We start from the raw sequence: 142,417 nt of genomic DNA, 5'->3' as shown, positions 1-142,417 counted from the left end.
TCCTGAAGGAAACGGGGTTCTTGGACTGAGGGCATTATTTCCCTGGTGCTGGTGTTCTAATAAACTGTTTGTCATGAACGCTGCCTCTGTGTCCTCATTCGCCCCATCTAAACCCATGGTGCTGTGTGCCACAATATGTTCATCATGTCACCAGAACATGGTGTCCACATGCCCACACGCTTTGACAAATCAAACACAACACCCCATCAACACACCATGAGCAGAGATGACATCAGCATGTCTACACCATCAGGTTGCAACTGTCTGTGATCAGAGTTGTGTAATTACACACTGCTGTTTTGTGTCCTTCACATGCAAAAGTGTCCAGTAAGTGCTTGGCAAAGGCAACCAGTCAGAGGCAGAGTGTTTGGGGAGGGGGTGAAGGGGAGGGAAGACACCATTCCATCACAGTAAACTCCACAGGCTCCTGTTCACCTGCTCTGTGCTGCTTCCACAAACACAGGAACGTGACTGAGTGACTGACTCATTTAAATCTCGGATAGCGAGTAAAAGAGATATGGTGCATTGAAAAGGATTCAAAGTAGGAAAGAACTCAGTAGGTTTCCTTGCTGGTGTGTAGGAGCTCCAGTCAAGAGGTGCATAAGTGAGAAACACTGCGGGCCTTTTACACGGGGAGGGTGTGGTGACACAACAGGTTTGGCTGGATCCTGCTCTCTGGTGGGTCTGGAGTTTGAGTCCTGCTTGGGGTGCCTTGCCATGGACTGGCATCCCACCCTGGGTGTGTCTCTTCCCTTCCAACCTTGCGCCCTGTGTTGCCGGGTTAGGCTCCAGTTTGGCACGACCCTGCTCGGAATAAACGGTTGTAAACTGTGTGTGTGTGTGTGTGTGTGTGTGTGTGTGTGTGTGTGTGTGTGTGTGTGTGTGTGTGTGTGTGTGCACCTTATACGTGTAATGAATGAAAGTTTCACTTGAAAGGGAAATTCACTTTTGTTGCAGCAACACACAGTGTATAACATACATACACACACACACACACACACACACACACACACACACACACACACACACCACCTATGTACACATGCAAAGTAATCAAGCATATGAATATGTAAATTACATGTTAGAGAGTGAAATAAGTAGAAAGTTGTATAAGTAATGAGTGAAACAACTTCAGTTACCCAAGAAATGTGTATAATTATAATACACAGCGCAAAGCAGGCTCACTTCTCCCATGATGTAAGTGCATGATAAGTGTGTAAATGCACACACACACACACACACACGTAGTCTGAAACCACTTGTCCTGTGTGGGGTTGTGGTGAGCCGGAGCCTAACCCGGCAATACAGGGCGTAAGGCTGGAGGGTGAGGGGACACACCCAGGACGGGACACCAGTCCATTGCAAGGCACCCCAAGCAGGACTCAAACCCACCAGAGGGCAGGACCCGGTCAAACCCACTGCGCCACCACATCCCCTAGTGTGTAAATGTTTTGTTTAATTTCACGATTATAACTGCGGAATAACGGATAAACCTTTGCACAGCCACTCATGTGATGAACATTGGTTCATATAGTAGAAAGAAACAAACTGTACTTTAGAATCACACGTCTGTATCTAAGTGTCCCTTCCTCCTAATGTAATGAACACATTGTATTTTCTATGAGACATTTGTCACGTCGGAAAAAAGTGTCTGATAAATGAATACATATACATGTAAATGTAAAAAAACAAAACATATATATAAAATGCATATGAAATAAATATGTATATGAAACAAAAGAAACGTCAAGTGTTTTCCGCTTCAGTGACGGATCACTGGGATGCGAAGTTCTACTTCTTGATGGGGATGTAAAGAGCGAAAGAGAACTCGTCGGACACTTTGTCTCTGGACGCCCTACTACTAAACCGCTCACCGGAACGCAGAAGCGTACAAGGACTTTCTCGGCACAGCAATAAATGCTCCGAACGAAAAGGGGTCCAGCGGACATGTGTGAGGTGTACGTACCGCAGCGAGCTTCTCCCCCTCGTCACGAGGAACCTCTCGCTGGGGGCTGTCGTTTTTGTTGCCCAGCAACATCGTGACAACATCATCTGGGGCCCCTTCCTGTGAAAGACAAAATGAAGGTGAAAGCGTGAGACCTCGGCATTGCGGGAGCAGCTTTGTCTTCAGAGCCTGGAGGAGCCATGCTGTTCAGCAACTTGTTGAAATGCTTCGAAAGCGTAACTTTGAACCTTCTCACTGTGCCTCCTCCAGAGTGGGGCTCTTGAGTCATAAACAGCGACATGGCGGAATTGTGCAGAAACTCTTTCCAAAACGAGCGTAAAGTCAAGGTGGACGGCGAAGTGTGTCGGCCGGAGACTCATGAGGAATGAGTGGTGAGGCCATGGCGGACGTGTGGAGGAGCGAGTTACTCTGAGACTCTGGTGCTCTACTCTCAGCACACCTTAGTCACGAAATGCCACATACTGTACAGTACTAAAGATTACAATATGGTACATAAATCTTGATGTAGATGTCATCATCATCACCCTGCTACATTTGGATGTTGCGAGAACAATTGCACGGTTCCATGGAGCAGGACCAAGAGCAAGACCTCTTCAGGCCTTTTTGGACACAAGTGCAACACGTTGACCAGGTCCTGTGTGACCGCAGAGTGAGGGTACTGCACGTTTGTGGAGAGTACCTCAGCGCAGGACATCCAGTAGCGAAGCCCAGAGAAGCTCTGTGAGGAAGTGATATCATACATGAGCAGGAGTCCCTGGGCTTTGCGCAGGATCTGCTTGGTGATGCTGTGGTACCTGAGGAGGAGAGTCTCACATTTATTATTGTTATTATTATTATTATTATTATTATGACCTTCAGGTCTGCACAGTCAATTTTTAAATTAGGACCGTTGGCTGAATGAAGAGAGGAAACAGGAAGTCGGACCATGTCAGACCAGCCCACACTTTGTGGCCCTAGCAGATCTAAAGCAAAGTGATACACAAGGGACGCAACGTTGTAGGATGAGACGCCACATCAAAAAATGGTAATTTCATAAGCGCCCCGCACCATTCGTCATTTGCTCAAGAATATATATTGCCCACTAATGTCCAAACCCTGCAGGCACTGGGCAGCACGTCCCGAACGGGGGCTCGGCGCAGGTACGAGGCCTCCGGCATGCTCCAGGTACACCGAGTGTACGCTGAGTGCTCGGGCGGGAGCGGCAGGAGAGCCACGAACAGGGCGACACATAGAGTAGGAAAAAGAGAAGGTGTGTAACGGCGGCACCACACACAGTTTCCTTGTAGGATTGCATGGGTTCTATGGCTACTTTTGCTGTTTTATGCTCTCCTTATAAAGGTTCTACAGTGGCGTTAAGTGACAGACACCTTTTGGAATCATACAAGATGTGTAATTTTTTTCAATAAAAAAATAAATGCACATTAAAGGGCATCCCTCTGGGGGTGCGCACAGCGGGGCGCCATGGACCAGTGACCATCTGTAGTAGCAATTGTATCGTTGGGATTGTTTCATCTTTGAAGAGCACTCTGTGGAGCGACCTGTTGACCGCGTGATGAGGCTGATTTCTGACTTCAGGAGGAGGTCTCACCTTTCCTGTCCAGCTGTATCCCAGAGCTGCAGAAGGACACGTTGACCATCTATCATAATAGCCTGGATACAGCTGTCAAGACCTGGCACACAAACACACAAAGAGAAACAGACACAGCTACACAACATGGATAAGTATCATGCTACAAAATTCAATATTCCACTGAGAAGGTCCAGTGTTCCACTGATAACACCTATCAGTCTAGGGAGAAGATCCTAAATTCTCTGTATTCACAAACTAAAAGGAGAAAACCCAACTCATTGGTCATCAAAACCTTGAGATTTCTAACAGACCTCCCATATGTGTTCTCCTGGATCAGCCATCTCTGGCTTTATCAGCCAGACTCACCGATGGTAGCGCAGTGGTCCAGGCTCACCTCCCCACTCTGGAGGCGCTTCATGAAGGAAGTCTTGCCCACGCTGCTGTTCCCAACCAGAACCACATTGTACAGGAGATCTGGGCCTGATGCTGGTGGACTCCAATCGCCTGCAGGGAGACAGCCAAGAGCTCGCTGTCCATCGCCGTGAAGAGCCATTGAACTTCCTTCACCTATTGCCCCAAGGCTGCGGCTCATTTTTTCTTCTCCCACCCTTTGCTGGGCCTCCCTAACCCCCATGAGCTCCTGTTTTATCTCTTGCTCTATCTCCTCAAAGATCTGCATGGCTACTCCTCTCAGCTCCTCATCCTCTCGAACCTCCTCTGATGTCTTCCTGTCTCTCCCATTAACCTGCTCCAGTTTCTCACCTTCCTGACACATCTTGTACTTCCTAGTTATTTGCTGCTCTACTGATTTCTCTTTTTCAGTCTCAGAGCTGAATGTCTCAACTACTTTTTTCACATTAATTATTTCGACTGGTGCTATATCTTCACATTCCACAGCTTGCTTCTCTGCTTGAATTCGAGTGTCACACACCTTGTTTCTCCTTTTATTGTCTACAAGCTTATTCTCTATGTCACCTTTTCTGAGAAGGACATGACTTTCCGAAAGCCTGTCCTCAAACTTGTCTTCCATCCTTGCAGCCTCTGTCTCCTTCCACATCTTCTCCTTGAATGCTGGCTCTGAACATGGGATACCTTCCTGCAGATCTAGTTCTTTCCCACATGTTTCAACTTTCCAGCTGTCCTCATAAGCTGTCCTGTTTTCAGCATCCTGATCTACAGCTAGTTCACCACCAGATCCCACCACTGCATTAAACACAAAGCTCTCCTGATCTCTAGCCTCAGTGCTGGTTAACACCTCAGCAGCTTCCTGTTTGCTTTGGGCATAATGGGCCATGCTGTTTGCCCTGCTGTCATCTGGGACTTCAGGCATACATTCAGTGAAGACATTTTCTGGAAAGTTCAACCAGTCCACCTGTTCAGCTAAGCCAGGATACTTGACTTCCTCCTCTGTTTCCTCTGTATAGTTGACCCCCATCTTGTCCTCTTCTTTTGTCTCTCCATATCCAATACCCATCACCTCTTCTCCTGTCTCCCTACGCCTCACATGCATCTCCTCTTCTTTTGCCCCTCCATACTCCTCACCCATCCCCTGCTCTCCATCTACCTTTACATATTCTAAACCCTTTCTTTCCATACCCCACACCCATTTCATTTTTTTCTGTAAAGGTATTTCCTCCAATTGAAGATTTTCTTCACTCCAGTGTCCTCGTTTTGATTCTTCTGTAGAAGCTGTGTTCAGATCATTATCTTCTCCTGTCTTTCCATTTACTTTACTGTGATTGTCTTCCATCATTTCAGCTTTGCTTTGTTGGTTCTCTTTCAAGATCTCATCATATTGAGTGATGCTTTCTTTCATAAGTGTTTGTGAAATCTCTCCAAGGACCACATTCTCTTCCTCACACCTTTCTACCGGTACATCCCCAGTTGTGCTTCTCTCTCTTTCTGTTTCTCTCTCTTCTTTACTGAATCCATTTTTGTTGATCTTTTCCATCTCATCCACTCTGTCTCTTTCCAGCTGTTGCTGTTGTCCTTCCTCTTCAGCCTTCACCTCTCCCACTTGCTTGTCTAGTTCTACTTTGTCCACTTCCGATGTAACATCCAGCTCTTTCTTTCTGATCCCTTTGTCGTTTTTCTTGTCTACTTCAAGATCCATCTGTGCTACCCAGCCTTCAGAAAAATGGAGGTCTTCAGCTTCCATTTTGCATAAGGTTTTCTCCTTTCCATCTCTTTCTCTGCTCTCTTGATTATCTTCTTCCTGTACTTCTGGATACATTACTTCTACGATTTCTCTTCCCTTCACTGCTCCTCTGTTCTCTTCTTCCCTGTTTATTCCTGGAAACTCTCCTTCAGATGTTTGCCATTTTTTCAGATTTTGCTGTTTTTGTGCATTTCCCATTTCTGCATGTTGCTCTTTGCTTTCTCCAAGTGTTCCTTCCACTCCTCTGAAATACTCCTCACCCTTTGCTTCCATCTTTTGCATCTTTTGTTCTGATTCAGCCTTCATAGTTTTTTTTTTCGCCTTCCTGATTTGTGCCTCTCGCCCCATCTTTCTCATTCTCAATGCTTTTTACTCGATCCTTTTCTTCATCATCTTCAAGGATCACAGTAACATTAGAGCAAAAAGAACCAAATTCTAACAAAACAAACTCATTTTCAATATCATATGATTTGTAAATTTTATGGTGGTCTGTCTTTAACTGACTGTGTGAAGCATCCTGATCACACTTCCGGTTATCTACTGTCGACTCACTTTCGGCTTCATTTTCCTCCAGGATGGGGTAAAGCTCTTCTCCTAGTACGTGAGTGATCTCTCTTTGACATCTTTCTTCTTTCCAGTCCTCCCAGTAAAGAACATCCTCCCCAACCATCTCTCCTTCCTGCTCTCTCCCTTCCCTTTGTGCTCGCAACTCCGATCCATCACCCCTTATTTCAGTCCAAACATCCCAACTCTGCACTTCCTCTTCTTCCCTACTAAAGGAGCATTGCTTCCTCAACAACTCACTGTGCCAGATCCACTCATGGTCCTCAACACTGTTTGCAGACTTGGGAGGACTGTCGTCTTCTTGAAATCTCCCAATGCTCCTCAAATCATTGAGTGTGTCACCAAGGTGGACCATTTGCTGTAATTTCGATGTCTTGCATAGCCATCGAGAGTCTGTAAGAGGGACTTCCATTTGATCAGTTTCCACAGCTTGAATAGCATATTCCAACTCTTCTCTTGTTATTCTGTTCACTACTTGTTCCTTTTGATCTTCATCTCCCTCCAGAACTGGTTCCTCCTTCTCTTCAACTCCATCCACTTTGAAATCTTTCCCGTTCTCCCCACATCCCACAACAACTTGTTTCTCCTGTTCTAGTTCTGTCTCCTTCTGTTCCTTACATGTCTCCAACACTTGTTCTTCCTTCTCTTCACCTCCCTCTACAACTTGATCCTCCCTCTTTCCATATCCATGCAATTTCACCTCTTCCCTTTTTATTCCCTTCACTACATGTTCCTTTCGCTCTTCATCTCCCTGCACAATTTGGTCCTCTCTCTCTTCACCTTCTTCTACTTTTACTACTTCCCTTTTTATTCTCCTCACTACTTGCTCATCCCTTTCTTCATCTCCCTCTACAACTTGTTCCTCCCTTTGCTCACCTTCTTCAACTTCTTCCTTATTTTCAATTCCTCCCTGCAAAATTTGTTGCCCATTCTCGTCATCTCTATCCACTTCTTGTTTCTGCCCTCCTTCACCTCCCTCTGCAGCGTGTTCATCCTTCTCTTCACCTCCTTCCACCAAGTGCTCCTCCTTTTCTTCAACTCCCTCCACTTTCCTGTCTTCCTTTTCTACTCTTTCCACAGCTTGGTCCTCTCTCTCTTCACCTCCTTCTACTTTTACCCCTTCCCTTTTTATTCTCTTCACTGCTTGCTCATCCCTTTCTTCATCTCCCTCTACAACTTGTTTCTCCCTTTGCTCACCTTCTTCAACTTCTTCCTTGTTTTGTACTCCTCCCTTCAAACCTTGTTGCCCATTCTCGTCATCTCTATCAAACACCTGTGTCCGCCCTCCTTCACCTCCCTCTATAGCTTGTTCATCCTTCTCTTCACCTCCTTCCGTCAAGTCCTCCTCCTTTTCTTCAACTACCTCTACTTTCAAATCTTGCTTTTCTACTCTTTCCACACCTTGGTCCTCTCTCTCTTCACCTTCTTCTACTTTTACCGCTTCCCTTTTTATTGTCTTCACTACTTGCTCATCCCTTTCTTCATCTCCCTCTACAACTTTTTCCTCCTGCTCCTTACCTTCTTCAACAAATAGTTCCTTTCTTTCTTTGCCTCCCTCTACAACTTGTTCCTCTCTCTTTTCACCTCCTTCAACCAACTGCTCTTCAGTTTCTTCAGTTACCTCCACATCTAACTCTACCCCATTTACTGTCTCCACAACCTGTTCCTCCTTCTCTTCACCTCTTACTAGAACTTGTTCCTCTATCTCTTCACCTCCCTCCACAGTTTGTGCCTTGCTTTGTTTCCTTTTTTCATCAACCCCTACACTTTGTTTTTCCTCCTTCACCAACTGCTCATCCTTTTTTTCAGCTCCTTCCACTTTCATTTTTTCCCTTTTTACTCTCTCTCCAACTTGTTTTTCTCTCTCATTACTTTCTTCCACTAAATGTTCATCCTCTGCTTGTTCCTCCCTGTCTTCACCTCCTTTCATTTTCAAGAATTCTTCAGTTCCAGCTATTTCTTCTACTTGTTTATTGCTCTCTTCACCAATCTCTGCAACTCCTTCTTTCCTTTGTTCACATTCTTCCACAAGTTGTTTCTCCCTATTGTCACCTCCTTCCACAGCTTGCTCTTCCTTCTCTTCACCTCTTTGCACAACTTGTTCATCTCTCTCTTCACAGGTCTCCTCAACTTGTTTGTCCTTTTTTTCAACTCCTTCTTTTAAACCCTTCTCCTTCTCATCATCTTCGTTTGCTTTCACATCTTCCTCATTTTCCTCACTTCCCTCAACAAGTTCCTCCCACTCTTCACCGCCCTCCACTTTGAACTTTTCCTTGTTCTTCTCACCTCTCTCCATGACTTGTTTCTCACTTTCTTCACCTTCTTTCACTATTTCCTCCCTCTCTTCCATACCCTGTACAGTTTGCTCCATCCTCCTTTGACCCATTATATTCCACTCATCCTTTTGTCCTTCTCTCTGAATAACTTGTTCTTCCCTTCCTTCTCTCCCTTGGACTAACGAGACCTCTATTTTTTCATCTTGCACCATTACCTTTTTATTCCCCTCTTCACCTCCTTCCCCTATCCTCTTATCTATTTCCTCAACTCTTATTAAGCACTGTTCTTTCCTCTGCTCCCCACCCTTTAAAGGATTTGCTTTCCAGTCTTCTTTCTCTCCCACAGTGTCTTCCTTTTTATCTCCAGTCAAATTTCCTTTCTCTCCCTCTAAATCTCCCTTATTTTGTCCTCCCTTATTTTTTCCTGTATCTACCCTTTTCTCAGGCCAAAGCTGTCTGAGTCTCCCTTGTCCTTCTCCAAGTGTGTCTTGTTCCTCCTTGAGGTGTTCCTCAAAATTTTGTTTTACAGTCTCCTGATCCTTGCTTAGCAACCCTGGCTCTTCCCTCAGTTGCTCCACCCCCTGTTTCCTTCCACTCTCCTGGTGCTTACTGAAAGACCCTGTCTCCTCATTGTTGGCCTTGTCTGCCTTCTTGTCCCAGAGAGCTTGACCCTCCTGCCAGTGGTTGCTGGCCTGACTGAGGGAGACCACTCTTGGGACAGGGTTTTCCTCCGTCAACAATGTCCCCCCGGAGGTTGTCCATCCTAGAATGCTATAGCCTAGGGGACCTGCAGGCCTGTTGAAATAGGCTATAATTAGTTTCCACTGCTCACCTGAATAAGGATGTGTAAAGTTAACACACAATACAAATACACCACATGCACAGACACACAAATACACAGAGATTGTTGGAAAGGTCTAGGTTTACAAAACTGCTATTATCTGTTATAAAGAGCATAAGAAATAATGCCTCTTCAACATGAGATAACACAACAAAAGATTCCGGACCCCTTTGGAAATTCATTAAAAGAAAATTACTTCTGTAAATTACCAGCTGTGGAACAAAGCAAAAAATTTTAGGCATTGTTAAAGGGTTAGTAAGTATGTCAATGTGCAGAAAATAATAATAGTATCCTCACTATTTACACCTATTACATTTCAGCTCTCACACATTTCACTCTCTCTTACCCCTGCTGAAAGCTGTGTCCTCCTGGATGCTCCAAATCTGGAGGAAAGTACTGCCTAGGCGTGTGGTCCATTTCCACGAGTCCCACAGATGCTTGTGATTGGTGAATAAGATTAGGAGGACAGGCCTTCAATTGGAAGAACTCTCCTAAAGATAAGAGCAAATGAAAGGAGACAACAGTTTCACTTCTGAGTGATCAGTCACTACAATGTCATGTGAGCTGGAATTAGAATCCTGCAAGTGCTGGAGGTGTTACTCTTTGTAATCTTCATATAAAAATCACCTTTTCCTCTGTACTAGAGCTCATTATACATCTGCTAAACAGAAAATTGTAATTCCAGTCATGGTGATTATTAATTATGATTATGAAAAGGCAGTGGTTGCTAGACAGCCATGATAGAGGCCATTTAAATATTGTTACCCATAATCATGAATCAATTATAGTTCTTTATGAAGCTATATTATATAATCCATTACTGTGAGGGGGAAGAAATGGCGAGTTAATAATTTCTAATGTATTTATATTTTTTCAGATGTCTAAGATTGAAGGGGTGGGGTGGACTCACGGAGGCCTGTTTCGAAATCCTCAGGGGTCACCAACCCCCTGAGGTTTTGATCCAACTGCTGGAACACCTGCTGGAGCTCCTCAACACAGGGTCCAAGCTCACTGCTGAGGTCCTGAAACATAGATGAACCAGGTTACTGTACACGTAAGACTTCCTGAAGGCGAAAATAATAAAAAGGGTTTGTATTTGAGATCATAACTGTTGAACAACGGGTAAGCCTTCACACAACTACTGGTGTAATGTACTGTAAATACACACACACACACACACACACATTTTCAGAACCGCTTGTCCCTTACGGGGTCACGGGAAACCGGAGCCTACCCGGCAACACAGGGCGTAAGGCCAGAGGGGGAAGGGGACACACTCAGGACGGGACGCCAGTCCGTCACAAGGCACCCCAAGCGAGACTTGAACCCCAGACCCACCGGAGAGCAGGACTGCGGCCCAACCCACTGCGCCACCGCACCCCCTGTACTGTAAATATTTAAATAAAAAATTATTAGGAAGGTGATCATGAATTTTCGATATTCGGATAAAGTTTCATGCAGCCACTCATGTGATGAACATTGGTTCATATGGTAGAAAGAAACAAACTAACTGTACTTTAGAATTACACATGTCTGCAACTACATCTCTGTTTCTCTTAATGAACACACTGTATTTTCTATGAGATGTGCGTCGCTTTGGAGAAAAGCGTCTGCTAAATGAATATATGTTTATGTATTTCTTTGGAAAACATGGCTGAAAGAGAAGAACTGTGCCTTATTTTGTTGTCCTAACTACAGGCATGACCCATGACCCATAACTGTAAAGGAGTCAGTAGATTTAAAAAACCTTGGGCATTTCAGTTCAGTTCAATCAATTTGGTTGCTGGTCCCATTAAAATACATATTTGGTTTAAATTGCTGAGAATATAAGGGCTGAATTTTAATTCTACATCAATATGTTCATTAAAAAACTTCAGTCCCTAATGACCTAATGATAACACAGTATTTTAATAAATAATGAGCCTGAATCGCTTGAATGGAATAAATATTTGAAGTATGAAAATTGTCAGCCACATTAACAGCGGTGTGCTAAACAGTTAATACAGATCAGCCCAAATAGTTACCAGCTGAGCTATAATGAATTGCCTGTAGCTCCCCTGCCCAGTAGCCTGTGAAGAATCTCGATGGCGATTTAAGCACCTGAATGTCTTGCAAGGTGATGAACTGCTTATCCTTGAAGGTGGAGTGGCTGAAGACTTCCTGAATCCTCCGCAGAACAGCAGCAACGTTAGGATCTTCTGCTGTGGCTGTATCTTTAGTACATTCGAGTCCCCTCTCTCCTTTGCCCAGGTTGATTTTATCCTTGCGACTAGAGCCCATCTTTCTCCTCCTGACTGCTTGCACATCTGTGCCTTGCAAGTTTGGAAGCTCAGGCTGCCCAGTCATAGCGGCACTCTCCACCATTTGTGACGTCATAGTGTTTGGGATGGACCTCACAGAGAGGGTGGACTTTTCCATGAGGTTTCTTTCCTCTGCTCTGACCTCACCTTGCTGCTCTTCCTTCGTTAAAATCAACACTTCTGTCATGTAACCTTCCTTGGCAAATTCGTCCTTCTTTGCTTTTCTGTGTTCCTCTGCTGATACTGTCTTATTCTCACTTTCTTGCTCTTTATGCCACTCCTTGGCCCCCTTACGAGAAGAACCCATTTTTCTTCTTTTCCCCATAGAACTGGTTACCTGGGGTGAGCTGTCCTCATGTTGCTGTGAACTCTGCAGCACTGGAAGGTTGCTGGTAGAACTTCCAGCTGCTGTTGAGTTGTCTATAAGTCCTTGGCAGGTAATCAAGCTGTTGACATCAGTGTCTTTCTTGTTTTCTGTAAATGTAGGTCCAGAGGATTCCAGAGAGCCACACTCTTCTTCTCCTGACTTCTCCCACTTTTCCTCTACTTTTTCTAATGTGTTTGGTCTACATTCTGAGCTTACAACAACCATCGTTGCCATAGCCAACTTCACATTTTCTTCAGTCCTTTCTGTCTCAGCTTCCACAATGTTTTCTCTCACCTCCATTGTGCTCTCTGCTCCTCCTTTATCTTGGCTATTGACCTCTGTATCTGCGTGCTCAAGGTGTCTTCTGTCTTCTTGCCATTTCTTCTCTTCTCTGCCACCCCTGCGAGAAGACCCCATTTTTCTCCGTTTCTTCATACCGCTACATTCTCTATCTGAGATATCAACAAGGATTTTAGAGCTTTCTTCTAGCATAATGTTGGTGGAAGCTTCTTGAATTGTTACTGGTTTCTCTGCTTTCCTCTGAAAACTGGTAAGGCTGCAAGCATCTAAGCTATGTTCTGTAGCCTGAAGTCCAAAGATCTCACATGAAAAAGTCACAGTTTTTTCTGAGCTCACGTCTATCTCTTCTTTTATTATGACTTCTCCTTTATGACTCATTTTTGGTATGTTCTCGGGATCCTCCTCTTCCTTCTCTTTTTTAATTAATTGCTTGTCCAGTTGGACCTCTTCTCTGTACAGCTCTGTCATTACCTCCACACCTGTATGTTCATCAAGCTCTTCATTTCTGACTTCTTTCTTTAGACCTCCCTCGTCATCTTCATGTTGTGTTGCGTTTTCAGGTCCATCTTCCTCAACTTGATCTCCTTTTCTTCTGGTGTTCTTCTGAGTACATCCAATCTTTCTTCTTTTTCCTGGGGTTGGTTGTCTGTCCTCCATGATGAAGTTCTCAGTGCAGGGTGGTTCAGATGTGGGTGAAATAGGTTCATTCCCTGGAGACGTTCTTCCAATGTTTGCTGAGTGATTATCTAGAGTGTGGTCAAAATTCAAGGTTTGCTCTAAATTTTGGGCAGCAGTTGGCTTGAATAAAGGAGATATTTTTATTTCTGGAATGGCTGTAAGGGTTTCTCCTTGTGCTTGATGGATCACCAAAGATCTACTGTCTTTTTCTTCAGATTTATTCTCTTCTTGATATCCATCCACAGAAAATGAACCCAACAAACTCTGGTCATCTTTTATACTCTCTGCTTGACCTCCAAACAATTTCACACTTACTTTTTCATTCAGCACCTTTACCTCTTCTGCATCTCCTTCTTTTTTCTCTTTCCTCTCAAGACCTGCTTTACTTGTTTCTTCATCCTCTAAAACATCTTGGTCCAAAATGTCTTTGTCTCTCTTTACTGATTGATTGTTCTGTTCACCACCTTGTCCCATTATAATTTGTATCTCATCATCTTCCTTTAGACCTTCTTTTTTTAACACTTGAATATCATTCTCCTCAACTAGACTTTCTTTGATTAACTTCAGTGTCTTGTTTTGTTCTACGAGACCTCCTTCTTCTTTTAACTCATGTGTCACATTGTCAACTAAATCTTCTTCTTTGTTCTCACGCATAGCATTGTACTCCAATGGACCTTCATCTTTTAAAACCTGTGACTCTCCCAAACCCTCTTGTTTAATTTCTTTTGTCTCATCCTCTTCTGCTGGGCTTTCGTCTTTTGTCTCCTTGATGTCATTGTCCTCTTCTGAACTGGGCATTTCTCTCTCATTTCCCACCGCTGTGTCTATGTTCATTATTAATCTCATATCTGTTTCCGTGTATTTCTCGCTGTCTTCAATGTTACCTATGTCCTGCAAGCCCCTAGAAGCTCTTAGTATCTCATTCAGATCAGGCAGTACCTGTTCACTGAAATCCCCTAGTTCTGCCCCAATGTCTTTTTCTTTGTGTAGGCTACACCCTATCTTACGTGTGGAGGCCATTCTCCTCTTTTTTTGCTCAAAGCCACCAACTGCATGCCCCTTTTCATCTGGGAGACACCTGTGGCTTGGTTGGTGGTGCTGTAGAACAGGATTTATATGGTCCCCAGACTCTTCCCCAAAGAGTGTTAACTGTGGGTTTCTGATTAGGACAGCACCTCCAGGAGGGTCTGAATCAAGCATCCTATCTTTCAGATGGTCTGGATTTCCAGTAAGATTAGACTCAAAGTCTGCGTGTGATGGACTGCTGTGCCAATCTAGTTCAGTGTACATGCTTTGTGCTTGAAATTCAGAATATGGCACTGGGATTTGTCTCTCTGTTATGCATGAAGGCTGTTCTGCATGCATATCCTCAACAAGGGCAGGTTCCTCTTTTCCTTCCTCACCATGGCCATAAAGTCCCTCAGCTCTAGTGGTTATCCATTTAGGGACCTTTTCCTCCTGCAGTTTTTTGGATGTTTCTATCACTTTCTTTTCAGTTTTCTCCTGTCTGTGATCCTTTCCATAACTATCTGCCACATCCCACTCAACCCCTCCACGTCTCCACATATCACTCTTGTTGGAGCTTCTGCGGCTTGAACCCATCTTCCTCCTTCTTTCTATACCATGGGTTTCTGGGTTAGATAAGTCTTCTGGGACACGAGTGTTTAGGACTGTGGTGGGGTATGTGGACCTGTTATCCTCATGTGTAGGTAGCTCAGCCTGAGTCACATCAGCCTGAGTGATCTTTGCAGTGATGACATTTTCCTCTGTGGTCACTGATCGGGGAGGAGGAGTTGTGCTCTGAAGGTTGGGAGGCCATTCTGTTTGTGATTGGAGAAAAATACCCATAGTAGAGTCCAGGGCTTGCTCTCCAAAACCTGAGGTTCTACTTTCAGGTGCAACAGACAGAGGATCAAATTTCAGCCCTATTTGCACAGCACTGTGGGACAGGTGGAGCTGATCTGTTGAAAGAAGGTCATTTGATGGACTAGATTCTCTGTATGGCACTCTACTCTCCAAAGATGCATAAGTGGAGTCCTCCACTTGCCTTCTTCCCACATCCTGCTTCTCAACTCCAGCTTGTGATTCCTCCTCCATGGCTTCCAGGTCCTCGTAGTGGCTCATCCGGCCTAAGCCTTGGCGTTCTTTACGAGAGGAGCCCATCCTTCTGGTTTTACCCGTCTTCTTGCCCGACATTGTGATTCACAGCAGTTCCTGACATGCAAATCAAAGCATTAGAGTGATCATCTTGGCTGAATTGTACTCATCAGTATATATACTTCTCTGCATGAGACACAACCCATCATATCAAAGTCACGTGTCACAAGCTTGTTTGCGTAAACACTGACAAGAAGTAGTGATTTGTTCATTAATAGTTAAATTCTTTTAAACTGTGCAAAAATATGAATTTGTATATTTTTTATTTTCTGATAGGAACCAGTCAGGCTTCCAACAATCACTGAAAAAAACAGGAAGAATTTATTTATTCATTTGTCTTACCCCTTTCTCCAAGGTGGCTTACATGTGAGGTCTGTACAATTAACAAATTATACTGATTTTACCCAATTAAACAGCTAGGTAATTTTATTACATTAAGTCAAATACCTTGATCAAAAGTACTACTGCATATGATATACTGTATGAAAATGTACTTGACCTTTGAACTAAGTCATAGTTAACAGAGCAACCACATGGGTGAAGAGAAGCCCAGGGTCAAGTATAATGGTTTCTGTGACCTTCTCACTTAAAGGAGCTGATGAGAAGACCAACAGGAAGTTCTGGATCACAGAGTGTGAAGTGATTTCCATCTCCTGAAAAGATGGTCTGGTATCCCCAGCACTCAAAGTGCATGACGGTGCTCCAAGGACAGAAGCTGCTTTGCATGCAAAGTGTGAGCAAGCTCCAAGCTTATCGGTTCCTTGAAATCAATCTACTGTTCCAGTGTTTTGCTCCTTGATAGACAACTCAACACGTACAATTGTACGGTCCCCTGAGAGCTGATGTTGTACATGTTCAGGGGCACCAGGGGGCCTAGTGTCCAGAAGTGTTGCACTGCAACCTGAAGCACACTGGTTTGAATCCCAGCTCCTGCAGCAGTATCCTTGATCAAGGAGTTTACCATGAATTGATAGAGTAAAAATTGCCCACCTGTATAAATGGTTAAACCACTATCAGTAGCACAGTGTGAAGAACAAACCTATCACAGTATGGTACCTTTGAGAAAGGGCTTCCTTGTAAAAATATAATATAGTTACATGAATACATTCTAAGAAATCATGGTAATGCTCTCCCTTGACTGTCACAAGCCTTTGTCACAGTCCACCGAAGCTCTGCGCCTCCTCTGCTCCTCCTCCACTGTTCCTCTGCACTTGAGAAAGCAGCTTCCTCCTTTCACAATGACCATGATGACAGGCTGAGCAGCACTTGCTTTCATTTCACACACAACAATGAACTGTGTGTTTATGCGAGACCACAAGCGCAAGAGCACTCCTCCTGAGCCACGTGTTGCTCAACATGCATTGCCATCACAGCCTGGTGGTCGTGGGGCTTCACTAGGTTCCTCCATCCCTTCTCTGAGATCTTATGGTCTGCCAGAGGTTTGCTCTCTAGTTGGGGATCTGGACCGACTTGCTTGTCACGTCTACAGCCAGGCCTCAGGGTGTAAACGGAGCCCTGTCTGCAGCTGTCAGAAGCATCGCCCACATAACCAACGTCTTGTACATTGAGGAAGGAAGCCAAGAGCAGAGTCTACATCTGGAGGGAACCACTGAGTCCAGAGGTTCACTGCCCCCTCGGAACAGGACTCCTGCTCTTTGAGGAGCAGAGATGGACCACAACCAGGGAGTCCAGGCTATGAGACCTTCACTGCCAGCAATGGAAACCACTGGCTCGGCGTGGTTCAACTAAGTAAAGACCACAAAACCAGGAAGTAACTTTCATCTTATCCTCCGCTATCTGATCATCTTCCTGCACAAACTCGGCACGCAGCACAGACCCACAGACAGCACAAGCTCAGAGACATTTGTTAAATGCGTTCCTTTTTTGCTGAACAAAACTGACCATGTCAATCTCAGGACCATGATGTTTGTGCGCCGTGTCTTTTCTGTGCAAGGCACCATGATTGGTCTGCAAGTGGAGCTGTGTGACCGCCTGGTCCCTCGGGATGCTGTTCGTCCCTTGTTAATCTGTAATATCTACCCGACAGTCATCTGTCCACCAGGTCGATGCTCTGTGTAAATTTTGGGTTAAACCGTCTTGAACATAAACTTGATCTTTGAAAGAGCTGACATCAGCACTCTGACAGCCCCACCCTGCACCTCTGACACACGCAACGCAGGGTCCTCCTCAGACACACATGTCACACCGTGAGCCTCGTGAGCCTCGGCCTTCCCAGGGAAGCCCTGCTTCGTCACAACAGCCCTCGCTACGAGTATCCAGGAGACTCAGTGGTCAAGCGGCACGGCTCTCTTACCTCACTTTCTTTTTGCCCGCTGTCCTTCTTGCACCTGGTGCTGCTCTGCTACCACTGACATGCACTGTGCTCGAGCTCTTCCTTGCGAAGCCCTTCAGTCCTATTGCTTTATGAGCTGGCTGCCTTTCTTCACCATAGGCGAGGTTCCTCTGTACGTTGCTATGACGACAGCAAGGACTTCCTCTGTGACTGCGACTTGTGCGAAAAGCCGCTCAAGAAAGAAGCATTCAGCGAACTTCCTGCTCTGCGCTGGATGGAGCTGAAGCTCTGCGAGGTGTAGGTTCGGTGCCCAGAGATCTCAAACTCCACGTAGGTCCCGTTGCTCAACGCAGCAACAGTGCTGACAGGAGACAAGCTTTTACTGTGCTGCTGTGCACATGGAGGGAAGGTGCAGTGCAGTTTTACCAGGTCTTCCACAGGAAGTGGTGGAGCTCCTTCAGTGGCATGGTCACACTTTGCTCGTGTGCCTGAGTTTGACAACGCATCGCAGTGCCACTGTGTGTATCAAAGTGCCGTTGGCCACCCCCTCCCAGACGACTGGGTGGGGGCACGGAGAGATGACTGAGCCGAACTACAACTGCCTCCTCATAACCGACGACCCTCGTCTTTGCGCACAAAGACACGTGCCTCTGAGTGGAAATTGAAGACCCCCTGGAGAGTCTTGGACACAACAGCCTTGACCAAGGGTGCATGTTCACCACTTAGATTTGCTGGCAAGCGACGCGTCGTGTCATTTCGACCCAATCAGGACTTCTTCAAAAACATTACGGGTTTCGGATAACTGCAGACAGCAGCAGGCACGTTGGTTGGAGATGTCACCTTGCACTTCAAGGACTTGAAAGTAGGGTTTGAAGCCCTGCTCAACTCTAACCCGAGCCATGATTAAGGTCCTTATTTAGCACCATCAGTCACCTTGATCAACAGAGTGAGACCGACCAACCAACAAACAAACAAACAAAGAGTGTGATGCCACCTTTCCAGTGGCCGCAGGTTCCACGAAGACCAAAGGGCTTCAGCTCTGCATTTCCCACATTCGCTTGTGCAGCATGATCATAAAAAAGCAGGTGGGATGGGACCTGCTCCCCAATACACAACACATAATGGGCACAGGTATATCATAAGTGTGCACATGTAGACACGTACTGTTGCATTTCACCCCTGAGAAAAACCATTTGTTTGATAGAGCTGTGTTTTATTAAACACAAAGGTGTTCATTCACACATTAATAATAAATAGTAACTGTCACATCTTCTCACACACGCAGGAGCCCTTTCTCATTACTGCTGTTCACAATTAATTACTAACCACGAGCATTTATTACGTATGAATGTAACAAACTATTGCTACACAACATAGAAGTAGTTTTACAACTTATTGTAATCAGGTCCAGAGTTCTTCTAAAGCCACTTACAATGTTGAGCTATTTACAATTAGTTAGACATTCATACAGCCGTGTAATTTTTTTTCACTACAGCAATGTAGGGTAAGTACCTTGATCAAGTGTACTACAGCCAGAGGTGGGAATCAAACCTGTGACCTTTGTGTTTAAGGCAGTAGCTGTAATCACTACTCTGGAGGGACAGGTGGTAGTATTGTATGACTCTGGTTCATATGGTGAAAGAAACTAACTGTACTTTAGAATCACACGTCTTAGATATGAGTGTCTCTTCCTGCTACTGTAATGAACACATTGTATTTTCTATGAGATGTTCGTCGCTTTGGAGAAAAGTGTCTGTTAAATGAATAAAGGTAACGTAAATGCAGAGCTACTCCTCTGTAAATGTAAACATAGTGCTACATCTCAGAGCACACAGTGCTGCACCAGCTTGGGTGTGAACAGGGAAAGGCAGATAATCAAACGGTACAACAGGGTATGAACAGGGTACAATAGGAAGTTTGGATTAAAGGGTCTGTGGTGTAGGTGGGTGTGGTGGTGCAGTGGGTTGACCCCTGTCCTGCTCTCTGGTGGGTCTGGGGTTCAAGTCCCACTTGGGGTGCCTTGCAATGGACTGGCGTCCTGTCCTGGGTGTGTCTCCTCCCCCTCCGGCCTTACGCCCTGTGTTGCCAGGTTAGGCTCTGGCTCCCCGCGACCCCGTATGGGATAAGCGGTTCAGATGATGATGATGATGATGATGGGTCTGTGGTGTTTTACACCAAGAACGAATCGTTGAGAGTTTTGTAAAAGAAAGGTTCCTGCCAGCCTGTAAGGTGTAAGCTGACAAAGGATAATTGTCATTGGTTGTCATAATTGTCATAAGTGAAGCGGGAATTGTTATTGGCGGCACTATATATGACGCGGGCTTTTTCGTGCGGGAAGAGACGAGGTTCCGCGGTGTGAGGTGAGATTGTGACACGAACTACTGTTCTTAATAAACTCTTTTATTTGTGCACTCTGAGTGTTCCAGTGCTTTGTTTCAGTAAAACCTCCAAAGAACGGTGTACCTTCCTTTCGGACACCACAGGGTCACCGGTGTGCATTATATTCACATTGGAGGATCACTGATTCCTGTAAATTTGTTTTGCTACCGGGATATCCCAAAGTCGTTGTTTATTTTAATGATTGATTATTTATTTATTTTCTTATTTGATTTAATTTGCAGTTTGTTAGTGTGTGCGGAAACTGTGTCCTGTACTGCAGACTGGGTGCCACTCAAACACTTCGATTAAACATGCTGCCCTCTTTGTTCTCTTTGTTTTGGTTATAATCTCAGAGTAGTTTCAATTTGGCCTCTCAGTTGATGTGAGAGGTGTGGTGGTGCAGTGGGTTGGACCAGGTCCTGCTCTCCAGTGGGGCTGGGGTTCGAGTCCCGCTTGGGGTGCTTTGCGATGGACTGGTGTCCCATCCTAGGTGTGTCCCCTCCCCCTCCGGCCTTACGCCCTGTGTTGCCGGGTAGGCTCTGGTTCCCCGTGACCCCGTATGGGACGAGCGGTTCAGAAAGTGCGTGTGAGTTGATGTGAATTAGCCTTGTTCACATTGCAGCAGGTGATGGGTAGCAGCACCTTCAAGGTGTGAAGACTCTGGCTGTAAAGACTACCTATGGGAGTCCACCACCACTTTGTGAATTCTGCCATCAACATCAGGTGCTCATCCAGCTACAATAACCTGGATTATGCTCATCTGTCAAGCCCTCTATCCTATCACAGCCTCTCCATGGAACTCTAGGACACCAGTTGAGAGAGGTGGGGGGATGACCATGAGTCACACCAGATGTACCTGATAGGTAGGGCTTTCAGTGCAGTTCCTTCAGTGCCAAGCTGTCCAAGAAAGGAGAGTAGAATCTGATGGTTGACAGTGTCAAATGCTGGTCAAGGAGGATGAGCACCAAGGAGATGGAGGCTGCTCTAGCTGGCTGGAGAGCATCAGAAACTGCAAGCAGGGCAGTTTTGGTGGAATCTGAAACTTTGAATCCAGACTGACAATAATCAAGTGGAAATTGCAGTTCTCAACTGACTCTGGATCCAGGGAGGGTTTCTTTAACAGTGCTGAGATGAAGGCAGTTATGAAGATAGAATCAACAGTTTTATCCTCTGGGAGAGAGGTCAACAAAATGTCAAGGTCATCCAGGAAGCAGCCGGGAGGGTCAAGAGGATGACGGAGGACAATCACTACGAGTGTGGTAGGGGCAGTGATGGAGACTACATGGAATTCGGGTAGGTCGAGAGAGAGGACAGAATATTCCCACTGAGGAGAGATGAGCAGACTTGTACCTCCACCTCAGCCAGAGGGATGATGGGTGTGGGAGGTGTTATCTTGTACAGTGGCAGGAAAATTGGAATTAGTTGGTTTCCTGCATTAATTGGTCATAAAATGTCATTTCATCTTCATCGGTCACAAGAACAGACAATATGCTTAAGCTAACAACACACAAACACTTATAATATTTCACGGCTTTATTGAACACATCCCATTAAACAATCACAGTGCTGTTGAAAAAGTAAGTGAACACTTGGCTTTAGTAGTTAGTTGTTCCTCCTTTTACAACAATAAACTCAACCAAGCATTTCTGGTAGCTGTGGATTAGACCTGCACAATGTTCAGGAGGAGTTCTGGACCAGTCTTCCTTACAGAACTGCTTCAGCTCAGCCATATTCTTAGGATGTCCAGTGTGAACAGCTCTCCTGAGGTCGTTCCACGGCGTCTCTATGAGGTTAAGGTCTGGGCTCTGACTGGGCCGCTCAGAAAGGCACATTTTCTTTTTTGAAGCCATTCTGTTGTGAATTTGCTTTGATGTTTAGGATCGTTGTCCTGCTGCATCACCCAACTTCTACTGAGCTTCAGCTGGCGCACAGCAATCCTGATATTATCCTCTGGGATATGTTGATAAACTTGGGAATTCATTTTTCCCTCAATGATGGCAAGTGGTCCAGGCCCCAGAGAAGCACAGCAACCCCAAATCATGATGCTCCCTCCACCGTACTGAACCGTTGAGATGTTTTCATGTCGGTACGCGGTGCCCTTTTCACAGCATACATAGTGCGGCGTGTTCTTCTCAAACAACTTAGCCTCTTCCCACTGAACACTTTCCCAGGTGCACTGTGGAGTGCCAAGGCAATCTTTGGCAAACATCAGGCACACAGCAATGTTTTTTGGAAAGCAGCGGCTTTCATCGTGGTGTCCTGCCATGGACACCATGACTGTTCAATGTTTTCCCTATAATAGACTCATGAAAAGAGATGTTAACCAATTCCAGTTATTTCTTCAAGTCTTTAGCTGTCACTCTAAGGTTCTTTTTTATCTCACTGAGAATTGTGCAGTGTGCATTTTGAGTGCTCTTGGCTGGACGGCCACTTCTAAGGGGAGTAGCCATACTACTAAATTGTCTCCATTGTCTCCATTAATAGATAGCGGACAGATGAACATCTAAGCTCTTTGAGATAACTTTGTAACCTTTTCCACTTTTATGCAACGCAACAATTCTTGATCGGAGGTCTTCCGAGAGCTCTTTTTTGCAAGGCATAGTTCACATCAGCAGATGCTTTTTGTAAATAGCATACTCAAATGTTTGAGTGCTTTTCATAAATCAAGTAGCTCTAAACCACACCTTCAATCTCATTCCATTAATTGGACATCAGGTTTGCTAATTTTCAAGTCTAATGAGCATTTGTTGAAGTCATTAGCCTAGGGTTTTACATACTTTTTCCAACTTATACTGTGAATATTTGAATGATATCTTCAATATTTACAAGAACAATATAATTTCTGTGTTATCAGTTAAAACAAATTGTTGATTACTGTAACTTAAATGAACATCACACCAGATTTTCAGACAAATTTATACATGAATTCAGCAATTTTCAAAGGGTTCACATACTTTTTTCTTGACACTGTACAATGACAGCCACAGTCTACAGTGAAAAGTTTAAGAACCAGAATGACCCATTTTTGTGTTTTTGACCTTTAGGTATGATTCTAGGGTTTGAGTCCTGCTTGGGGGGCCTTGCAGGGGACTGGCGTCCCATCTGGGGTGTGTCCCTTTCCCCTTCGGCCTTGTGCCCTCTTGCCGGGTTAGGCTCTGATTCGCCAGGACAAGCGGGTTGTAGGCATTTTGTGTGTGTGTGTCTGTGTGTCCGTTATATTTTGTGTTAGAAGATCATCGTTGCGGTTTGTTGTGATTCCGCTGTTTATTTGTTGCTACCGCTTTATCCCGAAATATATCCTTCTCATGTAGTTGTACGGTTAGACAGAAGCAATCGATTGTTTTTGCGTAGTTGGTTGTATTTATTTATTTTTTTTACTTGTGATTTGTTAGGGTGCGTACAAAGGTAAAAATACTGCGTCCCGTATTGTAGAGTGGGTAGGACTCGGCCGATCGATTAATCGCGTCTCTTTGTTGTGGGTACCGTTGTCGGAGTAGTTTCGATTTGGACTCTCCACCGAGGGAATCCACCGAGGGAGGCCTCCGCCGCTGTGTGAATCCTGCCATCGCAATCGTGTTCCGCGAGGGATCGTGCGTCAAACATGTCGAACATCAAAGTTGTCTACGGCAAGAGAACTGCGCGACGACACCACCACCACCACCACCACCACCACCAGAGACTCAGACGCTCCCGCTGCTACAGTAACCTGGTTCATCCTCATCTGTCAAACCCTCCATCCTGCTTCAATTTCTCCATGGGGCTCTGGAACTGCCAGTCTGCTGTGAGAAAGGCTTCTTCAAACCAGCCTACGCCTCCCATCTCTCACTGGACCTCCTGGTCCAAACCGAACCCTGGATCACCCCAGACAGCTCAGCCACACCTACAGCTCTGTCCACTAACTGCTCCTTCTCTCACATCCCTCGTCCCTCCGGCAGAGGTGGAGACACAGGCTGCTCATCTCTCCCCGGTGGGAATATTCTGTTCTCCGTCTTCACCTGCCTCATCTGTCCTCCTTTGAATAGCATGTTGTCTCTGTCACTGTCCCAATCACTCTTGTTGTGGTTGTTCTTTATTGCTCTCTTGGCCCTCTCGGCTGCTTCTTGGCACCATATCTTATAATGGTTTGTACGTTTTGGCTGCACTTAACGCTTTCATTTAAAGTTTTGAGGCCCACACTGGACAAAGCACAAGAAACCCCATCACATGAGAAATGACCACTGGTACCAAAGAGAGTAACAGACTCATCAATACACACAGCTACTAAAGGAGATGACCCATGGATGAGTCAGTACTGCATCTTGCGGGCCAAGTTCTGGGACAGAACAAACGAACCCCTCCAGTTGAGGTGTACACCATCACGTGTGAAAAATCTGGGCCTTTCCCAGAAATCATCCCAGTTCTTAAATGAAATGTCATTAGAGCGGCACCACGTCTCCAACCACCTGTTAAAGGGCACCAGTCTACTGTACACTGTGACTGCATGAAGAGTCCAGGTAAAGGATCAGACACTAGTATATCCTGATATTTCCTTCTGGCTTTATTACATATCGGAATATAGTGACTCTTCAACACCTCCAACTGCTGGTAACAAATATCATTACCACCAACATGCACCATAATGGTCAACATGGTATTATAGGCCCAGGAATTGATACAAGCCTTGACACTGGCCACATATGCATGTGGAAGACGCTTCACCTTTACACCTCCATTCTCAGGCCCCGAACCTTAACATTTTGAATAGCCTAATCGCCCAAAATAATCACGTTATCGCATTCAGGCTGAAGAACCAGAACCTGAAACCCATGCCTTAGATTTCCCTTTACTCGACTTAACAGTAACTGGGTCACCATGAGAGAAGTCCAGGGTACCAAACCTTTACATGGACGCACTTAGAACCTGAACACAATCTGGTTACACCCACAAAGACAGCTGGCACACTAGCACTTAGAGCTCCTGGCAAGGTTGCAGGCTTGAGGGGGGGGCACGGTGGCACAGCGGGTTTGGCCAGGTCCTGCTCGGGCTGCCTTGTGACCAGCTGGCATCCCGTCCTGGGTGTGCCCCCTCCCCCTCCAGCCTTGCACCCGGTGTTGCCGAGTTAGGCTCCCACTCACCATAATCCCGCTTAGGACAAGCAGCTTCAGACAATGTGTGTTTGTGTACGAGTGTGGCTGCAGGCTTGATTCCCCACCAACTGCACTAGTACCCTCATGAAAGGTACTTGCCCTACATTACTCCAGTTAAATTACTCAGCTGTGTAAATGCATAAATAATGGTAAGTCACTTTAGAGAAAAAACTGACACCTACTTTCAGAAACTGGCAGGTGCAGCTTTTGCAACTCATTTATCAACTTTGCCTTTTATGTTAGATGCCAAGTTACTTTTGCTTTCCTGTTTTTAAAGAACTTTGAAGTAACATACACTTGTGGAGATGCTGTTATTGCACCTGGTAGCAGACAACTGCACACATCTTGAGGCCTTGGAGTCCAGTGCGCATCACTGTGCCGCAGTTGGAGCTGCCACACGCTCTCAGAAGATCGAGCTGTAGTTCCTTGTAACAACATACATACACTGCTGTACAAGAGCATACATTTCAAGACAAATTTAAACAATCTTTGCAGTTGCTTTTTGGAGAAGTTATTTGGGCATGCAGCAGTCCCACATACTCTAAATTCGCAACATTGTCACACTTAGCCCCTGGACTTCCTGCCCATTGTACATGCAGCCATCCCTAGCACAACCACAACAAACTGACTGCTCCAGCAAAAGCGCAAGTCTGTCATTGCTGCAGAGAAGCTTTGAATAATTCAATCTGCTCACTCAGCTAAAGATGATTTAACTACTTTTCAAAAGTTTAAATAATTTTAATTCAGAGTGTAAAGCACCTTTTACATTTAGTGCAGAAAAAGTGGCAAACGCTTTTGGTTCAGAACCACTTGTCTCCCGAACGCTCTATAAATGAGAACACTTGCAACGATTACCTATGGATTTGCCATCTGAATGTCACTTCTATTAGGATGTGAACCAGCAACACGGTGGTGTCAGACAAGCTGTACATCCAAGCTTCTGCAGTCTAAAAATGTGCAGCAATTAAAAAGCCATACAGAGCACTTTTGTGAACAATTTTAATTCAAACATTCAAGGAGGGGAGAAGTTTCTTCACATCACACTGATGTTCTTGCAAAACATGCTAACATTACCATCACCTTTGTCCCAGCGTTCTTGTGAGCGATGCAGCTCCGATTTTAACGCACGCTGCGCACACGTGGAACGTTTCTGCACATACACTGAAAAGTACATCGGTACATATCTCCCACCACCGGAAGAGCTCAACTAAACAGCTAAAAGGGATAAAAAAAGTTTGCAGTCCATATTACAAATGAAGGAAAACCAAGGCTCCGAAGTGGACGACTTCAGGCTCTTCTCACTTCCTATCATTGGACCGGGAGCGGCTGGAGAGAAAGCACACACAGTTTAATGCTGCACATTAGTTAATGTTAAAGGTGCACCAGAAGCTTCACTGAAGATGCAGTTTCAGGTATGAGGATTAACAGCTCAGGTGAGGAAAGAGGCGAGACCAGCGGTGCCTGTGCACTCAGGTACCTGTGTGACCTGGAGAATGAGCGCGACGGTCTGTGGTTTCTGTCTCGTGAAAGTGACCGGTCCCTCCTCCTGTCTCTAGACAGAGATCTGAATACACAGAGGGTTTGCTCTTCAGACAAGGGACAGGAAGCCACAAGTCTTGACAAACAGTCTAAAGGAATGCAGCATGTAAACAAGCACAGGCACGCGCGCGCGCACACACACACACACACACACACACACACACACACAAAGAACAGTTACCTGCTGCGACTTCGGCTGAAACTCCTCCTGCGGGGAGATCTGTACAGAATAGCATTCAAGAGGAAGCACAAGAGCAATGGTGTTAAAGCAGGAAAAATGACTGTGCAAAGCACAGCCCCCTTTGCCCACCCCACCCACAGGACACCCTCCCTGCACCCTGGTAAGGGGACAGGAGGTCATCAACACTAGCCTCAAGAACAGCTTCTGTGGACACCACAGTACAGTACCGAATGGGGAGCTGGGGGTGGCTGAGTGCATGCCACCTGTACCATCAGTTAAGTAGTTTGGGGGCACACTGACAGGTGGCACATACACAGGACCCCAACCTCACATTCTAGTCTTTCTAGAGACCACACCGAGCAGTAGTGTGAAGCGAGAATGCGTCCCGCATCTACACCTGACCAGATAGTTTAAAAGGTAATAGCTCATGTGTGAATGGCAGCTTGTTACACAGTAATGGCACCCCCTACAGACCACCTGTACACAAGCTACATCCTGCATGAAGGCAGTTTCAGCAGTACACTTCTACAGCTAAACATGACCTGCATAGGAAGGTGCTTTCACAAGTACCCAGCAGTAAACCATATGAAGCAGGGCAAACTTACTAGTCTTTTGATTTTCAACAAGCTAGAAATGACGAAGGAAAGGCAGACTGCCGCCCGGGATGGTAGAATGTGCTGAAAGGGTTTGCCAAGTGGTGCAAGGTGTTTAGATGGCTGGCAGTTGGGGGGGGAGGGGGGGGGGCTGCCTCCTGCCTTTACGGGGTAGCCGAGGGCTGGTGCTCAGATGCACGCCGTGTTGACTTTGGCAAAGTAAACAGCTGACTGGTGGCCAATATGCTTTAGGGTGGAGACAGGAACCAAGGGGCGCTGCCACCTCGCCACACCGGCTCACGTGAGCCCAGGCAAGCTGACTGGGGGACACCGTCCCATGCTGCTGAAAGAGGGCTAGTTGAGTGACTCAGAGGGTGGTGAGAAGAGGCAGGGTGGTGAGTCTGCAACGGGGTTTATTTTATTAATATAGGTTGTAAAAGAAAGCAAACTTCATGAAATTAACAAAAGCTAACATAACAGCCAGAGTACATATAAACACTTGAATTTATCCAACAGCAGCTTTTAACCAGCAAATCATTTCAGAAAGCAGTTTTAACAGCGAGTTTTACGAGATGGGCACTTCCCAGAGCTAGCAATGCCTCTCAAACCCACTCCTTTTTTTCGTCAGGTACAAACAAATAAGACACAGAGCATGTAAACCTGTGCTGAAGAGGCATGCTAGCTGCCGACAGAGCCTCCGTGCTAAACAGAGAACCACCGAGTCTTTACGACTCCTCCTTGACCCTGGACCAGGCAGCACCATATTGACAAAGATGAGCAGGAATGAGACCGTAAGTTAACAGGCTTTGGTCCTCAATTTGCATTATGGCTGACTTGTGTCATAGGAGGCAAAGGGACTAAAGAAGCCAATCTCAGCCAATTAAAACATGGACACGTTTTACAGCACTCAAGGTTAACCAGCCGCATTACGACCCCCAGAGGACAAGAGCATAGCAACCCTTACCTGCGACGGGGTGGCGGACTGCGGCGGCGGCAGTAGTCATCTCGTGGCCGGCGGCTCCAGGAAGGAGGGGGACCCCTGTTTCGTGAGCGTTTCTCCCCATTGGACAGTTCCACTCGAACACGGCAGCCACAGAGGGTCCTGGAGTCAAGAAAGCACGAGACTTGAACCTGAAACCCCTTGCAGAGCTGTGCCCTTGAGGCTTTATGCACAATATCCCAAGATCAAACCTATAGTCCTGCTACAGTACCCTTTACTACAACAACAACTCTGAAGTGATAGTGAAGATCAGCTGCTGTACAAGTAGGTAAATCACCTGAAGGACATACAACAGCAGTTCAGCTCGAGCACCTTAGAGGAGCCGCTGCACAAATTCCGTACACAAGCAAACATCCATCAGAATTTCCCAATGGCAATAATGCCAACTAGTCTATTTTTGCTGACATTTTAGTTTTCCCAATCAGGAAATTACATACACCTTTGCCAGGGGACAAAAAAACAGCACCCGAGGTTCTTACCACGTTCAGTGACTTTCAGCAATGAACACTATTTCCTTCAGGAGAAAACTGGAGGCAGTTCAAAACTGGGTCAAAGAACAGCTCAATTATGCTCATCAATAACTGCACTCAAAATTTCCATGGGATATGAGCAAACAGACTTGGACTACACACAGCAGAGGACATCACCCAAAACATCTTTGCCTCAGTGAAAAAAAGTTGCTGGTTTAAATTTGACCAGGAAGCTCAGTGAAGCATTAGCTTAAATGTACTTTGTGAGGTATTTGTTCACTGAACTGGACTTGTGTGAAAATTTATCTACCCATCAGCCAAGCAACATAAGCCCCAGTACCTTCCATCAAGTTCACGGACAGCATCTGCAGCGTCGCGAGGGTCTTCAAACTCGACAAAGGCAAAGCCAGGAGGGCTCCTAGCTACCCATACACTGCGCAGCGGGCCATAGTACCCAAAGGCCCTCTCGAGCTCTGTCTTGTTGCCGTTGTTGCCCAGGTTTCCCACGTAGACCTTGCAGTCAAGCGGGCAGTCTCTGTGCATGGGATCTAGGTTGGTGGGTTAAAAACATGGCGATGCATAAGCGGAAAAGCAGTAACTCTTTCCCCAAGGAAAGAGCAGAGCCATCTGGCTTTCTGAAGGCCGCAACACTTAATCCGTTGCAACCCACAACAAACGGCGAAGTTAACAACATGAAGTTAACAACATGAAGTTGACAGCCAGAAGGCAGTTTGAACCCCACTCTAATCCTGAATTACTCCAGGATTGAGCCACATGCTGCAAACTGCTGCAGATAAAAACTCAACTGTATAACATGGTAACTGCAATGAAGCTGTAGTATTATTCAGAAAACCAGGCAGGCGAGAGCAAAATAAGACATGAAGAGTAACTACCTCCCATTTCAGCTGACCTCAGCTCTCCAAAGAGTAACTCCAAGCCAACGAGGCACTGCAGAAATAGGTAAAACCATCACGTCATGTATCAAACACACACACACACACACACACACACACACACACACACACACGTACATTCTGGCATTAATGTACCAATCAATTCTCAAAGTTCTGGATCCAGTTAGACAAAGTGCTGCACATAGGGGACTAGACTGAACTGAATGCTCCTTCCAAACATGAACCTGTGCTTATCATGAAAAAACAAACACAAACACACACACCAGCACATAAACAACAGGGTCAGGGGAAGTTACCATGAGGTAACAGTGGGCCAACATCATCGTAGCAATAAATATTGGCTCAGTTGAGATAACCCAAGGAGCAGTCAAACAGTGTGAAATTACTATTAACAAACAGTAAATGTAACATGTGAGCCGAGGAGGGCAGAGAGGAACTGAGAAAGAACTAGGAAAATGGGCCATGGCGCAGACACACGCAGCCCCCGCTCTGGACGGTGCGTTAAGCAGGTTAAGTGAGAGCATCGTGAGTGCACGGAATATAGAGTACGTTTACACCGCACCGACCGAGCGACTGCGCACGAAGAAGAGAACGTGACAGGGACACAAAAAGTTTGAAAAGTCAGGACTGAGTGAGTGACTTTTCGCGCTAGTGAGTCCGCGAACAGAACAGCAGGCCCAAGAGAGAGAGAGCAGGGCCGCTGAGGCGCGACACGCAGCGGCTGACGAGCTCACAACATCATCATAATCCCCCGCAGATTCAGATTGGGAACAAGTGACTTTTTTTTTTGACGGAAACGGGCAGGACAAACCAATGATACCTTAACACTACAACCTCAGCTTCAGGCCACGCAGATACCGACAGTACAACCTCCACACTCTCGTCTCGAAAACACGAAATGGCGGGCTTCGAGGTCCTACTTAAATATAATCCTACGTCACGGCGTAGATCTGCGTGCCTGACGCAAACGTGCAGTTCTTTTCTGAATGTACGTCCTTGACGTCAGCGTGCGCCCGAGACGTAAACGTGCAGTTTTTTCTTTTTACTTACTGTAGTTCTTCGACCCCTATCTGCGGCAGTGAAAGAAGTTTTTATTAACAGTTATTTTTCCAGTCGTTTTGGTGACATTTAAGTTAGCTATGTTCATATTTTAGAACTGATGTCCGAAAAAAGACACTAAATTATAACCATATTTAACACGAATTATATTCTATATAAGGGGGCGCGGTGGCGCAGTGGGTTGGACCACAGTCCTGCTCTCCGGTGGGTCTGGGGTTTGAGTCCCGCTTGGGGTGCCTTGCGGCGGACTGGCGTCCCGTCCTGGGTGTGTCCCCTCCCCTTCTGGCCTTACGCCCTGTGTTACCGGGTAGGCTCCGGTTCCCCGTTACCCCGTGAGGGACAAGCGGTTCTGAAAATGTGTGTGTGTGTGTGTGTGTATATTCTATATCAGATAATGATCGTACTCCCGTCTGAACAGAAGTAACAGAAAGAGTAAAAGGAAAAGTGAATCACAATTTACCCTTTTTAACTTGTCTGTTTACAGTTTTTTAAAACTGAAAATGAAAGCGTAACGTCATAGCGCACAAGTTTAACATAAACGCTTGGGAACTTTTCTTAAGTGAAACATGTTTGTTATTCAACTATTTATTTTTACAGTTTTTCTTAACACTTTTAACATTTAACATTTCCTAACACTGTTAAGGGTTTCAGTTTTATTGTCCCAAGGTTTGTTCTTACAGTGGATATTTATACTTGTTTTAAAACTGTGATGTTTTTTCAATCTTTGTATTTGGAAAGATGAATTTGGCCGGGGGGGGTTGCAGTGGGTTGGACCGGGTCCTGCTCTTCGGTGGGTCTGCGGTTCGAGTCCCGCTTGGGGTGCCTTGTGATGGACTGGCGTCCCGTCCTGGGTGTGTCCCCTCCCCCTCCAGCCTTGCGCCCTGTGTTGCCGGGTTAGGCTCCGGCTCCTCGTGACCCCGTATGGGACAAGCGGTTCAGAAAGTGTGTGTGTGTGTGTGTGTGTGTTTGGCCAGGTCCTGCTCTCTGATGGGTCTGGGGTTTGAGTCCCTCTTGAGGTGCCTTGCGATGGACTGGCATCCTGTCCTGGGTGTGCCCCCTCCGGCCCTGCGCCCTGTGTTGCTGGGTTAGGCTCCGGCTCGCCGTGACTCCGCTTGGGACAAGCGGTTGTTGACAGTGAATGGATGGCTGGAGTTTACGTTGTTCAGATGAGTGAATAACCTCTCCTGTCATGTTCGTGATGAGAAATGTTTTAAAGATGAATTGTTTGGATGTGTTTTCGATTCTGAATATTGGAGTGTTTTAATTTTTATTGCATGAAATAAAATCTGAGAAAAAAGAAATCAGACAGCTATCTTCTCGAAAGTGACTTGCAGCGTCTGCTGTCGCTGAAAGGTCAGGTGTGACAGCGCCGCCCCGTGGCTCTCCCGAAGCCGGCAGTGTGCACTGTACGGAGCTCGAGCGAGTGAAATGCAGTGATTTCCACATCACAGAAGCAGGAGCAGCACTCAGGTGGGCGATGGTTCTTATTAATACTGAATTAATAGTGTTCGCTACAAAACCAGCACTTCCCCAGTAGGAGACTCGTTCATATTCACCGAGGTATCCTCATCATCATCATCACCACCACCGTCATCATCGCCATAATCATTGTCATCATCATTCCCATCACCATCATAATCATCACCACCATCATCATCACCATCATTATAAGCCACACAGACTCTTTGCCACCTTCTCATCCCTTCTGTGTCCCCCGCCACCTCCTCCTCCCTCTTCTCTCACTGCTGAAGACTTTGCTTTGTTTTTCAGAGACAAAGTCAAAGCGATCACTGATAAATTCTCACCGTCAGCTTGCTCGGTATTGGGTCCTCTTCTTTTCTTGATCTACACCTCCTCCCTCGGTCCAGTCATAGCCTCCCATGGATTCAAATACCACTGCTATGCTGATGATACCAAGCTCTTCCTCTCCTTTCCACCTGGTGCGTCAGACATCTCCGCACGCATTGCTGCCTGCCTCTCGGACATCTCTTCATGGATGTATGATCACCACCTCCAACTCAACCTCTCCAAAGCAGAGATTCCTTATCTCCCAGCTTGCCTATCCTCCTGTCACGACCTGTCGATCAAACTGGACAACTCACTCATTTCGCCTACCTCCTTGGCTAAGAGTCTGGGAGTAACGATTGATGCGAGTCTGTCATTCTCTCAACATATCGAAGCCACAACCTGGTCCTGCAGATACATCCTGCATAATATTCGTAGGCTCCGTCCCTATCTCACTATTGACTCTGCCCAACTACTTGTCCAGGCCATGGTGACTTCCCGTCTGGACTACTGCAACTCTCTTTTGTGTGGCCTTCCTGCTAATGCCATCAAACCTCTGCAGCTTCTACAGAATGCTGCTGCACAAGTTGTGTTTGATTTGCCAAAGCGCTCCCATGCGTCTCTTCCACTCATCTCTCTGCACTGACTTCCTATAGCTGCCTGAATCAAATTCAAAACCCTGGTTACTGTGTACAAATGCATCAATAGAACTTCCCCCAGCTATTTACAGGACTTAATCAACCGGTACACCCCAGCCAGGCCCCTTTGCTCGTCTACTTCTGCTCGCTTGGTGGTCCCATGTACGAAAGGCAAAGCTCAGAGGTTCTCGGTTTTGGGTCCGTTGTGGTGGAATGACCTTCCCCTGTCACTCAGAACTGCGGAAACTGTCTATTTTCCAGAAGGTCTGAAAACTCACCTTTTCCAGATCCACTTTGCCCAAGATCTCTCCAGCTCATTTATGGTGTAACTGTTCATGCATCGTAATTCCATAAGCATCCCCAGATACAACCTTTATTCAGCCACTACTCCAGCATTGTACTAGCTTATTTGTGTATCTTATAATATTTAAACAAACAACAAAAAATGGCTCCTCCGTGAACCGCCACCTTATCGTGGTGGAGGGGATTGAGTGCCTGAATGAGTCCAGGAGCTATGTTGTCTGGGGCTACATGCCCCTGGTAGGGTCTCCCATGGCAGACAGGTCCTGGATGACAGACGAGACAAAGCGCGGTTCAAAAACCCCTTATGACGAAAAAATCAAGGCGTCCGTTTACCCCGCCCGGTATGGGGTCACCGGGGCCCCACCCTGGAGCCAGGCCTGGGGGGGGGCTCGCATGCGAGCACCTGGTGGCCAGGTCTATGCCCACGGGGCCTGGCCGGGCTCAGCCCGAAGCCACAACGTGGAGCCGCTCTTCGGTGGGCTCACCACCTGCCGGAGAAACCGTAAGGGGCCGGTGCATTGTGATTTGGGCGGTGGTCGGGGCCGAGTGCCCGGCCGACCCAAACCTCGGGCGCCAACTCTGGTTTTTGGGACTTGGAATGTCACCTCACTGGCGGGGAAGGAGCCTGAGCTGGTGCGGGAAGTTGAGAGATACCGTCTAGATATAGTCGGGCTCACTTCCACTCACAGCTTGGGTTCTGGAACCACTCTACTCGATCGAGGGTGGACTCTCCACTATTCTGGCGTTGCCCAAGGTGAGAGGCGGCGGGCTGGTGTGGGCTTATTAATAGCCCCCCAGTTCAGCCGCCATGTGTTGGAGTCTACCCCGGTGAATGAGAGGGTCATCTCCCTACGCCTTCGGGTCAGGGAACGGTCTCTCACTGTCGTTTGTGCTTATGCGCCTAGCGGCAGTGTAGAGTACTCGGCCTTTTTAGAGTCCCTGGGGGGCGTGCTGGAAAGCGCTCCCACTGGGGACTCTGTCGTTCTACTGGGGGACTTTAACGCCCACGTGGGCAGCGACAGTGATACCTGGAGGGGCGTGATTGGGAGGAACGGCCTCCCTGATCTGAACCCGAGCGGTGAGTTGTTATTGGATTTCTGTGCTAGTCGCGGTTTATCCATAACGAACACCATGTTCATGCATAAGGGTGTCCACCAGTGCACTTGGCACCAGGACACCCTAGGTCGGAGGTCGATGATCGACTTTGTAGTCGTTTCTTCTGACCTTCGGCCATATGTCTTGGACACTCGGGTGAAGAGAGGGGCTGAGCTGTCAACTGATCACCACCTGGTGGTGAGTTGGATTCGATGGCGGGGGAAAAAGCTGGACAGACCTGGCAGGCCCAAACGCATAGTGAGGGTCTGTTGGGAACGTTTGGCGGAGGCCCCTGTCAGAGAGGTCTTCAACTCCCACCTCCGACAGAGTTTCAACCAGGTCCCGAGGGAGGTGGGGGACATTGAGTCTGAATGGACTATGTTCCGCTCCTCCATTGTCGGTGCGGCGGTTCGGAGCTGCGGCCATAAGGTCTCCGGTGCCTGTCGCGGCGGCAATCCCCGAACACGGTGGTGGACACCGGAAGTAAGGGATGCCGTCAAGCTGAAGAAGGAGTTCTATCGAGCCTGGCTGGCTCATGGGACTCCTGAAGCAGCTGACAGGTACCGACGGGCCAAACGGAGCGCGGCTCTGGCAGTCGCCGCGGCAAAAACTCGGGCTTGGGAGGAGTTCGGTGAGGCCATGGAGGAAGACTTTCGGTCGGCCTCAAAGAGATTCTGGCAAACCGTCCGGCGACTCAGAGGGGGGAAGCGGTGTTCCACGAACACTGTTTACAGTGGAAGTGGTGCGCTGCTGACCTCAGCTGAGGATGTTCTCGGGCGGTGGAAGGAGTACTTTGAGGATCTCCTCAATCCCTCCGACACGCCTTCCGTAGAGGAAGCTGAGGCTGGGGACTCGGAGGGGGACTCGTCCATTACCCTGGCTGAAGTTGCTGAGGTAGTCAAAAAACTCCTCGGTGGCAAGGCTCCGGGGGTGGATGAGATCCGCCCCGAGTTTCTCAAGTCTCTGGATGTTGTGGGGCTGTCTTGGCTGACACGCCTCTGCAGCATCGCGTGGAGTTCGGGAACGGTGCCTCTGGACTGGCAGACCGGGGTGGTGGTCCCTCTTTTCAAGAAGGGGGACCGGAGATTGTGTTCCAACTACAGGGGGATCACACTCCTTAGCCTCCCTGGGAAAGTCTATGCCAGGGTACTGGAAAGGAGAATCCGACCGATAGTCGAACCTCGGATCCAGGAGGAGCAATGCGGTTTTCGCCCTGGCCGTGGAACACTGGACCAGCTCTATACCCTCACTAGGGTGTTGGAGGGTTCGTGGGAGTTTGCCCAACCAGTCCATATGTGTTTTGTGGACCTGGAGAAGGCATTCGACCGTGTCCCTCGTGGCATCCTGTGGGGGGTGCTTCGGGATTATGGGGTTCGGGGCTCGTTGCTACAGGCTGTTCGTTCCCTGTATGACCGGAGCAGGAGCTTGGTTCGCATTGCCGGCAGTAAGTCAGACCTGTTCCCGGTGCATGTTGGACTCCGCCAGGGCTGCCCTTTGTCACCGATTCTGTTCATTATTTTTATGGACAGAATTTCTAGGCGCAGTCAGGGAACGGAGGGTGTCTGTTTTGGTGGCCGCGAGATCTCGTCTCTGCTTTTTGCGGACGATGTGGTCCTGCTGGCTTCATCAAGTCAAGACTTGCAGCGTGCACTGGGGAGGTTTGCAGCCGAGTGCGAAGCGGCGGGGATGAGAATCAGCACCTCCAAATCCGAGGCCATGGTTCTCAGTCGGAAAAAGGTGGATTGCTCCCTCCGGGTTAGGGGGGAGTTGCTCCCTCAAGTGGAGGAGTTTAAGTATCTTGGGGTCTTGTTCACGAGTGAGGGAAAAATGGAGCGGCAGGTCGACAGACGGATCGGTGCGGCGTCCGCAGTAATGCGGTCATTGTACCGGTCTGTTGTGGTGAAGAGGGAGCTGAGTCGTAAGGCGAAGCTCTCAATTTACCGGTCGATCTACGTTCCTACCCTCACCTATGGTCATGAACTCTGGATCATGACCGAAAGAATGAGATCGCGGATACAAGCGGCAGAAATGAGTTTCCTCCGCAGAGTGGCTGGGCGCACCCTTAGGGATAGGGTGAGGAGCTCAGTCACCCGGGAGGAGCTCGGAGTAGAGCCGCTGCTCCTCCGCATCGAGAGGAGCCAGTTGAGGTGGCTCGGGCATCTGTTCCGGATGCCTCCTGGACGCCTCCCTGGGGAGGTGTTCCGGGCTTGTCCCACTGGGAGGAGGCCTCGGGGCAGACCCAGGACACGTTGGAGAGACTATGTCTCCCGGCTGGCCTGGGAACGCCTTGGGGTTCCCCCAGAGGAACTGGAGGAGGTGTGCGGGGAGAGGGAGGTCTGGAGTACTCTGCTCGGACTGCTGCCCCCGCGACCCGGCCCCGGATAAAAGCGGAGGAAGATGGATGGATGGATGGAACAAAAAATGGTGGGAGGGTACCGGGAATTGTCTATCCTGTGTTTTATGCACCTACTCGAACGATGAACCTCGGTGCAGCAAGTGGTAGGGAACAAACTAGGTTTGCTTGAGTCACACGTCTGCAGCTATGTCTCTTTCTCTTAATGTAATGAATAAATTGTACTTTTGCTGAGATGTACGTCACTTAGGACAAAAGCGTCTGCTAAATGAATAAATGTAACTGTAAATGTCATAATCACCAGCATCATCACCATCATCATCATCATCATAATAATATAACTTCCAGCACTTTAGTGTCCTTCACACTTCGGGCCACCTTCACAATCTACTGTACTGAGCCGGGTACATGTGTTGAGGTGCGTCTGTTGAGGTATGTGTCTTAATGTACTGAGGTACTTGTGTCAAAGTACATGTGTAACATCACACGTTTTGATGGTTGGGGATGGTGACCATATTCGAACAGACGTTTCTGTGATGAATTGGTTGCTTCCTGCTCGCCAGTTAAACAGTGAAATACAGGGAGCTGCACAGATGAAACAAATGACTAACCTCATGGCTGAGCCATGTTCTCACTGGGGTGTGTGGAACCTGCTTCATGCCACCCAGGACCTTTCTGAGATCTCTGCCCCTTTCATTCCAAAATTTCTTAAGATCCCATCTTTATTTACATTTGTCTGATGCTTTTATCCAAAGCAGCTTCCAGTGTTAAACGTCATACCATACCATACCACACACACACACACACTTTCTGAGCCGCTTGTCCCATACGGGGTCGCGGGGAACTGGAGCCTACCCGGCAACGCAGGGTGTAGGGCCGGAGGGGGAGGGGACACACCTGGGACGGGACGCCAGTCCGCCGCAAGGCACCCCAAGCGGGACTCGAACCCCAGACCCACTGGAGAGCAGGACCCGGTCGAACTCACTGCGCCACCATGCCCCCCTAACATCATACCATTATTTACCCATTTACACAGCATGGTAATTTTACTGGGGCAATTTAGGATAAGTACCTTCGGAGGGGTACTACAGGTGGAAGTGGGATTCAAACCTATAACCTTTGGATGCAAAGGCAACAGCTCTAGTCACAATGGTATCAGCTGCCCCAGCCATTCACTTCAATTCAATTCAATGTAAATACTGGAAGCATCTAGAACCACAGCAAATTCCTTGTGTGAGTCAGCACACTTGGCCAATAAAAGTGATTGTCATTCCGTATTTTTGTAGAGCTCCACTCACACAGTGACAGAGCGCTGAACGCAGGGATAAGAAATAAATAAATTAGGCAGTTGACTGTATATGAGTGTAATACAGTATGCATGCAGTTAGTAAAGCTGTAAGTTTGTCTACTGGAAAGGAACAAAAAAAAACTCTCAACTTAAACTGAAAGGAGAAACAACCTCTGAAAGGCGGGGGAGGTCAAGTGCCAGTGGCTAACCCCCCCACTCCACAATTCTAGATTAAAAGACTTGAGAAACTAATAAATCCATCCCCTTTCACTCCAAAGTTTCATTTTTTTCATTCAACATTTTTTCCATCCAAAAATGTTCTAGTTTGGAGAGATGTTCAGTGGTACCTGGGGATCCTAAACATCTTTATGGTCTCCTGCTCCTCTCAACCCAGATCTCCCCCCCAACTATTAGTCCAGCTGGGTTCCAGAGTCAGGCTGCCGAGAGCAGTGTGGGGATGGCCATCTATATGTGCTAAAGTCTTCCCTAACCCTAACCCTAATCCTAATCCTAACCCTAACCCTAACCCCCATCCAGGGAAAAAACTCCATGTTCATTCATAGAATCTACCGTATCTCAGCTCCAGAGCGCCTTCACAGGATGTTCATCCGAGCTGTGTGTTAAATGCAAAGCCCCTGCAGGCACTCAGATACATTTCTTCTAGGAATGCGGTAAGATACAAGTTTACTGGACCGGAGTTTATGCAACGATCAAAGAAACTTCTCACAAAAAACGTGGTACATCCCCAAGTATTCTCTTGCTAAATCACAACCTAAATGTTCTGGTTCATACGCTAACTAGGTTTACATATTTCAAATGTATATTTTATTTTTATGGTCGACACCACAAGTCTCCCCTGTAAACATGTGGATGGCCCAAGTATTTAAATTTCTCCCACTGGAAAAACCGACATTTGAGCTGTGCAGCAGATGTAAAGAATTCTGTAATGTTTGGACGCCCTTCTGGAAGTAACTAGAAAGCGCTACGTGATCCCACCTGTGATACACTGTAACCTTCCGACCCCGAGCCCTCGCTCTATGTATGCGGACATGCCTGTGGACATGTTTGCAGCTTCTCGCTGTACTGCGTGTCGCTGTATGCTGCTGCGTGCTGTTTATTAAACGGATAAAAAAGGAACGATACAGCTGAAGGGTTGAGGCGAACCGCTCTTTAACGCGTTTTCCTCACACAAAGCCGACATCATAATGCCACTCGCCGCGCTGCGATTCTCCCGCGGAGCCTGAAGCAGCACTTGAAGTAGGAGAGCGTGAGACACCGTTTCACGTGTCTGAAGCAGAGCACGGCACAGTGGTAGGAGCTGGAGAACACTGTCAGTAACTTTAAAGTAGCCTTAACTTTAATGTTGCTTCCCTTTAACAGGAGATAATCAAATAAACTGGGGTCCTGTCTCAGAGAGGAACTCCGAGAGCCTGTATTGGACGAGCTCTTTGAGGAAGGACGGTAGAGACACGCGGCACATTTTATATTCCTTACGGCTTTCCGTGGTGTTTTCAACAGAACCGAACCCGTGAATTTACCCCAGGGTTCAAGCTGTGCAACTTTTACTCACTGTGACGCAGGGGATGGACTTACAAACAGTCCCGCGTTACAAACACTCCTCCTGTCCCAGTTGTGTTGGCAAGTTGAGGTACAGATACATACAGCGTGCGTTCTTCTACATTTCTGCGCGAGACGGAAAGATGGGTTCCCACAGTTACGCTGACGTGCGCAACTGACACGCTGACTAACGCGAATGAAATGGAGCTCAAACGTCTCAATCTGTCATAGCGAGAAAGGTGACTTTCTCAAAGTGACTCAGAGCTCCGCAGCGCAGCGCCACACTCGTGTCGTTCACCCACATTTCCGGGCCTTTCCGCCAGTGGCCAACACCCGCCGGCCGGGACCCTCGCACCCGGTGCCGTCAAAAACCATAGAGTGCTCCCTCTAAGGGTCGCCCAGGCCACGCTTCCCACGGTAAAGCGCGGTTAGCGTGTCGTGCCGTGCCGTGCCGTGCCGTGCCGTGTGCGAAGGTGAGCTCAACATGTTCGCACTGAGTGCGCTGCCCCTGAGCAGATGCGCTCGACCTTTATTCGGAGCTACTTTCCCTCCGTTTTCCCAGCGCGCCGCTCTGTTTGCTCATGCCGCGTTCAGTCCGGCGGCACCGCTGCGCGTCCAGGTCCCGCAAAGCTCATCAGATTAGCACGGCACATTCTGTTCTCTTTCGCTTCCTGACGGCTGGGCGGCCCCACATGAACCCGGGCTCGCGTGCCCTCCTGCTGCGTCTGCGCGTGCCTCTCCCGCTCGCGCAGTCGCGCCGTCTGCCCAGCGGGGGCAGCGGAGAGATGCTGTGAAAACCCGCAGCCCTCGTGTCTCCGCACACTCCTACGTAGGGAAGGTTTATGAAGCGGGCGGGGGACAGAAGGCCACAGGTTTGAGACTAGTGGAGGGAGGGAGGCAGGCAGGCGCTGTTACTTACCGAAACTTGGTCAGTGTTGCTCTGTTTTACAAAAAACAATGTATGCGGTGTCCGTGATTCTGGAAAGAAGCAATTCCTAAACTGCATAATTCTAAGAGCGGTAATTACAGTGGTAATTAGATGTGTAAAAGCCTCATAAGAAGTCTCAAGTTTAATAACAGCAGGTGGGGCGGCAGGTGGTTACAGCCGTTGAATTACAAATGAAGTTGTGGGTTCGAATCCCACTCCTGCTTTAGGAGCCTTGAGCAAGACACTTACCCTGAACTCATACAGTAAAGCTTACTCTGTGGTACAAAAGGGTAAATCAGTGTAAGAGAGAGTGTCAGAAAAGTGTCAGAAATATGAATAAATAATAAATCACAAGGATAATTACAGTAATGAGCAGGGCTCGAGCAAGGTGTCCCGCTAGACCATGTTGCCCCTGGTTCACTGGTTCAACTTCCACCAAAAGGACTGTTCCTTAGTTCTGCTGATAGCCAGAGCTGCTTGATGACAGAGTTCCCTGAAGCCCACGGGCACCGGGTTCGAGCAGCTACACCTGCTAACGCTATAGATGGATGCTGAGAAGGAACACAATGTGACCGAGGTGAAATCTCATCTGCCCAAACTAATCTGCTGGCAACGCTAACAGAGTGCTCCGAGCATGCTCCACACACACACACACACACACACACACACACATTCATGCCATTTATTTAGCCTTCAGTGGGTTCTGATAGAGCCCTTTCTCCTCTGTTTACACTGTCAAGCTGTACTACTGCTGTTACCATGCTATTATAGTGTAGCCTCAGACTGTGGGTCACCCAAGTTTTTCAGGACACGCCAGCTGGTCTTCCAGACTCTGTGAGGCAGGTGATAGTTAGACTCAAGTTTGAGCCCCACCTCCTGCTGTAGTACTCTTGATCAAGGTATTTACCCTGAATAGATACAGCAAAAATTACCCTGCCATATAACTGGGTGTAAACCGGTATAAATAGCTTGGTGTACAAACCTTACACCACAAACCATTAAAAAAATAAAGGTAAACTGCATGGAGATGCCCACTGGCTTTGCTGACTCCCCCCCAACTCAATCATGCTCTTACCTGGTGTTGTTCACACACAGATGCTCATTGAGCAAAATTCGCAGGAGTGTAATGTGGAAGGAACATCTTCATCTGGAAAGCTGCTGCTCTTCTGAGGAATAATGTAAAAATACTGTCAATTACACAGACTGCAATGTGTCAGTGGTGATCACTGAGTGCTCTTGTGTGTGTGCGCGCACACTGCATCCCTGTTTCCTTCCACCTGTGTTATGTCACTGTTATATTTAACAGCACATTTTGTTCCAGCTGATCTTGGCCTCCTGCCAGGACTGTAGCCTTCACTCGCACACTGTCACTGTGTGTGTACTGTGTGTATCGCGGGTGTGTGGGAGGGAAGAGGGGCGTGCCCTGCATGTGTGCTGTGTGTGTACTTCTATGTGCTGTGTATGTGTTGTGTTCCTATAGGGGGCGCTACTAAAACTCTGCTCATGTGCTGCTTTCCACCGAGGGGAGATCAGCCTGGGCTCTGATTGGAATACAGCAGCGAACAGGTTTTCAGTGTGTGCTGACAGTCTTCATCGTTTCATGGTAAACAGGGTACAGCTACAGTGGCTGTGGTGTAAGATGCAGCTTGAGCTCCTTTCACTGAGCTCCGATATCACATGACTGTCCATCGGAAACGCCCCGCTTCGTCTTTATTCCACCCATACGTCTCTAAAGCTTTTCGTTTGTGGGGCAGCTGGTAGCAAAGTGGCAAAGTGGATCTGAAGGTCGCCGGTCTCAATCCCAGCTCAAGCTGTAGTAGCCTTGAGCAAGGTACTAACCCCAAACTACTCCAGTAAAAGTACCTGGCTGTATAGATAGGTAAGTAGCTGTAGGTAGCTCAACATGGTAAGTCACTTTGGAGAAAAGCATCATCTTTAAATGTAGTTTACATCTGCTGACTTCTATAAGCATATTTTAACTATATACATTTATGTGCAGGACATCTGAGCACAAGTGTGACTCATGCAGTTGCAGTTCTTGATCAAGCCATATGAGTGTCATACCACCCCGTCACCCATGCATTCTGTGCTGAAAGCATCAAATGTACATTGCAAAGTGCTTTTGTCTGACCTTTCTTTAACCAAAAATATTGTGCACAATTTAACACAAAATTATCTCCTGTTTTCCCTCTTTGGCCAGGATGGCTTTGGGTTACGGTGTTGGGATTGGGTTTAAGGTCAGGTTGGTTTAGGGTCAGGGTGTTAGTGTTGGGTTTAAGGTCAAGGTTTTAGTGTTGGGTTTAGGGTCAAGGTTTTAGTGTTGGGTTAAGGGTCAGGATGTTGGTGTTGGGTTAAGGGTGAAGGTTTTAGTGTTGGGTTAAGGGTCAGGGTGTTAGTGTTGTGTTTAGGGTCAGGGTGTTAGTGTTAGGTTTAGGGTCAGGGCATTAGGGTTCCCCTCCATCTGTCACACGTGATGCATGCACTCTGGAAGTGAGCCAGTGGAGGGTTTGTGCTGCTCACATCGTGAGAAACACATACAACTATAATTTAGAATGTTCCATCACAAACAAGATCTGTAGATCTGTCCTTACTGCCACCACTGTGGAACAAAGCAGCGGTCAGCAGTGACCTCTGAAGGGCCAGGGTAACGATTCCTTTACTGTGGTAACAGTTTTGTCTCCAGGTGTAAAATAAAAACAAATTTAAAGAAAAACTCAAGGCAAAACAGGAACATGGTCCGCACTGTATGTGCATGTATGTGTGCTGTGGTGAACATACATGACTCTGCGTTTGAGTCCTGCACACACTCGGGGTCCTCAGGTGCTCACTGCCTGAAAAGGACTGGACATACACTGAGCAGGAAGCGTGTGCATCGCTCTTTCACACAGCGAGGCCAAACAGAGCACCAGCCCCGTAGAGCATGAGAGTTATGTTAGCGGGGGCCACACTTCCTGCTCCCTGAGTCACTGTGGGCATGTGTGTGTGTTGGGAGCCAAGCAGTAGAAAGAACACCATGGTACATCCTATTGGCCTTGGGAGGCAGCCGCGGAAAATCCCCCTCCAACCCTCAAGGTCTAGACGAGCAGCCTGTTTTCACCAAATGTGGTAAAGTAGCACCACAGAGGAACCGCAGTGCCTTGCAATGTGTGAAAAAGGAAGCAAAGATTCTCTGAAAGCAGTTGAAAAAGGGTCTGTTACAAGATAGCACCTCATACCAGTGTGTGTGTGTGTGTGTGTCATTAGGAACTGGAACATACTGCAGTACAGGGTTCACCAAAAAACTGGAAATTAACAGACAACATATCAGTTGTAATTACATTTACATTTAGCAGACGCTTTTGTCCAAAGCGACGTACATCTCAGCAAAAGTACAACTTATGCATTACATTAAGAGAAGGAGACATGGCTGCAGACATGAAAGTCTCAAGCAAACCTAATAATTAACAGTAGAAACAGTGGACGACGATACACAATGAAAGTTTGGTGAATAGAACATTAAAGACCTGGGTGATGAGATGCAAAACCTAATATTTGATTAAGACAAAAAAATCCTAAAAACATAAATTATAAAAATACAGTGCATTCAGAATGTATTTAGACCCTTTTACTTTTTTCCACATTTTTTTGTGATTTTTAATACAAGCCTGCATTATAAAAAAGTGAAAAAGTGACGGATTGGTCTGAATACTTTCTGAATGCACTGGAATTGGAAATGGAACTGAATTGACAGGCTCGTGTTGTCTCCAGGGTGTACCCTGGCTAGTGAAGCGCCGATGCTTCCAGGATAGGTTCCGGACCACCACGACCCTGACTTGGAGAAGCAGTTATTGATAGTGAGCGAATCCAAGTGAATGTGTGAAGAGGTGTAGAAATGGGGCAAATAGGATCCCATCTGGCAACAGGCTACCCTTGGGGACAGGCCAGGAGACAGCACTGCTGTCAGGCTCCGCAAGGAACACTTGGACACTACAGCAGACATGGGCAGTCACTCAGACCCCAGCTTAGGTCCTGCCAGAAGACCAACTGTGTCATGACAGCAACATCGCAGAGTGTCCAGCTCCACCACGGGCGATGCCTCGGAACAGCGTTGGGACGTGTGTCCACCCAACTGCTCAGAGGTACCGGGTTCCTCAGTGCCTGGGACCTATGCCATTCTGGGGCAGGGCAGGTCGCGGTGCCAGGAGACCTGAAGGACGCTGTGAGACAGGGACAGGGCCAAGGATCCGGGACATGTTCTTGGGGATGGGGCTTGGGCAGGAATGCAGGGGACACGGACAGAAGCCTTTGCTTGGGCTGTGCCTCAGACCCCACCTCTGGAGGCACACCTGGGTACCGCTGGCAGAGCAGTGGTAGGAGAACCCATGAGAGACATCAACAGAGGTGTAGATGGAGAAGGGTGGGGGGCCGGGGACTGAGCCCTGCGGAACATAAGTTGAGAGAGAGCGAGGGGTGGACCGGGAGCCACGCCAGCCCACTTGGTAGAATCTACCCAACAGGTATCGCTCACGGTTCTTAACCAAAGTTCACGCCCCCTTTCAGCACGGACACATTCACCATTGAGGTTCTGGACGGAGAGCCATCCCACAGTGCAGGATCCCTCCTGGTCTTCACTACTGAACCAGCCCACCTGGTATGCACCTGGAGCAACCTGCTGCCTACCTGGTGTCCACGCTATAATCTATTCTATGTCCAAAATTTAACAACATTCATAAATTGCAATTGTGTTGCTTCCCCCACAGATTTGTGTTGCCATTTCCATTTATTTGATTAAATGCATAGAAAGCGTGTTTATCCAACGTCTCATGCAGGCCTCACCAAGGAGTGCGAGGTCATGCTCCAAAGGGTACAGTTCAAGTTCCCAGAGCAGTTAGATGCACTTAAGGTTACGGTTAGTGCCACCAGGGTTTGGGTTTGCCCACAACATCACCGTTTGTCCAAGTACACCAGTGCATATGATGTACATTTTAATATGCAACATATACAGTATGATGTGCAATGTATGCAAGTTACGTTTGGTGTAATAAAAGAGTGAGTCCCGTTTTTGATGGTGTTATTTTGTTATTCCCTCCCTCTTCTGCACCTTGCAGGTGTCAACAGTGCAATATGATATCATCATGCAAATCCATCTGGTGCCGCAACTTTAATGAAGTACGAAAATGTAACATTGATTAAAATTTATTAAGCACAAAACGTAAGAAGCTTAGAAATGCCGGGTCACTGCAGTTTGTCCAGGGATGTAAAAGAGCACAGACAGTTTGTTTGCAGGAAATGGAATTAAAGCGAGTAAACAGAGGGTTCAAGCCGACGTCGGCCACAGACCCCGACCCCCCCCCAGTGCGCGGCTATATTAACAAAGTGATTGTTGCGCAGCGCTGCGCTGCGCTGCGCTCGCGCCCCCCGTTCCGCTCTCACACTACTTCCGTTCCTCTCCATTTGCGGGGAATCCGCGCGCGTGTCCCCGTTTCCGCTCGCCGTCCTTTTTTTTCGCCGCGCTGTGGCCAGAGAGCAGGGAGGGAGAAGGCGGTAAAAACACAGTGAAACACCGCAGACGCAGGAGGAAAGTAAACGATTGGTGTAAAAAGAGGAAACGAGAAGCGCAAAGTAGCCCTTAAAGACGTTACAAACAATGAGTGACGTTGGAGCACAACGTCGACGAGCCTCTTCTTGCCGCCTCTGCGCGACTTTCAGTCCGAAACGGACGGAAGCCGACGCACGCGCGCATAAGTGGCGCGCTCAGTCAGAGCACGAGCTCCAGCCGTCCCGGAGGCGCGTGGAGCGCGCGGCTCCCACTCCACTCGTTGTGGTGAAGAAACTGTGTGTGTGTGTGTGTACGCGCTGTCCTCGCGCTCCTCCCAGTAGAACACGCTGTTCCTCCGCGCGCGGCGCTACAGTACAGCGCGAACATTGTGTTACTTTGTGGCTGCGCTCCAAGACCTGCCCCCCCCGACACACACACACACAGAGTCCCGCCCCCTCCCTCCTGCCCCCACCTCGCGCCGGTTCACCGTGTTCTCGCAGCGCTGAGGAGGAACATCGAGTTCCCTGCGGCCGCGAGGTCGGCTGCGAGTTCGCGAGCGAGCGCGCGTATCGGGAACGCGCCGGGGGACCCAGCAGTTGGACGGAGTGACACACGTTCGAGAAGAGCACGAACCTGTAAGTGACCTCTCGTGACTGGGGGGAAGGGGGGTGTGTGCGGGGTCAGAGCAGCGTGTTACCTTGTAACCGCCGGCGGGCGTGTGGGGACAACAGACGAGACGAGACGATCAGTCCGTGACCGTGACCGCGTGTCCGTGTCGTGTGAGGACATCGCCGTGTTTTGTTACCCAATAATAATATATAATGGAAATTGCCAAACACGGACCGAATTGTGTTTGTGTCACGTGTGAAACATCAAGTTCAGATGGAAAGTGAATGATCTCCGCTCAGTTCTGTACTCACATATTAATATTTCGTAGGGTACAGTGCAGTGGGGTACGGGAGAGTAAAACACAGTACTTGATTGATTTGTGTTCGTGGTACTAGTTCCTGCTGCTCTCGGTAACAACTGTAATATGAACACAGTTAGTTAGTGCTGGTTAGTCCTCCAGATTCCTCCCCCCTCCCCCGTTTTCTGGATGGGCTCCAGGTGACTGCGACCCTGTGACCCTTTTAGTTAGGAAGGTAAGGTCCTACATGCCATGGTCACGCATACAGAAGTGTTCACGCTTAGTCCTGGTGCTTAGTGCTCCGCAGTCCGTAAGACACCCCCCCCTCCATGCACCGACCGAGTCGAGCATCGCTCGGCATCGTTGGCTAACGTGGTCACTGATGATGGAACCGCTCCAGTACTGATGGGAGTGGTGGGGGGGCGGCCCACGAGACGGTCGACCTCGATGGCACGGTGAGCACGGCGGTGAGCACGGCTCTGGGTCCGGCGGGGCTGCGCTCCAGAAAGTCCCCGGTTCAAGAACAGTATTCCAACAGCAGATACTTTGCAGAGCACGTTCATCTCATTCACACACACACACACACACACACAGGCTTCCTGTGCTCATACTGCTGCGGCGGAGCACCATCATGTGTAGTGCTGCACCCCGTTTCCCTTATGTACAGAATCAGCCTCTTATCTGCTTATTATTATTATTATTAGATATTAATGAAATAGAAGTGTTCCTAATGTTAGTATAAAATGTGTTATTTTTTGTTTTATAAAACGAATGAGGTGTGATATGAAAAAAATAGGCTCATGGTGAAACACAGTTGAGTTTCCATGTTGTTTGTGTGTTTCTGGGTCCATAACACAGTACTACGGTATTTACGTATTTATCAGCTGCAGCTGATGCAGAACTGTGTGGATCTGGGACTATTGGAGGAGAACTCCGTGTACCGGACATTGAGGATCTGAAAGTACAGAGTGTTCTTCGCGTGCACGCTCTCTCTCACACTCTCACACACACACACACACACACACACACACACACACACACACACACACACACACACACACACACACACACACTCTCACTCACTGTGGGTCACCAAGTCACCTGAACAATTTGGAATCTTGATACGTCCGTAGCTGGAGCGTCCTTCGATCTACCTGCGCTAGACATGTGTTTCTAATAATACTAATACAAATACCGCTGCTGCTACTACTACTAATAATAATAATAATAACGATAATAGCAATAATAATGCTCCCGAGCTGAATCAGTGGCTCCTTGTACCCGTCAGCACTTGCGTATGTGTGTGTGTTGTGTTGAGTGACAAGTGACGTGCTTTGGGAGTCTCGCCACAGGGCCGTTTGTGATCAAAGCGTGAGGCTACCTGCCAGCGAGAGGAGGGACAGGAGCCTCGCACCTGCGACCTGGCTGCCTTGTGCATTGGACTGGGGATCGGGGGGGGGAAGCTGAGGGCGTCTGGGCCAATTATTCTGAATTCACTAAATATTTTTGCCCTCGTTCCCTGCTGCGTTGGCCTCTTCTCCTGCCCAGTCTCTTACTCATTGAACGTATTTGTTGTATTTTAAAACGAAAATATTGATCTGTTCAACACCAGTTTGTGTGATACACTGAAACCTGTGTGGGACATGTCATTTATTACTAATTTCATATTTTCAGCCTTGTCTGCTCATTATGCTGCGGTGCTCGTTCCCGTCCTCCTTTCGTCAGACAAGCAGCCTGCGTGTGTGTGTGTGTGTGTGTGTGTGTGTGTGTGTGTCTCCTCGCTGGGCTGCGGTGGCCCTTCCTTTCCTGGAAACACGGTAGGGTGTGTGTTAAGCACCCAGTTCAGCATGAAGCAGCGGCTCCCCGCTACATGACAGAGCTTTGGGTACAATGGAGTGTGTCTTACAGGGTATTTTTCTTTGAGAAATAGTAAAAAACATGGTTACCGTAGCCCTGGAGCAGTGAGACAGAATAGGAGGGTTATTTTGTAGCTGCTGCTTATACTTTATTATTTTACTGGTGCTGAAATAAGGAACATTTACTGTATTTGGGTAAATATCATTATGTACATGATGGCAGCACACTGAAGGAACACAGTAAACACATCTCTCTCTCACACACACACACACCAAGTGTCCCTGTTTGCACAACGTGGGTGCTCTGTATATCGTGGGTGCTCTTGGTTTTATTTCTGTTAGGGCCTTCGCTGTCACTTTTTGGGCTCACGTGCAATTTATCTCTCTCACGCAGTGAGCAGCAAGCAGGAGTCACACCTGCTTCTTCACCTTGTTTACATCGCTACAGTAAAAAGACTGCTTGTAATCATTAATGAAAATGATCTTTTAATGCAGAGTCGCTTATTTGTAACTTTTCATTTTCTGTTAAAATGCATCCCTCTTGAGCTGGGTCTACCTGCGCATCTATAGCTGCGTGTGTTAGTTCCACTGGAAAAAGGCAGGAGGTAAATACACTTACAGCAATAATTCCATAAGCAGTAAAAGTCGAGTAACCCAGTGACAGGTGCACACGCAGGCGTGTGAATGCCAAGAGATGGGTCCACGAGGAAGCGCTGTCGCTCACCTTGCAAAGCACTCGAGGTGTCTCTGTTTTGTTCACCTTGTCACCAGACCCTGTGCCTGGAGCTAAATCATGGGCGTCAGTGAGCTCCTGTGATTTCACACTAAATGGCAAACGTGATTCATAGAAACGGAATGAAAATGAGCAGAGAAGGAGTGAGAGAGCAGATGTCTGTGTGTCGTGTGAAACGATAGGAAGGAGGACGGCCAGAAGAGGAAGGGTTGGGTTCACTGCCCTGTGGCACCAGCCGCCCTCCTGGATTTGACCTTTGAGGTCCATCCTGCGTTGGGTTCTTAGCGAAGCTGACCTCTCGCCAAGGTGACGAGGGCAGTCGCTCGCGCGGGACTGGAAACGCGAAGCTCACGGCTTCGCGCGGAGCTCCGCGCTGCGGTATGTCGCAGCTTTTACGCCGCCGTCTCGGCTCCCATCCCATTCGGCCGCCACGCTCCTGGAATGTGACCACGCACCTGTCCACGTGTACGTGTGCTGCTCGTGATGGAACGAGTAGCGTCGCCATGACTCCTCGCCGGATTTGATTGGCCGTCCTCCAGCGTCAGTCACGCTCGCACGGCGCTCCAGTGGACCAATAGCGACGTCTCTTGGCTGCCGGCTGATGGTGACCAAGTTTCAGTGGCAGTGGGAGCAGCAGTGGCAGCGTTCCCTGCAGCGAATGACACCGTGACACCGGTCCCAGTGCGCTGTTGAACCCTGGGCCGCACTCGTCGACGACCCAGTTCGTTGGCATCCGAAGAACTGAGCTCCGGGGGAAAATGTGAGCTGGAATGTGTTTGTACCTGCATTTCTGTGCCAGTGCTGTCACTCAAGAGAGCTCAGTTGTAGAACAGGTCATCAGCGCCCCATCAGCTCTTCATTTTTGAACTTTTCCGCTTACGTTACAGACCGCAGCGTGTGCACTAACCAGCGGCATTTAATACGTGAATAATAAGTAGGTAATGTTTGAAAAGAACCGTAGAAATTTGGATGCAGCTCTTCAAAAAAATCTTTATTCGGTGTTTTTTTTATATTAATCATTATTTTATTGTTGTTTGTACAAGTACTGTATGTAATGGGGGGGGAGCTCAGCGGGTTTGGCCGGGTCCTCGTCTCTGGTGGGTCTGGGGTTCGAGTCCCTCTTGCGGTGCCTTGCGGTGGACTGGCGTCCCTTTCCTGGGTGTGTCCTCTCCAGCCTTACGCCCTCTGTTGCTGGGTTAGGCTTCGGTTCACCACGACCCCGCTTGGGATGAGCAGTTTCAGACTCTGTGTGTGTGATTTTTTTTTTTTTTTTTTTTTTTTTTTTTTTAAATATTATTAATATTTACTTTATTAATCTTTATTTTCTGTAGTTAACTGTCCTTTTTGTTTCCTTGTCTTATGTATTTAATATAGTAAAGCACAGAGGTTCTCAGTTCTGGCGCCGTTGTGGTGGAACGACCTCCCCCTCTCACTCAGAACTGCTGAAACTGTCCACATTTAAGAAGGGTCTGAAAACTCACGTTTTCCGGACTCACTTCGCCCAAGATCTCTCCAGCTCATGTATGGTGTAAACGTTTATGAACCGTAACTTTATGATCCTCCCCAGATAAGCCTTTACACAGTTACTACTCCTGTATTGTATGTGAATGTTTGTGTACTTTATTTATTAATTAATTCAATAAATAAATAAAAAAATAAATTGTAGGAAGGTGATCAGGATTAGTCTATCCTGAATTTTGTGCACCTAATTGAGTGATGAACATAGGTGCATAAAGTAGAAAGTAACAAACTAGGTTTATTTAAGAATCATGTCTGCAGCCATGTCTCTTTCTCCTAAGTAATGTGAATAAATTAATGATGTATAAATGTAAATGTATTTATGTCTTTGCCTTATGCCTGTGTTCAAGTGCTCTGTGTCACTGCATGCGAAGAGCTATATAAAATTACCTTGAATTGAACTGATTATATACCCGAAGTATTAATGTTCCAGAGTATTTTACTTTGTTTATACCTGCTAGCCGGGAGTTGCAAATGAACATATAATGTTAGAAGTAAGTCGTAAAAAGTTGGGAAATACCTGTTAATGTAAATTGATGTTATAATTAATATGCTGTTTTCTATATATCTTGCAAACTAGAAAGTGTGCCATAAACATTGTCATTTTACATGTGCATTTATTCATTTAGGAGATTCTTTTCTCCAGAGCAGCGTACATCTCGGAGAAAATACATCAGGAGAAAGAGTCATAGTTGCAGGCATGTTAGGCAGTTGGTTCATATGGTGGAAAGAAACTAACTAATGTTTATCACATGAGTAGGTGTGTAAAACTCAGAAAAGACTAATCCTGATCACCTTCCTACAATTTATTTATTTATTTATCTATTTATTTAATAAAGTACACAAACATTCACATACAATACAGGAGTAGTAGCTGTGTAAAGGCTTATCTGGGGATGATCATAAAGTTACGGTTCATAAACATTTACACCATACATGAGCTGGAGAGATCTTGGGCGAAATAGGTCCGGAAAAGGTGAGTTTTCAGACCCTTCTTGAGTGTAGACAAGAGTTTCAGCAGTTCTGAGTGAGAGGGGGAGGTCGTTCCACCACAACGGAGCCAGAACTGAGAACCTCCGTGCTTTACTTTTTTTATGTGGGACCACCAGATGGGCAGAAGTAGAAGAGCGAAGGGGTCTGGTTGGGGTGTAGCGGTTGATCAAGTCCTGTAAATAGCTGGGATCAGTTCTGTTGATACATTTGTAGACAATAACCAGGGTTTTGAATTTGATCTGTGCAGCTATAGGAAACCAGTGCGGAGAAACAAGGAGAGGAGGTACGTGGAAAATTTTTTGGTGATGGATTTTAGTGAGTGATTTATTAGCACTTACTGAAAAGCTGCACCGAGGCTGCTGTTACAAGCAGAGGTGCGTAGTAACAGTACGTTACTTTTAAACACGGTACTCGTTACTTTTACTCACATACCTTTCTGGCATTTGTGCTTTTTACATTTGTTTGTGTGTGTGTCCTCACTGGCTTGCGGTGGCCCTTCCTTTCCTGGAAACACGGTAGGGTGTGGTTTTCAGTTGCCACCATTTTATTGTTGAAAAATCAGTTTCTTGCGCTGTTTTTTCCCATTTTCAGTCACACCGAGAAGTGCTGATAGCACGGGGAAAAAAGTGTCTATAAGTTTTGCAGATGCTTTGGCCGATCGTCTCGTTGTTCCGCTCCGATTGCGATGGCCCTAATGAAGGATTGGTCGCCGGACAACTGTGAAATCACAACAACTGACCGGGCCCAGAAGCGCACAGCATTTGGACGGATTCCGCGCACACGAACTCTTGGCGAGAACAGTCTCTCTCCCGTTGTTAGTATGTGGGCAGTGCGGTGTGTCGCTTCGTCCTCGTAGCTCCTCGCTGTCGAAAGGTTCTGCCCTCAAATCGTGCTCCTGCCGCTGCTCTTGTTGCTCATTCTCATTGGCGTAAGTTCAGTTCGAGGCAGATACCCCCTGGACGACAAGATGCCGGTCCACTGTAGGGCGCTCACACACTTTCATTCACGCTCCTTCTCTCCCTTTCTCTCCCTTTCTCTCTCTCACGCATGCACACAAAGACGAACATGAGGAGAAGATGTAAACTGGAGCTGGATTTGAGCCCACATCTGAACCCACAGCCCAGGGGTTGTGATGCTCTACCTGCCTTACCATGGCAGCGCTCCTGGCAGTGACTGATGCTTTCCACTCGGCTAGAGTGGCATCCCTCTCCTCAGTACTCATCCTTCCCGATCTGTCTGCAGCGTTCGACACGGTCAACCACCAGATTCTACTCTCCTCTGTTAGTCAGCTTGGGATCAAAGGAGCGGCACTAAGATGGTTTGAGTCCTACCTGTCAGATTCTACCAAGTGTTCTGGCAGAGCTCCCGTTCTTCTCCTCTGCCTCTCAACCGGTGTCCCGCAGGGCTCGGTACTGGGTCCTCTTCTCTTCTCGATCTACACCTCCTCCCTCGGCCCGGTCATCACCTCCCATGTGTTCAAATACCACTGCTATGCTGATGATACCCAGATATTCCTCTCCTTTCCACCTAGAGCATCAGACATTTCTGCACACATTGCTGCCTGCCCATCGACATCTCCACTAGGATGTCTGATCACCACTTCCAACTCACAGCTGTCCTGTCTTCTTGTCATGATCTATCGATCAAACTGGACAACTCACTCATTTTCCTACCTCCTCGGCTAAGAGTCTAGGAGCAACGACTGACTCGAGTCTGTCTTTCTCTCAGCACATCGAAGCCACAACCCAGACCTGCAGATACATCCTGCGTAACATCCCCAGGATCCGTCCTTACCTCACAACAGATGCTGCCCAACTACTTGTCCAGGTCATGGTGACTTCCCGCCTGGATACTGCAACTCTCTCCTGTGTGGCTTTCCTGCTAATGCCATCAAACCTCTGTAGCTGATACAGAACATTGCTGCTGTCCAAGTTGTGTTTGACTTGTCAAAACGTTCGCATGTATCTCCTCTACTCGTTTCCCTGCACTGGCTTCCTATAGCTGCCTGGATCAAATTTAAGACCTTGGTTATTGCCTATAAATGCATCAATAGAACTGCTCCCAGATACTTGCAAGACTTGATCAACCGCTACACCCCAACCAGACCCCTTCGCTCATCTACTTCTGCCCGCTTGGTGGTTTCACGCACAAAAAGTAAAGCACGGGGGTTCTTGGTTTTGGCTCCCTTGTGGTGAAATGACCTTCCCCTCTCACTCAGAACTGCTGAAACTCTGTTCACATTTAAGAAGGGTCTGGAAACTCACCTATTCCAGACTCACTTCATCCATCATCTCTTAAGTTCATGTAAGGTGTAAATGTTCATGATGATGCAGAGATAAAGGATCAATCCTTTATAGAGCCACTCCTGCAATGTAACCTAAATGTTTATATGTTTATCTCAAAAAAAAGAAAAAATCTAGTAGGAAGGTAATTAGGAATCGACGATATTCTGGTAAAGTTTTATGCAGCTACTCATGTAATGAACAGTGGTTCATATGGTGGAAAGAATCAAGCTAACTGTATGTAAGGGTCACATCTGCAACTATGTCTCTCTTTCTCCTAATGTAATGGACAAATGTATTTTCTATGAGATGTACATCGCTTTGGAGAAAAGCGTCTGATAAATGAATAAATGTAAATGTACAGCATAAATGAGTAAACATTGTAAATTGTCTGTGGTAAAGGTGTGAACTAAATGGAAGAAAAGATATGACTTTGAATCCTCACTGGGTTGCTGTGGAGTCACTGTGGAGTCACTGTGGGCCTGGTGTGGGCCGTCCTTGGAGCAGTGCTCTGATTTTTCCACTGCTCTCTGTTCGCCATGCTACTGGAGCGGTGTGGTGTTGCCTAGCTGTGCTGCTGCCCCTCACGCTGCAGCATGACGTTTGCCGACTGGAAACGTTACCAAACACACCTAGTTTGGTCAAAAAGTTTGGCTAAAATATGATTAGGAGTTTGTGGTTCTAACCCTAACGTTATCTCTGCAGCTTTTATCCTGAAGCCGTCTGGCTCCTCCATAACAGCTAGGTGCAGTGTGTGTGTGTGTGTGTGTGGGGGGGGCTTGTATTTGCGTTAATAAACTGTCTCTGTGTGTGTGTCTGTGCATGAACACAGGACCACCCAGGTATGCTCATCTCAGGGCAAGATGACTACTGACAGAGAGATCACCGTGGATGACGAATCCGCAGCAGCTTTCGTCACCTCACATGGCATCGACATCACACCCAACAAGGACCAGGGCGTGATTAAGGTAGGCAGGTGTCCAAAGGCTCTGTGCTGGGATGTATGGAGGCCTCTGGGCACTGGGGTCGTGCGATGTCACACACCTTACGAGGGATGGGTTACGGCTCCGTCGCCTCGCAGCCACCTTGCGTTCATATTAATGCAGAGCGCAGTGTCTTTTCTGTCCTTTTGTTTAGTTCTGGAGAAATGTCTGACGCGAATTTTGCTTTTTGGTTGAGGAGCCAAATCTGTTCCATCCCGCCACTTTCGGTTGGACTTAAGGGTGAGCGCACGCCATTCGCTGTCTCTCTCCACGAACTCACACAGAACAGAACGTGTATGTGGCCGTGACCACGTCCCTTCACCTGTCCTGTAGTTCCCACTGCACATGAGCAGAATGATGACCCCAGCTCGACCCCAACGGTGTGCGATGGTCTAGTTTGTGACTCCAGTCTCCCTGTGGGGTACTGACGTTCGACGCCGTAGCAGGAAACTCGTTTCAGCGTCCGTATCTCCCAGTCGATCCGCAGGCCCTTTGGGCTGAACCAGCGGCCGTACAGCAGTGCGCAGTTCGCTCGCTTTCTGCAGTGCACAGTTCGCTCGAGAGGCACGTCGCCGCGAGCCGTGCTCCTTGCCGTCAGCCGCCGTGGGATGTCGTAACCCTGCGCTTGACGAGCCCCTGCCGTCCCATCGTCATTTGTCTCGCGCTCAGAGCGGGGCGTGGGCGCGAAGCCGGTAGCGATGCGGCCGTGTTGTCGTGTTCGACGCGCAAGGACTCGCCAGTGTGCAAACCCCCCACCCCCCGAAAAGCGAACAGGACGTGATGCAGAGAGAGGGAAGAGAGAGAGGGTCTGTCTTCCTCCACATCGTTTGCAGGAGCTCGTTCGCGTTGTTGACCGCCGGACGGCTTTCGCGCTCCTTGCTCGCAGGTGGTCAAGCGGCTGGGGGTGGACGGCGAAAGGCCCATGATCGGGGACAAGGTGTACGTGCACTACACCGGGAAGCTGCTCAATGGGAAGAAATTTGACTCAAGCCTGGACCGCAAGCAACCTTTCTCCTTCAACCTGGGCAAAGGTGAGCGAGCCACGCGGCGCCGCACCTTCACACGGGGACTTCCTAACGGGGGGGGGTGGTCTCCTTGTGTGCTGTTCTCAGGTCAGGTGATCAAGGCATGGGATGTGGGCGTGGCCTCCATGCAGAGGGGCGAAGTGTGTCTCTTCCTCTGCAAGCCCGAGTACGCCTATGGCACCACGGGCAGCCCTCGCAAGATTGCACCCAACTCCTCGCTGCTCTTTGAGGTGGGTGCTTCGGCACAGGCGCATGCGTCACTTGGCATACCTGCAGAGTGTCACGGGTCACATTTCATGAAAACGGTCGTCTGTGATGTTCTCATGTAACATATTTCCAGGGTTCCCCAACTGACAGAGCAGCTCTTTTACCCGCTAAGTCAGAAAAATTGGTTCATTATTGAGATGCTGGAGGTCAGGTTCCAGAAAGACTCGTTATGTCGACATTTTTGAGCTGCATTACGTTAAGAGTTAAAAACCAAAAACTACTGAAAATAAACATGTCGTCTCTACGAGCTTCTGACGTGAGCTGTGAACACTGTGGAAGTGAGCTGAACTAAGGTTGGTCCACATGTCTGTTTTTGGCTGTGCTTTACTGCCATGGGCTGCCTTGGGTGATAAACGACGGTCACACTTACTCCACAGGACGCAGAAATTTGACAAAATAGAGACCGAGCGAGAGAGATGAGTGACGAATTAGTGATTCCGTTACAATTAAATCCATTCCATCCGTTCAACAGCTTGAATCCTTTTATTATCGTCCTTGAGTTGCACTTTGAGAACTGTGCCTCGGTCACCTAAGTGACTCACCTTCCCATTCCTGTTCCTCTGTCCAGGTGGAACTGCTGAGCTTCAAGGGTGAGGAGCTGACAGAAGATGGGGGCATCGTTCGGAGGATAAAGGTCAAAGGGCAGGGCTTCAGATACCCCAATGTGGGGGCCACGGTCTCTGGTGAGCCGATTTTTCTCTGCGTTCCAGGATATGGAGCTTCCTTCGGTTAACTGCGAAAGTGCAGGCAGAGTGTGTCGACACCCCTCTTTTCACATCACGCACTTTTCTTCATGAGGCGACAGGGGTTCGCCCCCCCCCCAATTTCCTGGGTCGTTGGCACCTGATGTGCCCCCCTCTGTAGAGTCCGTAATATCCAAACAAAGCTGGTAAATGTGTCTTGTTCCACAGGTATGGGTGCAAGCTGTGTTTCCTGACCTATTTACACAGGTGTAAAAGTTCAACATGCACATGGCGATGTTTGGAATCTACAGCAAGTACTTTGCGTTGGAAGGAATATCAGAGGGAGCCGACAAAAGGATGGATGTTTAATTTTCTTGCACGTTATCTATAAAGCGGCCATTCTGTTTTAGCCCATTTATGGAAAAGTCTTAACATTTTTAATGCGTGATGGTATTTTACAATATTTTTTTAAATCTTAAAGACATCAGAGCTGCCTTCTTATTTGGAAAATTAAATTATTGTTTGACTAAAATTTTATTTTTTAGAATTTTATCTTAAGGGGGGCATGGTGGCGCAGCGGATTTGGCTGGGTCCTGCTCTCTGGCAGCTCTGGGGTTCAAGTCCTGCTTGGGGTGCCTTGCGATGGACTGGCGTCCCGTCCTGGGTGTGTCCCTCCAGCCTTGCGCCCTGTATTGCTGGGTTAGGCTCCAGCTTGCCGCGACCCTGCTTAGGACAAGCGGTTTCAGTTTGTGTGTGTGTGTGTGTGTGTGTGTGTGTGTGTGTGTGTGTGTGTGTGTGTGTGTGTGTTATATTACTGTTATGTCTTTAATTATTAATTGTAATAATACACATTTAAGAAATATTAAATCTAACAAGAAGTAAAAAAAAAAAAAAAACAACCTCATCTAACACTTTGGTAAAAATCTAACGGTGTTCACAAAAAGTTGGGACACATTTTTGAGAGACTGTATTTCCAAAAAAGATTCTGTCATATATGGCTGAATATGAACATTTCCACGTCCCCTCTTATCAGGCTCTGTTGGTATTTCATTGTTTACAGAGGTTTTCATACATTTTCATGGTGGGAATCGTGAGTCCTGTTCTAGGAGCAGGCCGTGTCAGGTTCCCTTTGATCACGAATTAAAAGCAAAAAAATGCCCAATAAAATAGGGTAGAGGAACACAGGTGCATACAAAACCATGAGAGTGTCAGTGTAAAAGGATTCATAACGTGTGTCCAACCTGTAGGTCGTCTCACGCAACGCAACCACAATGAACCAGAGGCATTCCAGGATTCACTGGGGAGCAGTACAGCCTGGACGGGAGGCCAGCTCATCCCAGGGAACACAGGACACACACACAAATTTAGTACAGCTACACTGCATGTCTTTTCTTCTTCTTCTTCTTCTTCCTATTATTATTATTATTATTGTTGTTGTTGTTACTGGATTCACTCACTATCCTAAAGTGCTTGTCTCGAGTCGTGGTCATGGTGGTCTGGAGCCGGTGCTGAAAGAATAGCGCACAATGCTCAGCCTTGTATTGTTGAAGGAGTGTGTTCATTCTTAGCGTGTGTACAACGAGAAGTGCTGCGCTTCTTCAGCAATTACGTCTGCCAAGAAAAGTATCGAGCTGTATACCTGATAAATGACTTAATGACATTATGTCTTGTTAAAGCGCAGGTAATGTGTTCACTGAGCTCCACAGTAAATAATATTTTCTCAATTTGCCATCCATTATGTCAGTGTGATTTTTACATGTGGCCCTCAAACCAATTTGCGCTAACTATTGTTGCTGTTGGACACAGCTACTTTATAACATTTATTGATACTTTTTTCAGCCATAGAAGTGGAGGAATTTCAGGAATTTCTCAGGAATGCCTCTAATATATATTCATAATTACAGTATATGTAATATGAAACCTGTATTTCGCATGAGGTGTGTGCAGTACCGCGCTCACTGATGGACAAAGAGCTCACTCATCTTAAATACCGGGGTATTAGCAAGGCGGGCAGTAAAGTGCTGGAATCAGTGGAACCAACCCTGGCTCAGTTGTGTTTGGACATTATCGAGATAGTTCAGCAGCTAAAGCTGTCAAATTATATTCGAATTCCAACAGCAATGACCCATCTGAATAAATGTGTAAACCATTGTAACTTGGTATGTAACCTTTATACTTGGAATGTATCTTGGTTCATATGGTGAAGGAAACAAAGTAACTACTTAAGAATCACGCGTCTGCATCAGTGTCTCTTCCTGCTACTGTAATGAACACATTGTATTTTCTATGAGATATTCATCGCTTTGGAGAAAAGTGTCTGTTAAATGCATACGTGTACATGTGAATGTAAATGAACAAACTCAGTGCGCACACAGGGCATGGTAATTCCCCCTGGGGGGCATGTCAGCTGAAGGAACGGTGAATAAATGTCACGTTTGAAGTGCGCCGCTCGCCGTGCCGCTCGCCGTGGACATGGGGAAACGGGAAACCAGTGACCAGCGGCTCGAAGCTCCTCTCACACAGCGCTGTGATCTGTGCTCATGCAACAAGCCAGAGCTGTGGGGTGTGGCACCCCCTCGGTGGGACCTATGAGCCCCACATATGTCCTGGTGGTGCAGCTGCAGGGGTAACCAAATGAGAAATGTGGCTGTTGTGTATGTGAGACTGGAAGAGACATAATTAATAATGATTAGTGTCCATTTGTCTGTTCCTCACTCATTTATGGATGATGTCACAGTGCACTTGCAGGGCAGCTGCGACGGGAAAATCTTTGACTCGCGGGATGTGAGCTTTGTGGTGGGCGAGGGCGATGACGTGAACGTGCCTCTCGGTGTCGACCGTGCCATGGAGAAGATGCAGGAGGGCGAATGCTGCTTGCTGTACCTGAAGCCCAAGTGAGCCCCATCCTCCTGCTTACCACGCTTCCCACGCTTCCCACGCTTCCCTTCCCCCAGTTACACCATTTGTAAAGCATTTATAACCACCTTTGCTCTGTGAACACCCCTTTCCGTGAGCAACATTTCCATTTTGAATCTGATCCAGAGCTCATATTTACTACACTGCCTTTTCATACCCCATATTTACGGAACATTTCACAAATGCAGAATACATTTCCGGTTCATTCATTCATTCATTTATTTAAAGTAGCATTTTCTTCACTTCTCTGTTTTGGTTTGTAGCAGACTGAATGTGACCTGTGTTGCCCTCCGAGCCAATAGAGGGCAATAAAGAGCACCTGGACACAATCGGAGTGTGGGGTCGCCTTAATACAACTCACCTCCACGGTGTTCCTGAGTGTCAGTGATCAGTAACAGGATGAGGAACACTGAACATCAGTCACCACAGCACAACTTTTGGGAGACAACAGATTTTTATTTTCGGTCCTTTTAAATTTGTTCTTATGTAGCTCAAACTTGATTAAAGATTAAGTATATTTATTAAAAATCATAGCTACACCTGAGATTGCAACAGAAAATCAGTGAATAAACTGAGAGAACTCGCTTGATAGTGACTTAATGCTTAAAGTACAAAGACAAATTACAAACAAACATCTGGGTCAAATTTGTTCGTAAGGTGTGTACCGTTTCTTGTAAACAAAGTGTATTCCGTACCTGTGTTCACACCATATACCTCTGTTCCTGTTTATACGTCTTTTGGGGTGTAATTCGGCGTAACTGTCAATGTTTGAGAAGAGTACTCTATAAAAATGAACTGAATTGAATTGAACTGAAATGTGACGACACAACAATAACGTGCCTTGCCCCTTTCTGCTCTCTTCAGGTATGGCTTCGGGAAAGAAGGGTGTCCCAACCTGAACATTGGGCCCAATGCAGAGCTCATGTACGAGGTGACTCTCCATAGCTTTCAGAAGGTGAGCCTGAGAAGAATTGCAGACTACAAGTGGCCAGGCTGCCGTGTGGTTATGGTCTGTGTGAAGGGAACTCGGTCAGATGGCTTTGTCACAGGCTCTAGCAGAGCACCGAAGGATCACTGAGGGCCGACAGTAAGGTCTCTGTCATGATCTTTTTCAGCTACTGCTGCTGTTTGCATTGTGTGTTTTTCACTCCTGTCAACCCGTTTATGGAGTGGCTTTAGAATAGTGTCAGTGATCCTGGAAGCACAGAGACTCGTCATTGGCAAGGAATGCCCATTAGAGCTGTGCTGCCAGGAGGTGGCAGGGTCACCCATGGAGGATAGGTCAAAGCTGAGGTGCCAGACTACACCTGCTGACCCTGGATGAGGAATAATGCTCTTCTCCATTTACACGGAGCAGCAGTGATACAGGGCAGTGTTAGCAGTTGGTGATCAGTTGACTCTATGTGAGGAGTCCGTGGTAAACATCTTCTGTACTGTGCCAAGAAAACCACGAGTAGAAGGTCACATGGGTTGTCTCCACACTGGACCGAGTGAGCTCCTGTGCTGAGCCAGACGCCATTTGGTTGGATCTTGGTGGGGGGGGGGGGGCGCTCTTTGACTGTTTACTGTGTCTCACTCTGCACAGGCTAAAGAGTCCTGGGAGATGGATGTAAAGGAGAAGCTGGCCCTGGCCATGCAGGTCAAGCAGAAGGGAACACAGTACTTCAAGGTATGTCAGAGTTTGGCAGTATGGCTGCATTACTGTCGTAGTGAAGAGCACATTCTGCCCACACTGTGTGTGTGTGTGTGTGTGTGTGTGTGTGTGTGTGTGTGTGTGTGTGTGTCAGGCGGGCCGCTACCCCCAGGCAGTGATCCAGTACCAACGCATTGTCTCCTGGCTGGAGATCGAGTGCCTACTGGACGATGAACAGCAGAGCCCTGTCAGGGACATCCTCTTGGTGGCGCAGCTCAACCTAGCCCTGTGCCACCTGCGCCTGCGCGAGTACACCTGCGCTGTGCACAACTGCAACAAGGTACTGTATGTTGGAGGGATGGTGGCGGTGGCAGCATCATGGGCCTTCCAGTGTGGGGCTGCATGTTCAAGCATGTTTAAGCCAGACTGTGTGTGTGTGTGTGCGCATGCATTCTTTTGCGCACGTCTTTTGCAGGCGATCGAGCTGGATGAGCGCAGCGAGAAGGCGCTGTACCGGCGTGGGGAGGCTCGGCTGCTGTGCAATGAGTTCAGCCTGGCCATGGATGACTTCCAGCGTGTGCTGCAGGTGAACCCCTCGAACCGTGCTGCTCGCACCCAGATTTCCGTCTGCCAGCAGAAGATCCGTGAGCATCATGAGCGAGACAAGAAGATCTACGCCAACATGTTCCAGAAGTTTGCAGAGCGCGATGCCAAGGTGCAGCTCGCCAGCCCTCTCGTTGCTGTCATGTACCATGGTCCATGGCCATTATCCCTACATAGAGTTCCTGCAGAAAGTTATGTCCTCCGCTTGTGTTCGATGGCACTGAGTGTGTGCTACGCTGTTGTGAGCACCGACGGCAATATGAACAGTTCCACGCAAAGTTCCCTCAACCTTAGTGGCCTCTTCATGTCCTTGCAGGCTGGGAAGCTCAAGAAGAGGAAAGAAGAGACTGGAGCACTGGATGACAACAGTGAACTGGGAACAAAGAAGCAGCGGAAGAGTCAAGACCACCTCTGAGTGGCACCCCCTGCAGGGCAAAGGGATGGACCCTGGCATGTGGCAGGGAGGCTGGTCTCCCCACCTGCTCACGATCATTACTTCATAGAGACAAGGAAGGGATATGAACCCAGTCCCTTCCTTCCCAGCCTCCTGCCCTGGAAAATTGCAGTCCTTGCAACCCCTCTCAGAGCACCATTGTTGTTCTTCACTCTTGTTTATGTGGCCTTGGGTTTCAGTCTTTTCCCCAAGGTCATTGAGGGGTTTGATTGTGTGCAGTGAGACAAGACCCAATAAAAACCCTTCCTAGGGAGTGCTGTCACTAGTTCTCCAGATCCTGACAGACACAAGTTCTCACGAAGTTGGAAGGCCTCTACACAACGTGAGCTCAGATTCTCATGTCGACTCGGTGGGGGATCCTAGTGAACAACACATGATCATGCGCTTGACCAAGGAAACAACGACTAAAATGGCCATCTCTCCGTAGTTTCGGGAGATGTTTCTCATCGATCCCTTGACTGTTCTTCCTGGCTGGTTCTGGGATGCTGGGCTGAGCATCACCCTTAGATGTTTGGTCCAGAATCCAGAGCAGTCCTGAGATGGCAGCAGTCCCTGCCCATACACCTACACCTGGCCCTCTTGCCCTGAGACTAAACCTTCAGCTGAGAGAGGTCCTTCATCAGACGTGTCTTGTCTGTATTGCTCACTCGCTGTCATTAACCACTTGTGTTTTTTAGGGTTGTGGTGGTCCAGAGCCCATCCCAGAATAAATGGGCCCCAGACAAGGAGGGGTACACATTGGATGGGACAGCAGTCCTCCACAGGGTAGCCTGCCTCTCTCTCTCTCTCTCTCTCTCTCTCTCTCTCTCTCTCTCTCTCTCTCTCTCTCTCTCTCTCTCACACACACACACACACAAAATGGGCCATTTAGAGTCACCGTGTCATGAGAATACAATATGACAATTCCAGACAAACTAAGCTGGATTCAAACCCAGGCCCAAACAGCCCAGGTACAGGGAGGCAGCAGTGCTGTTTGCTGTGCCATCACTATTAAGAGGATCTTCTTCCCAGCGGAAGCTCACTACTGAGGTGTAGCTTCACTTCTAGACGTTTTGTTTGAGTTCACCTTGAGTTCAGCTTTGACCTCGGGCCCCGGGTGGGAAGAGAAGGAAGCCTGTGGCATTCTGGCACACTCTGGTCACCCAAGGGAGTTTTGGCACACACTCCTGGTGTGGTGCTAGTGCAGAGCGTGACGAAGTTCTGGATCCTCGGGACAATTCTGGTGGAGGCCTCTTTGGTTCTGTGTATGGAAGACGTTCAAGGGGTGTTTGAGCACCCTGTCCAAGTCGGGCCTGTACCATGCTCATACCGCACCAATCCTGGGTGGCGACACACACAGACACACCAGTGGGCTGTGGGCCAAGAGAGGACAATGAGCGTACTGTCCATCGTCATACTGTACTTCTGTCAAACAGCTGTCGGCTTTTGTTGCCGCTGTGGACTAACACAAGGGTTGTCATTATCTCCTGCTGTGGACTGAACACGCCATTGTCCATCCCCCAAAGCACCTAGCGTTCTCCGTACAGCGGTCGAGAAGTGATTCAGCTGCCCATCGGCTTCAATTTCATCAAGGCCTTCAGCTGGAGGTGGCGCCAGGAGCTTCTGACTCATTGGGCATATTGACCAACGGTTGTCTCCGGAGCCACTTGGATTATTTGTGGTGAAGATACACAATTTGTGACATGACTTAAGATGATCCTGAGAGCTTTGCTTGTATCCCAGACACATTGTGAGCCATAACAGCCACACCCCGTGCCACTGGTGGCAGTAGTGAATCTTACGTTCAGTAACACGCCACACTTGAGGGTGGACCAGGTACGGTGACATGGCGTCCCACACAGATCGGAGGAGACTGCGTCCGTTTGCAAAAACAATGGTGATTCTTTTTGCTATGGGAAAGTAAAGCTCATTATACACTTCTGAAGAAATGGAGGGATGTGATTCAAGTATTTTGTGGCATAACCTTGATAAATGTTACTTTACCTTCATTTTTATTTCAAGCTTGCATTATATTAAATATATATTTCTTGGATAAACTGAAAAGACCTTTGTCATTTATGTGCTGGGAAATAATTAAAAAAAATGTTTCAGTCCCATTGAGTATGAGAAATGTGACACGTACTTGAAGCTGTACAGCAATAAACATACCTCCTGCAGTGTACTGCACCACGTTTAGTTTTATTCCATGCAACCAACAGTATTGTCAATAGTGTTCATTTAGTAGACACCTTTCTCCAGAGGAACGTACAGTATAACTCAGATGAAACAAAAGTTAATTCAACAAAAGACAATAGGGCTTCAGACACACAGAGGACTGAAGTACCCAGCTTGTGTATCTCACACCACCATGTTGCTGGTTCCTATCCCTCCAGTAGCTCCTATATAAGTGACATTCAAATAGCAAATACATAGATAGTCATAGCAGATGGTGTTGGAATCTGATGGAGCTGGCAGGAGACCAGGAGAGAAGTGACTGTTAAAGAGGTGGGTTTGAGATTTTTCTTTAATGTGGAAGGGATTCAGCAGCTCTGAGGGACACAGGGAGCTCATTCCACCACAACAGGGCCAAAACTGAGAACTGACAGACTTCATTTTTGAGCTTTTCTCAGCAAGTCCACTAGGTAGCCACAGGTGCAGCTAATGAGAAGCCGGGTACCCCAGAGCGCTTTCACGGTGCGCAGTTTTAATGCTGGGGTGCAAATAATTCAGAGGTCATCTAGGCGCTGGGTATGAATATGGCATCCAGAGCGAGGAGTTGAACACCGGTAGCCGAGACGGCGTCTTTCGAAAGAATGGAGTCCCTGATCGAAGTAAGTTCAATCCTGAATGTATCGTCTGACGGCACACCTGTGTGTTGTGTATCGTAACATGTTTTGTTTGGTTGCACCTGCTGACATTGTAGAACATTTCATTTGCTCAAAATGCGTAATGATTTGCTGCGGAAGGTCCGCGATTTAGAAGAGCGCATTAAGAATTTGATTTCTATACGAGAAACGGAGAGTTGGTTGGACTCGGTGCGTCCCGATGCCTCCGTAGTGTCGAACTCGACGTCAACGCTTACAGGCCCCAGTACAACTAATGAGAAGCCGGGTACCCCTGAGTGCTTTCACGGCGACTGGGTTACTGTTCAGAGTAAGTTGAATAAAGCAAAGCCTAAGGCACGGGTTCCTTGTTCAGGTTCTCCCGTCCAAACCCAAAATAGATATTCGGCTTTAAGCAGTTCACCTAATAATAATGTGCTCATTTTCGGGGATTTGGCTCTCCGAAATGTTAAGGTTTGGGGGCCTGGTAATCGAAGTGTAAAGGTGAAGTGTTTCCCACACGCACATGTGTCCAACATGGCAGCTCGTGTCAGTTCTCTGGCCAATAGTGCCATGTCGGCTATGATGGTGCATGTTGGTGGGAATGATATTTGTTACCAGCAGTCTGAGGTGTTAAAGAGCCGATTTATTTCTACGTGTAACAAGGCCAGAAGGAAATGTCGTAATCTAATAGTGTCTCGTCCTTTACCTAGACTCTTCATGGGGGACATAGTCTACAGTAGACTGATGCCCTTTAACACATGGTTGGAGACGTGGTGCCTCTCTAATCGTATATCATTTGTTAAGAACTGGGATGATTTCTGGGAAAGGCCCAGATTTTTCACACGTGATGGTGTACACCTCAACTAGAGGGGTTCGTTTGTTCTGTCCCAGAACTTGGCCCGCAAGATGCAGGACTGACTCATCCATGGGTCATCTCCTTTAGTAGCTGTGTGTATTGATGAGTCTGTTACTCTCTCTGGTACCAGTGGTCATTTCTCATGTGATGGGGTTTCTTGTGCTTTGTCCAGTGTGGGCCTCAAAACTTTAAATAAAAGCGCTAAGTGCAGCCAAAATATACAAAGGGTTTGGATGGGGCAAAGAAGGACGCAGAGGCAGCATTCATGATGAACGATTTATTTGAACACCAGCACCAGGGAAATAATGCTCTCGGTCCGAGGACCCCATTTCCTCCAGGACCTGCGCCTGCAGCCAGCCTTCCCAGCCTGCTCAGCGCCCCCAGGCTCTCTCTCCTCTTTTCCCCCAGGCAGACGCAAACACCCCCTTATATTCCCGCTAAAACTCAGTAACGCGGGTCGTTACAATATTAAATTACAAGTCTGATCTATTCTTTCTTACCGAAACCTGCTCAGTGAGTCCGATACGATTCCGCTAATAGAAGCCGCTCTGGAGGGATATGATTATTTCTATGAATCTTGTTCATTACAAATAACACCGAGAGACTGTGATAATTTTACCTCATTTGAAGTTCTACAGCTAGATTTCAAGTCAAAACCCAATAATCATATTCCTTATCTACCGTCCACCTGGACCGTACTCCTCTTTTCTCGAGGAATTTAGTAACTTCATAACCGATTTAGTCATTAATCGCGAAAAAATTATCCTGATGGGTGATTTCAATATTCATATAGACGTGTGGTTGGATACTCTTGCCAATAGTTTTATGTCTCTCTTAAACACCATCAGTTTTACTCAAGTTGTTAAGGGTCCTACTCATTCCTGTAACCATACACTCGATGTCGTCATAACCTAGAATATCCGCAAATCCATAGTGCCTTCTAGTTCGGTTTTAGCCAGCATAAGCGTTTCTGACGATCATAATATTGGTCATCCCCACCATCTCAGTAGTTTTGACGTAATAACTGTAGAGGAAATTACCATGCTAATTCGCTCTGTGAAAGGTACTACCTGTCCTTTAGACCCAATCCCCACTAAATTACTGAAAGCTGCAGTTTCCGTGCTTGCAGAACCTATTGTTAATATTGTTAATACGTCATTACTAAATGGCTGTGTTCCAAAAGCTTTTAATCACCTTTATTAGACCCGTACTAAAGAAATCGGATCTAGATTGTAATAACCCATGTAATTACAGACCTATCTCCAATCTATTGTTTTTATTCAAAATTCTAGAAAAAATCGTAGCTTCCAAAATTGTAAAATATCTAAATCATAATATATTTTAAAAATTTCAGTCTGGCTTCCGCACTGGTCACAGCACTGAAACGACACTCACATGTGTTGTTAATGATATTCTCATTTCTTCTGATGCTGGTCAGATCTCTATTCTTATGTTACTGGACTTAAGTGCTGCATTCGATACTGTAGACCATAGTGTCCTACTGAGCAGACTTGGAAACCTGGTTGGACTAAGAGGTACCGTTCTGAAGTGGTTTGAATTGTATTTAGCTGACCGAAAACAATTTGTACTGAAATCTGATGACTGCACTCCCTCCATCTCAACTCTGACTCAGTATGGTGTGCCACAGGGCTCTGTGTTGGGTCCATTACTGTTCTCACTCTATATGTTACCACTGGGTGACATTATTTGCAAACACAATGTGAATTTCCATTCGTATGCCGATGGCACACAGCTATATGTATCGTTTGAACCTGATGATCCATCACATGTGATGTCGTTAACTGTTTTACCAGTATAAAATTATGGATGAGTTTTTTTTTTTTTTTTTTCTAAATGCCAGTAAAACAGAGGTACTTGTGGTGGGTGGTGATGCCAAAACTCTAGACATAATCACGTCAATCTTTACATCGAATGGTATTAGCTTCAAGTGTACAGATTGTGTCAAGGATTTGGGTGTCCTGCTGGATGGAAAGCTGTCATTTGTATCTCATGTAAATTCTTTGACTAAGTCATGCTTCCTTCAGTTAAGAAACATAGCTAAATTACGGTGATTCCTATGCAGATGAGATGCTGAGAAACTGGTTCATGCTTTTGTTTCCAGCAGGCTGGATTACTGTAATGCTTTATTGTCGGGTTGTCCGTACCAGACTGTATCCAGGCTACAGTTGGTACAAAATGCTGCTGCGAGAATTGTCACTAGAACTAGGAAGTATGACCATATAACATCTGTACTTAAATCATTAAATTGGCTCCCGGTCGCATTTAGAGTTGATTATAAAATCCTACTTTTGACCTATGAGGCAATACATGGCATTGCTCCGGCTTACCTTTGTGAGAGCATTAATTTTTATATACCAGGACGATATCTCCGTTCAATAGATGCAGGTTACCTTAAAGTACCTGTGATCAATAAGACCTCAGTAGGAGGTCGCGCCTTTAGTTATAGAGCACCTAAACTGTGGAATAGTCTACCAGTTACTGTTAGAAATGCCCCCTGTTTGTTTTCAAATCCTGACTAAAGACTTACACGTTCACTCAGGCATTCTACCTCGAAATGTAATTCCACTTGCCTTAGTTCTTTTTTACCACCATTATATAAATGCATAATAAATTAACTTAACACATTACTAACTCTGTTCTTTCTTCTTGTTGAGCATTGCCTCGCTACATAAGACTTGAGGAGGCTGGCCGGTGGTGACAGACGAATCCCATGCTGACTGAGGATGATGACCAACTGCCATGATGAACGAGACATTCCATGCTGAGCTGGGGATCCAAGATACCATTTAGCAACAATATCATTATTACTTGTTAAACTGGCTTACAAATGTTACTTAATCTGGAATGCCCAGGAGGGGTGGGCAACCACTGGCCTGTGGACCCAAGAGGTTTTTTTCTCCCTCAACTTTCAGTTGGGAGTTTTTGTTCCTTTCCCCAGTGGCCAGTAGGTATACTTGTAGCTCTCTAATAAGTTCTTCATTAGGGTAGCCATTAGTCGACTGTCTTCTTTGTTTCTATCTGTTTTTCTTGCGTTATGCCCATGTTAAAGTGCTCTGCATCACTGCGTGAGAAGAGCCCTCTATACAAAATAAATTGAATTGAATTGAATACCTAGACTGTCTTTGAAGACCATAACCAGAATCTTGAACGGTTCTGGTCAACTACAGGAGCCCTATGGTGAGCGACAAGGAATGGCGATATACATTATATGCACAGTGTGGCAAGTGAAACACAGCCCCTGTGTGGGATCCTGTGTCAGCTGGCGAGGCTTGATGACAGAGGCAGGAAGACCAGATAGGAGGGAGATGCAGTAGTGGAGGTGGGTTATGACCTTGGCCTGGACCAGGAACTCTGTACAGTGTGTTGAGAGAAGGCCTGCGGTGTGTGTGCTACGTGTACTTCCCTGTTCTGTAGTAGCAGATGATTGTCCAGCAAGATACGGCTGCAATGAAACAAATTTTAGAGAAACAGAACAATTAAGGTTAATCGTGTTCTGTAAGGGCAGATCCTATGGACATATCACAAGATATGTTTGTGCCACTGGGTTATGACCTCAGTGTGCTGGGAGATGCTAATGAACTAGGTCAGATGAGCAAGTTATCCAGCTTGACAGAGAGTTCTCAACAGGTGGATGGGGCTCCTGGTAAATGGAGGATCTTGGTCTTAGGTTGAGGTGTAGATGCTGGAGATGCAATGTGAGAGGACACATCTGTGTCACTTTGGGCCAAGAAGCTTCAACCTGGAGAGGAGGAGTTCTGTGGTCTGCAGAGCAGTGATAGGAGAAGCCATAAGAGGTAACGGAGGGGAAGGGGAAGCAGTTTAGTCTGAGATGTGTAAAGGACCATACTGAGCCCTGGGAAACAGCTCTTCAGAGAGACTGAGGGAGGGAGAAGAAGTTCCATCGTTCCACTGGGCAGGAGCTACCTGAGAGGTAAGATTACATTTACATTTACATTTATTCATTTAGCAGACGCTTTTGTCCAAAGTGTTATACATCTCAGCAAAAGTACAATTTATGCATTACATTAAGAGGAGACATAGCTGCAGGCATGAAAGTCTCAAGCAAACCTAGTTTGTTCCCTACCACTTGCTGCACCGAGGTTCATCGTTCAAGTAGGTGCATAAAACACAGGATAGACAAATCCCGATACCCTCCCACCAATTTTTTTTGTTTTTTGTAAAAAAAATATTATAAGATACACAAATATCCCCCCCCCTCCTGTACCTTTGATCTGCGAAGAGGAGGTGCGTCGGGTCTTCATCAAACAGAAGACAAGGAAAGCACCAGGCCCAGACGGTGTCTCACCGGCCTGCCTAAAAACCTGTGCTGACCAGCTGGCCCCTATCTTCACAAAGATCTTCAACAGATCACTGGAGATGTGCGAAGTTCCTTCCTGCTTCAAACGCTCCACCATCATCCCCATCCCAAAGAAACCCAAAATCACAGGACTTAATGACTACAGACCTGTCGCCTTAACATCTGTGGTCATGAAGTCACTTGAAAAACTGGTGTTGGACTACCTGAAGGACATCACTGGACCCTTACTGGACCCCCTGCAGTTTGCTTATCGAGCAAACAGGTCTGCGGATGATGCAGTCAACATGGGACTGCACTACATCCTGCAACATCTGGACAAACCAGGGACTTATGCGAGAATCCTGTTCGTGGACTTCAGCTCAGCCTTCAACACCATCATCCCACACCTCCTCCTGTCCAAATTAACCCAACTCTCTGTGTCCACCTCCATCTGTCAGTGGATCACCAACTTTCTGACAGACAGGCAGCAGATAGTGAGGCTGGGAAAATTCTCATCCGAAACTCGCACAATCAGTACTGGAGCCCCCTAGGGATGTGTGCTCTCCCCACTGCTCTTCTCCCTGTACACCAACGACTGCACCGCGAAGGACCCCTCTGTCAAACTCCTGAAGTTTGCAGACGACACCACACTCATCGGCCTCATCCGGAATGGCGACGAGTCTGCCTATAGACAGGAGGTCCAAGAGCTGGCTGTCTGGTGCAGTCATAACAACCTGGAGCTGAACACGCTCAAAACAGTGGAGATGATCGTAGACTTCAGGAGAAACACCTCAGCATTATCCCCACTCACCATCATGAACAGCACTGTGGCAACAGTGGAGTCATTCAGGTTCCTGGGCACCACCATCTCACAGGACCTGAAGTGGGAGCCCCACATAGACTCCATTGTGAAGAAGGCCCAGCAGAGGTTGTACTTCCTTCGTCAGCTGAGGAAGTTCAACCTGCCACAGGAGCTATTGCTGCAATTCTACTCTGCAGTCATCGAGTCCGTCCTCTGCACCTCTATAACTGTCTGGTTCGGCTCAGCTACGAAGTCAGACATCAGAAGACTGCAGCGGATAGTTCGGACTGCTGGAAGAATCATCGGGACATCCCCCCCAGCTCTCCAAGAACTGCACTCGTCCAGAGTCAGTAAAAGGGCGAGCAAAATCATTCTAGACCCCTCACATCCAGGCCACTTCCTCTTCGAACCCTTGCCATCTGGCCGGCGCTACAGAGCACTGTGCACCAGGACAGCCAGGCATAAGAAAAGTTTCTTTCCTCAGGCCATCTACCTCATGAACACCTAAATCTCTCCCCTAGAGAGTAAACCGTGCAATACATAATGCTATTTATATTTATAACTATTTATCACATTTCTCTTACACTCCCTTGCATTTGTATCTAGCGACTATTTTTGTACTATTTTTGTATATTGGGTACTTTATATTTTTTAAATATTTTTTATCCCTTGCTCACATACTCTATCTTCTCATCTGTGTCTTGTCACTGTCATTCTGTCTGTGCTGTGGTAGTTCCTGTCACCAAGACAAATTCCTTGTATGTGCGAACATACTTGGCAATAAAGCTCGTTCTGATTCTGATTCTGATTCTGATTCAAATAAGCAAGTACAATGCCAGAGTAGTGGCTGAATAAAGGTTGTATCTGGGATTAAAACCATTCCCATGATGATCCTTGGACACCAAGCTGTTCTTGTGTGGAAAAGAGGATCTCATGGTTGACCATATGAAACGAAGCACGTTGAGAAGGTACACTAAGGGAAGGTCCTCTGTGAAAGACCCCACAGGAGGTATACTGCAGGAGCTCACCACAGCTGGAATGTCCTCGGAGGGACACCGCTCCCGCTAAACATGGCACTTAAAGCAGAGGAAACAAAGACCATAGCAGGCAGTGTAGTGAGTTGGTTATGAATTATTCTGTTTCTTCAGTATGTTGCTCTGGAGATGAGCACCTGCTAAGGGAATCAATGTAAAGCATCTTCTCACTCATTTGCCGTTGTCACTCTTCCAGCGCTCTCGAGTGTCCAGCAAATGCATAACGTGGAACTTTACTGAAGTACAAGTGAAACTTATTTCCAGAGACAATGTAGCGACTGAATGCGTGTAGGACTGAGGCAGCAGAGTAGGACTCGATGACAGGACAGAGCTTGCTAAGAAAGCTTGCTTGTATTCGCCAATAGTTGACCCACAGCTGCCGGATGAACAAGCTGGTTTCCGACCAGGAAGATGCACCACTGACCAAGTTATGCAACTAACTGAAAACATTGAGGAAAAATTTCAGAAAGGCCCTAAAAAGCGGCGCTGTGTTCGTTGACCTGTCAGCAGCATACGACACAGTCTGGCACAAAGATCTAACACTGAAACTCCACCAAAGAATTCCGGACAAGGTGTTAGTTAACTTTATACTAATTCTGACTACCAACCAAAGGTTCACAATGACAGTATTGCCTACTGTCAGTACGAACAGCAGTGAGAAGAGATTCCTGAAAAACGGTGTTCCCCAAGGATCAGTTCTCAGTCCCCTGCTGTTCAACGTATACACTGCTGATATACCAACAATAGCATCCAAGAAGTTCATTTACGCAGATGATACTGTTTTATTAACTGCAGCAAAAAACTTCAAAGAAATAGAAATGACATTAAGTTCTGATTTAAACAAACTGACTACTTTCAAAACTGGAAACTTAAGCTCAGTGCCAGTAAGACTGTATGTAGCTGCTTCCACCTCACTAATGCCTTAGCAGATTACAAACTGAAAGTTACATGCAAAGAGAATGCTATTCCTTCAGACTATTTCCCAAAATACCTTGGAGTAACACTTGAGAGAACACTCTCTTACAAACACCATTTAGACCAGCTGTCGAAGAAAGTAAACGGAAGGAACAACTTATTGAGAAGACTAGCTGGCCTCTCATGGGGAGCAAACTTCAAAGTGCTACAAATAACCTCAGTAGCTCTCATTTACTCTGCAGCAGCGTACTGGGCACCAGTATGGGCTACAAATGCCCACATTAACAAAGTAGACTGCGCTTTGAACACCACAATGAGAATCGTATCTGGCTGCATCTGCTCCACACCGACAAATTACCTACCTGTTGTAAGCGCCATACCCCCTCCTGATATCAGGAGAAATGCACAGTACACGGCACTGGCAAAACACTTCTTAAACGATAAAAGCTCATTGCTTTACAGTCACCTAATTGCTATTACCTCTGGCCAACAAAAGCAACTCCACCTGAAACCTCGAAGGTCATTTCATCAGTGCGTGGTGCAGCTGCTTGACAGCAGCAGTGGCATGTCGCTAAAGGCCTGGGTGGAAGCTGGGAGACAAAAGCAATGGACAAAAGACAGTGGCTCACGGCTACACACATTTATCCCAGTGCCATCCTCCGAACCGCCTGGAAGCCAGCTACACCGACACACCGGGCATGGTTAATTCAGGGCACACATTTACAAAATGGGACGAGCAGACAGCCCTGGATGTCCAAGTGGAGAGCAGCAACAAACTGCAGAACATCTGCTGGCTTACTGCCCCACGTACACACCCACACCAGTGGATTTGATGTATATAGATGAGTATAGCTACATGAAGCCAACTTTATAGCTTAGCTTGCCCTATGTTACTGAAGACCTGTTTTTGATCATACGAAAAATAAATAAACCTGTGTCCTTCAAGTGTAAAGCAGTGGTACTAACCACTACGGCACGTGCTGCTACATATACAGTATAGCACTTGCTATCACACCTTGACTGGATTCTTAAAAGGTGAATGAATTAAATATCAACACATAGACCATGTAAGAAAGGCACTTGGAAAACAAGCAGGGTAGCAAAGTAGCCATCAGAGAAAACGTCTTTATTAATGGTCGTAGAATCTCTATAAACCACATGCATTCTGCAAAACACCATGTATCAAAAGGCCATGTGGTCTGATAAAATGAAACTGATCAGAGGAAGCCTTTCTGAGTGTTTACTAAACAAATTAAAAGTACACCTCCAGACAAGGTAACAAAAAAGTCAATGGAACCTCATGTTTGAAATGGTCTCAGAAAAGAATGTGAGATTCGGGGGACCACACCAGGAGCTCAGTTCTCCGTAAAGAGCCCTGGCTCTAGTGTGGCCATCAATCAGCACAATCACTTAGTAGGATAAGATTGCAGGATATGCAGTATCTATTCCAGGCCCCAGTCACCCATCACATTGCACAAGAATGGCGTTTGTTGACCTGAAGTCGCGTGGATCCAGGGTACATGTAGCACAACACACTACGTGTTTTCATGAGCAGCTCCAAATGGGGAGTTTCTGCTGGCGGTGGAGCTTTCCAAGCAGGACTTTACATCTCCTTGACCAGTTTGAGCTCCTTGCTTTATTGTCCTAAGTCTCATGCTGAGGACAAATCATCAGTCTGTAGTCCACAGCATCATCAGGGCATCCTTTTGTTCTAGTGCCACAGAAAGACAGAGTATCCAGCTACCTCTACAGTAAATTTCTATTGTGAATTTCCCTGCAAGTATTTATACAGTACCTAAAAAACAACCCATGACAAAGACAAAAGGCCATTTTCTTTCTCATGAGAGGCACAAGGTCATCTGGAAGTCATAGTTTCCACTGTCCATACTAGAGATCATTAGGAGGAGGGGGCAAAAGTGAGATAGAGAATGTCCCATGTGGGTGGGATCCAACTAGGTGACCCCAAGAACTCACAAGTACAGACTTTGGAGTCCCGTAGGTCCATACAATGTGGGTATGAGAGACTCTTTCCGTGCCACAGTCATGGGTAGGTCCTCTGCTGGCATGCAGAGGGCACGCAGTCGCTGAAAGGAAAGGTCAAGACCAGAGCTTAACCACCAATGGGCTTTACCTAAATATTTTGTCTGCCAGAGGGACCAGGTCCTTGCAGAAGCCTCATGTGGTTCATGTCCCTCCCATTCTTAGAACAGAACATGAATAAAGGGATAAGAACCAAAGCGGATTGGACATACCTGCCGTAAGGTCCCTGGGGTGACAGCTATGCCATAGACCATAAAGAGAGGAACCATGAGCGTGGAGGAGAGGGTGAAGAACCAGCCAATGGAGTAACCCCACCAAGGGTACTCATAGACATTGTTGAATTTGAGAGGGGTGAACTTGATCAGGGAGAAGATGAAGGTGGCCTGGTGGAGAGAGATGCAGTGGCGGATTTAGGCATGGGCGACATGGGCAGCCGCCCAGAGCGGCATCTTACCGCCCCCGCAAAAAAAAAAAAACAGTGCAATCAGGTTTTTACCGCTTATTTGCACGTCATGTCTGCGCAGACCGTTCGGCATATGACATCAAAGTACCGTGGGAGCGTCTCGCAAACAGACTGCACCTCCATATGGTTTCAAATCGCTCTTGCGGTACTTTGATGTCATACGCGGCTCTGACTGCGCAGCACAGGCACTCTATGAAGTCGAACACACACCTGTACTCTTACTAAGAAATACGAGAAGGAGGGGCGGGGTTAGTTGACATCACCTCATGGCATCCAATGGCGACACCTGAGGTAACATCTGCAAGGAGAGCAGGAGGGGAGGGGGAGCGAGCGAGAGAGGTTTTTTTGGGGGGAGGTTTTTTGGGGGGGGGTTCGCCCAGGGCACCATACAAGGCAGAACCACTACTGGAGAGATGTACAAGGAAGAGGGGTCACAGGTCTATATCCCAAATGAGGACTTCCTGACAGAGTGATCCTTGTATGACTGACTTCAGGGTTTTACGCATGAGTTCAGGGTTTCTGAGTTGTGGTCCTAGGTATCTGCTGTGGACTCTGGCCTTGTATCCATGTTGAATGCTCACCGTACAGATAAAGGGGGTACAGTATTGCCAGCAGTATTTCATTACAGATGATGGTCGGTACCCGATCATGTCCTCGATGTTATCATACAGTCGGTTTGCACCTGGTGGACAGAGCAGAGTAAGGGTCAGATAAAGAAACTGATAAAGTAATGGGTTTGATGTGACGGACTGAACAAGACTGATTTACAAGCTTTAACTCAATGTTTGTAGTCAAATTAAGGCTCCACATGTTAAAGATGAAGCTCTTTTGTCGAAGTTCTCTTCATTTTTGTTTGCTACCGGAATTGTATTTCTTTGAGATGCATGTTGCTTTGGAGAAAAGCGTCTGCTAAATGAATAAATGTAAATGTAAATGTAAATTAATAGATCCTTTACTCAAGCTGTACTGACCGTAAACCCAACCAACACAGATCGACTGAAGAATGGCAAAGATCAGGAGGGTCATTCCACTGCAAGCATAGTAATCGAACAGCTGGAATACATACAGCCCACCCTACAGATGGACAGAGACAATTAAATTATAAAAAAAGGATAATTGTTAAGGATACATAACGGCAGATCTTGCTTTAGTCACATTTTAACAGACTTTTAGAACATCTAAAATTGTTGCATTAGCTCCAAGTCAACTAAAATACTTATCAGGCATGTTTTGGTCATGATTATTTCTGTAGCTAAGTGAAAAGTAGTGGAATGGAAGCACTCTCCATACTTAGCCAGGTGACAACTTACCTCTGTGACCATGACCAGGCCAACGAGGAAGCCTCCTATGCTGATGACGAGGAGGAGGATCTTGCGCCAGTGACCAGTTTGAAAGACGACAGGGTACATGTCAGAGATGGCCGTCATAAGAGCCTCCAGGCCAACAAACTGAAGGGGAGTAATTACAGATGATACACATGAAGGTATAATTTTGTACACAGATCTAGAAATCTTATATTGTAAACTGTATAACCAAATATCAGAACAAAGTATCTTCCTGAACAGATGGTACCCTGCTGGTTTGACTGGTGGGTTTGGGTTGGTTTTGTTGGTGTTTTTTTTTTTTTGGTTTGGTTTGGTGGGTGGGTTTTGGAGAAGGTAGTTAAGCTTATTGGTCTCGGGTCATGGAGATGTATGTTGGCTACACCGGATGTTCTCTGTGGCTTCATGCTGTTGGTTGGACTGGGTCTTCGTGTACAGCCATTGAAAAATATGCATGGGGCAGAACATCTTGTCCTGTGTATCTTGAATGTTACACTTATTAATTTAGTTGATGCTTTTCTCCAAAGTGACTCACTGTGTCACCGTGCCGAGATACTGGAAGCATTGGATGTTGTTGGGATTTCCTGGCTAAGATGATTCTTCTGTATTGTTTTAAGGGCTGGAACAGTACATCTGGACTGCCAAACAGGGATGAAAGTTACCATCTTTAAAAAGGGGTGGGTGTGGCGTGGGGTGAACAGAGGATATGCAGTAACTATCGAGGGATGAAGTTTCTCAAACTTCCTGGGAAAGTTTATACCAAAGTGCTGGAAAGGAGACTTTAGTCAGTTGTTAAACCTTAGACTCAATAGGAACAATGGCACAACAGCAGACCAGCTGTTCACCCTTGCAAGGACACTGCAGGGGTCATGGGAATTTGCAAGTCTGATCTACACACACACACATTGACTGAAGCCACAGAAAGCGGGAGCCTAACCCAGCAACACAGGGTGCAAGGCTGGAGGGGGAGGGGACACACCAAGGACAGGATGCCAGTCTGTCGTAAGGCACCCCAAGTGGGACTCAAACCCCAGACCCACCAGAAAACAGACACAGGCTAACCCCACTGCACCACCATGCCCCCACCCCCAAGCCTGCTCTACATGAGGTTTATCAGTGTGGAAAGATCTAAAATTGTGTGCTTTCTACATTCTTTGGAAGGTGCTTCAGGAGTATGGGGTCGCTGGAACTCTTGTGATTGCTATTCTTTCCCTGTATCTGAAATTGTTTCCACACTTTTGGCATTAAGTCAAAATCATTCAGTGTAGGAGTTGGACCCTACCAAGGGTGTGCCTTCTTCTTGTTGGCCTTGTTCTTGTTAGCCTCATCAGATTGCCATCTTCAAGATCCACTAAAGTGGTTCACAGCTGAGTATAACTACAATAGAATGGAGGTCAGCACCTCCAAATCTGAGCTAACAGTTCTCACCAGGGGTACGGTATGTTGTTCTCTCCAGTTGGTAGAAAGCAGCTCCCTAAGATATAGAGTGGGCAGCCTGTGATCAACTGTCTGATTTCCTCACCCGGAACCATCTCCTCAATGGGTATCAGTTTGGTTTCAAAGTTTGTCTCTCCACTGAGATGACCCTTCTGGCGGTGTCTGACACTCTCCAAGCCACTAGAGTTGCCTCCCTCTCCTCAGTCCTCATCCTCCTCGATCTGTCTGCAGCGTTCGACACAGTCAACCACCGGATTCTACTCTCCTCTCTTAGTCAGCTTGGGATCAAAGGAGCGGCACTAAGATGGTTTGAGTCCTACCTATCTGACAGATCTTATCAAGTGGTCTGGTGGAGCTCTCGTTCTTCTCCTCTGCCACTTTCAACCAATGTCCTGCAGGGCTCGGTATTGGGTCCTCTTCTCTTCTTGATCTACACCTCCTCCTTAAGTCCGGTCATAGCCTCCTATGGATTCAAATACCACTGCTATGCTGATGATACCTAGTTCTTCTTCTCCTTTCCACCTGAAGCATCAGACATTTCTGCATGCATTACTGCCTGCCTGTCAGACATCTCTTCATGGATGTTCATGGACCTCCAACTCAGCCTTTCCAAAACAGAGATTCTTCACCTCCCAGCTAGCCTGTTCTCCTGTCACGATCTATTGATCAAACTGGATAACTGACTCATTTCGCTGACCTCCTTAGCTAAGAGTCTGGGAGTAACAACTGACACGAGTATGTCTTTTTCTCGGCACATGGAAGCCACAACCCAGTCCTGCAGATACATCCTGCATAACATCTGCTGGATCCGTCCTTACCTCACAACAGACTCTGCTCAACTACTTTTCCAGGTCATGGTGATGTCCCGTCTGGATACTGCAACTCTCTCCTGTGTTGCCTTCCTGCTACTGCCATCAAACCTCTACAGCTTATACAGAACGCTGCTGCACAAGTTGTGTTTGACTTGCCAAAGAGTTCCCATGCATCTCCTCTACTCATTTCTCTGCACTGGTTTCCTATAGCTGCCCGGATCAAATTTAAGACCCTGGTTATTGTCCACAAACGCATCGTTAGAACTGCTTCCAGATATTTACAAGACTTGATCAACCGCTACAACCCTTCACTCGTCTACTTCTGCTCGCTTGGTGGTCCTGCGCACGAAAGGTAAAGCACAGAGGTTCTTGGTTCTTGGAGGGTTCTTCCCCTCTCACTCAGAACTTCGGAAACTCTGTCTACCTTCAAGAAGGGTCTGAAAACTTACCTTTTCCGGACCCAATTCGCCCAAGATCTCTCCAGCTCATGTATGGTGTAAATGTTCATGCACCGTACCTTCATAATCATCCCCAAATAAGCCTTTATTCAGTCGCTACTCCTGTATTGTATGTGATTGTTTGTATATGTTATTATATTAAAAAAAATTGATAGGAGGTTATCAGGATTCATCTATCCTGCATTTTATACACCTACTCGAGTGATGAACATCCATGCTGCCGCACCCACGCCACCGAGTCAATGCGGAACACCTGGGGCGCGGCACAGACGGATGCATCAAAGGCAGCATCAGACCAGGAGCTGACGCGGAACCTTGTTCAGCCTAGTTGCTGCGATCTCCTTACGAGCATTCCTCTCTTTCCTGATCCTATAGTCCTTTCCTAGTCCTGTACCCTGCTCCTTGAACCTCGTTGTCTCCTTATGACCATTGACCAATCGCCTGTTTACCGACCTTGCCTTTTGGATTGCCCTGTGAACGGCATTTGCACCTCAGAGACCTTTTGCCTGTCCTGTGACCAAGTTCCTCGGTTTTCCCTGAGTAAAGCCCGATTTCCACTCTGCGCTTGGGTCCGCCACTTCCTTCCGGAACCAGACATGACACATGCATCAAGTGGAAAGTAACAAACTAGGTTTACTTAAGAGTCACAGGTCTGCAGCCATGTCTCTTTGTCTTAATGTAATGCACAAATTGTATTTTTGCCGAGATGTATGTCGCTTTGGACAAAAGCTTTTGCTAAATGAATAAATGTAAATGTACATGTAAGATATTGTACTCTAAGTACCTCAGGGTTTGATTCATGAGTGACAGGAAGGGAAATTGGAAGATCGGCCAGCGGCTTTATGCAGCAGCTGCAGTATTGTAAATGCTGCACAGGATTGTGGTGATTCACTGAAAGCTGGAACCTTGAGCAAAGTTTGCAATTTATTGGTAAGGTGCTGATCCTCACTTATGGCTATGGGTTCTGAGTAATGTCAGAAAGATGGTCACAGGTGCAAAAGGTGGAAATGTGGTTCTACAACAGAGGGGCAGGTCTCACACTCCATGACAAAGTGTGGAGCTGAGCAGTCAGGAAGGTCCTTGGAGTATAGTTACTGATCTTCCAGATTGAAAGCAGCCAGTTACCGTCTTCTGAACATCTAATCAATATGCCCCCTGGGCACCTCTTGCAGGAGGTATGTCAGTCCTATTCCACTGGGGATTGCTTGGGGATCCCTCGGGAGGAGTTTGACAGTTACAACAGAAATCAAAGTATGGACAGTCTTGCTTGTCTTGTTGTCACCGCAAACCTCACCAGGATAATTGCTAAGCTCCACTTAACACAACAGCAGGTAACATAAGTAGCATAAGTTCACATAGTACTGAGCATTATGCAATAAAGAAATGGTATTTAGGGATATATTTAAGTGATTTATCTAAAATTTACTTTTCTATGAAGGACGTGGTGCTCTACCTCACTGTCCAGGCCAAGCAGGATGATCATGATGAAGAAGCAAACTGCCCATAACTGAGGCAGGGGCATCATGGCCACTGCTCGAGGGTACACAATGAATGCCAGACCTGGACCTGGGAGCGAAACAGACTGTTCATCACAGACCTCACAATACAACAGGCTTGGACTAGAAGGGTTTTGACTGCAAACTCTTCAGGTTTCAGTTCCCTCAACCTCACCTGATTCAGCCACCTCAGAGATGTCCAGTCCCTGCTCGTAGGCCATGAAACCCAGCACGGAGAAGATGGCAAATCCAGCCACAAAGCTTGTCCCACTGTTCAGGAGGCACAGATACATGCAGTCTCTGCAACAAAGGACACTCCGCTCAAACATTGTTCTCGCTGTAATGTTGGAGTTGTGGAAAACGCCTGGTTTCTAGGGCAAACTTCACAACAGTGTGTTTCCTGCAGCATGGATTCAAACCCAGAAACCCATCCTTTACTCACTTGTAGCAGTTGTTGTTGTACTTGTTGTAGCTGCCCAGGGCTGTCAGACAACCTATGCAAAGGGCATAGGAGTAGAATATCTGTGTTCCCGCATCCATCCATACCTAAATGTTAAAAATGCAGAGAGTGGCTACATCTTGTTCTCCTGAGGGAGCGTTAGCATTTATTTAACATTACATGACTGTACATGTTAGCTACCTCATATATGCTTGACATTTAAAATACAACATTTTTCTTGAATTTCTCAGATAACTTCTTTTTCCACATAAAGGACAATGTTTTTAACGTCCTTTTTGCAAAGCGCTATTTGAAAACAGAAAAGTACAGGAAGAGATAAGTTCAATGAGGACCCCAAGGTCCAACCAGTAAACCACCTGACTCAGTTCATCTGTGTTGGAATTCACTCCCTTCACAAGGGGCCAACTGTACCTGAGGGTCAGTGAGACGACTGGGGTCGGGGTACAAGTAGAAGATGACTCCATCCTTAGCTCCAGGCAGGGTGAGTCCTCGAACCAGTAAAATCACTAGCATAACATATGGAAAGGTGGCCGTAAAGTACACCACCTGGAAGCAGAAGAACCCCATTGAACACAGTCCTTCCAAGTGGATTCCTGGCCAGGGCATTGCACGAGTTTTTGACACAGGGCTCTCACCTTTCCGGTTGACCTCACACCTTTCCAGACACAGAAGTAGCAGATGATCCAGGAAAGCAGAAGACAAAGAGCCAACTCCCATCTTGGGGGCCCAATGTCATAGATGCTCCCTGAGATGTTTAACACTCGTCTCCTTGAACAGATAATTACACATAATGTGTTTATCACTGAGGACATTCTCCTCTCATCTAACTTGCAAATCAACAACTTCAGTGTGGTCTTTCAGCTCCTGAGTCACGCTTCAGGAGCAGTACAGCGCATGTTGCGAACCCACACGGCAGTAATCACCGAAGCAGGAGTATCGCTTCCTTTCCCAATTAGTCTTGTCTGTGAAATTGCAATGATTAAGACTTGTTGGAACATGTCGATATGCATTTCAGGACCTCAGCATTTCAGGCCTTTCAAACTCACTCCCAGAATTCCTTCACTGGCGATGTTGCATTTTCAACAAATGTCCAGTTGTTTGAGATGTTCCTCTGATCAAACTCAACACAGGTGGCTGGAAGTTTCAGAACAAAGATGGTAAAAATTACAATTTGCGTTCATTTTCATGTTTCCACTTTGTTCGTATAAATTACGGTTGCATTTACATTACATTTACATTTATTTTTTTATCAGATGCTTTTCTCCAAAGAGACTTCCATTGAACTCTATGTAGTGTTAGCAGCCCACACACCTTATTCACCGCGGTGACTTACACTACTAGATAGACTACTTACAATGGGTCACTCATATTATTTTTGGACCATAAAATATAGTAAGTACATAGTTTTATACCACAAAAAACAGTTAATAATTCCTCAGATGAGTTAACTGAGTTGTGGCTTTTTGTGCTGTGTTTGAATTTTTAGTATTCCAAATTTTTTTATTGATCAGTGATTCCAGTGAGAGGGGGTGCTGTGGCGCAGTGGGTTGGACCGCAGTCCTGCTCTCCGGTGGGTCTGGGGTTCGAGTCCCGCTTGGGGTGCCTTGCGGCGGACTGGCGTCCCGTCCTGGGTGTGTCCCCTTCCCCCTCCGGCCTTACGCCCTGTGTTACCGGGTAGGCTCCGGTTCCCCCGTGACCCCGTATGGGACAAGCGGTTCTGAAAATGTGTGTGTGTGTGTGTGTGTGATTCCAGTGCCTGTGTTCCAGTAGTTTCCACAGCTGGCCCAAGGAAGCTTGGAGCTGAAGGAAGAGAAGAGGTAGAAGAAGGCCCAAGCCAAAATGATGATGTAGTAGATGCTTGAGTAAAGAACCACCACTTGGGATCCAAAGCCCAGTCCTGATGAGAAAAAGTTAAAGACAAGAACATGAAAAAACTGTGCAACAATTCCTTTCTTACATGTATAAAAATTCTAAATGGGATGCAAAAATGCTTAATTTCATGCAAGAAAAAACACATCTTATACTGGTAAATGGATATTTTGGTGAATGATATCTTTTGCCATAATATAAGAAATTTTAAGTCTTTGTTAATTTTTCCTTTGTTCGCTTTTTCTTTCGATCGTTTTTTCTTTCTGGTGCTTTGCAAAAATAAATGTCCTTTGGTGCTGGCTGATTTAAGGTGATCTTGTTATTGCACAGAGCAACCATCACCATGTTGTTCCCATTACATTTGTTTACTTCGCAGATGCTTTTCCTCCAAAGTGCCTTCCAATGAACTCTATGTAGTGTTATCAGCCCACACACCTTATTCACCGTGGTGACTTACGCTGCTAGATACACAAAATCAGAAGCCTGTACATTGCCGGTTTAGTCCCCAGTATGGTGGAGTAACTTCCCTCTGTCCCTCGGAGTTGCTGAATCCCTGCCACAGTCTTGAACATCTCTTTGACAGCCACTTCTCTGCTGATCTCCTGACAGCTCCATCAATGAGTCCAACACCATCTGCTATAGTTATCTATGTATTTACTATTTGAATGTCACTTTATATAGAGGCAACTGGAGGGATGTAAGCCACATAAGCTGTTTGTCCACAGTCCTGTGTCTGCATCTAAAGCTCTTTGTTGTTGAGGGATGTTTGTTTACTCTGAGCTGTACATCATTGTAAAGATCAGTGTCTGATAAATTTACATTACATTTATTCACTTAGCAAACACTTTTCTCCAAAGCAACTTACAATGGATACTATGTAGTATTATTGGCCCACACACCATATTCACCACAGTGACTTACAATAGGTCACTCATCCATATGTCAGTGAAACACACACACACTCTGTCACTCACACACTCCGGGTGAACCTGAACTGCATGTCTTTGGACTGTGGGAGGAAACCAGAGCACCTGGAGGAAACCCACATAGACATGGGGAGGATATGTAAACTCCACACAGACAAAGTGGGGATCAAACCCATGTTCTCTCACACCACCCAGGTGCTGTGAGACACCAGTGCTATTCACTGTGTCACCATGCTGCCCAAATAAAGGGGGGGGGGGGGGGGTGTCTCAGTGAACTTTGGAGCTGTCGGCTAGAGGCTTGTTCTCCTGGTTGGGTCTTCCTTGGCAAACAGGTCTATGTGGAGAAGCTACATAAAGAATGTTGCATAAAGAGCTCTATGACTACATGAATAAAAGCCAATTTTACCCTTCTTGGATTTGAGTTATCATGGGTTGGCAAACACCTGGTGACCAGGTGACCCACATCATCTGGTCAGGCTGAGGGCACTCCACTTGCAAGTTGATGGCTGGGGGTTGGGTGTAGTGTCAGCCAAGTGCAGGAATAGACCTAGACAAACTGGACTCTGGTATTGGAAACTGGCTCTAGGAACATGAAATGTTATCTCTCTTAGAGGGAAGGAACCTGAGCTGGTGTGGGAGGTGGAAAAGTACCAGCCACATATAGTGTCTCACCTCCACCCAGTGTTGACTATGGAACTAAACTTCTGGATCAGGGTTAGTCCCTTTCCTACTCTACTCTGTAACTCTTCATCTTTTGTGAAATACATTTTGTGTTTGCTCTGGGTGATATACTGCTCTGGAGAAAGGCGTCTGCAGAATGATGAGAGGCCCTGGGTAGGGGAGGGGTGTTGGGATATGCACAAGGACTCTTTGAGAGCCATGCAACTGGAGTTTTTTCAGTGGATCAGAGGGTTGTCTCAATGTGGCTGCATGTTGCAGAGACGAAAATTCAGCTGTTGGTGCACATGCACCAAACAATTGTGTTCAGGCCTCCTAATGAAGGTTGGGAATACACTCGAGAGGATGATGCCTACCGACTCTGAAGTCCTGCTTGGAGACTTCAGCAGTCATGGTGGTAATGATGGAGATGCCATTACAAGGGATGGTTTGCTGTATTTCAACTTGAGTAAAAAATTGTCTTTTGAACGCAATTGGTCCCTCTCATGGCAACAACTTACCCCCCACAATTAGGGGCTGATAAGATGAAGAAGAAGGCCTTCCAAAAGGACTGCAGCAAAGGCAGTTGCAGAACCAGAAGCTTAGGCATTCAAGGAGTTGTGAAGTCCATGATGACAGACTGTTGTATGGCTTCAACGCATTTTTCTGGCAAACCCTTCAGTATCTTAGGAGGGGAAGGTGTGATCCAGCCCAAGCTGTGTTAAGTAGCGGTAGGGAAGTGCAGACCACTCTGGGGGAGACTGCTGAGTGGTGGAAGGAAATCCTTGGGCATGCTTTCCTATCCGGAGGCAGTGTTTGACGTCCCTGGTGGATTAAAACCCTTCACTGTTCCTGAAGTTGCTATTGTGCTGTGAGGCTTCTAGGGTGGATGACATTCATGTTGTTAGAAGCACTGGGCAGTGTTGGGGTAGTGTGGCTCACCTGCTTCTTCAGTGGCAAGTATGGCAGTGTCTCTGGATTGACAAAGTGGGAGTGGTGGTCTCAGCGTTTAAAAAAGGGGTCTGGAGGGTTCAGGAGGAACAGACCTGACTTTTACCTGTTTGGGGAACAGTGCACAGTTGGCACACTTGTTTCAAGGGGTATGGGAATATGCCAACGTAGCCTACATGTGTTTTGTGTACTTATGGGATGACTTAACTCCTTGGCATGTGGCACGGAAGGTACTGGGATACGGGGTACCAGGGCTGCCGATGCCTGCTATTCGATTCTATCCGTATTCTCTGTGTTGATTTGAAACCGTTTAATGAGGTCATTAAGCTCTGCCAACGTGTTTCATCCTCACTCCTCTTTGTGACATTTGTGGACAGGATATGAAGGCGCAGGTAATTGGGAATTTAATCTACAAGTTTAAGTATTTGTAGCAGCACAGCGGCACAGCGAGTAGCGCTGCTGTCTCACAGTGCCTGGGTGGTGTGAGAAGATGTGGGTCTGATCCCAACTCAGAGTGTGTGGAGTTTCCATGTTCTCCCCGTGTCTGCATGGGTTTCCTCTGGTTGCCTCTCACAGTTCAAAGACATGGTGATCAGGTTCCCCCATAGTGTGTGAGCGACAGAGAGAGTGTTTGTGTTCCACTGATGTATGGATGAGTGAGCCATTGTAAGTAATGTATCTAGCAGTGTAAGTCACCTTGGTGAATAAGGTGATAACTGATAACACTACATAGAGTTCATTGGAAGTCACTCTGGAGAAAAGTGTCTGATAAATTCATAAATGCAAGTAACTTGAGGTCTTGTGAGGGGGAAGGGAGTGGGAGGTGGACTGGTGCAACATCAGCACTTCTACAGGCACTGTACTCATTTGAGGTAGTAAAGCAGGAGCATGTTTGTGGACAAAGCTCTTGATTTACTGCTGTCTACATTGCCATCTTCACCTGTGGCCATGAGCTTTTGGTAACAATCGGTAGACCGAGATTGTCAATGCAAGCGGCCTAAGTGATGTTTTTCTACAGGATTGCAACGCTCATTATCCATGACAAGGTGAGGAAACTGGCGATCAGTGAGAACCTCGCAACACAGTCACTGCTCCTCCAGATGTAGACAGATCAGCTGAGGTGATTCATGCACGTCAAACATATGCCACTGGTTGGCTCCTGCTGGAGTTATACTGGGGGTGTCCTTGGCTGGCCTCAGAATGCCTGGGGACATTGTCTGGGGGAGGACCTGGAGACAGTTGCCTGCTGAGCACTACCACTATGACCATTGACAGGAACAGAAGACAAAAACTGACGTGACCTGTTCCTGTCAAAGGTCTTAAGTGACACCGTATTTTCAGTATCAAGTGAAATCACTAAATCGATAGATACAGCAAGTGCTGGATTCCTGCAGACACCCCTTTGTTTGGATGACAATCATCAAAAGAAACTCCCACTTGTTTTATCACTTAAGAGAACGAGGCTGAAATGGATTCTACAGAAATATTTACCCTGAAACAGGGGGCAGATCTTCCTCCAGCAGGTGATGCCCCCCTGGCTGGTGTACTGCCCCAGCGCCGTCTCAAGGAGGAAGAGGGGGATTCCGCATGCAAAGAGGAACAGAACATAGGGGATGAAGAAAGCGCCTGGGGAGTAGAGCAACATTTTACAGTTCAGGTATCAGATTTGCATTTATTCATTCAGCTGATGCTTCTCTCCAAAGCAACTTACAATGTTAAGATTACACTAATTTACCCATTTATACAGCTGGGTACTCTCACTGGAGCAATTTAGGGTAAGTACCTTGCTCAACAGTACTACAGCTGGAGATCAAACCTGCAACCTTTGGATGCAAAGGTAATAACTCTAGCTACCATGCTACCAGCTGTCCCCAGTTTTTGATGTTGATTCTAGTTTACAGTGACATTTTTCCATGGAGGCTTACAATGATGTAAAACAAACTTTACATTTATTTACTCATTTATTCACTCGGGTAATTTTTAGTTATTGGTTGAACAAGAATCTTTGTGTTAGACACACTGCAGTACAATAGGTACAGTCAGTTGCTACTACTTATTTATTTACATTTACATTGATTCATTTAGCAGACGCTTTTGTCCAAAGGGATGTACATCTCAGCAAAAGGACAATTTATGCATTACATTAAGAGAAGGAGACATAGCTGCAGACAAGAAAGTCTCAAGCAAACCTAGTTTGTTACCTATCACTTTCTGCAGCGAGGTTCATCGTTCGAGTAGGTATTTATACGCACAAACACACAAAACGGGCAATTAGAGCTAACGATTCGCTTGAAACGACCTCTCATACTATCCATGCACTGTAAGACAGCAGCACTGATTGCTGTGCCACTGTGCCGCCCACAGCATTGTCCTGTGTGTCCTGTGCGCTTCTGCACTCACCTCCTCCGTTCTTGTAGCACAGGTAGGGGAACCTCCACACGTTGCCCAAGCCGATGATCTGTCCCGCCACGGCAAGTAGGAACTCCATCTTGCTGGCCCATTGTCCCCGTCCCTGGGTCGAGGGCTCACGGTCCTCTCTGGTGTCCTCCTGGATGGTCAGTTTAGATTGTACCTGCAGCTCATAGCTCTTCTTCATGTTCCTTATGATAAAAAATAGGGGCAGTAGAGATGTGACTTCCCAAGTCAAACTCTCTGTGGACTTGGGGTAAATCTGGTAAACGTCCCAAAGGTTTCACAGATTTTTTTTTTATTAACGTCTCAAACATGCATCAAAGGTGGCTGGACATTAGAGAAATTGCTTTTAAGGAGCTGAATACATTTTGCATTTGACGAAACAGATTATTAGGGTCACATCTTCCCAAACTCATGGGAATATTCACTGTCTGAGAATAATTTCCCGGGACAACTTATAGTGTAAGGGTTAGTATCTCAATAATTCATGAACCGAACTGAAGTCCAGAGCCACAGGGCCAGTACTGGAATTAGACTGGAGGCTTACTTTTTTTTCACCATATGTCAACACAAACTCATTGGTGGCAGAAGTTCATCGATCACTTCCAGACATGCTTTAAATGTACCCTTTCACACAGTGTTCAAGGATCACTGAGTTAGTAAAGATGTTCACTGTGTTTTTCTAACTGTGCTCACTGACCTCTGGTCACTGGTCATTGACTATTTACCGTCAAGGTGCCACCATGGAAGTTCACGGATTTTGTGGGTGAAGTAAATAGCGCATTACATGAGGGTCACATGAGCACTGCAGCGTCTGCTGTACACCGTGAACTGGAGCCCTTGAGTGCTCTCATCACTTACTTATTATTTTACTGCAGGGCCAACATTTCATAGAGGACAATTCATTAAGTGGCAGCTGAACATTTTAGTGACCCTGCAAACCGTGCGAGTCGTGACAATATTTCCCTGTGATAAACTGACGCTGTGGTGTATTGAACATATTTCGTATCAGTTGCCCTTTCACCTCCTTCCTCTGTTTGCAAGCCTGCTTTATTATGCAGGATTTGCTACTCCATGGAGCAAAGTCAAAGTATTAAAGCGCACTGCGCTCTGGGTTTTGATGGAGTGAAGAAGGGACAAACGGACAGCGTTCATTGGCACGAACACAAGGAAATATTGCTCTCGGTCCCAGGATCCCTTTTGCAGAAGACCTACAGCCCAAGCCAGCCTTCCCAGCCTACTTAACACCTCTCAGACTTTCCCTCTTTTTTCACTGGCCAACACATTCGCCAACTTACATTCCACATGTGTCCCCACAGCGGTTGAACACTTTATTCACATTTTACCCACAATTCTCAATGATTTACAAGAAACCCCTTTTCCCGCTCAAATGTAACACTCCCCAGCAACGCAGGTCCTAAGAGTATATTTGTGTGAACTCAAAGTCTTCCTGCCATTCACTCAACAAACTGTTTGTTTTATTTGCAATAAAAGTCGAGTCGATTTCCAGAACTGCTTGTCCCATATGGGGTCACGGGGAACCGGAGCCTACCCGGTAACACAGGGCGCAAGGCCAGAGAGGGAGGGGACACACCCAGGACGGGACGCCAGTCCGTCGCAAGGCACCCCAAGCGGGACTCGAACCCCAGACCCACCGGACAGCAGGACTGTGGTCTAACCCACTGCACCACCGCAGCAATAAAAGTCCATTTTCATTTTAAAGAGATGTAGTGTTGTGGTGTCGTGCAGCTTATACAAAGCAAAGGCTGATTTTGTGTTTGACACCACGTTTTCACTGCAGCGTGTTCTGTCCCTGGGAAAAGTGAAGGAGATTGGTTTGCATACAATGCGCAGCCCTTACATGTCCCTCGTACTCTGAGGGTCATCTGACCCCTGACCGCTGCTCTCAGTCACGGACGGAGCACGGCGGCCCTTGGCTAGAAGGCGTCCACAGCCCTGAAGCGAAGTGTGCTGAAGGACAGAGGTGTGGTGACGGAGGGACCACACACCGAAACGTTCTACTGAGAACTTTGGGAGCACCGGCTCCCTGGCGTGTTGGCGTAGCTCTCCGGGGCGGAGAACCGGAGGACGGGCGAGACACTGTGCGGCTCTTTCTTTAAGCTTTTCTTCTATGCTTTAGCAGGCACAAGCGGAAGAGAAAGTGAAAGCGAGGCCAAGCTCAAGACACCGAGTCACACCACTAAAACACCAGCCCACTCTACCCCCCCCCGCCCGTCAAGACTGGCCGCACCTGGGACTCGTCAGCCCTCGCCAGGCCGTTCCCAGGTGCGGCTGCCACTCTTATGGGTTGGCCGTGCCCAGCGTAGCTCATATGAACATTCCACACGGTGCTGCCAGCAGTGCTGTGTGAGCGGAGGAGGGACCTTCAGTTCTGTGTCTTTGTTTTCCTCTCAATGTGCCCTTTGTTTGCTCAAGGGACAAAAAGAGGTTCATGCTATGGACGTGTGCTGCAGACCGCTTGCGTGCGTTCAGCTTCGACGATATTTCTTTTCATAACCATTACTATTATTAAAATTATTCTTGTTGTTCTTAACATCATTAGAGGCAACACAATGGCTCAGGGTGAAACCATGTTGCATCGCACCTCCCCAACTGCACACGAGTCTGGCTGAGGAGTGGAGTGTTCCCCAAATACCTGCGTCTCTGTTTGTGTGTTCGCGCGCTTGTGTGTCTGTGTGTTTCAGAGTCACTGCCAGAACCAGGAGTAACGCTGTTTTCAGTAACACTGAAATTTCTGCTTCTCCCACCAGTTTGGAGCCATAAACTGATGTTGCAAACACCTCCTTTACAACATTGACAGGATCCATCCCGTATTTTACAACAGACTCCTGGTCCAGAACATGCTGATATCCCACTTGGACTACTGTAGCTCTCTCCTGTCTGCTCTTCCAGCCACATGATAAGGAATACCACGGTACAAGTCGCTTTTGACCTACCAAAGCGTTTCCATGCGTCCCCATTCCTCGTCTCTGTCATTGACTCCACTGATACCTGCAGGAGCCGATCACTCATTACACACCACTCAGACTGCTACCGTCCTCCACCTCTGCCAGTTTGGCGCTCCCACTACAAGAGGTGAAAAATCAAAATCCAGAGAGATTCTGTCTTTCTCCTTTTTTTCTGCTTCTGTCCCAGATATTTGGGAGTGAGCTCCTTGCATCCCTCGGAGCTGCTGAATCCCTCCCTCATCGAAGAAGGGTCTCAAACCCACACCTTTGAAAGCCACTTCTCTCCTTGTCCCCTGACAGCTCCGCAAAGGAGTCCAGCACCACATGTCACAGTCACCTCTTTACCAATTCCATGTGCTACTGGACACACTGACTGGCCCCCGACACTCACGTCTGCATCTCTAACTTGTCATTTGTTGCCGAGGCTCTGATCTTCACTCTGAGTTGTACGTCACTTTTGACAGAAGTGTCCACTGAAGGCACACGTGCGACTGTGGATGTGGACAAAAGACGTGTGCTCTTTACTCCTAGTTCCCCACCCTTGTTCCTTCCCTCTGGGATTTTTCCACCAGCGTGCAAAGTGGGTGGGATTTTGAGAGCCCGCTAGACAAGAGTGTGTCCTGTGGGCAGAGCTATTTCACACCCTGCTCTCTTGCCCCCGGGTGAGGTTTGGAACAGCCAGACAGAGCTTTTCCTACTGAAACAAGCAGAGCAGCAGCGTGCACAACAGATACGTCCATTTTTCACGTGGGACTCACAGAAACGAGTTTACGCTGCGAGTCGCTATGGCGATCTGGTATCTCCTGCAAGTGCCGCTGCAGCCAAACCTGTTCCAGCCACGCGACTCTCACAAATGTGCACAAGCACATAACACAGTGTGTGTGTTGTCGAAGTTCCTCCCCTGCGGCGCGCACACATCGACATGGAAGATTACCGCGGTACACAGGAAGGCGGTGCGACGCTCAGCCCTCGAGCATTTGTGTGCGTCACTTTCGTAACCTTTGGCCTACATTCAGTGACGCTGAGCCTCGAAGCTTCTGCTCTGCAGCCCAGGAGAGCCCTTGGAGGAAGTTCTTGCTCAATGAATGACACACGGAGCTCAGTGAGGCTGTGTGGTGGGAAAGAGACAAAGGAAAACGAGCAACAAGAAAGTACCTTGGGGAGAGTGCCGGTGCAACGGGGGCTGGGGATCCACAGACACATCCAGAGCAGCGCGGTGGAAGCCAGCTTCTCCCCAGAGCTTGTGCTCCTCTTTCTCGAGAGTGTGTGTATGTGTGAGACAGTGTGTGAGTGTGGGAGGTCTGAGTGTGTCCATGTGGGAGCCCGAGGTCACTGCGTATTTGTGTGCGGCTCGGAGGCGGAGCTAAACAGCAGGAGGAGGGGCCAGCCAGCTTTCTGCCCAATACCCCCCCACTCCCCCACCCAACGCTGAAAGACACGTTCCCATCTGAGAAAAGAAACAAAAGAAAGAAGCCAAGGAGCCGTCACACATTTATTTGGACTCTTTTACCCTAAACTGCGTGTCCCCCGTGGTTGTGCTGCGGCTGCTCTCGCTGACTGAGCGGCACCCCTGCGGCAGGAGCCTTGAGCAAAGCATTTAGGCTAAGTAACTGTAGTGATGCGGCCCTTCTGCCTCTGTCAATAGGGAAATGAGCGTAAAGTGACCGATTTAACACAGTGTGCCACTGTGGGCCGATGTAGCGACGACACAATAGTTAATAAGAACCCGATAGCGAAGTGCTGCTGCGTTCTCCCTCGTGCTGCTTGGAGCTCCTCGCGTTTGCGTCGTTGATAACTGAAGCAAAGAACGAGCATGCTGCAGTCTGCATCGCCCTGGGAGGAGCCACAACAGTTAAGGGTCTGCAAGAGCCCATCTGTAGGACACATACTGAGAGTGCAGGACTGAGCTTTCAAGGACTGAGTGGCAATCGGGGATTTCGGTGTCACCTGTCCCTCTTATTTAGTACGTTCCTACCTGGCTCCTCCCGCTTTGCAGCTCTGTGTGGCCAAGCAGGTATTTTGAGGAAATGAGTACAATACCAGGTCTTACTGCTGAAGCGTCGACAGAACTCATCTGTATAAAGGTGCTTCTTTTCCAATCCAGTCGTTTGTAATCCAAATCTAAATAGTTTGAGAACCAGATCCGTCAAGGCCCTTGACTTGTACGTAAAGCACGACGCTTCGTACAACAGTCAGAAGCTGACTGCTCTATTGGTGCCAGCTCTCCAGGCCAGACGTATCTACTTGCTGATACCCGCAGGACCGCGTCACTCACTGCAGCGCAGCAACACAGCTCTGCCCCTTTACCCCTGGCCGCTTGGTGGCCCACTCACTCATTTCCTCACTTCCGGCTCCAGCATCGTGGAATGAGCACCCTGTGTCACACGGAGCTGCTGAATCCCTCCCAGCACCAAAGAAGGGTCTCAGACCCATCACTTTCGGAGCCACTTCTCTCTTGACCTTCTATCTGCTCCAAACACTCCCATTCCACCACCTGTCACCACCTCCTGTGCATTTCCTGCCAATTCTATGAACAGCTACAGGTGGATGTGCGCCGGTGAAAATGGTGCTGTTGAACAAGTCGTAATTTCACAAACCTGTGCCTGCGTTAAAGCTTGTCATCTTGTTCGTGCACTTTTGTTTACCCTAAGCTGTACATCACTTTGGGAAAAAGTGTCTGCTAAATGAATAAATGCCCATGAAAATCACAATGAAAGTGTAATTTTTCCTCTATTTTTAAAAATATTGGGAAATGTGTGCTGCCTGCCAGCAGAGGGCAATGCAACTATATTGGGTCATGCATTGTCCCCATGTCAAAGTCAAAGTCAAAGTGAACTTTACTGTCACTTCCACAATATGTTCAGAAGATACATCAGTGTGAAACAGCATTTCTACAGGATCGCGGTGTCACATAGAGGACAACATAAAGTTTACAGCATATACTAGTTCTACTACAGCACAGTTCACAATACACACACACACACACACACACACACACATTTTCAGAACCGCTTGTCCCATACGGGGTCACGGGGAACCGGAGCCTACCCGGCAACACAGGGCGTAAGGCCGGAGGGGCAGGGGACACACCCAGGACGGGACGGGACGCCAGTCCGTCACAAGGCACCCCAAGCGGGACTCGAACTCCAGACCCACCGGAGAGCAGGACTGCGGTCCAACCCACTGCGCCATCGCACCCCCCCAGTTCACAATAACTAACTAATAAACTAAAAACACTGGAATGAAGTGTAGTAGTGTGGTCAGTACAATCAATTGAAATGTAAACAGATTGTCATGTTGAGGTGCATCGGAGCAGGTGCATTCATACTGCGTCTCCAGAGTAGTCACCGGGGTTGTCACCGGGGGGCGGGGGGGGGGGGGGGGGCGTGGTGGTCGTCAGGCGCACAGTCACCAAGCATGCGGTTGCTAGGTGGGCAGTCATCAGGCGCGCCAGGGACACCAGTGGCAGTACCCCGCTCCCTACAGATGGCACCTGTCACCCTATGATGCAAAGGGGGGTTGGCTCCTGGGGTGGGGTGCAGGCCAGTCTTGATGGGACCTGTAGAAATCAGCAACAATAACAGGGTCCAGAACGTTGTGCACGGGTACCCAACACCATTCCTCTGGGCCATAACCTTCCCAGCCCACCAGGTACTGCAGGTCCCCTCGCCATCAACGAGATTCTAGGAGCACCCGAACGACATAGACCGGGTCCCCATCAACCTCTGCGGATTCAGCTGACAGGCTCGGCGCGACATCACTAGGGGCCTGGAGAACAGAGGACCTGCAGGGTTTGAGCAAAAAACATGAAAGGTTGGGTGGACCCGCAAGTCTGGGGGCAACTGGAACATGTAGGAGACGGGTGTGACCTGGCGAAGGACCTCAAAGGGGCTGATGAAGCGGTGGCTGAGTTTCCTGGACAGGAGGCGTAATCTCGTATCCTAGGTGGACAGCCACACTCTCTGCCCTGGCTGGAAGGTGAGGGTCTGCCGGTGGCGGTCCACCTGCTGCTTGTAGCATGGGTGCTACACTGGAGATGAGTCTTGATGGCACGCCATGTCTCTCCACTTGCCTGGTGCCAGGCGTCAACTGCAGGTACGTTGCTCTGGCTGGGGCATCAAGGAAACAGAGCAGGTTGGTACCCTAAAACACACTGAACATACTTGTGGAGGAGTGGGTCAAGGCGTTGTGGGCGTACTTGGTCCAAGTAAGGTACCAGGCCCACTGGTGCTGCTGATGGGTGCAGTAGCTGCGGAGGAAGCGACTGATATCCTGCTGTAGGTGCTCCACCTGCCTGTAGGACTTTGGGTAGTAGCCAGAGGTGAGGCTCACCGAGACTCCCAACTTCATCCAGAATGCCTTCCACACTCGCGAGGTGAATTGGGGCCCATGATCAGACACAATATCTTCAGGCAGACCATACAGGCGGAAGACCTGTTGGAATAGTGGCTCCGCTGTCTCCGTGGGCAACCGTGGCAAAGGGATCAGGCAGCAGGCTTTGGAAAATCGATCAATCACGGTTAGTATCACAGTCTTGCCATCCGAAGGGGGGAGGTCCATCAGGAAGTCCACTACTGCGTGAGACCAAGCCCTCGAGGGCACTAGCAGCAGTTCCAGCAAGTCAACGGGTCTCTGTGTTAGAGTTATAGCTTAGGAGCAGATTGTGCTGGCCTCCACATACTCCTGGATGTCCCCCTGCATGGAGGGGCACTAGAACCTCCCTTGCAGGAGGGGCATTGTTCGGCGCATGCCAGGGTGACCGGCCGGCGGAGAGTCATGGGCCTGCTGCAGGAGTGTTGGTTGCATTTTCACGGGCACATACTCCTTACCTTCCAGTATAATGGGTGGATTGGACTCGGCTCCTTGTGCATCCTGGAGCTCCTGAAAGAAATGCCAGTGTACTGGGGCAACAACAGAGTTCTCGGGAAGGATTGGTTTGGGGCTTTCGGCCGGGGCGTAACTGGCAAACAGCCGTGACAGAGCATCAGCCTTCGTGTTCTTAAAGCCTGGCTGATACAATAGAATAAAATCAAATCTGGTGAATAAGAAAGCCTATCGGGCCTGACGGGGGTTCAACCGATGTGCTTTCTGAAGATACTGTAGGTTACGGCGGTCTGTTAGTACAAGGAAGGGGTGCAAGGCTCCTTCTAACCAGTGCCTCCACTCCTCCAGGGTTAATTTAATGACTAAGAGATCTTAATTTCCAATGTCATCCGGGTACAAATTCAAACCCACAGCTAGTTGCTTTCCACACCACCATGTGTAACTCAACTACCTCACGAATACCAGAGGCAGAATCCGGGATTAACCAGCAAAAAGGGGTATTTATGCTCCATCTAAGCTTGGTCTCGATTCATATTTTGGAAACTAGTTATTGATTATATGTCAGAAGTCACTTGTACCGCTATGATCACCTCTAGTCCATTGCAGGATCATGGGGGTCCAGAGCTGATCCACACATACATACCTACCTGTACATAGGCCTGCACCCATCTAACTCTTCTTTGATTGACTGCATTTATTGAAAGTTGCTCTATAAACAGAACTGTGCAAAAGTTTTAGGCACTTGGGGAAAAAAGCTGTAAAGTGAGAATGTTTCCAAAAATAATGCTCTTAATTAATAAACTTCCTATAAAGCTTAATAATCATCCATTGTCAACAACCACTTGGCACGGTGAGTTTGGCTGGGTCCTGCTCTCTGGTGGGTCTGGGGTTCGAGTCCCGCGTGGGGTGCCTTGCGATGGACTGGTGTCCCATCCTGGGTGTGTCTCCTCCCCCTCCAGCCTTATGCCCTGTGTTGGCGGGTTAGGCTCTGGTTTGTTGGGACCCCACTTGGGATAAATGGTTTCAGACAGTGAGTGTGTAAGAGCAGCTTATGCAGATGCTTCCTTTGTGATAAAAGCTATGTTTAAATGTTTCACAGCTGCCCAGGTTACTTGAATTAGTGAAATTTGAGGATTTGTGGAGGAAATTCTGCAGAATCACAAGTACGCAAGAATGTGGTGAAGATCTGTGTGCTTGCGCTGCCCATAAACACAGAGGGTGGCACACAGCTATTGGCTGCAGTGTTCTGCAGAGAGAGGGGGCACCATGTGGGGGTGCTATGGCTGCCCTTCCGCCCGACTTTTAAGCTGCAATGCATGACGTTCTGATGTTTCTATGGGTTTTTGTTCATTATGAGGTCAAATGCCTGAATGCAAATTGCCATTAATTTACATTTGATCAGCGATCAAAAAAGTAAGAAAATGTATTTGAAAATGTAAAACTGTATACTTAAAATGTATAGGCAATGTAAAATTTTATACTTAATCATTAAGGAGTCCTGTGCAGGTTCACAAAGCTCTCAGTGAGATATGCAGTGGTCCATATTGGTTCAAGTGGGAAGCAAAGGGTGATGCAGAGAGCAGTGGGCGCTGCCAGCTTCTGCACGGGAAAGCCCAAGACGCTGAACTGCACCGATGATAGGATGACTGGTGACGACACATTGCAGACTGCTGCGTAATGAGCGATGCACGCTTGCTCTGCTGCTTTCCTTCAGCGTACTTTACCCGGCGGCCACGGTCCGGACCACGGGCCCGTTCTGATGGAAGCAAAGTTCACAACCTGAGCCCAGCATAATGTGTCTTCACGGCCACAAATAATTAACAGTACTGAGAGCACGTTCCTTTGAAGCGATGTTAAAAATTGGGCAAAGTCAAGTGATCATGCGAAATCATGCAGGTCTTTCTGAACAAATACACGATGGCAATGGAACATTAACACCAAACTCACGCCTTGCATAACATCAGTAAATTGCTGATCCATTCTGCTTTCGTCTCTGAAAATCATTCGTTTCACTTGTCATATGCTGTTGTTGCCAAAGAAGGTTTAAATCCTTTCCCTTAACTGTTGCACGATTTACGTCACATACATTTTAACGTAATTCCTTGAGCTGACACTTCTCTCCAGAGTGGTTGCAATAATTTAGCCATTGATACCGCCAGGTGACTTCAGTGGAGCAGCTGTCTTGCTCAAGGGCACTACAGCTGGGGTGGGATAAAAACCAACCAGCAGCAGCACTAACCGCTACACCGCTGAACTTATAGCTCATAAGTGCCCGGCTTTAATGTAGACATTGCGGCCTTCAGCAAAACTTCCTGAAAACAGTCCACGGCCCAGAAGACAACAGACTTCGTGGGGAAAGAACTAATAGTTCAACTGCAGCTCAGCACACAACTGGCATTTTGGTCTTTAAGCAAATAACCATTTATTGACTCAGTGCTAATCATAAAGAGCTTTGGCTGTACAATACACAAATAATTGTTTGGTTAGCTCAGCGTTCTGGAGTACTGGTCGGTCTGTGAGTACAAGGTCCAACACTGTTGTCTCAAGGAAAAGTGCTAAATAAGTATTATTGAGAAAATTGCACGATTTTGTTTCTTTTGACACAAACAACGAGCTTCTCGATGAACGTAAAAACTATTCAACTCAATCTTTCAGAAAAATAACACATCGGAGCCAAATATTTCTCAAATTTTTTCCACACAACATTGCACACCTTTAATACTGGACTCCACATATTTTTATTTTATTTAGTTATTTTATCATTTATTTTATTGGGGGGTGCGGTGGTGCAGCAGGTTTGGCCTGTGCCCGCTCTCTGGGGGGTTTGGTGTTTGAGTCCCCCTTGGGGTGCCTTGGGGTGGACTGGTGTCCCATCCTGGGTGTGTCCCCCCCTGCAGCCCTGTGCCTTGTTTTTTAGGTTAGGCTCTGGTTTGCCTCCCCCCCACTTGGGACAAGCAGTTTCAGACAGTGTGTGTGCGATTTTATTATTTATTCTATCCTTTTTCATCATTATATATTCTTCATATTTCTGTAGTATGCTTCTAAATTCTACTTATTTGTATTGCCTTATTTATATTATCTCTATCAGTCTATCACAGGCAGTAGAAAAAGAATTTCACTGCATGTCGTACTAACTATGATTGTGTATGTGTCAAATAAAACTAACATGAACTTGAACATATATTGCATTACACACACACTAACACACACACACACACACACACACATATCTGAGTCATCAATGATGTTACCCGGGTTCACTGGTTGTATGGGGTCTTTTACTATTTAGACCCCTTTGACTGACTCACTCAGCAGGGAGCGGTACGTGCCTTTGTGTGAAGTGTAGCAGTGGTCGAGGGTGTTTGAGCCTCTGGTGGGGCAGGAGATGTGCTGATGGTACTTTGGGTACACATTCCCGAAGTCGGCTTGGTTAAAGTCCCCAGAAGTAATGAACAGGCCGTCTAGGTGCTTGCTCTCGTACTTAGTGACGACCTGGTACAGTTCGTTCGGAGCGCTGTGTGTGTCCCATTGGGGTGGGATGTAAACTGCGGCCATGAGCACAGCCGAGAACTCCATGGGCAGGTAGAATGGTCAGCATTTGATCAGAAGGTATTCAAAGTCTGGAGTGCAGTTCTGTGAAATCACTACCACATTTGTACACCATGCGTCGTTAATAAGAAAGCATACGCCCCCTCCTCTTTTTCTTCCAGTTCAATCAGTCCGATCTGAGCGGTCAATTGAGAAGTCCTCAGACTGGACCACGTGGTCCAGGGTGCTGCGGTGAGCCATGTCTCCGTAAAGCACAGAAAACACAGCAGTTCCGTAGGTCTCTTCGGAATTTAAGTCGTCCTCTGAGATCATCCAGTTTGTTGTCCAGAGACTGAACGTTGGACAGGAAAATTCTGGGCATCGGAGGTTGCAGCGTTTCACTCTCACCTGTACACCGGCCCCGCGGCTTCGTTTCTCGGCTCGTGTCTTCTGAGTGGTCCCAGGTGGGTTGTGTGGTAGGAAGAGCTGAGGATCCAAGATACCATTTACCAACAATATCACTATTACTTCTTACACACAGGCTTACAATTGTTACTTTCTAGAATGCCCAGGAGGGGTGGGCAACCACTGGCCCGTGGACCCCCAGAGGTTTTTTTCTCCCTCAACCTTCAGTTGGGAGTTTTTGTTCCTTTCCCCGGTGGCCAGTAGGTATACTTGTAGCTCTATAATAAGTTCTTCATTAGGGTAGCCATTAGTCGACTGTCTTCTTTGTTTGTATCTGTTTTTCTTGCTTTATGCCTGTGCGAAAGCGTTCTGTGTCACTGTGTGAGAAGAGCGCTCTGTAAAAATAAATCAAATTGAATTGAATTGAAGAAAAAACTCAGTTCAGTCAGACACTCAGATTGCAGAAAAGTTAATTTATTCATATGCACATGGGTGAGCCTCCTAGAGAGAGTCACACCTCAGCAGCTAAGCAAGTAGATATTTATACACATTCTAGGGCGGTTCTTTGCAAGCATGGGTGAGATACATGTTTTGTTTTATCATCCAAAACAGGTCAAGGTGCCCCGCCGATCTCCCGTCCTTTCATGAAAACACTCCCAACCATCGCCAGTGTTATCACTCTCAATACGCACAGTCTCATGGGAACTATGTAATTCTGTATTCCTCCCGATATCTTATGGGAACAAGCTGACACAGAAAGGGACAAGCTGGCACCAGACTGCTGCCTGGAATGTGGTTCTTTCTTGCACAGGCCGTTTCACTAGTTAGACATTGTAATACATAAGCATAAAGGCATAGCAAAGCTGTAGAATCAAATTTTCATTCCCCAGTCACCGCTGTGTTGTTCGCAGCAGAGCAAAGGTAGCAAGTTGAGTTCTCTAATGTCAAGAATTGTCTAATCGCACTGTTTCATGTATTTGCAGAAGTGTTTGGTGATCATAAGTAATAAGAGAGTAAACTGGCTGGAAGGATAGTGACACAAACAATATAATATACACTAAAGTTGATTATAAAATCCTACTTTTGACCTATAAGGCAATACATGGCATTGCTCTGGCTTACCTTTTTGAGATCATTAATCTTTATATCCCAGGACAATATCTCCATTCAGTAGATGCAGGTTACCTTAAAGTACCTGTGATCAATAAGACCTCAGTAGGAGGTCGCGCCTTTAGTTATAGAGCACCTAAACTGTGGAATAGTCTACCGGTTACTGTCAGAAATGCCCCTTTGTTTGTTTTCAAATCCTGACTAAAGACTTACATGTTCACTCAGGCATTCAACCTCAAAATGTAATTCCACCTGCCTTGGTTGTTTTTTATCACCTTTATAAAAATACATTTTAAATTTACTTAAGGAACAAATTACTAACTCTGTCCTGTCTTCTCGTTGAGCACTACCTCGCTACATAAGACCTGAGGAGGCCGGCCAGTGGTGACAGACGAATCCCGTGCTGACGGAGGGTGATGTCCATCTGCCGTGACGATCGAGATGTTCCATGCCGAGTCGGGGATCCAAGATGCCATTTACCAACGTTATAATTACTTGTTAAACACTGGCTTACAAATTGTTACTTTCTAGAATGTCCAGGAGGGGTGGGAAACCACTGGCCCGTGGACCCCCAGAGGTTTTTTTCTCCCTCAACCTTCAGTTGGGAGTTTTTGTTCCTTTCCCTAGTGGCCAGTAGGTATACTTAGAGCTCTATAATAAGTTCTTCATTATGGTAGCCATTAGTTGACTGTCTTCTTTGTTTGTATCAATTTTTCTTGCTGTATGCCTGTGTTAAGGTGTTCTGTGTCACTGCGTGAGAAAAGCACTCTATAAAAAAATAAAATAATAATAATAATAACTAATAAGCCTGCGAGGATCAGCAATCAACACGTTGCCACGCACCGCCACCATGCTCGTTTGTTTTTTACTTTCGATGGGTTTTGCGGTACGTAACCCCATTGTAAGCCAGGGATCACCTGTATTAGTATTGTTTTAAGATGATTAACGTGTAAAATTAGAGTAGAAATACAACAAAGCCCTGTTATACAACATAGCATTCATGCATGTAAATTGTTTATGTATCCTTATGGTGTATAATATAGTGCAGCTACTGTATGTAATTACACTATAAAGGGATTTTCACCTAACAACAAAGTCCACTTATAACGGGGTTGTCAGAATGGAAGCCTGTTGTGAATGTTTGCAGAAAATAATATACTATATCATGCCAGCACCAGGAAAAATCATCCCAGCTGTGAAATGTGCTCAAGGGAGTGTAATTGTGTGGGACTTCTTTGCTGCCTCAGGGCCTGGACAGATTGGAGTCACTGAGGGACCAGTGAATTCCACTGTGTATCAGGAAGTTCTACAGCAGAACATCAGGGCATCTGTGATCTAAATTTCGAAGAAGTCTGAATGCATAACACACACACACACACACACACATTTTCTTAACCGCTCGTCCCATATGGGGTCACGGGGAACCGGAGCCTACCCAGCAACACAGGGCATAAGACCAGAGGGGGAGGGGACACACCCAGGACGGGACGCCAGTCCGTCGCAAGGCACCCCAAGCGGGACTCGAACCCCAGACCCACTGAAGAACAGGACCCGGTCCAACCCACTGCACCACCGCACCCCCTGAATGCATAACATTATAATGATTATTTCACAACGAACAGAGACCGGACCCCAGTCCCACTGAAATGTTGTGGTGTGATCTGAAGCAGGACATTAACTCAGGACTCCCCACAAATATCCATGAGCTGAAAGAGTTTTGTGTGGAGGAAGGGGCTAAAGTCCCTCTTGAGTGTTGAACACATCTGATCAGCAGTTTATAGAAAGCAGCTGCTTGAGGTTATTGACAATAAAGGAGCTTCAACTGGACACCAAATATACAAGCTGACACACTTTTCCATCAATAACCTAGAAGAAAGTTTCGGAAATGTAAAAGGTGCCTTGTTAAATAATACCATCTTTATTTTTTATTATGACTTACATCAGTTTCCATTATAGGAGCCATTGATGCAGTAATCCAGAAAATTACAACTTTTTTCTCACAGCTGTGGACTGGTAGCTAATGCAACATGGGGCACTGGACTTGTTTCTTGTCTGACTTCCTCTTGAAAAATTTCAGGAAGCTCATCTGAAAAGTTTAAAAGGGAAAATTTCATTTTGTATCAAACTTTAGAATGAGCATGGAGTGGGGCCCACCCAGATTATTACCTTTATGTTTTTTATTTATGCCTTGACTAAGTTGTGCTTCCTTCGGTTAAGAAACAGCTAAATTACAGCAATTCCTATGTAGACAGGATGCTGAGAAACTGGTTCATGCTTTTGTTTAAAACAGGCTCGGCTATTGTAATGCTTTATTATCGGGTTGTCCGTACCAGACTGTACCCAGGCTACAGCTGGTACAAAATGCCGCTGCAAGAATTGTCACTAGAACCAGGAAGTGCAACCATATAACACCGGTACTTAAATGCTTGCACTGGTTCCCGGTCGCATTTAGAGTTGAATATAAAATTCTACTTTTGACCTATAAGGCAGTACATGGCTTTGCTCCAGTTTACCTTTGTGAGAATATTGATTCTTATATCCCAGGACGATATGTTCGTTCATTGAATGCAGGTTACCTTAAAGTACCTGTGATCAATAAGACCTCAGTAGGAGGTCACACCTTTAGCTATAGAGCACCTAAACTGTACAATACTCTACCAGTTACTGTCAGAAATGTTCTGTCTGTTTCTGTCTTCAGATCCAGACTAAAGTCTTACATATTTACTCAGGAATTCCACCTCGAAATGTAATTCCAGTTGCTTTTGTTTCTTTTTATCACCTTTGTAACAATGCATATTAAATTGACTTGTTAAAGTTACAAATTACTAACAATTTCTTATTGTTGAACATTGTCTCCCTACATAAGATTTGAGGAGGCCGGTGGTCACAGACAAATCCCATGCTGACTGAAGATGATGACCAATTGCCATTATGGACAAGACGTTCCATGCTGAGCTGGGAATTCAAGATACCATATAGCAACAATATCATTATTACTTGTAAACTGGCTCAGAAGTCTTATTTAATCTAGAATACCCAGGAGGGGTGGGCAGTCACTGGCACTTGGACCCCCAGAGATTTTTTTTCTCCCTCGATTTTCAGTTGGGAGTTTTTGTTCCTTTCCTCCTTTCCTCGGTGGCCAGTAGGCATACTTATAGCTCTCTAAAAGTATTATGATAGTCGGTAGTCAGCTGTCTTTATCAGACTCACAGGTACAGACCTGGGGGACCTGAAGGTTCACACAGCTCAAGGAAGACACTTTGCTTTTGTGCCAGTAGCTGGGGAAGGTCAGCAGCTGGTGTGCAGAGAGTGCGCAATCGCTGAAAGCAGAGGTTAGAGGTCAAGGTCAGTGTTTGAACGGTGAGGCTGAAGCACTAAAGTGACACGATGTGGTCAGCGGCTTTCACTGAGGTCAAGGAAAGGAAGCGCCTGCCCGATGGACCAAACAATCTTCAGTTGCCACTAGGTTTCACTAAAGCAGTAATCCTACCAACTCAGACTGGATTGACAAACTGAGCAACTTCCAATATCACCAATGATTACATTTATTTAGCAGACACTTTCTCCAAAGCCACTTCCAATGAACTCTATGTAGTGTTATCAGTCCACACACCTTATTCACTGCAGTAACTTACACTGCTAGGCACACTACTTACAATGGGTCACTCGTCCATACATCAGTGGAACACACGCACTCTCTGTGTCACTCACGTACTATGGGGGAACCTGAACAGCATGTCTTTGGACTGTGGGAGGAAACCAGAGCACCCGGAGGAAATGCACGCAGACATGGGAAGAACATGCAAACACCACACAGACTGAGCGGGGATCAAACCCACATCCTCTCACACACACTGACAGGCGCTGTGAGACAGTAGCAATACTCTCTGTGCCCCTGTCCTGACCAGCAATTGCTCATTGATCATTTACCAGAACCCTAACCTCCACCTTATCCCGAACCCTGACCCTGACTCCACATCCACAGGGAGTGTTATTACAGTATTTTCCTCAGGCAGGTACAATTGAATTTACTTTTTATTTTCCACAAATATCACCTTCAGTGACAGCTCACACTGCTGAGCTCTGCCCTGTTCCAAATTTGTTACAACACCACTGTGAGAGTCTGCTAAATGAATTCATGCAAATGCACGTACAATGAACATTGATTCATATGGTGGAAAGTAACAAACTAACTACTTTAGAATCACATGTCTGCATCTAAGTCTCTCTTTTTCCTAATGTAATGAACACGTTGTATTTTCTATGAGATGTACGTTGCTTTGGAGAAAAGCATCTGCTGAATGAATCAATGAACATGTAAATGTAAATATAAATGTATGGTAACAGAGGCTAAATGCCATTGCCTGGGAACAGTAGTAGATAGCAGCACAGTGCAGCAAGCAGTCAGCATTCCTTCAATTTCATATGCATTTGTTCACTTAGCAGCCCATTTACTCTTACAGTTACTGTTAACTAATATTTACATCGTTGTACAAGGTCACTTGCAGCTCAGTGCAGGTGTTAGTGCTGCTGCCCTTGGACCCAAAGGTTGCAAGTTTGAATCCCACCTCCAGACTCAGTACCCTTGAGCAAAGTACTTACCCTCAATTGCTCCAGTAAAACTACTCAACTGTGATAACAGCTGTAAGTCACTTTAGAGAAAAGTGTCAGATCATTGAATAAATGTAATACAGTATATACTGTACTATCATTCACATAATATGCACAAAGGGTAGTGGGGCTTTTCCAGCACAGGTTTATCACATGGAATCACAGTGGGCCAAATTTCATTTTATGTGATTCCAGTTTTTTTAAGCAAATAATCCTGGTCACTTTGTAAGTGTCAAACACACAAGGTAGGGCCCTAGTGCAGAATTTTCATTAGTTGTCCAAAGGGAAAGGCAAGAATCGTGGTCAAGGACAGGCATGGGTCGAAGAATAGAAGAGTGGACGCTGTTCTCAGGGGCGATCCAATGTCGAAGGTGAAGAACAAAACGGAGGTTGTAGATGGGAGAGGCAGGACTTGGGGACGAGGAATGAGGACAGGGAAGATGAGGCAAAAACATGGGGTGAGGGACGAGCAAGGCGAAGTGGAAAGCTCCAAATGCAGAGGGGACGGTTGTCTCGATGCAGATTCCACCACCTAGGAACAGTAGTGTGGTTTCCTTTCCACTCTCCCTGCTAGGTGTGTTTCGCTGGGGTGAAGTCAGGGGCATGGCAGCTAGCTACAAACTACATTCTATACTAGAATTTAGCATCTTCCGGAGTAGACCCCGTGAATTCACGCAGTCTACTCCGGAAGATGCTAAATTCCAGTCTAATGACAACGGCCGCGGAAGCCTGCGTGACTTGATATACATTCTATACTTCTGTGTTTTTCTAAAATTCATTAAGAATTGTTTACAGTCTCACTGAATATTTAAAATTTAACTTGCTTTACTCTCATCAGTATAGATTTAATTTGTACTTCCCTTGGAATATCAGTTTTAAACAGTATGGAAGTGCTGAGATGACTGCTACGCATCCTTATGGCTGGTATAGTAAAACATTATTGCAAACTTACTGAATTTGCCCTAGCTTCTGCTTTAGTTCTAAGTTCATACTCTGAAATAGGGCACGGCTTATTCAGCAGACTGATGTCGTTCATGGTCCACCTCTGATAGGCATTATCAAAAGTACCCATCAGTATACTGGCAAAAGTCAAAGTGAAATATATATACCTGCCGAATGGTCCCAGGGGTGGTAGCCATGCCATAGACCATACAAACAGGAACCATGAGTGTAGAGGAGAGGGTGAAGAACCAGCCAATAGCGTGACCCCACCAGGGGTACTCATAGACATTGCTGAATTTCAGTGGGGTGAACTTGATCAGGGCAAAGATGAACGTGGCCTGGTGGCGACACATGTACAGAGGAAGAGGGATCACAGGTCAGTGTCCAGGATAAAGGCTACAAGAAGGAAGAATACGGAAGTTGACAAGCCAAAATAGAGTTCCAGGCTGCGTTTAAAATTGCAATATGTATTGAAACTTATCTATGACCAAGTCATAGGAAGAGTACATAGTGCAGTGGAGTTAACAGGTACAAATTCATGAATTTTATGTTTTACTTGGCAAGAAAATCGAATGATGGGCTAATGGATGTGGTCTAATGGAGATGAATAATGGTGTTGCATCCTTTCTGTAAATCAAACTTAACAATGTTGAGCAGCAGAATTTGCACAATGGAGCAGCAAACACTCACCATACAGATAGATGGGGTTACATATTGCCAGCAGTATTTCATTAGAAACAAAGGCCGATATCCAATCATGTCCTCGATGTTATCATACATTTGGTTTGCACCTGGTGGAAACAGCAGGCAGTAAGAAGTGATCGTAGCAATCAGAATAAAGATCCACATAAAAAAAATGTTGGAAATGTTTCTTTTTTGTGAGTGAAAGGACTGAGGACTTCCAATATCAAGTTGTACCGACCGTAAACCCAACCAATACACAGTGACTGAAGGAATGCAAAGATCAGGAGGGTCATTCCACTGCAGGCATAGTAATCAAACAGCTGGAATACATACATCCCACCCTGTAGACAGACGGAGACACGTGAGTTATCAAGAAATGGGCAATCTTAACATTTGCAAGGGCACATAACTGCAGGTCTTGCTAAAGTCAAATATCTAAGGGACTTTCAGAAAATATAAAATGGTAGAATTTACTCCAAGTCAGACATGTTGTGACTGCGATGTGGGTCATTAGAGGCATACAGCTGAACATGCCAGGCTCAGTCAGGTGACCACTTACCTCTGTGACCATGACCAGGCCAATGAGGAAGCCTCCTACACTGATGACGAGGAGGAGGACCTTGTGGCGGTTACCGGTTTGGAAGACGGCTGGGTACATGTCAGATATGGCTGTCATAAGAGCCTCCAGGCCAACAAACTGAAGAGAAGCAATGAAAATAAAATGTGTATGAAGCTCATGAGTACCAGATTCTGTAAAGTTTAGGGTTAGTATCAGTCTATGAGAAGTTATACATAGTGCACATGTAGAGAAGTGGAAAGTGATGACTTACTCTGTCAATTGAGTATAATTATACATTTCAGTGTAATTTTTAGCAGTAATACTTTTTACTTTTACTCAAGTATATTTGTCATGAAAGATATTTTCTTTCACCCTATTCTGATTGCATATGTGTGTGATAGGCTGAAACAATGTAGGGAGAGCAACTCACTCAAGCGTACTACAGCAGTTTGAAAGTTTGAACCTGGGTTATTGAAGTCCAAGGCAGTCACTCAACACCACTACTCTACCAGCAGTCTTAGAATGCATTTTCAGATGTTTATTTTCACCACAAATTCACAAAATCTGTTGTGTGTACGAAGGTATACAGATAATATCACCTCACCCGAAAACTAAGTGGGCTACTATTAGAGAAACTGGTAGAACTTACAGAACATATAGAAAACACTGGGGACCTCTCAATGGTTCGCTCGATGGATACAAAAGGTCCACTCTTCTATCCTAAGTGTCTTTTGAAAGTCAGCTTCTATAAACGCTGCTCCTCAAACTGAACACATCATGGGAGCAGTTTGGTATCAATTAACTGTTTGTCTTGACTTATTAAGGGAAAAAGAAGTAGTCTAATGTGGAATAAGAATTCTGAGGATTAGAATAAAATACATCATCCCGGTTGAAAGGTACATTTTTATCCAAATATGAACCAGACCCGAACTAGTGCTCATATTGCTCAGGGTGGTGAGGCACTTCAGATTTGTCCAAGAGAATGGCAAGGATTTGTCAAAGCTCCCACCTAGTCTACAGTTACAACTGCTGGCAGGGCATCCGACGCCTTTACTGTCGCTTCCATGCCTGCACCACAATTGACAGCACCTGACACAGATCACGCATCTGACAGCGATCATCCCTCACCTTTGAAAGACCATTCTCAGGCCCTCTCACTGAGACAACTGTCCCGTTTGTGCCTACGTCCCGTTCTTCTTCGTCCCTAGCGCCTATTCTTCGTTCCCCGGCTTCTGACCATTGACCTCATCTACTGACTACGTCCCTGGATCCTTGCTCCCACTCTGACCGCTGATCACCCGACTCTTCACCCGTCTCCAACAACGAGAACTCGCATGACTCCTTGGTTCCTGATCTTGCACTTGGGTTCAGCCGTCCCCGCATCCTCGGTTCAGCATGATATTTACATTACTGATTAAATAACACCACCATCTCTTTCAGAGCATGAACATTTAAAAATGAGCACCTGAAATCAGGATGGATCTACAACCTGAGCGGTGTTGTTCAAAATACAGAATAAATGGGATATTTTGAACTAAAATGACAGTGCCTCTTTGTTAGAGCCAAAGGAAGGAAAAGTAAACTTGTCCAGCCCAGTCTTGTTTTTTTTTTATTTTTTAAATGAAGAATGCTCCACTGAGCAGAGATGGGTTTTAATAATGCAACTATTTCTTTTTTAAGAATATTAACATCTTCATTCTCTTAATTACATGACTCATTTCTTTTATGTTTGAGGTTATAAATTGGAGAACTCATGAAACTTTGCTTGAAAATACTAATGAAACTCCTATAATATCATCTGTCACGCTAATAAATACAATGTGACACAGTGAAACCTAAAGCAAAAAATAAAGCAACATGAAGACCAGTGTGAGACCCAAACAAAAACAAGCTATGAACAAGAATCCCAGCAAAACACAAACCATCAGAGCCAAGAAAACACCAACACTAGCACATCTTTTTAGCATCAGAGTTTGTACAAAAACCAGTCTATGAAAAGCACTGTGTCCATTGTCTCTGATTACCTTGCGTCTGACTTCATTGAGTATTTGTCCAAATTCTGCGTTTTCTTGTTTGGCACTGATTTTTCATCATCAAATCACTGTATCACCAGAAAAATGAATTCCACACATGGGCTCACAGTGACAACAGTCTTTGAGTGCTCCTTGAAACAGATGCGTACCTTCAAATGTGATATCATGTGTCTTGTTGCAGCTTCCCCTAGATCTTGTCAGAAGAGCGTAGAAATCAAACTGCTACACTTCTGGGCAACTTTCGGTCCTGCTGTACTGGTGGGACGTCTCATTTTGGAGAGCTGGTTGGCAGAGCTGCCCAGGTTGGCAGCTCTGTCACCAATAATCATTTGAGTCTAATATTCCCTTCGGCATTCTTAGGCACAGTAAGCCCAACATTTTCACATTTTTCAGTCGGTCTTGTTTTTCAGCTTTCAGCTCATGAGCTTTCTCTTGGTATAGCTCAGTTTTGAGCTCCAGGGCAGCTTGGCTATCATCTCTTATCCCTGATAAAGTCCAGTTCAGTTGACAGTGGAGGGTGGGGCTGCCTCGCAGTGGTGACTGTCGGATAGACTAAGGTCGAAAATTTTTGCCATGTTCCGGTCTTTGTCGGGGACATCTCCTGTACAGCTCTGGTGGACTCCGGCTCAACACCCACATTGGTGAGGTCTGATGTTGTTCCAGCTGGAACTGTTTTAGAACAGACCTCTGTGCACCTACAGATTGTGACAGATGACTCATGAAACGGAGAAGGACATTTTTATTCATGGTTGGGGGGGATGCCGGTAACTTTTTCCGCTTGCGTCGCAGATGTACGAGACCCGTCTATCTTGGGCCTGGACTTTTTGAAGAACACAGGTTGTGTTCTAAACTTGGGGAGTGGTAAACTCATTCTATCTGGGGGACGGTGTGTGCAGTTGACCCCCCTTCCTGCCATGTTGCTCCAGTGTCTACTTCTCTCAGCACAATGACTGTTCTAGCAGTAGACTAACCATATGTGGGCATTATTAACGACCCCCAATGTCCTCCCATCAACAGTGGCCCTACTTGAAGTGGCCGTCCTAACACTGCCAAACCCTACTGCTTTTCAACCATGTGTACCTCAGCATACAATACTGCAGAAGACAGCTGAACAGATGGATAGCCTCCCTGCAGTTAGGGAGATTTGGGAAAATAACTGTGGTGATCTGGATATCCAACAACAGGAGAGCCTGTGGCAGGTTCTGGATGTTTTTGCCTTCAACAACAATGAGGTGGAACTCATGCACCTTGTCCAGCACCACACTGACACAGGAGATGACCAACCCATCAAAACACGGCCCCGCCATCTCCCCATTGCATAGCAGGAGGCTGCTGACAGAGAGGTGTACGCATTGTTGTAGGCAAGAATCATAGAACCGTCAGATAGCCTCTGGTCCTCGGGTGTGGTCATGGAGCCCAAGAAAAAGAGCACAAGGTGGAGGTTTTGTGTTGACTACAGACCTTTGAACAAGGTCACAAGAAAGGACTGCTACTCTTTGCCAAGGATGGATGAAACACTGGACCTCGTATCTGGGTCCTCCTGGTTTTCCTCCCTGGACCTGCGCAGAGTATACTGGCAGGTGCTTCTTTCACCAGACTCCAGACCAAAGACGGCATTCAGCACCACCAGGGGGACACTGGCAGTTTAAGGTGCTTAGTTTTGGTCTTTGTAATGCGCCTGGGACTTTTGAGAGACTCACGGACAGGGTGCTGTCTGATGTTTCCTGTTGAGAATGTCTGGTGCACCTGGATGATGTTCTAGTCCATGGGCGGTCATTCCAGGCTGCTCTCAACTCTACGACTGCTGCTGGGCAGGATTGAAGTGGCGGGTCTGAAATTGCACCCTGAAAAGTGTCACTTAATGATAAAGGAAGTGGAGTTCCTGGACCATAAAGTGGGTGGAACGGGCATCAGCATACTGGAAGAGAAAGTAACAGTCATAGGGGACTGGCCAGTGCCCACCAAACAGGGGCAGCTCAGTAGTTTCCTGGGGCCATCCTCATATTATCAGAGGTTTGTAAACAGCTTTTCCTGTATCAGTGCCCCACCTCGTCAAACTCCTGCAGAAAGACCGCACGTTCACATGGACTCCTGAGTACCAGTATGCATTCACCACACTGAAGCAAGCCCTCATCAATGAGCCAGTTCTTTCCCCACCTGAACCCTCTTTGCCTTTGGTCCTGGAAACGGATGCCAGCGATGTTAGTATGGATGCAGTGCTGTCACAGGCAGGTAGCACTGTCGGGGGAAATGAGTTGTGGCGTACTTCAGGCAGATCTTCAACAAGAGCAAGAGGAGCTACTATGTGACCAGACGTGAGCTGCTGGCTGTCGTGGTGGCAACCCGGCCTTTTAAGTACTACCTGTACAGCATGGCCTTTACCATGAGAACTGATCACGCAGCACTCCAGTTCACTCCGGGGGCCAGATGGCACAGTGGTTGGAGGAGATGCAGGCCTACAGTTTCACTGTGGTGTACAGGAGTGGGGCTCAGCATGCCAACATTGATGCCCTGTGTCGGTGTTTGTGTGCAGCTGTGGGCTGCAATTACAGTGACCAGAGAGACACTCGAGAAAGAGCGCTGTGGGGTGAGCAAGCCACAGAGGAGTCAACATGTCGCATGCTGCAGGCAGTAGATGCTACGGTGTGAATGGCAAGGCAAGAGCTGGATGCTGATCTGCAATCAGTGCGACAGTGGGTGGAGGCTAGACAGAGACCACCCTGGGATGAGGTGACGGGATTTTCTGTAGCTGCCAAAGGTTTATGGGGGAAGTTGAATGTGCTGCTTCTAAAAGAAGGGGTTTTGCAGTGAGCCTGGAAGGAACCTACCATTGGGGAGGAGAGGTGGCAAGTTGTGGTGCCTAAAGCACTTAGAAACGCTGTGCTGGGGGCTTGCCATGGAGGAACAGGCTCAGGAAACTTCAGAGTCTCCAAAACCTTTTGCAGACTGAGTCAGGGCTTTTACTGGGGACAGCACCACTGTGACATGGAGGATTTTTGTAGGAGGTGTGATGTGTGCACAGCCAACAAAGGCCCATCAGACCAGGCCCAAGCGACACTACAGCAGCAGATAGCGGAAGCACCTATGAAGAGGGTGGCTGTTGACATATGGGCCTTTTCCCTGTTACTGACAATGGGAACACATATGTGCTGTGTGCGATGGACTACTTCACAAAGTGGCCCGAAGGCAATGCTCTGCCAGACCAGGAGGTGGAAATAGTGGTAGATGTGTTGCTGGAGGGCACGTTCAGTCGATTTGAGACACCTGAAACCATCCACGGTGATCAGGGCAGGGACTTTGAGTCCAAAGTTTTTGCTGCCATGTGTGACCGGCTGGGCATTCAGAAAACCTGCACTGCACCACTGCGCACCCCAAGCGACGGCCTTGTGGAGAGGTTCAACCGTACCATGAAACAGCAGCTTGCTATCCTCACCGCCGACCATCAGTGTGACTGGGACAAGCATATCCCCCTTCTTCTGATGGCTTATCGTTCTGCTGCTCAGAATTCCACAGACTGCACCCCTGCTGATGCTGGCAAGGGAGATCGGGATGGTCACGGAGATTGTTTTTGGTAAACCGCTGGACTTTCCAGTTAAAAAATGGGGCCCAGAGTATGCTTGCAACCTGCAGGACCGTTTGGAGAGTGCTCACACTTTTGCGGGAGACCAGCTGGAGAGAGCAGGCATGCAGTAAAAAGTGCAATTACAATGTGAGAAGCAAAGGGAGACATTTTGAAACAGGGGAATCAGTTTGGGTGTATACCCCGAAACAGAAGGGCAGGTACCCCAAACTTGACAGCCACTGGGAGGCCCCATGTAGAGCTCTAGAGCGGGTGGGGGAAGTCGTCTACAGAATATGAGTCCCTCTGAAGGGTAGGAATGCTGTCCTATGCCGGGACAGACTGGTCCCATACAGGGGAAATGCCATCCCTGTGTCCGAAAGGGCCCCCTTTACCATCTCTGGAGCTCTCACAGGAAATGGACCCCCGTCACCCTCTGTTTCCGCACCTCCCAGTTCCCCAGGAGCTGTCACGTCCACGCCCACAGCACAAGCATCTGACTCCGCACTAACTCACATGTAATCACTCACCCTATAAAAACCCTCTTCAGCTCCAGTACCTCTGCGGAATCTCGTCAGGGACAACCGCCCTTTCCTGTGACACTTCGTGCACAAGCATCGCTTCGTTTCACGTCCTCCGGTTTTTGACTCTCGCTTCGTTTCCCGAGCACGTCCACGGATCCTGTTCCTGTCCTGTTCGCCGTTCGACCGACCCTTCGCTACGTCTCCCGACCTCGTCCATGGATCTTCGGTCTGACCCTGACCACTGATCAACCGACCCTTCGCCAGTCCCCGACACCGGAAACTTCCCTCATCCCTCATCTCCGGACAAACAACGCTGCACTTGGGTTCAGCCATCCCGGCTCCCTGTGTTCCGCGACAGGAGCCATATCTGACTTTTTTCTGGACAATAATTTAATAGGGAAACCCGGTCCTTACTCCAGGGAGGACCAAGTAAGGCCAAGAAGACAAAGGTGGAGGCCTGTCCATCTAAATGACTTTATTGTGCACCCTCGGGGTAGACGGTTTTCATAACGGGGAGGACAGTATAATACCTTTCAGTATTATTTGTTATTTAATTGTAAATGGTTGTGAGTTGGGGGTGCGGTGGTGCAGTGGGTTGGACTGCAGTCCTGCTGTCTGGTGGGTCTGGGGTTCGAGTCCCGCTTGGGGTGCCTTGCGATGGACTGGTGCCCCGTCCTGGGTGTGTTCCCTCCCCCTCTGGCCTTACGCCCTGTGTTGCCGGGTAGGCTCCGGTTCCCCGTGACCCTGTATGGGACAAGCGGTTCTGAAAATGTGTGTGTGTGTGTGGTTGTGAGTTATAGCTGTGTTTTATTGTGTTCTTTATCTAGGGTGTGGTTGCGAGAATGCATGTGACGTGAGAGGTGTGGGAGTGTGCATGAGGGAGAGCATGTGGGAGCTGAGAGAGAGGAGCAGTGTGAGTTGGCTGTGCACACATGGTCTGCTGGACTTCTTTTAGTTGTTACTGCTGTTGGTTGCAGACGAGACAGTAGTCCATGTTATTGTACGGAACTTTAATAAACCCCAGTCCTGTTGGAATTATCCCTATTGTCCTGCTTGGGATGCCTTACGACAGATGGGTGACCTGTCCTGGGTGTGTCCCCTCCCCCTCTAGCCTTGCGCCCTGTGTTGCTGAGTGAGGCTCTGGTTCGCTGTGACCCTGTTTGGGACGAGCGGTTGTAGACATTCTGTGTGTCTTAGTTTGAGTCCAATAGCAGCAGCTGTAACCATTACACTACCAGCTGTCCCTTATTACTTGTAGACATCAAAACGTATGTTCTGTTAAGAACGTGCCTTACCTCAGTGTCCAGGCCGAGCAGGATGATCATGATGAAGAAGCAAACTGCCCATAACTGAGGCAGGGGCATCATGGCCACTGCTCGAGGGTACGCAATGAATGCCAGACCTGGACCTGGGAGCGAAACAGACTGTTCATCACAGACCTCACAATACAGCAGGCTTGGACTAGCAGGGTTTCGACTGCAAACTCTTCAGGTTTCAGTTCCCTCAACCTCACCTGATTCAGCCACCTCAGAGATGTCCACTCCTTGCTCACGGGCCATGAAGCCCAGCACAGAGAAGATGGAAAATCCAGCCACAAAGCTTGTCCCGCTGTTCAGGAGGCACAGATACATGCAGTCTCTGTAACAAAGGACACTTCGCTCCAGCACTGGATCTGAGAAACTTGTCATCTATGTTCCTGTTATGGTCACAGGGTTGTGCAAGACCTCTAGCTCCCATGGCACATTTCACACACATGAATGTGGTCAAATGGATGTTTTGTTCTCCACTCACTTGTAGCAGTTGTTGTTGTACTTGTTGTAGCTGCCCAGGGCTGTCAGACAGCCAAGACAAATAGCATAGGAGAAAAATATCTGTGTTCCAGCATCCATCCATACCTAAGGGTCAAAAACACAAGAATGGGTCGTTCTGGTTTTCAAACCTTTTGCTGTGGACTGTGGCTGTCAGTATACAAGATAACACTTCCCACACCCATCGCCCCTCTGGCCGAGGTGAAGGTACAAGTCTGCTCATCTCTCCTCAGTGGGAAAATTCTGTCCTTTCTCTTGACCTAGCTGACATGAACTCCTTCGAATGCCATGTAATCTCCATCACTGCCCCGACCACACTCATAGTGTTTGTTCTCTATCACCCTCTTGGCTCTCCCAGCTGCTTTCTGGAAGACCTTGACATTTTGTTGACCTCTCTCCCAGAGGATAAAACCGTTGATTCTTCCCATCTATCTTCAAAACTGCCCTCATCTCAGCACCATTAAAGAAACCCTCCCTGGATCCAGACTCAGCTGAAAACTACAGTTTCCACTTAAACTGTATAATGGGCAGCCTGTGACCAGCTACCTATGTTCCTCACCCTGAACGTTTTTGTTGATTACTGTCAGTCTGGGTTCAAAGTTTGATATTCCACCAAGACTACCCTGCTTGCAGTATCTGATGCTCTCCAGTCGGCTAGAGCAGCTTCCCACTCCTTGGTCCTCATCCTTGTTGACCAGCATTTGACACTGTCAACCACTGGATTCTACTCTCATTTCCTCTACTCTACTCTCCTAATCTCTACAGTTGATACAGATTCTCCAAAGCTTCTTCCAGTAAACATGTAGTATGATCAGCCCACACCTTATTCACCACTGAATGACTTATACTATCATACACTACTTACAATAAGTTACTCATCCATACACCAGTGAAGCACACTTTCTCTCTGAGCTCTCATTTTCTCTCTCTCTCTCTCTCTCTCTCTCTCTCTCTCTCTCTCTCTCTCTCTCTCTCTCTCTCTCACACACACACACACACACACACACACACACACACACACACACATACACACACAGACTATTGATGATTTCAGGGTCACTAATCCTCCTGAAGAGTTTGCCTTTGGACTATGAGGAGGAAACCAGAACACCCATTGGAAACTCAGGCAGACACAAAACAGAATAGAATAGAATAGAATAGAATAGAATAGAATATGCAAACTAGATATTGGAGATGTACATCACCGTAGAAAAAAGCATCTGCTAAATGAATAAATGTGAACGTAACATCCAGCTCTCCTGAGCTCCAACACAAAAGCTCTGTGTGAAAGAAAACTGGGCTCCTTTAATAGGGTAGCTGCACCTGAGGGTCAGCGAGACGATGGATGTCGGGGTACAAATAGAAGATGATGCCATCCTTAGCTCCAGGCAGGGTGAGTCCTCGAACCAGCAAAATCAAGAGCATTATGTAAGGAAAGGTGGCTGTGAAGTATACCACCTGAAAGCAAAAGAACACCATCGAAATGTTCTGGTTTAAATGTAACCTTCTGGAAATGGTTATACCGTCAGGTAAATTCCATGGCATTCCAAGGCATCACAAGTAGGTGTAAGGCAGGGCTCTCACCTTTCCAGTGGATCTCACGCCTTTCCAGACACAGAAGTAGCAGATGATCCAGGAAAGCAGAAGACAAAGAGCCAACTCCCATCTTAGAGTGCCCAAGTTATAGATACCATCTGAGATGTTCAACACACGCCTCCTGGAAGAGATAATTACATACTAATGAAATATACCTATTAATTATTGAACTGTTGCCACTAACGATTTCCTTCTCCCAAGTAACTTTCATTCCAGTGAAGTTAAAAGTTTTTAATTTGCAGCTGAGTGTTGTTTATTTATGATAGAATTAGGCTTATTGTGTCTCAGTACAAAGCGGGGGTGCGGTGGCGCAGTGGGTTGGACCGCAGTCCTGCTCTCCGGTGGGTCTGGGGTTCAAGTCCCGCTTGGGGTGCCTTGTGGCGGACTGGCGTCCCGTCCTGGGTGTGTCCCCTTCCCCCTCCGGCCTTACGCCCTGTGTTACCGGGTAGGCTCCGGTTCCCCGTGACCCCGTAAGGGACAAGCGGTTCTGAAAATGTGTGTGTGTGTGTCTCAGTACAAGTACATGTGTATTGTGAATTCACACCTTCATCACCACTCCCAGTTAGGGGCTGGTCTGTCGGATCATGGTCATTCAGGTTTAGCAGAATATCTCTATTTGCATTTGAAAACTGAGAGAGTTCAGAGCTTTTAAACTCACTGCCAAAACTCTATAACTGGTGATGCAGCATTTTCAGCAAATGTTCCGTTGTATGAGATGTTCCTCCGGTCAAACTCAAGACAGATCGCTGGAAGTTTCAGAACACAAAAAACAGCAAACATTACAGTTTGTGTTATTTCCTGTCCTTTTGGTGACTGTATTTTATTGCTAGAGCACGATACAGTATTGATAAGAGCTGTCAAAGGCAAATGAGTTTGCAGCCAAGGACTTTGTACCCCATTGAATCATTCCTCAAGAACAATAACATTACAAAATAATGTATTCTAATAAAAGCAGGGTGCCCAGAAAAGCAGACTCGGAGCACATTCATAGGGTTTCAGATAAAGTCATCAACTGCCATCAAACCTCAACAGCTGATACAGAACGTCGCTGCTGTCCGAGTTGTGTTTGACTTGCCAAAGTGCTCGCATGTATCTCCTCTACCCATTTCTCTGCACTGGCTTCCTATAGCTGCCCGGGTCAAATTCAAGACCCTAGTTATTGTCTACAAATGCATCAATAGAACTGCTGTCAGATATTTACAGGACTTTATCAACCGCTACACCCCAACCAGACCCCTTCACTTGTCTACTTCTGCCCCCTCAGTGGTCCCGCACACAAAAAGTAAAGCACGGAGGTTCTCAGTTTTGGCTCCATTGTGGTAGAACAACCTTCCCCTCTCACTCAGAACTGCTGAATTTTTGTCCACATTTAAAAAGGGTCTGCAAACTCACCTCTTACAGACTGACTTCACCAAGACATTTACATTTATTCATGTAGCAGACGCTTTTCTCCAAAGCTACATACATCTCAGCGAAAATACAATGTGTGCATTGTATTAAGTGAAAGAGACATGGCTGCAGACAAGTGATTCTTAAGTAAACCTAGTTGCCAATGTTCGTCACACGAGTAGGTGCATAAAATGCAGGACAGATGAATCCTGATAACCTTCCTACAAAATTTTTTTTGAATAATAAGTTACACAAACAAATATTCACATACAATACAGGAGTAGTAGCTGTGTAAAGGCTTTTGTGGGGATGATCATGAAGTTACGGTCCATGAACATTTACATTTACATTTTACATTTACATTTATTCATTTAGCAGAGGCTTTGGTCCAAAGCGACATACATCTCAGCAAAAGTACAATTTATGCATTACATTAAGAGAAAGAGACATAGCATCGTTTACACCATAGCATTGTACCCATGATCTCTTAAGCTCATGTAAGGTATAAGTGTTCATGCACCACAACTTTATGATCATGCCTGGATAACCCTTTATACAGCCACTACTCCTGTATTGTACGTAAATGTTTGTGTATCTCAGAAAAAAAAATTGTAGGGAGGTGATCAGGAATCATCTATTCTGAGTTTTATGCTCCTACTCATGTGATGAACATCAGTGCATAAAGTGGAAAGAAACAATTTTTAAGAGTCACACATCTTCAGCTATGTCTCTTTCTCCTAATGCAATGCACAAATTGTATTTCTCAAAGATTTACATTTATTTACTTAGCAGACACTTTTCTCCAAAGCCACTTCCAATGAACTCTATGTAGTGTTATCAGTCCACACACCTTATTCACTGCGGTAACTTACACTGCTAGGCACACTACTTACAATTGGTCACTCGTCCATACATCAGTGGAACACACACGCTCTCTGTCACTCACACACTATGGGGGATCCTGAACAGCATGTCTTTGGACTGTGGGAGGAAACCCATGCAAGCATGGGGAGAATATGCAGACTCCACACAGACTGAGTGGGGATCAAACCTACATCTTCTCACACCACCCAGGCGCTGTGAGACAGCAGTGCCACTCGCTGTGCCATGGTGCCATCCACTCACTAGATACATGTAAATGTAAATGTAAAGACCTGTAACTGCAAGTCATCTTGGATGAAAAGATATCAGTAATACTCTTCATATCACTTGGTTTAAGTCACTTTGACTTGATTACCATACAGCAACAATGCCATTATTACGGTAAATTGACTTAGAAGTCTTCTTTAATCTAGAATGCACAGGAGGAGTGGGGGGGGGTGGGCAGCCACTGGCACTTAGACCCCCAGAGTTTTTTTTTTCTCCCTCGACTTTCAATTGAGAGTTTTTATTCCTTTCCTTCATGGCCAGTACACATACTTATAGCTCTATAAAAGCATTGATAATGTATTATACTAGTTCTGCAGTTTGTTTCCTTGTCTGATGTTTTTTGTTTCTTTCCTCTATGCCTGTGTTCAAGCGCTCTGTGAATTGAACCTTGGAGAGAAGTGTCTGCTAAATGAAAGAATGTGAAAAAATATAAATGTATTCAATAAATATAACAGATTCATTAACAATGAGGAAGTTGCCCACCAGAAATGGAGAAGAAGAAAATAAAATAAAACACGCAAATTTGTAGTGCCTGTGTTCCAGTAGTTTCCACAGCTGGTCCAGGGAAGTTTGGAGCTCAAGGAAGCAAAGAGGTAGAAGAAGGACCAAGCCAAAATGATGATGTAATAGATGCTGGAGTATGAAACCACCACCTGAGATCCAAAGCCCAGTCCTGAGGAGAGAAATTAAAAGGAGGAAGGAGACACTGCGTAAGTATTCAGTTCTTCTCAGTTTTTTCAGATGCCTCCTATACACCATTCCTTGGGATCTGCCCAAACCTTACATCACACTGTTCCCACATCTTGGTCCAGGTCATGGTGATATTTCTCCTTGACTAATACACCTCCCTCCTGCCTGGTCTTCTATCTTTTGCCATCAAACCTATCCATCTGATCCAGAATACCATGAAACGTGAGACAAACACAGACTTGTGCTGCTGTAATGCCTGGACACGGACGTAAAGTATAACGCCCTTACATGCAGAGTGTATTTATAAGTAAACAGTAGAAACTGGAAAATTCTGTGCAGCTGTGATACAACAAGCATGAAACAAAGAAGTGTACTTGATATTCATGCATGTTAATAAACGAAACCGAAATACGTGATTAGAACAGAGATAGACAGACAGAACTCGGGGCTCGAACACAACACCCACGGTACAGGACCTGGGAAGCCAAACTAGGGTCGCTAGGCAATCACAAGAAATGCAGAAGAGCACTGCTCAAGAACCTGCAACACTGGGTATGTTTTGTTATTTTTATAGCTGTTGATTGTTGAGTATGAGATTATGAATAAGTGTGCGCATGGCTTGACGGTAATTTTTTGGCTCACTAGTCACTGTGACCAGTGATTTTCCAAAGTCACTAGCCATAATGCCCCCTCCACAAACATAAACAAAAGGTAGCTGGAGACTGTAACTGTACTTTCTGATAATTTATTTGAACAAAAATGAGTTCAACTTTTTTGTGCATCCACACTGTCAAAAAAAAAAAAACAATTTCATCTTGCTTAATAAAACAGGTAACCTTTTTTAAACATTTATATGTATATATTCTACTTTTTTTTCACGCCACCAAAACGTTGTCCACCAAAGTGGCTCGTAGGGGTGATTGAGTTACCCCCCCATCGCCGTTTTCTACCCGCATTTGGCAGGTGGCGGTTGTTACTGTCAAGCCCTGGGTGTGTGGCTTTGGGCCGATGAGACAGAGTTACGTCTCCTGTTGCCGCAGGGGTTATTATTCCTCTGGGATGTGACAGTCACAATCTGAGTGCCAGCGCCGATGTATGTCCCTTTCTTGTCTCTCTCCATTGGCTTCCTGTAGCCACCTGCATCAAGTTCTACACTCTGGCAATAGTCTACAATACAATCAATGGATCCTGAGACCTACAGGACCTCAAAACTTCCTGCAGCCCAGCAAAAGTGTTGAGATGCTTCACCTCTGACTCCTTAGTTGACCCACTCACTAGGGTCCAAAATCAAAAGTGTATAATTGTCTGGTTTTTCCCCAGTGTGGTGGAATGAGTTTCTTGTGTCCCTCAGAGCTGCAGATTCCAAGCATTCAAAAATCATTTCTTCTGACCCATTTCTCATTTTTGCTGCTCACATCTTTGAGTTGAAGTTAGTCCTTCACCACCTGCTGCTTTTATCAATTTATTTTGCTATTTGCTACTAATATGGATGCTAACAAAGTGATCAAATGAAACAAGCTATGCTTTCAGAATCCTGTGTTTGTATCTGAGCGCTCTGTCTGTTGTTGAATGGATGTTTTCCAGTTTGCACATTTTGGAGAAGAGCAGTTGCCAGCTGAATGAAGGAAACAATGGTAACTGTAACAATCAGAAGAGCAAGGAGACCACAGTGGAGATGAAGAAAGTTGACAGTGTTGACAGCATGACAAAAATTACAGATTTGTTTTAATTTTAATGTAGTTCAAGGTCAATTAAAAAAAAAAAAACACTTGGAGTATACTGTATGTGTGTATGTATCGTAGGTAGAAGTGAGATTTTTACGTAACTCAGCCAGTGATTAAATCCCATGAGCTTTGTGTTATTAAGCTGTTATTGACTGTAATCTTGGAGTAAAACTGAGGAGTTATGAGCAACCCTCCTTTCCCATTTGCGTTTATATTAATATATGCCTTAGTATTTCCTTCGTAATCTTTTTACCAAAAGCTCCTCACAGCAATCGGACCACATCCAAAAATACACTTGTATTTGTGCAAGGTCTACATAACAAGATCATAAACTTGCTCAGCCTTTGAAGTGGTTTTGCAGCCAAATAACCCTTGACAGGAGCTCTCTTTGACCTTGAAGGTTACCCTGAAATAAGGGGCAGATCTTCCTCCAGCAGGTGATGCCCCCCTGGCTGGTGTACTGCCCCAGGGCTATCTCAAGGAGGAAGAGGGGGATTCCACAGGTGAACAGGAACACAACGTAGGGGATGAAGAACGCTCCTGCGGGACAAAGGGCTGCACGTAAGACAATGAACATGGTTTGGATTCAAAGGTCGTAGGTTTGATCCTCACCTCCGGCTGTAGCACCCTTGAGCAAGGTACGCAACCAAAAACTGCACCAGTAAAAATTACCCAGCTATATAAATGGGTAAATAATTGGAACTTTAACACTGTAAGTTGCTTTGGAGAAAAACATGAGCTAAATGAATATGTTATATATATGGAAAAAAAATGTGAACTGTTTACTGAGATGTGGAGGCTTCTGGGTTTCATAATGTTTGACGCTGCCCTGCTGTAATGAAGGGCAAGAGATTTTACCCAGTTCACTGTATTTAGATAAAGCTTAGTAATCATTAACAATAATCTCTTTGAAGGAAAGCAGTCAGTAGCAGTCTTAACAAAGACACTTCAGACAGTACAAGTAACACAGAACACTTGAGAATCCCCCTGGGCCACTCCCAGCCCCCCTGCTGCACCCCATGGTTAAGGGGTTCCCCCCGGGACTCCTCAGAATTCCACTCTCGAACACCGAACATAAATAGAACGACAACCAATCAGAAACCACATACAACTATGTACACGCACATAAACGCTAATGCCAACTATTTACACATTTACTCCCCTCAGCGCCATTGCAATATATATGGCACAGCAGGTTCAGCCGGTGTCTGCCGTGTGGCAGATCTGAGGTTAGAGCCCTACTTGCAGTGCCTTGTGACGGACTGGAATCCCATCCTGGGTTTGTCCCCTCCCCCTTCGGCCTTGCGCCCTGTGTTGCTGGGTAAGGCTCTGGTTTGCCGCAACTCTGCTCAGGACAAGCAGTTGTTATTTATTTATGTATTTATTTAGTAGTATTTGAAGTTTGTTAGGGCACATGCATAGCTAAGAATTCTGTGTCCTGTACTGTAAAGTGGGCATGACTCAGTCAATCGATTACTCGCATGTGTTTGTTTTTTTGGTTACCATTATCGAAGCAGTTTCGAATTCAATTTGGACTCTCAGCTAACGTGAATTAGCCTGGTTTAAATAGCAGTTTGTGATCCATAGCGGCAGCTGCTAGGTGCGAAGACTTGGGGTGCAAAGACAAATGAGTCTATCTGTGGGAGTCCACCAAGGGAGCCTCTGCTACTATGTGAATTTGGTGACCTTTATAAAAATGCATAATAAATTAACTTAAGTAACAAATTACTCTGTTCTTTTTTCTTGTTGAGCACTACCTCGCTACATAAGACCTGAGGAGGCCAGCCAGTGGTGACAGATGAATCCCATGCTGACAGAGGATGATGTCCAACTGCTATGGCGAACGAGACGTTCCATGCTGAGCTGGGGATCCAAGATACCATTTAGCAACAATATCATTATTACTTGTTACACACTGGCTTACGATTGTTACGTTCTAGAATATCCAGGAGGGGTGGGCAACCACTGGCCCGTGGACCCCCAGAGGTTTTTTTCTCCCTCAACCTTCAGTTGAGAGTTTTTGTTCCTTTTCTTGGTGGCCAGTAGGCATACTTTTACCTCTATAAAAGTACTTTATGATGGTAATCTTCTTTGTTTGTATCTGTTTTTCTTGCCTTATGCCTGTGTTAAAGCACTCTGTGTCACTGCGTAAGAAGAGCGCTCTATAAAAATAAACTGAATTGAATTGAATTGATCACCATTGTGTTCCGCGTGGGACCATGTGTCAAATATGTCAAACATCAAAGTTGCCTACAGCAACCAAACTGTGCGATACCAGAGACTCAGACGCTTCTGCTGCTACAATAATCTGGTTTATCCTTGTCTGTCAAACCTTCCATTCTGCTTCAACTTCTCCATGGGACTCTGGAACTTCCAGTCTGCTGCGAGGAAGGATGATTTCATGTCAGTCTATGCCTCCCATCTCTCACTGGACCTCCTGGCTCTGAACGGAAACCTGAATCACCCCAGACAACACAGCCACACCCGCAACAGACAATGCTACTGACATTTTCCTCTCTGCCTTATCTTTCTCTCTTGACTCTCTCTGTCCACTAACTTCCAGACCTAGCACACCCCAGTGCCACCCCACGGCTGACTGGTACATTACGTGCTAACAGGACCAAACTCCGGGATGCAGAACGACAATGGCGAAAATCCAAGACTCTCACGGACCTGTACCATGTCCACACCCACACTGCAATCGACAGCACCTGATGTCGATCAAGCACTTGATGACAATTAGAGCATTCAGCTTCAAAAGGTTCTCCTCAGCTCCTTTGCACCAGTGGAATCTCAATGAGACAACAGACCTCCTTTGCACTGTCCTCATCTCCTTTATTCCAAGTCCCAATTCTTCATTTGCCAGCTTCTGACCATTCACCCCTGACTACGTACATAGGTCCTTGTGATTCTTTGCCTGTCCCTGACAATGAGAACTCGCCAGACCCCTCAGTTCCTCAGAAACGATCCTGCACTTGGGTCCAGCTGTCGCCACATCCTCTGTTCTACATGACAGAAGATTCCACCTTTAACATGGACCCAGCAGTGATCAGATACCTAAAAAGCACTCTGCAGAAACTCTAACATTTGTTGAGTTTGGAAACAGATCTGAGAGCTGAGACAACTCGAGCTTCACTGCCAGACCCTGGATCACCACCAGGTGTCAACCTTGCTCCACCAACAAATCCTCAGCTCGCCTCCTGAGGTAAAGACCAGATTCTGGATTAATTTATATGGCATGCTATCGCCTTGGACAACCTGGCTCATGAGTATCTACAATATCCCAGCTGACCACAGGGGATGCCCCAACACCCTTGGGGGTCAGGGTGAGGATACCTGACCACCACTGAAAGACAGTGACGTCCTCAAAAGGGCCTTTGCCTCTACTGTGTTGGTTCCAGCCATTTCCTGGTCACCCCTCAACCGGAGCCTCCTGTAAATGCCATTGGGTGACTGACCCCCCCCCTCCTCCAGCCTCACAGCTGATTGTTCCAATCGTTCTGTACTGGGAGGGAGGTGCCCACCAGATAGTCATGCACGCGTTCATAGACTCCGAAGCAGCTACTAGCTTCATGGACATCATTTTTGCGAAGTCACACGGCATTCCCACACAAAGCTGTGACGTTAAGTTACAGGTTAATGCGCTTGACGGGCAACCACTGGGGAAGGGTGTGGTGGAGTCCCACACACAGGGGCTTGAGCTTCAGATAGGGGCTTGCCATAGGGAAACGCTCTCATTTTTTCTTTTTATGTCCCCTGACATGCCAGTCATTGTGGGGTACACCTGGCTGACTCAACATGACCCTGTGTTCTCCTGGAGTTCCAAGGAGTTGATTTCATAGCGAGAGCAGTGCGCCTCCTCTTGCCTGTTGTTACCTTGCCGAGCTACGTCGATCAAGAGCCCTGGGTTCACGTAGCCTCTGGCTGTACCAGAGGAATATACAAACCTCATGGAGAACTTTAGCTAATCACACACGTCTGCCCAATCTCCACACCGTCCAAAGGACTGCACCATTGACCTCCATCCGGGAACCTCCCCTCCAAGAGGCCAGGTTTACTCACTGTCCCTACCAGAATAGAAGGCCAAGGAAGAATACTGTATGTGACTGAGGTTATGTCCTTGGGTATCATTAGGTAGTCAACCTCACTGCCCTCGGCAGGTTTCTTCTTTCTGGGGAACAAAGACGGCGGTTTAAGCCCCTGTATTGACTACAGAAGTCTCAATGAGATCACTGTAAAATAATCTCATCCCTTGCCATTAATCACGGCCATGCTAGAACAGGTCCACGGTGCACGGGTTTTCACTAAATTAGATCTGCGCAACACGTATCATCTAATCCATATAAGGGAGGGGGCTGAATGGAAGACAGTGTTTAGCACCGCCCTGGGCCAGTATGAATACCTGGTCATGCCCTTCGATCTAACTAATGCTCCCTCTGTATTCCCGGCCGTTATAAATCATGTGCTGGCGAATTTTGTGAATAAGTGTGTACTTGTTTATCTTGATGACATCCTGGTGTGCTCATGTTCTATGACTGAGAATGTGGCACACGAGAGACAGGTGCTCAGCCACTTAATAGACAACAGCCTCTTCGTTAAGTCTGAGAAATGCCTTTCTCACCAGGAGCATGTGGCCTTCTTGGGTTTCATCCTTGGCCCAGATGGGGTGGCAATGGACCCAGCTAAGGCCCAGGCAGTGCTAGATTGGCCCTGTCCAACCTCTGTGAATGCTCTACAGTGGTTTTTGGGGTTCGCAAACTTTTAACTGTCAGTTCATTTGCAATTTTAGTAGCTTCGCTGCTCTCTTCACCCCTCTCCTCAAGGATAAAGGATCCCAGTTCACCTGGCAGCCAGAAGCTCTTGAGGCATTCCAGGACCTCAAATAACATTTTACGACTGCCCTGATCCTTAGGCACCCTGATCTGTCGTTACCTTTTGTTGTCGATGTGGATGCCTCCACTGTGGGTGTAGAGGCGGTTTTGTCGCAGAGACAGGGAGCCCCAGCCATGCTCCACCTATGTACATATTTTTTGCCTAAGCTGTTGCCCGCCAAACACAATTACAACATCAGTAATACAGAATTGTTAGCTATCGAGCTGGCTGTAGAGGAGTAGAGGCACTGGTTACAGGGAGCCACTCACCCATTCTTGGTCCCTACAGGTCCTTGACAAACGATCCTGCACTTGGGTCCAGCCATCCCCATGTCCTCTGTTCTGCATAAAAACCTGAATGTCTACAAACAACTCTTAGTTACTTTTCACTCTACCGTCTCCTCAGCTAAAACAACCTTCTTCCACAACAAAATGTAACTAGAAAAAAACTGACTCTTTGCTACCTTCTCATCCCTACTGTGTCCTCTGCTGCCCTCTCCTCTTTCTTCTCTCACTGCTGATGACTTTGCTTTGTTTTTCAGAGACAAAGTCAATTGCGATCATGGACAAGTTCTCAGCTTCACCCTGTTGATTGCATCACCTGAAATCTCCTGATATCAGAAAGAGCCACCACCTGCTTGCTTGTCAAATCCCATTGTCCTCAGTCCTACAGAACATCTCCCCGCAACTCATCACCTTCATCTCTAAGATCATCAACTCCTCGCTCTCCTCTGTCTGCTTCCTATCTGCCTTCAAAACTGTGCATTTTATTTTGCGTTGGAGGTGCGTAGCTGCTGTTCATGGTGGCAGTAGCCCAGTTTAAAAAGCAGCTGGTGACCCGTTGCAGCAGCTTCTTGGTGCGAAGACTCGGGGTGCAAAGACAATGGAGACTACCTGCAGGAGTCCACTGAGGAAGGCCACCAGTACAGCTGTCCGCAAGGGATCATGCGTCCAACATGTCGACCATCAAAGTCTTCTACAGTAAGTGAGCGGTGCAATCTTGCCACCGCCGGAGACCTGGGCGCTCTCGCTGCTACAGTAATCTGGTTTATCCTCACCTGTCAAACCTTTCATCTTGCTTTACTTTCTCCATGGGTCTCTGGAACTGCCAGGCTGCTGTGAGAAAAGCTGACTTTATACCAGCCTATGCCTCCCATCTCTCACTGGACCTCCTTGCCCTAACTGAAACCTAGATCACCCCAGGCAACTCAGCCACACCTGCAGCACTCTCTACAAACTATTCCTTCTCTCACACCTCTCGTTCCTCTGGCAGAGGTGGAGGCACAGGCCTGCTCATCTCTCTCCATTGGGAATACTCTATTCTTCCTCTTCACTTGCATGATCTGTCCTCATTCGAATGTCTCTATCACTGCCCCAATCACACTTGTTGTGGTTGTCCTTTATCGCTCTCCTGGCCCTCTTGGTCACTTCTTAGATGACATTGACATCTTGTTGAGCTCTCTGCCAGGGGACAACTTTCCACTGATTCTCCTGGGTGACTTCAACCTGCATGTCGATGACATTCATGCAAGCAGCCTTCTGTTGCTCCTACAGTCCTTTGATCTCTCCGTGTCCCAATTCCCACAGACTCTTTGCCACCTTCTCATCCCTTCTGTGTCCCCCACCACCTCCTCCTCCCTCTTCTCTTACTGCTGAAGACTTTGCTTTGTTTTTCGGAGATAAAGTCAAAGTGATCACTGACATATTCTCACCACCAACCTGCCCGGTTCATGCTGGACCTCCCCAGCGTAGCTGTCCTCTCCAAATTCAAGCCGCTCTCCAAATCTGAAGTCGCTGACCTCCTGATATTGCACAGAGCCACCACCTGCTCACTTGATCTGATCCCATCATCACTCCTTCAGAACATTTCCCCACAACTCTCCTCCTTCATTTCTACAATCTTCAACTCCTCACTCTCTTCTGGCTGTTTCCCAGCTGCCTTCAAAACAGCTCTAATTTCACCTCTGTTTAAAAAAAAACCTCCCTGGACCCCAAATTGGTTGAAAATTACAGACCGGTCTCTTTCCTCTCCTTCCTGTCTAAAACCCTAGAGCAGGCAGCCTGTGATCAACTGTCTGATTTCCTCACCTGGAACAGCCTCCTCGATGGTTATCAGTCTGGTTTCAAAGTTGGTCACTCCACTGAGACTGCCCTTCTGCCAGTATCTGACACTCTTCAAGCTGCTAGAGCTGCCTCCCTCTAATCGGTCCTCATCCTCCTAAATCTGTCTGCAGCATTCAACACTGTCAATCACTGGATTCTACTCTCCTCTCTTAGTCAACTTGGGATCAAAGGTGCAGCACTAAGATGGTTTGAGTCCAACCTCTCTGACAGATCCTATCAAGTGGTCTGGCGGAGGTCTCGTTCTTCTGCTCTGCCTCTCTCAACCGGTGTTCCGCAGGGCTTGGTATTGGGTCCTCTTCTTTTCTCGTCTACACCTCCTCCATTGGTCCAGTCATAGCCTCTCATGGAGTCAAATACCACTGCTATGCTGATGATACCAAGCTCTTCCTTTCCTTTCCACTTAGTGCATCAGTCATCTCCGCATGTATTGCTGCCTGACTCTCGGACATCTCTTCATGGACGTATGATCACCACCTCCAACTCAACCTCTCCAAAACAGAGATTCTTTACCTCCCAGCTGGCCTATCCTCTTGTCACAATCTGTTGATCAAACTGGACAACTCACTCATTTCGCCTACCTCCTTGGTTAAGAGTCTGGGAGTAACGATTGATGCGAGTCTGTCATTCTCTCAACATATCGAAGCCACAACCCGGTCCTGCAGATACATCCTGCATAATATTCGTAGGCTCCGTCCCTATCTCACTACTGACTCTGTTCAACTACTTGTCCAGGTCATGGTGACTTCCCGTCTGGACTACTGCAACTCTCTCCTCTGTGGCCTTCCTGCTACTGCCATCAAACCTCTGCAGTTTCTACGGAATGTTGCTGCACGAGCTGTGTTTGATTTGTCAAAGCGCTCCCATGTATCTCCTCTACTCATTTCTCTGCACCGGCTTTCTATAGCTGCCCGAATCAAATTCAAAACCCTGGTTACTGTGTACAGATGCATCAATAGAACTGCTCCCAGCTATTTACAAGACTTAATCAACCGCTACACCCCAGCCATGCCCCTTCGGTCATTTACTTCTGCTCACTTGGTGGTCCCGCGCATGAAAGGTAAAGCTTGGAGGTTCTCGGTTCTGGGTCTGTTGTGGTGGAATGATCTTCCCCTGTCATTCAGAACTGCAGAAACGCTGTCTGTATTCAAGAAGGGTCTGAAAACTCACCTTTTCCAGATCCACTTTGTCCAAGATCTCTCTAGCTCATTTACAGTGTAACTGTTCACGCATTGTAACTCCATAAGCATCCCCAGATACAACCTTTATTTAGACACTACTCTGGCACTGTACTTGCTTATTTGTGTATCTTACAATATTTAAAAAAAAAAAATGGTGGGAGGGTATCGGGATTTGTCTATCCTGTGTTTTATGCACCTACTCGAACGATGAACCTCGGTGCAGCAAGTGGTAGGTAACAAACTAGGTTTGCTTGAGACTTTCATGCCTGCAGCAATGTCTCCTTCTCTTAATGTAATGCATAAATTGTACTTTTGCTGAAATGTACGTTGCTTTGGACAAAAGCGTCTGCTAAATGAATAAATGTAAATGTAAATTTCACCTCTGGTAAAGAAACCCTTTCCGGATCCTAACTCAGTCCAAAACTACAGGCCAGTCTCCCTGCTCTCCTCCCTGTCAAAAACTCTAGAATGACCAGCCTGTGATCAACTATTTGAATTCCTCAACTGGAGCCATCTCCTCAACGGATATCAATCTGGATTCATAGTTGGTCATTCCACTGAGACGGCGTTCTTGGCAGTAGTTGATTCTCTCCAATGGGCTAGAGTCACCTCCCTCTCCTTAGTCCTCATCCTCCTCAATCTGTCTGCAGCATTTGACACTGTCAACCACCAAATTCTACTCCCCTGTTTTAGTCAGTTGGGGATCAAAGGAATGGCACTAGGATGGTCTAAGTCCTACCTATCTGACAGATCCTATCAAATGATTTGGCGGCACTCCCGTTCTTCTCCTCTGTCTCTCTCAACCGATGTCCCACAGGGCTCAGTAATGGGTCCTCTTCTCAATCTACACCTCCTCCCTCGGCCTGGTCATTGCCTCCCATGGATTCAAATACCATTGCTACGTTGATAATACACAACTCTTCTGCTCTTTTCCACTTGCCTGCCTGTTGGACATCTCTGCATGGATCTCTTATCACTGCCTCCAATTCAACCTCTCCAAAACAGAGATCCTACATCTCCCAACTGGAAGGGAGCAATGCTTGACTCAAGTCTATCTTTCTCTCAGCGCATCAAAGCCACAACCCGGACCTGCAGATACATCCTGCAAAACCTCTACAGCTTATACAGAATGCTGCTGCCCGAGTTGTGTTTGACTTGCCGAAGCATTCCCATGTATCTCTTCCACTCGTTTCTCTGCAATGGCTTGCAATGGCTTCCAATAGCCGCCCAGATCAAATTTAAGACCCTGGTTACTGTCTACAAACGCATCGTTATATCTGCTTCCAGATATTTTCAGGACTTGATCAACCGCTGAACCCCAACCAGACTGCTATGCCCTTCCACATCTGCCTGTTAGTTGGTCCCACGCACGAAAGGTAAAGCACGGAGGTTCTTGGTTTTGGCTCTGTTGTTGTGGAATGATCTCCCCCTCTCACACTGAAATCTGTCCACATTTATTAAATAGGGTCTGAAAACTCACCTCTTCTGGACTCACTTCACTTATACTTTCTTAAGTTCATGTAAGGTGTAAATGTTCATGCACCATAACTTTAAGGTTATGCCTGGATAAACCTTTATACAGGTACTCTTGTAATGTATGTAAATGTTTGTGTATCTCAAAAAAAAAAAAAAAAATTAGTAGGAAGGTGATCAGGAATTATCAGTATTCTGAGTTTTATGTAGCTACTCGTGTGATGAACATTGGTGCATATGGTGGAAAGAAGCAAACTACTTAAGAATCATACATCTGCAGCTATATCTCTTTCTCCTAACGTAATACACAAATTGTATTTTTTTTTCTATGAGATGTACATCACTTTGGAGAAAAGCATCTGTTAAATGAATAAATGTAAATAAACATTCACATGCACTTGAGAGCATCACCCTTCCGTCCCCATTTGGAGGTACAGCAAAACACGTCTATATCTGCATTATCTCCAAATGTTGACAATGTGGCTGCATGAAAATGCAATACAAAACTTTGTAATGGACTTTTAACTGACTAAAAATACTGTAACAAAACCCATCAAAAGTGAAAGCGTCACGCTCCGACGCAACCACAGACACCTGCGGCTGATGAAGGAATGGGAGTATAAAGGGGTGCTTCAGACGCAACGGATTGTGGATCGTTGAGAGCGTCCAGAGCGAGGAGTCACACACCAGTCGCTAAGACGGCATCTTTGGAAAGAATGGAGTCCCTGTTCGACGTAAGTTCTATCCTGAATGTATCGTCTAATGGCACACCTGTGTGTTGTGTATCATGTAACATGTTTTGTTTGGTTGCAGCTGCTGACATTGTAGAACATTTCATTTGCTCAAAATGCGTAATCACTTGGTGCGGAAGGTCTGCGATTTAGAAGAGCGCATTAAGAATTTGATTTCTATATGAGAAACGGAGAGTTGGTTGGACTCGGTGCGTCCCGATGCCTCCGTAGTGTCGAACTCGACGTCAACGCTTACAGGCCCCAGTACAACTAATGAGAAGCCGGGTACCCCTGAGTGCTTTCACGGCGACTGGGTTACTGTTCAGAGTAAGTTGAATAAAGCAAAGCCTAAGGCACGGGTTCCTTGTTCAGGTTCTCCCGTCCAAACCCAAAATAGATATTCGGCTTTAAGCAGTTCACCTAATAATAATGTGCTCATTTTCGGGGATTTGGCTCTCCGAAATGTTAAGGTTTGGGGGCCTGGTAATCGAAGTGTAAAGGTGAAGTGTTTCCCACACGCACATGTGTCCAACATGGCAGCTCGTGTCAGTTCTCTGGCCAATAGTGCCATGTCGGCTATGATGGTGCATGTTGGTGGGAATGATATTTGTTACCAGCAGTCTGAGGTGTTAAAGAGCCGATTTATTTCTATGTGTAACAAGGCCAGAAGGAAATGTCGTAATCTAATAGTGTCTCGTCCTTTACCTAGACTCTTCATGGGGGACATAGTCTACAGTAGACTGATGCCCTTTAACACATGGTTGGAGACGTGGTGCCTCTCTAATCGTATATCATTTGTTAAGAACTGGGATGATTTCTGGGAAAGGCCCAGATTTTTCACACGTGATGGTGTACACCTCAACTGGAGGGGTTCGTTTGTTCTGTCCCAGAACTTGGCCCGCAAGATGCAGGACTGACTCATCCATGGGTCATCTCCTTTAGTAGCTGTGTGTATTGATGAGTCTGTTACTCTCTCTGGTACCAGTGGTCATTTCTCATGTGATGGGGTTTCTTGTGCTTTGTCCAGTGTGGGCCTCAAAACTTTAAATAAAAGCGCTAAGTGCAGCCAAAATATACAAAGGGTTTGGATGGGGCAAAGAAGGACGCAGAGGCAGCATTCATGATGAACGATTTATTTGAACACCAGCACCAGGGAAATAATGCTCTCGGTCCGAGGACCCCATTTCCTCCAGGACCTGCGCCTGCAGCCAGCCTTCCCAGCCTGCTCAGCGCCCCCAGGCTCTCTCTCCTCTTTTCCCCCAGGCAGACGCAAACACCCCCTTATATTCCCGCTAAAACTCAGTAACGCGGGTCGTTACAATATTAAATTACAAGTCTGATCTATTCTTTCTTACCGAAACCTGCTCAGTGAGTCCGATACGATTCCGCTAATAGAAGCCGCTCTGGAGGGATATGATTATTTCTATGAATCTTGTTCATTACAAATAACACCGAGAGACTGTGATAATTTTACCTCATTTGAAGTTCTACAGCTAGATTTCAAGTCAAAACCCAATAATCATATTCCTTATCTACCGTCCACCTGGACCGTACTCCTCTTTTCTCAAGGAATTTAGTAACTTCATAACCGATTTAGTCATTAATCGCGAAAAAATTATCCTGATGGGTGATTTCAATATTCATATAGACGTGTGGTTGGATACTCTTGCCAATAGTTTTATGTCTCTCTTAAACACCATCAGTTTTACTCAAGTTGTTAAGGGTCCTACTCATTCCTGTAACCATACACTCGATGTCGTCATAACCTAGAATATCCGCAAATCCATAGTGCCTTCTAGTTCGGTTTTAGCCGGCATAAGCGTTTCTGACGATCATAATATTGGTCATCCCCACCATCTCAGTAGTTTTGACGTAATAACTGTAGAGGAAATTACCATGCTAATTCGCTCTGTGAAAGGTACTACCTGTCCTTTAGACCCAATCCCCACTAAATTACTGAAAGCTGCAGTTTCTGTGCTTGCAGAACCTATTGTTAATATTGTTAATACGTCATTACTAAATGGCTGTGTTCCAAAAGCTTTTAATCACCTTTATTAGACCCGTACTAAAGAAATCGGATCTAGATTGTAATAACCCATGTAATTACAGATCTATCTCCAATCTACTGTTTTTATTCAAAATTCTAGAAAAAATCGTAGCTTCCAAAATTGTAAAATATCTAAATCATAATATATTTGAAAAATTTCAGTCTGGCTTCCGCACTGGTCACAGCACTGAAACGACACTCACATGTGTTGTTAATGATATTCTCATTTCTTCTGATGCTGGTCAGATCTCTATTCTTATGTTACTGGACTTAAGTGCTGCATTCGATACTGTAGACCATAGTGTCCTACTGAGCAGACTTGGAAACCTGGTTGGACTAAGAGGTACCGTTCTGAAGTGGTTTGAATTGTATTTAGCTGACCGAAAACAATTTGTACTGAAATCTGATGACTGCACCCTCTCCGTCTCAACTACGGTTCAGTATGGTGTGCCGCAGGGCTCTGTGTTGGGTCCATTACTTTTCTCACTTTACATGTTACCACTGGGTGATATTATTCGTAAGCACAATGTTAATTTCCATTTGTATGCTGATGACACACAGCTTTATGTATGGTTCAAGCCTGATGATCCATCACATGTGATGTCGTTAACTGTTTTACCAGTATAAAATTATGGATGAGTTTTTTTTTTTTTTTTTTTTTTCTAAATGCCAGTAAAACAGAGGTACTTGTGGTGGGTGGTGATGCTTAAACTCGATCGATCAATCACCTTCAAGTGTACCGATTGTGTCAAGGATTTGGGTGTCCTGATGGATGGAAAGCTGTCATTTGTATTGCATGTAAATGCTTTGACTAAGTCGTGCTTGCTTCACTCAAGAAGCATAGCTAAAATGTGACGATTCCTTTGTAGACGGGATTCTGAGAAACTGGTTCATGCTTTTGTTTCCAGCAGGCTGGATTACTGTAATGCTTTATTGTCGGGTTGTCCGTGCCAGACTGTATCCAGGCTACAGTTGGTACAAAATGCTGCTGTGAGAATTCTTACTAGAACTAGGAAGTACAACCATATAACACTGGTACTTAAATCCTTGCTTTGGCTCCCAGTCTCTTATCGAGTTGATTATAAAATCCTACTCTTGACCTATAAGGCAATACATGGCATTGCTCTGGCTTACCTTTGTGAGATCATTAATCTTTATATCCCAGGACAATAACTCCATTCCTTAGATGCAGGTTACCTTAAAGTACCTGTGATCATTAAGACCTCAGTAGGAGGTCGTGCCTTTAGTTATAGAGGACCTAAACTGTGGAATAGTCTACCAGTTACTGTCAGAAATGCCCTGTCTATTTCTGTTTTCAAATCCCCACTTAAGACTTATATGTTCAGTCAGGTAGGGGTGTGGTGGCGCAGTGGGTTGGGCCACAGTCCTGCTTTCCGGTGGGTCTGGGGTTCGAGTCCTGCTTGGGGTGCCTTGCGACGGACTGGCGTCCCGTTCTGGGTGTGTCCCCTCCCCCTCCGGCCTTACGCCCTGCGTTGCCCCGTAGGCTCCGGTTCCCCGTGACCCCATATGGGACAAGTGGTTCTGAAAATGTGTGTGTGTGTTCACTCAGGTATTCCACCTCATAATTTAATTCAACCTGCCTTGGTTACTTTATTACCTTTACAAAAAATGCATTTTAAAGTTACTTTAACAAATTACTAACTCTGTCCTATCTTCTCGTTGAGCACTACCTCGCTACATAAGACCTGAGGAGGCTGGCCAGTGGTGACAGACGAATCCCATGCTGACAGAGGATGATGTCCATCTGCTGTGATGATCGAGACTTTCTATGCCGAGTCGGGGATCCAAGATGCCATTTACCAACATTATAATTACTTGTTAAACACTGGCTTACAAATTGTTTTCTAGAATGCCCAGGAGGGGTGGGCAACCACTGGCCTGTGGACCCCCAGAGGTTTTTCTCCCTCAACTTTCAGTTGGGAGTTTTTGTTCCTTTCTCCAGTGGCCAGTAGGTATACTTATAGCGCTATAATTTCTTCATTATGGTAGCCATTAGTTGACTGTCTTTGTTTGTATCAATTTTTCTTGCTGCATGCCTGTGTTAAAGCGCTCTGTCACTGCATGAGAAGAGTGCTCTATTAAAAAATAAAATGACCTCCATTCACCCTACAATCGTTGTGTTCAAACCTGTTCTCAACTCCCTCAGTGTTCCCTTGTCTGCCTCTGTCATCGTCTCCCTGGTTTTCTGACTCACAGCTCATTTCTGGACTACGATCTTCCCTGTAACCATGTTTGCTCCTCGGTGACCCTTTACCTTTTTTTGGACCACGACATTTAGCCTGCCCCTTTGAATAAACAGCTGAGGACCTGCAATTGGATCTGTTGCCTCTCTGGGGGGAAACGATGACAGAAAGTGTGTCCACTGAGCAATGCAATGTTGCAAAGACAGAAAACAATTAAAAAGGCACTGATTGTGTGCTCAACATGCAGGTTCTACAAACTGCCTTCACCATTCAAACAACCAAATTCAGATCTTGAAACTGTAATTTAAATGAACCATGGATGATGCAAAGTCCAGTGAAGAAGATAGTCAGCTAGAACTTATGAAGAGTTCTGCAAAAGCGTTCTGGTCTGAACTTCAGATACCCAGTACAGGCTTTGACTGCAATGCAAGAACAAAGCTGAGAGGAAGCGCTAGGTCAGGCTGAACTCTTTCACTTCATATGAAATGAGAGAATGATATTGACTCACTGCCACAAAAGACAGACCACATGTAGATGGAATGAGACTACAAATCTATTCATGAACCTGAATCCATTTGACAGATTGCTGTGAAGTAACCATTAAAGGAGACTCCATAAGTATCAGATTAGATTTCCTAAGTGTCTCTGATTGCTGAACAAAAAGCAGGTCTAAAAACAGTTACACATTAGTTGAGTGTTGAGCCACACGAGGGATCACCGTGTTATTAGAGATGCTGAGTATTATAGCTGAGTCCTATGTGCTTCTGCACTCACCACCTCCATTCTTGTAGCACAGGTAGGGGAACCTCCACACGTTGCCCAGGCCGATGATCTGTCCTGCCACAGCCAGTAGGAACTCCATCTTGTTTGCCCAATGTTCACGTCCCTGGGTTGGGGGTTCAAGGTCCTTTCTGGGGTCCTCCAGGGTGCTCAGGGTGAACTGAACCTGTGGTTCGCAGCTCTTCATCTTGCTGAAGATTAAAACCATTAACACCAGGGGTCTCAATAGAACCTAGGAATTTGGGTTAAACATGGCAAAAGTGTCAGCAGTACAAAGCATTTTTTGTCTTGAAGGAATATAGCCGTGCAGTAATGAGTATGTTCCCCGAACTAAAGTTTATTTCATGTTCGACCAAACATTTTTAACTCAGGTTGGTGTTCTGTCGCCGGGAGGTCAGTCCCAGGAGTCCACACTGAACGTTGCTCAAGACACGGGTCTCACTTTTACTCCGAAAACATAATCCGAAACTGGAACACTCTCCTTGGTCACGGAGAGAAAATAACCTTATGCCACAAATCAACACATGGCTGCTGCTCCAGTTCTCACACACAAACACACTCAGCCGCTCTGCTCAGGTGGGATGAGAGAGATGCAGTGGTGGCCGCAGGTCAGGGTGCTCAAAGAGCTCAGTGTGTAGCATGTTTGTGTCACATGCCAATGTGGCCGCAGCCGTGTGGGAGCGATGCAGCCTGTGACTTGCCTCCCCAAGTCCAAACGTGGTGAACTGTGTCCTGAGTAAAGAAGATACTCTTACATTTGAGAGTCTCTTCCTTGTTTCCCAAAATATTTTTACATCATAATATTATTGCACCATAATTACCACTCATTCACTGGGGCTTTGTCCCACCTGTCCTTCCATTTACATTACATTTTATTTATTTTGCAGACACTTTTCTCCTAAGCAACTTACACCAGATACTATGTAGTGTTACTAGCTCACACACCTTATTCAGCAAGGTAACTTACACTGCAAGATACACTACTTACAATGGGTCACTCACCCATACATCAGTGGAACACACACTCTCTATGTCACTCACACACTATGGGGGAACCTGAACAGCATATCTTTGGACTGCGGGAGGAAACCCACACACACACACACACGGAAAGAACATGCAAACTCCACACAGACTGAGCAGGGATCAAACCCACATTCTCTCACACCATGCAGGTGCTGTGAGACAGCAGCTCTATTTACTGTGCCACCATGGCTCCTGCTCTGTCACTGGGACTTTTTCCACTTGTCCTTGACTCAGGCATTGTCCCACCCATCCTTCACTGGGGCCTTGTCCCACCTGTCCCTCCTGATTCGGTAGCAAAGGCTGCCCTTCATTCTGGCAACGGGGACATAATATTTGCTGCTCTCTTTGTTGTCAGCAAGATGGTCCTTTACATGTGTGCTACTGTATTTGGCCTGTCTGTGAAATCCCCTGAGAAATGAACTCATACTGAACAACAACCATCTTTCCAGAAACAGCTGGAAAAGACAGAAGAAAGTAAGCAAGAGGACATACCTTGCGGAGGACTTTGGTTTGATGGTGGCTTTTGCTCTACTGCCACGGGAAAAGCAAGGAGATGGAAATCAGCTTCTACTCCTCCTCCTCTGCATATGTGTGTGTGTGTGTGTGTGTGTGTGTGTGTGTGTGTGTGTGTGTGTGCGTGCGTGTGTGCGAAGCAACTGTAGACATTGTGTGTGAGAGTCTCTACAAATCATTTTCCAGCTCAGTGTACTTTTTGTGCATTTTCAATCTTGGAGCACTGAACCTAAAGAAAATTTAAACCCTTTCCCTTAACCATTGCCCAGCTTCTATAACCTAGACTGGCAGCACAACTGTCAATGTTCAATAAAACATGTCCAAGATAAACGACAGCCTCTCATGCATGACCAGCACGCTGAGTGTGGGCAGTTTATTTAAGACCTTGAGAGAGTCCGGCATTTCACTACCGCTTTGTTATTTAAACCAGTATTAATTTATTGTGGAACTAGTCAGCCTGGGGGGGCACGGTGGTGCAGTGGGTTAGCCTGGGTCCTGCTCTCCGGTGGGTCTGAGGTTCAAGTCCCGCTTGGGGTCCCTTGCGATGGACTGGCATCCCGTCCTGGGTGTGTCCCCTCCCCCCCCAGCCTTGCGCCCTGTGTAGCTGGGTTAGGCTCCGGCTCCCTGTGACCTTGTATGGGACAAGCGGTTCAGATGGTGTGTGCGTGTGTGTGCGTGGTTGGCCTGGAACACCCTTTAGTGTTTTGTGTTACACACACACGCTAATTCTCTCAACAAAATTTTGGCCATCAGTGCTGCCAAGACCGAGCAGTTCAGAAGAACAGTGGACTTTGCAGTGAAACAAACAGGTCTTGGTCAAAGACAGAGGGACAGTGAAGAGACACATGCAAGCAGCACAATCTTTGAGCTGGCGACAGAGACCTGCAACACTCAGGGTTCCTGAGAAGGACGTGGGGAATGTCAGAGCTGAAGAGGTCCACATCTGCTGAGATGGAAGAGACCGATTCTCCAACATCGTGATCCTCAGAGCGCACGGGGTTCAGCAACAAGGCCAAAAACCGAGTGAAACTTTGACCCGTCACCATGTGGCTCACATCACAGCCATAAGAGACACACTGTGGGAAGCGGCCAAATCATCGGCATGCGTTCCGGTGAAATGCGCTTCAGGGAGGATCTCAGTCCAACCAAAAGGGAATGGCAGCGGCGTATCTAGTACACAGTGCCAGAGGCCCTGCTTTCATGGAGGCTCAAGTTACCTAATGAATAGCCTCTGGAACTTCTCACCACTGACTGAGAGCTACTTTAACATGACTTGCAGTAACACTGATGTCACATACTGAGCTGTGACGGGCATGCTGGTAGCAAAGAATCAGTAAGGTGCTGGCAAAAATACCATCAATGTGGTAGTGAATCGTGTTGCTGTTCACAGGCATTTCATTTTGTACGGTTATGCTGTTCATTTTGGTCCAGTATGTCACTTAACATTTTCTGTTTGGACCAGGTTGGGTGCCGGGAAAGGCCTACCAGTATCTGTTTGTCATTAACTATTAACACTTCTTTTATTGAAGTATGACAAGTACATGCAGTTGGTTGCTAAAAGTAAACACATTTATTGCAGTTTTCAAAAATCATTTCTGTAATCTTTTTGCTTACCATTCAGCTATTTGGCATTTTGTTGTGCTGACTAGCTTGTATTGCAAAGCAGATGGCATCAACCATTTGGGTATTTATGGGTGGGAGTCCTTGGCACAATCAACTTGACAGGGGTGTTTTACTGTGTAATGGGATAAATGTTCTTATATGTTGTAAGATAGGGGTATTTATTATAAACAAATGTTTTGCATTTAGCAGGAGGGGGTGGTGGTGCAGTGGGCTGGACCCCATTGGACCGGGTCCTGCTCTCTGGTGGGTCTGGGGTTCGAGTCCCACTTGGGGTGCCTTGTGATGGACTGGCATCCTGTCCTGGGTGTGTCCCTTCCCCCTCCAGCCTTACGCCCTGAGTTGCTGGGTTAGGCTCTGTGACCCCATATGGGACAAGTGGTTCAGAAAGTGTGTGTATGTTTTGTATTTATGTGCGGTGTTATTTCTGGGGAGTATGTATTTTGGAGTTAGTTGTTGAGGCTGTCATGGTGTAGCCAGAAGCGTGGAGATACTGCAATAAAGGTTGTATTTGGTCACTGCTGAGACTCATGCAAACTTATGCAGACTCAGGCAGACAGGCACTCACGCAGCAAGCAGGAGAGCTGTGTATTGCTGGTGGTGCAAGGGGTTAAGCCCATGGCTCAGGCCTTATGTTCTTTTGTAACTTAATGTTTAACCCCAGC

At 46.7% G+C, this 142,417-nt stretch overlaps 5 protein-coding genes across 12 annotated transcripts in view; 1 reads left to right on the top strand and 4 right to left on the bottom strand.

Annotated features, from left to right (window-relative positions):
* LOC108931245 (uncharacterized) overlaps positions 1–18,006 on the bottom strand; it is a 19,025-nt gene extending 1,019 nt beyond the window's left edge. The window contains exons 1-9 of one of the 3 annotated variants that reach the window (XM_029248221.1): positions 17,492–18,006; positions 11,476–15,234; positions 10,286–10,397; positions 9,722–9,866; positions 9,145–9,329; positions 3,903–4,040; positions 3,555–3,636; positions 2,646–2,760; positions 1,967–2,065 (exon numbers count right to left, since the gene is read on the bottom strand). In XM_029248221.1, the coding sequence (XP_029104054.1) occupies positions 1,967–2,065; positions 2,646–2,760; positions 3,555–3,636; positions 3,903–4,040; positions 9,145–9,329; positions 9,722–9,866; positions 10,286–10,397; positions 11,476–15,216 (4,617 nt within the window). In that variant the 5' untranslated portion in view covers positions 15,217–15,234; positions 17,492–18,006. The other 2 variants (XR_003797276.1, XM_029248224.1) reach the window with 2 other exon arrangements.
* A 7,954-nt stretch (positions 18,007–25,960) lies between these two features.
* LOC108931244 (serine/arginine-rich splicing factor 3-like) lies at positions 25,961–41,979 on the bottom strand. Of its 3 annotated transcripts, none has more exons than XM_018746905.2 (7): positions 41,754–41,979; positions 29,652–29,706; positions 29,099–29,306; positions 28,253–28,390; positions 26,696–26,734; positions 26,453–26,539; positions 25,961–26,301 (listed from the first exon to the last, which is right to left on the bottom strand). In XM_018746905.2, the coding sequence occupies exons 2-7, from the start codon at positions 29,656–29,658 to the stop codon at positions 26,274–26,276; spliced, it is 507 nt and encodes a 168-aa protein (XP_018602421.1). In that variant the 5' UTR covers positions 29,659–29,706; positions 41,754–41,979; the 3' UTR covers positions 25,961–26,273. The 3 variants fall into 3 exon arrangements, with proteins under 3 accessions (XP_018602421.1, XP_018602420.1, XP_018602423.1); XM_018746904.2 differs by lacking the exon at positions 41,754–41,979 and adding an exon at positions 30,493–30,888; XM_018746907.2 differs by lacking the exon at positions 29,652–29,706 and having other exon boundaries at positions 41,754–41,978.
* Positions 41,980–46,676: 4,697 nt separating this feature from the next.
* fkbp5 (FKBP prolyl isomerase 5) lies at positions 46,677–65,215 on the top strand. The gene is made up of 11 exons (XM_018746903.2): positions 46,677–46,831; positions 55,318–55,453; positions 56,355–56,499; positions 56,581–56,723; positions 57,329–57,443; positions 60,181–60,337; positions 61,224–61,314; positions 61,945–62,028; positions 62,147–62,332; positions 62,468–62,707; positions 62,912–65,215. The coding sequence occupies exons 2-11, from the start codon at positions 55,349–55,351 to the stop codon at positions 63,008–63,010; spliced, it is 1,365 nt and encodes a 454-aa protein (XP_018602419.1). The 5' UTR covers positions 46,677–46,831; positions 55,318–55,348; the 3' UTR covers positions 63,011–65,215.
* A 9,674-nt stretch (positions 65,216–74,889) lies between these two features.
* On the bottom strand, positions 74,890–93,372 carry LOC108931226 (sodium- and chloride-dependent GABA transporter 2-like). Of its 4 annotated transcripts, none has more exons than XM_018746880.1 (15): positions 93,206–93,372; positions 89,070–89,269; positions 88,161–88,295; positions 84,023–84,163; positions 83,313–83,400; positions 82,902–83,034; positions 82,678–82,812; positions 82,249–82,352; positions 81,982–82,106; positions 81,737–81,876; positions 77,592–77,729; positions 77,253–77,355; positions 76,863–76,963; positions 76,031–76,201; positions 74,890–75,862 (listed from the first exon to the last, which is right to left on the bottom strand). In XM_018746880.1, exons 2-15 carry the CDS (start codon positions 89,263–89,265, stop codon positions 75,749–75,751), a joined length of 1,824 nt encoding a protein of 607 aa, XP_018602396.1. In that variant the 5' UTR covers positions 89,266–89,269; positions 93,206–93,372; the 3' UTR covers positions 74,890–75,748. The 4 variants fall into 4 exon arrangements, with proteins under 4 accessions (XP_018602396.1, XP_018602395.1, XP_018602394.1 ...); XM_018746879.2 differs by lacking the exon at positions 93,206–93,372 and adding an exon at positions 92,442–92,569; XM_018746878.1 differs by lacking the exon at positions 93,206–93,372 and adding an exon at positions 92,039–92,433.
* A 2,438-nt stretch (positions 93,373–95,810) lies between these two features.
* LOC108931207 (sodium- and chloride-dependent GABA transporter 2-like) lies at positions 95,811–138,780 on the bottom strand. Its single transcript, XM_029247139.1, has 17 exons — positions 138,588–138,780; positions 123,591–123,725; positions 121,304–121,444; positions 118,892–118,979; positions 118,222–118,354; positions 117,961–118,095; positions 116,621–116,724; positions 116,343–116,467; positions 116,125–116,237; positions 108,714–108,851; positions 108,393–108,495; positions 108,161–108,261; positions 107,638–107,808; positions 105,128–105,237; positions 96,880–96,931; positions 96,214–96,682; positions 95,811–95,818 (listed from the first exon to the last, which is right to left on the bottom strand). The coding sequence occupies exons 1-17, from the start codon at positions 138,778–138,780 to the stop codon at positions 95,811–95,813; spliced, it is 2,319 nt and encodes a 772-aa protein (XP_029102972.1).
* Positions 138,781–142,417: the final 3,637 nt, after the last annotated feature.

The sequence above is a fragment of the Scleropages formosus genome, chromosome 2, assembly GCF_900964775.1.
Source record: "Scleropages formosus chromosome 2, fSclFor1.1, whole genome shotgun sequence".
NCBI lineage: Eukaryota > Metazoa > Chordata > Actinopteri > Osteoglossiformes > Osteoglossidae > Scleropages > Scleropages formosus.
Note: the sequence above shows the minus strand (reverse complement) of the source record. Positions and strands in the feature narration are given on the sequence as shown.

Bases quoted from the DNA above. Each gene is read 5' to 3' on its own strand.
- LOC108931207 (XM_029247139.1), bottom strand. From the start codon at position 138,780: ATGAAGAGCTGCGAACCACAGGTTCAGTTCACCCTGAGCACCCTGGAG. The intron at 118,096-118,221 runs GTGAGAGCCCTG...TTTTGCTTTCAG, and splicing joins GCGTGAGATCCACTGGAAAG to GTGGTATACTTCACAGCCAC. The intron at 116,468-116,620 runs GTGAGTGGAGAA...CCTTTGTTACAG, and splicing joins TACAACAACAACTGCTACAA to AGACTGCATGTATCTGTGCC.
- LOC108931244 (XM_018746905.2), bottom strand. The intron at 28,391-29,098 runs GTACTGGGGCTT...TCTTGACTCCAG, and splicing joins GTCCGTGAACTTGATGGAAG to GACCCTCTGTGGCTGCCGTG. The intron at 26,302-26,452 runs GTACCTGAGTGC...CTTTCTCTCCAG, and splicing joins TCATTCTCCAGGTCACACAG to CCGCTCCCGGTCCAATGATA.
- fkbp5 (XM_018746903.2), top strand. From the start codon at position 55,349: ATGACTACTGACAGAGAGATCACCGTGGATGACGAATCCGCAGCAGCT. The intron at 60,338-61,223 runs GTGAGCCCCATC...TGCTCTCTTCAG, and splicing joins TTGCTGTACCTGAAGCCCAA to GTATGGCTTCGGGAAAGAAG. The intron at 62,708-62,911 runs GTGCAGCTCGCC...ATGTCCTTGCAG, and splicing joins TTGCAGAGCGCGATGCCAAG to GCTGGGAAGCTCAAGAAGAG.
- LOC108931226 (XM_018746878.1), bottom strand. The intron at 83,035-83,312 runs GTGAGTTTGAAA...TATCTGTTCAAG, and splicing joins CCAGTGAAGGAATTCTGGGA to GAGACGAGTGTTAAACATCT. The intron at 76,964-77,252 runs GTCAGTACAGCT...TCTGTCCACCAG, and splicing joins CTGTGTTGGTTGGGTTTACG to GTGCAAACCGACTGTATGAT.